Source organism: Phyllobates terribilis, unplaced genomic scaffold (genome assembly GCF_046119375.1).
Source record: "Phyllobates terribilis strain yellow unplaced genomic scaffold, ASM4611937v1 Scaffold_7__3_contigs__length_470593459, whole genome shotgun sequence".
NCBI classification, from domain to species: Eukaryota; Metazoa; Chordata; class Amphibia; order Anura; family Dendrobatidae; genus Phyllobates; species Phyllobates terribilis.
Genome location: NW_027362767.1, coordinates 73,447,305 through 73,591,483, shown reverse-complemented (window position 1 = coordinate 73,591,483; position 144,179 = coordinate 73,447,305). Strand labels below are relative to the sequence as shown.

Sequence of the window (144,179 nt, the reverse complement as noted above, 5' to 3'; positions counted from 1 at the left end):
GCATGACAGGCTGGATGACAGCTTTCTGCTGCGATCCAGCCTGTCATGTGAATGTAGGAGAACTGAAGCCGTCATGGGAACCATGGAAAGGTAAGGATGATGTTGCTTTATTATTTTACTTTTATTGCAGGAGATTGTTGGCTTCAGCTGGAATGGGCGTGATGGTAAGTATGGTTTAATTTAGAAAAAAAAAGAATTGTGTGTTTATTTCAATTAAAGGACTTTATTCTGGGTGTTTGTGTTTTTTTTTAACTTTGACTATGGGGTTAGTAATGGGGGTGTCTTATAGACGCCTCTCCATTACTAACCTGGGCTTGATGTCAGCTGGCATTATAAGCTGACATCAACTCCAGCCCTATTACCCCACTGCCACCGCTACAGGGCAGTGGGAAGAGCGAGGCTAAGTGCCAGAATTGGCGCATCCTATGGATGCGCCATTTCTGGGGCGGCTAACGGCTGGTTTTTCTAGCCTGTGAGGGGGCCAATATTCATGGCACCCTTCCTGGGCTATTAATATCAGCCCCCAGCTGTCTGCCTAGCCTTTGCTAGCTATTAAAATAGGGGGGACCCCACGTCATTTTTTTGGGGGTCCCCCATTTTAATAGCTAGTAAAGGCTAGGTATTCAGCTGGGGGCTGATATTAGTAGCCTGGGAAACTTCGTGGGTATTACCCCCTTCCCAGGCTTCAAACATCTGCCCCAGCCGTCTGCTTAACCTCCGCTAGAGACTAAAATTACGGGGAACCACACGCCAATTTTTTTTTTAATAAATTCTTTATTTTAACACTAAATGACAAGTACAGTAACCAACACTGTCGCTGTACTTCTTATATATGTGACTGACATGTTTCTATCTATCTAATCTATGTGTGATGCTCTATATTTCTGTTCTAAATTGTCGGGTACCGATGCTGAATTGCCGGCCGGCTTTTTTAAAGAGACAGTGCATAAAAACACAATTATTTTTTTAAATAAATCCTTTAACACTAAATGACAAGTACAGTAACCAATACTGTCACTGTACTTCTTATATATGTGACTGACATGTTTCTATCTATCTAATCTATGTGTGAAGCTCTATTCTTTCTGTTCTAAATTGTCGTGTACCGGTATATGCCGCTGATGAATTGCCGGCTTTTCATGTTTCACTGTGAGCACTGTTCCCATCGATTTGGGCAACCACTGTAATGCCACAACCACCATGGCTGTGACATTACCGTCTTAAAAAAATATTAATTCCTGCTATTCCATTTAATTGTAATGTAAGGGAGATAATGTAATGTCAGCACTTGAGCAGGAGAATTCTCCCACGCTGGGATGGCATTCTGATGACAGGCTGGATCGCAGCTGAGCGCTGCCATCCAGCTTGTCATCCTTCAGAGACACTGCAGAGCGCAGGCATTATGGGAACTTCCGATTCCGGTATTCGATATTGTAAAAGTATCGGAACTCAGTATCGGAACTCCGATACCGCGAATATCGGTCGATACCCGATATTTTAGTATCGGCATGCTCAACACTAGTGATAACTTGTTTTAACCAAAGAACCCATTTAATGCAAACTACCGTAACTGTACATCCCAGTTAGAGTCGCACAGTAGATGTGCAGGAGCCGCCAGTCAATGCTCCACTATAACAGAGATAGCGGATAACAGATATTTGCATATGGCAGTAGGTGGGCCCCTAGAGTCAGTTCTCCCTGTGGGTCCCAGACACCCCAGTCTGACCCTGTTTGGTGGAATAACCATGATTTTTAATCACAGCTTTCATGCATCTTGGCATGCTTTCCACCAGTCTTTCCATGCTTTCCAATAGAAAACTGTTCAGTGGTCTCTTAATTTTTGCCAGAGCTGTATATATATATATACAGTACAGACCAAAAGTTTGGACACACCTTCTCATTTAAAGATTTTTCTGTATTTTCATAATTTTGAAAATTGTACATTCACACTGAAGGCATCAAAACTATGAATTAACACATGTGGAATTATATACTTAACAAAAAAGTGTGAAACAACTGAAAATATGTCTTATATTCTAGGTTCTTCAAAGTAGCCACCTTTTGCTTTGATGACTGCTTTGCACACTCTTGGCATTCTCTTGATGAGCTTCAAGAGGTAGTCACTGGAAATGATTTTCACTTCACAGGTGTGCCCTATCAGGTTTAATAAGTGGGATTTCTTGCCTTATAAATGGGGTTGGGACCATCAGTTGTGTTGTGCAGAAGTCAGGTGGATACACAGCTGATAGTCCTACTGAATAGACTGTTAGAATTTGTATTATGGCAAGAAAAAAGCAGCTAAGAAAAACGAGTGGCCATCATTACTTTAAGAAATGAAGGTCAGTCAGTCCGAAAAATTGGGCAAACTTTGAATGTGTCCCCAAGTGCAGTTGCAAAAACCATCAAGTGCTACAAAGAAACTGGCTCACATGAGGACCGCCTCAGGAAAGGAAGACCAAGAGTCACCTCTGCTTCTGAGGATAAGTTTATCCGAGTCACCAGCCTCAGAAATCGCAGGTTAACAGCAGCTCAGATTAGAGACCAGGTCAATGCCACACAAAGTTCTAGCAGCAGACACATCTCTACAATAACTGTTAAGAGGAAACTTTGTGCAGCAGGCCTTCATGGTAAAATAGCTGCTAGGAAACCACTGCTAAGGACAGGCAACAAGCAGAAGAGACTTGTTTGGGCTAAAGAACACAAGGAATGGACATTAGACCAGTGGAAATCTGTGCTTTGGTCTGATGAGTCCAAATTTGAGATATTTGGTTCCAACCACCGTGTCTTTGTGTGACGCAGAAAAGGTGAACGGATGGACTCTACATGCCTGATTCCCACCGTGAAGCATGGAGGAGGAGGTGTGATGGTGTGGGGGTGCTTTGCTGGTGACACTGTTCGGGATTTATTCAAAATTGAAGGCATACTGAACCAGCATGGTTACCACAGCATCTTGCAGCAGCATGCTATTCCATTCGGTTTGCGTTTAGTTGGACCGTCATTTATTTTTCAACAGGACAATGACCCCAAACACACCTCCAGGCTGTGTAAGGGCTATTTGACCAAGAAGGAGAGTGATGGGGTTCTACGCCAGATGACCTGGCCTCCACAGTCACCAGACCTGATCCCAATCGAGATGGTTTGGGGTGAGCTGGACCGCAGAGTGAAAGCAAAAGGGCCAACAAGTGCTAAGCATCTCTGGGAACTCCTTCAAGATTGTTGGAAGACCATTTCCGGTGACTACCTCTTGAAGCTCATCAAGAGAATGCCAAGAGTGTGCAAAGCAGTCATCAAAGCAAAAGGTGGCTACATATTTTCAGTTGTTTCACACTTTTTTGTTAAGCATATAATTCCACATGTGTTAATTCAAAGTTTTGATGCCTTCAGTGTGAATGTACAATTTTCAAAGTCATGAAAATACAGAAAAATCTTTAAATGAGAAGGTGTGTCCAAACTTTTGGTCTGTATTGTATATATACTAGCTATTGAGCCCGTTCTACGCCCGGTGGCGAGCATTTTTATTGGTATATGGTCTCCCATCCTGATATTTGTGTTGCCCCCATCCTGGAATTTGTGCTGCCCCCATCCTGGTATTTGTGCTCCCCAATCCTGTTCCCCCATCCTGTTATGTGCTGCCCTCATCCCTATCCTGGTATGCATGACACTCCTCATCCCCCAATCCTGGTATGTATGGTACCCCTCGTCCCCCAATTCCGGTATGCGTGGTACCCCTCATACCCCATTCCTGGTATGCGTTGTACCCTCACCCCCAATCCTGGTATGCATGGTACCCTCACCCCCAATCCTGGTATGCATGGCCCCCCTCATCCCCCAATCCTGGTATGTTTGGTACCCCTCATCCCCCAATCCTGGTATACGTGGCCCCCTCATCCCTCAATCCTGGTATGCATGGTCCCCTCACCCCCAATCCTGGTATGCATGATCCCCTCATCCCCCAATCCTGGTATGCATGGTCCCCTCACCCCCCAATCCTGGTATGTATGGTACTCCTCATCCCCTCACCCCTGGTATGCATGGTCCCCTCATCCCCCAATCCTGGTATGCATGGCACCCCTCTTCCCCCAATCCTGGATTGCGTGGCACCCCACCATCCCCAATCCTGAAATGCATGGCACCCCACCATCCCCAATCCTGATATGCATAGCACCCCCCATCCCCAATCCTGGTATGCATGGCACCCCCCATCCCCCAATCCTGGTATGCATGGTACCCCTCATCCCCCAATCCTGGTATGTATGGTACTCCTCATCCCCTCACCCCTGGTATGCATGGTCCCCTCATCCCCCAATCCTGGTATGCTTGGCACCCCTCTTCCCCCAATACTGGAATGCGTGGCACCCCACCATCCCCAATCCTGGTATGCATGGCACCCCACTGTCCCCAATCCAGATATGCATAGCACCCCCATCCCCAATCCTGGTATGCATGGCACCCCCCATCCCCCAATCCTGGTATGCATGGTACCCCTCATCTCCCAATCCTGGTATGTATGGTACCCCTCATCCCCCAATCCTGGTATGCATGGTCCCCTCATCCCCCAATCCTGGTATGCATAGTCCCCTCACTCCCAATCCTGGTATGCATGGTCCCCTCATCCCCCCAATCATGGTATGTGTGGCACCCCTCATCCCCCAATCCTGATATGTGTGTCCCCCTCATCCCCCAATCCTGGTATGTGTGGCACCCCTCATCCCCCAGTCCTGGTATGTGTGGCCCCCTCATCCCCCAATCCTGGTATGTGTGGCCCCCTCATCCCCCAATCCTGGTATGTTTGGCCCCCTCATCCCCCAATCCTGGTATGTATGGCACCCCTCATCCCTTTCATGCTGCACACATACAAAAAAAATAAATACTTATACTCACCTTTCTTCCCTGTGCTCCAGCGCTGCTGTTTCCTGTTCTGCCGGAAGCCGGGGGAGGAGTGCGGTGCCGGAGCACCGTGCTGTCCGGTGCCATTTTGCTGAAGACAAACTGTAAATGTGTCTTCAGTAAAGTGGTGCCGGATAGCGCTATGCGCATGCGCCGATTCCAACGCCTTCACTCCGCCCCTGGTCTCCGGCCAGAAGAGAGCTGCCGCGGCAACGCTCCTCTCAGTCAGGTAATTATGTAAGGATGGCGCCGGAGATCGCGGTATGCGTTCAGTGTCTATACATACCGTGATCTCCGGCGCCATACACTACTCTTACCTGTAACGACTCCAAGCGTTCTTCTGCCTGGAGCCAGACTGCGAGTCGTGCATGCGCAGTCTATAGAGGCTTCAGACAGAGGGATGCTTGGCCAATTATATTATAGATATATATAGTATATATGTATGTATATATACAGTACAGACCAAAAGTTTGGACACACCTTCTCATTTAAAGATTTTCTGTATTTTCATGACTATGAAAATTGTACATTCACACTGAAGGCATCAAAACTATGAATTACCACATGTGGAATTATATGCTTAACAAAAAAAGTGTGAAACAACTGAAAATATGTTTTATATTCTAGGTTCTTCAAAGTAGCCACCTTTTGCTTTGATGACTGTTTTGCACACTCTTGGCATTCTCTTGTTGAGCTTCAAGAGGTAGTCACCGGAAATGGTTTTCACTTCACAGCTGTGCCCTGTCAGGTTTAATAAGTGGGATTTCTTGCCTTATAAATGGGGATGGGACCATCAGTTGTGTTGTGCAGAAGTCAGGTGGATACACAGCTGATAGTCCTACCGAATAGACTGCTAGAATTTGTATTATGGCAAGTAAAAAGCAGCTAAGTAAAGAAAAATGAGTGGCCATCATTACTTAAAGAAATGAAGGTCAGTCAGTGCGAAAAATTGGGAAAACTTTGAAAGTGTCCCCAAGTGCAGTTGAAAAAACCATCAAGCGCTACAAAGAAAATGGCTCACATGAGGACCACCCCAGGAAAGGAAGACCAAGAGTCACCTCTGCTTCTGAGGATAAGTTTATCCAAGTCACCAGCCTCAGAAATCGCAGGTTAACAGCAGCTCAGATTAGAGACCAGGTCAATGCCACACAGAGTTCTAGCAACAGGCCTTCATGGTAAAATAGCTGCTAGGAAACCATTACTAAGGACAGGCAACAAGCAGAAGAGACTTGTTTGGGCTAAAGAACACAAGGAATGGACATTAGACCAGTGGAAATCTGTGCTTTGGTCTGATGAGTCCAAATTTGAGCTCTTTGGTTCCAACCACCGTGTCTTTGTGCAACGCAGAAAAGGTGAACGGATGGACTCTACATGCCTGGTTCCCACCGTGAAGCAAGGAGGAGGAGGTGTGATGGTATGGGGGTGCTTTGCTGGTGACACTGTTGGGGATTTATTCAAAATTGAAGGCATACTGAACCAGCATGGCTACCACACCATCTTGCAGCAGCATGCTATTCCATCCAGTTTGCGTTTAGTTGGACCATCATTTATTTTTCAACAGGACAATGACCCCAAACACACCTCCAGGCTGTGTAAGGGCTATTTGACCAAGAGGGAGAGTGATGGGGTGCTATGCCAGATAACCTGGCCTCCACAGTCACCAGACCTGAACCCAATCAAGATGGTTTGGGGTGAGCTGGACCGCAGAGTGAAGGCAAAAGGGCCAACAAGTGCTAAGCATCTCTGGGAACTCCTTCAAGATTGTTGGAAGACCGTTTCTGGTGACTACCTCTTGAAGCTCATCAAGAGAATGCCAAGAGTGTGCAAAGCAGTCATCAAAGCAAAAGGTGACTACTTTGAAGAACCTAGAATATAAGACATATTTTCAGTTGTTTCACACTTTTTTGTTAAGTATATAATTCCACATGTGTTAATTCATAGTTTTGATGCCTTCAGTGTGAATGTACAATTTTCATAGTCATAAAAATACAGAAAAATCTTTAAATGAGAAGGTGTGTCCAAACTTTTATATATATATATATATGGCATCCATTATTACAGTGTCCTCCCTTATTACATGTATGTATAATTCTGTCCCTTATTAAATAGTGACCTCCCTTATTACATATAGCATAATCCTTTATTTCATAATGTCTCCCTTTATTATGTATATACAGTGGGGAAAAAAAGTATTTAGTCAGCCACCAATTGTGCAAGTTCTCCCACTTAAAAATGAGAGAGGCCTGTAATTGACATCATAGGTAGACCTCAACTATGAGAGACAAAATGAGAAAACAAATCCTGAAAATCACATTGTCTGATTTGGAAAGAATTTTTTTTTTCAAATTTTGATGGAAAATAAGTATTTGGTCAATTACAAAAGTTCATCTCAATACTTTGTTATATATCCTTTGTTGGTAATGCCAGAGGTCAAACATTTTCTGTAATTCTTCACAATGTTGCTCCATGCAGATCTCCTCTAGAGCAGTGATGTTTTGGGGCTGTCGCCGGGCAACACGGACTTTCAACTCCCTCCAAAGGTTTTCTATAGGGTTTAGATCTGGAGACTGGCTGGGCCATTCCAGGACCTTGAAATGCTTCTTACGAAGCCACTCCTTCATTGCCCTGGCGGTGTGCTTGGGATAATTATCATGCTGAAAGACCCAGCCACGTTTCATTTTCAATGCCCTTGCTGATTGAAGGAGGTTTGCACTCAAAATCTCATCATACATGGCCCCATTCATTCTTTCATGTACACGGATCAGTCATCCTGGTCCCCTGGCAAAGAAACAGCCCCAAAGCATGATGTTGCCACCCCTATGCTTCACCGTAGGTATGGTGTTCTTTGGATACAACTCAGGATTCTTTCTCCTGCAAACACGACGAGTTGTGTTTCTAACAAACAGTTCTACTTTGGTTTCATCTGACCATATGACATTCTCCCAATATTCTTCTGGATCATCCAAATGCTCTCTAGCAAACTTCAGACGGGTCCGGACATGTAATGGCTTAAGCAGGGGGAGACGTCTGGCACTGCAGGATCTGAATGCCTGGCGGCGTAGTGTGTTACTGATGGTAGCCTGTGTAACGTTGGTGCCAGCTCTCTGCAGGTCATTCACTAGGTCCCCCCGTGTGGTTCTGGGATTTTTGATCACCGTTCTTGAGATTATTTTGACCCCACGGGGTGAGATCTTGTGTGGACCCCAGATCAAGGGAGATTATCAGTGGTCTTGTATGTCTTCCATTTTCTAATTATTGCTCCTACAATTGATTTCTTCACACCAAGCTGCTTGCCTATTGAAGATTCAATCTTCCCAGCCTGGTGCAGGGCTACAATTTTGTTTCTGGTGTCCTTCGACAGCTCTTTGGTCTTCACCATAGTGAAGTTTGGAGTGTGACTGTTTGAGGTTGCGGACAGGTGTCTTTTATACTGATAACAAGTTCAAACCGGTGCCAGTACCACAAGTAATGAGTGGAGGACAGAGGAGCCTCTTAAAGAAAAAGTTACAGGTCTGTGAGAGCCACAAATCTTGCTTGTTTGTATTTGACCAAATACTTATTTTCCATCAAAATTTGAAAAAAAAAATCTTTCCAAATCAGACAATGTGATTTTCAGGATTTGTTTTCTCATTTTGTCTCTCATAGTTGAGGTCTACCTATGATGTCAATCACAGGCCTCGCTCATCTTTTTAAGTGGGAGAACTTGCACAATTGGTGGCTGACTAAATACTTTTTTTCCCCACTGTATATATATGGGTCTTATTAGATACAGCATTAATAAGTATAGTATCATCCATTATTACATGGTGTCCTACCTAATTATGTATACTCATTTCATAGCATCCTTCTCATGTATTGTGACATCCATTATTACATGCACCTCCCCTTATTACACAGTATCTTACCTTATTTTATATAGCCCTATACATTATGCTATAAGTGCCTCCCTTATGTCCATGATTACATTGTATTCTTCATTTCATATAGTGCCATTCCTTATTACATATTGTCCTCCCTGATTATGTATAGCATTGTCGCTTATTACATAGTGTCTTTCCTTATTAAGTAGAGCACTATACCTTATTACATAATGTCTCCCTTATATATAGCACCATCTATTATAACACACAACTCCTTCCTTATGCTTAGCACTTACATTTATTACAAACACTGTCATCCCTTATTACGTAAAACGCCGTACTTTAATACAGTGTCTTTCCTTTTTATGTGTAGTGTTGTCCTTTATTACTTACAGTGTACTCCATAATTATGTATAGTGCCATCCTTATTATATATAGTGTCTTCTCTGATTATATATAAAGTCCTTCCCTATTATATATAGCACTGTTTCTTATTACATGTCTTCCCTTATAATAAAAGGGATGTCAAACTTAAATACACAGAGGGACAAAATTAAAAACTTGGACAAAGTAACTGGCTAACCTTGATATGTATTAAAAAAGTCTACAATTGAGGACATTTTCCCTTATTATATATAATGATGAATCTTTTCATATGGAAACAAATTGAAATATCACACCTCAAAAAAATAAATAAGGAAAAATAAATAAATAAAAACGATAAAACAACAATTGTTTACATTTAGATTGTTAATAATTGTGATCGTCGTGCACCTTCCATATGTTCAACATCACAAGTGCACAGAGGTGATGATCACATCTTCTGTATGACCGGACCCTGAATGGGCATAGACTATGGAAGAGAAGAAAAAGATTCACATTACTTATACCAGTATGGGAAGGTACAACAAACGAGATACAATCTAGCTTCATTCTTCACTCAGGATTATTGTCACTAAAAGATGATGAGAACTAGACGAACATCAGACCAGAAATAGGAGAACCCAAAGTGTCAGGGTACAGGATAATAACAGTGACACTTGGGGTGCAGGATAATGACACTGGCAGTTGGGGTGCAGGATAATGACACTGGCAGTTGGGGTGCAGGATAATGACACTGACAATTGTGGTGCAGTATAATGACACTGACACTCAGGATACAGGATAATGACACTGACACTCGGGGTGCAGGATAATGACACTGACACTTGGGGTGCAGTATAATGACACTGACACTTGGGATACAGGATAATGGCACTGACACTGGGGGTATAGGATAATGACACTGACACTCGGGGTGCAGGATAATGACACTGACACTAGGGGTACAGGATAATGACAGTGACACTTAGTGCCATTATCCTGTACCCCAAGTGTCAGTGCCACTATCCTGCACCCAGAGTGACACTGTCATTATCTTATACCCAGAGTGTCAGTGTCATTATCCTGCACCCCAACTGTCACTGTCATTATCCTGCACCCCAACTGTCACTGTCATTATCTTATACCCAAAGTGTCAGTGTCATTATCCTGTAGCCCGAGTGTCACTGTGATTAAGTCATTTTCATGACTTGGCCATTAGTTATCCCTCATGCAGCACAGTGCCTTGGTTGTTAGCTCCACTGCTGTGCAATGCTGGGGTCCTCAGTTCAACTCTGACTGATGTTCATGAGACTCCACCTGTAGGAGGGTGGCCGGCTAAGAAGACGACGAATCAACAAGGGGGTTGCGAAGTTGTTTTATATCTGTTATGTGTTTAGTGTTTTTTATAAGATAAAGAAATGTTTGCTGTGTGTAATGCCTATGGCCGTTATTGTATGTTCCATAACAGACAGAGAAAGAGTGGAGTGTGGAGGAAGACTAACAGACAGGAAAACAGACTCCAATAGCAGTTACAGCAGTGAAGAAAGTGTTTCAATGGTGCAAGTTGTCAGAGCAGAATGAGGGCATGTTTGACACTGAATCTGGATGCTGGCACAGTCCTACGCTCACAGCCTGTTAGAGGTGCTCAAGGCGAGGCCTCCATATCCCTGAAGGGGAGATTTTCAGCTGGGTCGCAGAAGAAGTGGATGATGTTGGGTCTCAGGACAGGACGAGAATGAACACTGAAAAGGCACATAACCAAGGGTACTTAACTAACTAAAGTACTTGTCTATATTTCCTTGTGGGCTGTAGTATTGGCAACCAGCCACAAGATGCCACTGTCTAGAATGCAGATGACAGGTGAAGTTGGCCAGTAGCATTGTAGGCATTTAGGACAGCCCATAGAGGGTGGGCACTGTAGGAAATCTCTGGTTAGTTTCCAGGAGCAGGAAGTGAAGAGTTAGAGAGAGATAGTACTTGGAACAGTACAGGCAGTCTCAGTATATTGGCTGCTAGGGCAGACATGAGCCCCATACCCCAGACAGTGGATCTCCAAGGAGAAGAATCCCTCCAGAAGAGTCCCCTTAGCTGGCCTGGGAAACTCAAGAGAGTCATTGAGGACCTGGGGGCACATTCTGTCTGCAGGCTGCAGAAGAAGTCAGGACTCAAACCTAAGATGTGGGGAGAACTAGGATCCGGATACACTGTCATGGGTGAGGAAGATTATCTAGTGCTAGAGAATAAGGCAACAGAGATGCTTCACCTAAATTGGGAACCAGGGCTGAAGTTGTGTCAGGTACCAGTGGGAAAGATGACACCCGTTGGGCCTTCTCCATTATATCTGCCTGCAAATATTGTACATATTCCTCTTCCCCAAGTAAAGTCCTAGTTATTGTTATGAACCTTGTGTCCTCTGAATTTATTGCTGCCCTGGTTCCAGAAGCGAAATCCCTGAAGACAGAAGCGACCGGCTGGTAAGAAGTAAGTGGAAAGCACCACATACACTGCAGCATATCAGAGGGAGGACACACTTTGTCTGTAGGGTGCAAGAGCGAGCAGGGGCCACAGCTCGCCCACGACTACCTCGCTGGGGCTCCTTGCATATGGAACAATTGGACAGTAAAAGTGAGTCTGTTAACCCAAATCTATGATCTCCTGTTTTGTTTGAAGTTAGTTCTGGTCCCATGAATGGTGCAACAGTGAGTACAAAGAATCCTCCAGTGCAGCACACACTCCTGTCTCAGTCCTTAATGGATGAGGAGGCATTGGGCGAAGAGAATAGAGTTTCGGCACACAGCATGATAGTAACGGACCCGTGAGATCCCCTCTTCACTCCTCTGTGACACATCTTTGAAATCAGTGACTGCAAAGGAAGCCTGTTCTACCTTTTCATGACCTTCCCTTAAGTGCTGGGAGTCATATTGATGACTTATTCAGAGAAGGGATCTTTGGCAGCAAGATTGGTCAGGGTTAGTACTGATGCTGTGCAATGCTAGGGTCTTGGGTTCAATTCTACACTAAGGTCGATGAGATTCTGCCTCTCAGGTACACATTAAAAATTGCAATCAGTGAATTTGAATGGAACTTTATCTTCCCATAGGTGCTGAGAGTCATATTAACAACTTACTAAGGGAACAGCTCTTGGTAGCATGATGACTCAGTGGTAAGGAGTGTTACTGTGCAATGCTGGAGCCCTGGGTTCAACTCTGATCAAGGACAATGTGATTCCACCTTGCAGGCCCACTTTAGAAATTACAATCAGTGACTGCAAATGGAGTCTGATCTTCCTTTTCTTGATCTTTCCATAGGTGCTGCGAGTCATATTGATGACTTACTCAGGGAACAGCTTTACGGTAGCATAATGACTCGGCGGTAAGAACTGTTACTATGCAATGCTATAGATCTGGGTTCAACTCTGACCAAGGACAATGGGATTCCACCTCTCAGGCCCACTTTAGAAATTGTAAATGGAACCTACCATTCCTTTTTATGACCTGCCAATAGGTGCTGAAAGTCTTATTCATGGCCTTGCCATTAGGACTCTCTCATGCAGTACAGTACCTTGGTGGTTGGCATAGCTGCTTTGCAGCACTGTTGTTCTTAGTTCAACTCTGACTGAGATTCATGAGACTGAACTTCTTTGAAATTAGTGATTCTAAAGGAAACCTGTTCTTCTTTTTCATGACCTTCCCAAAGGTGCTGGGAGTCATATTGATGACTTAGCCAGCAAAGATCTGTCAGGCAGCACAGTGGCTTGGAGGGTAATGCTGTTGCTGTGCAACACAGAGATCCTGGGTTCAGCTCTGGGCTGAGCACAAGGAGATTCAACCTTTCAGAGTCACTTTAGAAATTGAAGTCAGTGACACTTAAAGGGATCCAGTACATCTTTTTCATGATCTTACCATAGGTGCTGGGAGTCATATTGATGACTTAGCCAGTGCTCAGCTCTTGAGCAGCATGGTAGCTCAGTGGAAAGCACTAGTGCATTGGAGTCCTGGGTTCAAATCCCTCATGGATGACATCTCTAAGCAGTTTGCATGCTCTCCCTGGGCTTGAGTGGTCTCTACCACTGCTACAAAGACATACAGGTAGCAGGCCAGTGATGAAAGTGCTGTGGCAAATGGTGGCAATACCTGTATCAAGGCCTTGTGCAGCATCCAGGTGGGACACTGCTGCTAGGTGGCTGCTTGCCTGTCCACTTCATTGGGCAAGTATCCTGAGTAGTGTCTGTCCTCATTGGATGAATCTCCTGATACAAGCAGAAGCCAGTTATTAGTACCTAACAACTGATTTGCTATATATTCAGCCCAGTTGCCATTGCTGGCAACTGAACTGTGAAAATTCCTTTTTAGACTTAACAAAAATTTTCCCACACTTAGCATTTCCTCAGAAACTAAAGTACATTAATTACTTTCACCATACATTCCTCAAATGAGGACAAATACTACTCAGGATACTTGCCCAATGAGCTGGCACCTAATAGGTGTGTTCCTCATGGATGCTGCACAGGGGTCTTAATACAGATAATGCCATCATTTGCCACAGAACTTTCATCACTGGCCCCTACCTGTATGTCTTTGCAGCAGTGTTGGAGACCACTCAAGCACAGAGAGACCATACAAACTCCTTGTAGATGTCATCCATGGTGGGATCAGAACACAAGACTCCAATGGCTGTAAAGTACCAGTGCTTTCACTGAGCCACTGTGCTTCTCAAGAGGTTACCTCTGGCTAAGTCATCAATATGACTCTCAACAGCAATGGGAAGGTCATGAAAAGGAAGAGCAGGTTCCATTATCAGTTATTGCAATTTTTAAAGTGTACCCAAGAGGTGGAATTTCATTGCCCTTAGTAGAGAGTTGAACCCAAGACCCAAGCATTACACAGCAACAGTACTTACCACTGTGCCATCATCCTGCTCAAAAGCTAATCTCTGGCTAAGTCATCAATATGACTTCCAGCACCTATACAAAGGTCATGAAAAGGAAGGGTAGGGTCCTTTTGCAATATCTAAAGTGGAATCCCATTGTCCTTAGCCAGAGTTGAACCCAGGACTCTCAGTATTGCACAGTAACAGTCCTAACCACGGAGTCTTAAAGCTAGCCAAGAGCTATTCCCTGAGTATGTAATTAAAATGACTCTCAACACCTATAGGAAGATCATGAAAATGAAGGGCAGGTTTGATTTTCCAGTCACTGATTGCAATTTTTAAAGTGTACATGTAGAATCTCAATGACCCTGGTCTAGAATTGAACCCAAGACCCCAGCATTATACAGCAATGGTACTAACCACAGACCCATCTTGCTACCCAAGAGTACTTCTCTGAGTAAGTCATCAATATGACTCCCAGTACTTAACCCCTTTACCTTTGAGCCTGTTTTCACCTTCATAACCAGGCCAAATTTTACAATTCTGACCAGTGTCAATTTATGAGGTAAGAACTCTGGAACGCTTCAATGGATCCCACTGATTCTGAGATTGTTTTTTTTGTGACATATTGTACTTCATGATAGTGGTAAAATGTATTTGATATGACTGGCATTTACTTGTGAAAAAATCTAATTTGGTGAAAATTTAGCAATTTTCAAACTTTGAATTTTTATGCCCTTAAATCAGAGAGATATGTCACACAAAATAGTTAATAATTAACATTTCCCACATGTCTACTTTACATGAGCACAATTTTGGAACCAATTTTTTTTTTTGTTAGGAAGTTATAAGGATTAAAAGTTGACCAGCGATTTCTAATTTTTCCAACAAAATTTCCAAAACCATTTTTTAGGGGCCACATCAAAAACAATGAACATTTAACTTTTTTCACAAAAATTTTACTTTAGACCCAAATTTTTTTTATTTTTGCCAAGGTAATCGGAAAACATGGACCCCAAAATTTGTTGTGCAATTTCTCCTGAGCATGCTGACACCCCACATGTGGTAGAAAACCACTGTTTGGGTGCATAGCGGAGCTCAGAAGGGAAAGAGCGCCATTTGACTTTTTGAATGTAAAATTTGCTGAAATAATTAGCGGACGCCATGTCGCCCCTGATGTGCCTAAACAGTGGAATCAAGTGATACCATTTTGGAAACTAGACCCCCCAGGAAACTTATCTAGATGTGTGGTAAGCCCCTTGAACCTCCAGATGCTTCACCGAAGTTTATAATGTAGAGCAATAAAAATGTAAAAAATCAAATTTTTCCCACAAAAATGCATTTTATCCCTAAATTTTGCATTTTCACAAGGTTAACAGAAGAAATAGCACCATAAAATTTGTTGTGCAATTTCTCCTGAGTACGCCGATACCCAATATGTGAAGGAAAACTACTGTTTGGGCGCACGGCAGGGCTTGTAAAGGAAGGAGCGCCATTTGACTTTTTGAATGGAAAATTTGCTGGAATAATTAGCGGACGCCTTGTAACATTTGGAGAGCCCCTGATATGCCTAAGCAGTGGAAACCCCTCAAAAGTGACACCATTTTGGAAACTAGACCCCTCGGGGAACATATCTAGATGTGTGGTGAGCACCTTGAACCCCCAAGTGCTGTTTATAATGTAGAGCTATGAAAATAAAAAAAAAATAACATTTTTCCCACAAAAAACAGGGTAACAGGAGAGATTGCACCATACAATTTTTTGTGCAAATTCTCCTGAGTAAGCCAATATCTCATATGTGGGGGAAAACCACTGTTTGGCTGCACGGCAGGCCTCAAAAGGGAAGAAGCGCCATTTGACTTTTTGAATGTAAAGTTTGCTGGAATAATTAGCGGACGCCATGTCACGTTTTGAGTTCCCCTGATGTGCCTAAACAGTGTAAACTCCCCATAAGTGACATCATTTAGGAAACTAGACCCCTCAGGGAACTTATCTAGAAGTGTAGTGAGCACCTTGAAGCCCCAAGTGCTTCACAGAAGTTTATAAAGTGGAGCCGTGAAAATAAAAAAATCCAACTTTTCACACAAAAATGTTTTTCATCCCCAAATTTTTTATTTTCAAAAGGGTAGCAGGATCCCAAAATTTGTTGTGCAATTTCTTCTGAGCACACAGATACCCCATATATGGAGGAAAACTATTGTTTGGGTGCACGTCATTGCTCAGAAAGGAAGGAGTGACGTTTTCTAACTCAGACTTTGATGGAATGTCTGCAGGTATCATATTGTGTTTGGAGAGCCCCTGATGTGCCTAAACAGTGGAAAACCCCCTCTAGTGACCCCATTTTGGAAACTAGACCCCACAAGGAATTTATTTAGATGTGTGGTGAGCACCTCTAACCCACACATGCTTCACAGAATTTTACAACGTGGATCTGTAAAATGAAAAAAATATATTTTTTTTCCCACGAAAATAATTTTAGCCCCAAATTTTTTCTTTTTCACAATGATAGGAGAAAATGGGCCTGAAAATGTGTTGTGCAATTTTACCTATGTACGCCGATATATGTGGTCAAAAACTACTTTTGATGCACAGTGCAAAGCTCAGAAGGGAGGGAGCACCATATTGCAGTTCCGATTTTGCTGAACTGGTTTGAGGGTGCCATGTCACATTGGCAGAGCCCCTGAGGTGCCAGAACAGCAGACTGTCCATAAGAGACCCCATTTTACAAACTACACCTCTCAATGAATTCATCTAGGGGTGCAGTGATCATATTGACATCACAGGTGGGTCACATAATTTTATACCATTGGGCAGTGAAGAAAAAAATTACATTTTTACCACTAAAATTTTGTTTTAGCCCCAGATTTTACATTTTTACACTGGGAAATGAGTAAAATGCAAGCAAAACAATTTCTGCTGAATGTAGAAATACTCCATGTGTGGCTGTACAGTACTGCTTAGCAACTCGGCGAGACTCGGGAGGGACAGAGAGCTATTTGCCTCCCGGAGCACAGATTTTTCTAGAATAGTATGCAAACTCCATATACAGAGCTCTAAGTGCTAGAATAGCAGAACTCCCCCTCAAGTCACCCCTTTTTGGAAATTATACCCCTTTGGGAATTTATATACAGGTGTAGTGATGATTTTGAGTTCATCTGTGTTTTCCAAAAACAAGCAGCAGAGGATGTTGCTGAGTGAAAATTGTAAAGTGCCGTTGTAGTGACCAGTATGTTGTAGTGACCAGTATGTTGTGCCCAGCTCATGCTTTTAGAGACATGTACTCATAAATTAGGCGGGCTCTCATCTCTACAGAAATGGCAAACATACAGTTAATATCATCTGATAAGACAACATGATAGACATATAGGTTTACAAAATGACAACAAATGGCTAAAGTAGACTAACCACTAGGACACTCCCAAGCAAATACATCCTATAAGAGGCATGGAGTCATAAGTCAGTAATAGTAAAAAATATCAAAATTTATTGAAATACAAAATAAGCAGGTTACATGATAATAATCAGAAAAAAAGTCAAAGAGAGTGAAAAAACACAGGTGTTTAGAGCTGCTGGGCCACTATAGTCTGACGGGCATTGAGGATATATACCCAAGAAGTATAAAAAATAATATACATAAGTTTGTGACAATCAACATGTGCGGTGACACAGACCACTAATATCAACGAGGACCTGATAAGTATATAAATATAGATGAAATGCACAACATATGTAGTTTAAGTAGTTTAGACTTTATACTATATTATGTCAAAGTACAGTACCATCATAAATCTTATTATGACCAGGCCACCCGGCAAAATAAGAGAATAAAGTGCGTGTGCATGGAGTCTGTATCTAGAAGTGATCCAGATTGGACAGGTTAAATAAGATAAACAACACATGAATATCAGATGTAAACCTAAAAAAGGAGGTATGTATCAGCACACACGTAGAAAGTTGCATAATATAATGCAAGATTACTTCAGCTGACACCCGGCGGCGATTGCCCACGCACAGTCCCCTGTGCATGTGCGATCGCCATGACATACATATACTGCATCGGTCAGGAAGTCCTTCCAGACGATGACATATATGTACTACAAATGTCGGTAAGGGGTTAAAGGGGTTTCCCACGAACAAAGTACATTTTAATTAATAGATCTTAGAATAAAATGAACACATAATCATAAATGGGGCATACTGGAATAATATAATATGTTAAGTAAAATCAGTAAAAAGCATATGGCCCAAGGCCTTATTTAATTATATAATAGCAAAGGATAAAAAAACCTTGAATCAATAAATAATACAGATAATAAAATATTGTAACATTCCTGGTGGGGTGCTTGCATGGTGCACCACCTCCCACCATGCAAGACTGCAATCTTACCTGTCAGTCCAGGCTGCACATTTTGTTTCAGTATCTGCTGTGTCCATGTCTCTTGTCTGACTGCTTAGGGCGTCGGCGCGGCTTCTGGATGTTTCTTATAGTTACTGTGTGCACAGTCCTAATGCATCCCCAGCCTATTGCTGTGAGTCACTGGATACTTAAACCCCCTCCACCCATTAGGAGGTGCCTGAGCAACACTTTCACTCAGTTTGTCTTTTGCAACTTAGTTGCCAGGTCCTGTCCTGACTCTAGTCTGTTTCTGCCACCCTGGGGGCTGAGTTCCCAGGCTCGTTCCTGTATCTTGTTCCTGGTTCAGATTCTGTCTGAACAGTGTCCTAGTCCGTTACTTGTTTGTCTCTATGTCTGTATCTTCCTTCTTTCCTGCAGTATCTGAACCTGCACCTAACTCCAACTCGTTGTCTCTGTGCTTCTGTTTGTGAGTCTTGTGTCCACTCGCTACTTCATTGTAAGTACCTTGTGTGTATCTGGTTCTGGTCGTTCTGTTTCCCTCCCTCTGTATCTATCTCCTGTGTTCCAGCTATCTTCTTGTGTTTTCCAGTCTGTTCCATGTGAACAGAGCCCTGTACTGGCTACCGCATCTGCGGGTTTTGCTTTGCTCTGCTTGCTCACCGCACCTGCGGTTTTGCTCTGCTTTACTTGTTCACCGCATCTGCGGTTTTGCTCTGCTTTGCTTGTTCACCGCATCTGCGGGTTTTGCTCTGCTTTGCTTGTTTAGCGCATCTGCGGTTTTGCTCTGCTTTGCTTGTTCACCACATCTGCGGGTTTTGCTCTGCTTTGCTTGTTCACAGCATCTGCGGTTTTGCTCTGCTTTGCTTGTTCACCGCATCTGCGGGTTTTGCTCTGCTTTGCTAGTTCACCGCATCTGCGGTTTTGCTCTGCTTTGCTTGTTCACCGCATCTGTGGGTTTTGCTCTGCTTTGCTTGTTCAACACATCTGTGGTTTTGCTCTGCTTTGCTTGTTCACCGCATCTGCGGGTTTTGCTCTGCTTTGCTTGTTCACCACATCTGCGGTTTTGCTCTGCTTTGCTTGTTCACCGCATCTGCGGGTTTTGCTCTGCTTTGCTTGTTCACCGCATCTGCGGTTTTGCTCTGCTTTGCTTGTTCACCGCATCTGCGGGTTTTGCTCTGCTTTGCTTGTTCACCGCATCTGCGGTTTTGCTCTGCTTTGCTTGTTCATCGCATCTGTGGGTTTTGCTCTGCTTTGCTTGTTCAACACATCTGCGGTTTTGCTCTGCTTTGCTTGTTCACCGCATCTGCGGGTTTTGCTCTGCTTTGCTTGTTCACTGCATCTGCAGGTTTTGCTCCGCTCTGCTTGTCTACCGCACCTGCGGCTCTGTTCCTGTATCTCAGTCTGTACTGGTCCCTATTCTGCCTATGATTCTACTTGCCAGTACCCGCCTGTCTGCATGTCAGCCGTGCCTCCCTGTGCCCACCTGTCTGCATGCCAGCCATGCCTGCCTGTGCCCACCTGTCTGCATACCAGCTTTGCCTGTCAATATCCACCTATCTGCATACCAGCCGTGCCTGCCAGTACCCACCAGTCAATATGCCAGTTTAACCTGCCTGTTCCTGCATTCCCCGGTGTGGGTCAACAGCTGTGACCGGGGTCTGACCTGGAGTAGCACCTGGTCCCTCTGCTCGGTTCCTCCCTGGTTCACGGAGTCGACTGAGCCGCCGTGTGACCTTGGTCAAATTGGGTTGATACTTAGTTACGCCCCTCCAGGCACTCCTCGGTTCATGGTACAGTGGGATCACTAATCACGCTCACGCCAGTCTGCCCGGGCGTGTGCATAACAGTTTACTCAGGCCATGGTTCCCGTTGAGCCCCACGGTCCTTCGCTCTCAGAGACATTTTGAATCCTTGTCTGGCGAATACGTGCACCAAGAAAAAATTTTTTTTTCTCAAGCTGTGGCCTAGGCGATTTACGCACCAGCCCAAATGGATCTATCAGCACTCGTTCCTGCGGATCCACCACGGTACTATGGGATCCAAAACGAAGCCGTGCATTTGTGGAGCAATGCATGCTGCATTTCAAATTCTATGCTCACTATTTTCCTACCGATAGGGTTAAAGTAGCATTCATGATGTCCTACCTAGAGGGTGATGCCTTGAAATGGATCACCCCCCTATGGGAAGCATGGGATCCTATCGTCTCTGACCTGCAGGCCTTCCTGGTGGCCTTTCTAATGGTCTTCGATGACCCTAATCCTGAAGCTTCTGCTAAAGCTTCCCTTCCCAATATCCTGGAGCAGCCCCGATGGGTAATGTGTGTAGGTAGCCTACCAGTTCTCCAGCCTGAAGAGATTGCTGCCCACACAGAATCCACACAGGATGACAATGCTCCACAGAATACTTCCCTTCCCAACCTCAAGAGGCAGTCCAGACGTGCAAGGCGTAGAGGTAAACCGTCACGCCGGGTTCTGTCATCCCAAAGACCTCCTGTTCCCCAGCCGGTGGAGGCAGCTACCCGCACAGTATCCATGAAGGATGACTATGTTCGTCAGGCAAAGCAGAGGCCAGAACTCAGTCACAAAGTCGGATTGTGGTCCCGCTGCGGTTGTTTGGAACCCCTGGATGGTCTATGTCCAGCGAAGGTTGGGGAATCCCAAGACATTAGACCTGTGGGAGAGGCTGCCCTTGGCGTTAGTGTTTCCTCTTCACAGATGACAATGACTGTCTCCGTGGCAAGTGAAGGCCTCTGATTAACCGGAAGTTTCGGGCTTAGAGCCTTGAAGAGTCGGTGTCTGATTCCTGTCCGACAACTCCAGAAGCCGGTTTGGGCATTGTCAGCAGAAGGACGAGCCTACTCAGGAACAGTCAAAATATGTCTGTACAAATTAAGCTCCAGATTGGAGCATTACACATGAAGAAGTTCACATTCCAGGTGCTGTCTGGTTTGCCTACAGGTCGTCCAGAGTCGAGAGATCTAGTGCCCGCTCAGGTCTGGAGATCCTGCATGGTGTTTCCTGGGGGACTGCTGAGGTGCAAGGGGTGTCCAGTCCCCATATCTTCAGGACAGTCAGCAGTTTCTTCTTCTTCACTAGATCTGCTAGTCGCTGACTTGCTGTGCGCTGAAGTCTCCGAAGGAAGGGAAGTGGAGGCATTGTCCCCACACAGTCTCGACGATTGTATCAATGATCTGGCTTTAGGCACTGCCCCGCCTCGCAGACGTGTCATCTCAGAAACAAGACTGAAGTTGGTCCCTAAGCAAGGATCCTCCATCTCTAACAAATCTGGCAATAAGTCCATCAAAGCGGTGGCTGCCTCCAAGTTTCTGCACCTCTCCAACCAGGCGGAGGACTTCCAGTTGTCTCCTGAATCCCCCGGGGTGTTATCTGATAACAAATGGAGAGAGACTTTTCTGCACCCTGTACCTGGTACTCCGTCCACTTCATCCAGTAAGCTTGGCAAAGTGTACGTCAAGGCGGTGGTTACCCCCGAGTCTCTGCACCCCTCCAACCAGGCGGAGGACCTCCAGTTGCATCCTGAATCCTCCGGGGTGCTATCTGATAACAAATGGAGAGAGACTTTTCTGCACCCTGTACCTGGTACTCCGCCCACTTCATCCAGTAAGCTTGGCAAAGTGTATGTCAAGGCGGTGGTTACCCCCGAGTCTCTGCACCCCTCCAACCAGGTGGAGGACCTCCAGTTGCCTCCTGAATCCTCCAGGGTGCTACCTGATATTAACAAATGGAGTGAGACTTTTCTACACCCTGTACCTGGTACTTCGCCCACTTCTTCCAGTAATCTTGGCAAAGTGTACGTTAAAGCAGTGGTTAACCCCGAGTCTCTGCACCCCTCCAACCCGGTGGAGGACCTCCAGTTGTCCCGTGAATCCTTTGGGGTACTACCCGATATTAACAAATGGAGAGAGACTTTCCTGTGTCCTGTTCCTGGTACCTCACCCACTTCCTCTGTTGCTAAGGATGGCCCGATGGGAGGAAGCATCCTAGTTACCAAGATGATGAGACCAGCTTCGTTCCCTCTAGTGGGTTTTGCTCTGCTTTGCTAGTTCACCGCATCTGCGGTTTTGCTCTGCTTTGCTTGTTCACCGCATCTGCGGGTTTTGCTCTGCTTTGCTTGTTCAACGCATCTGCGGTTTTGCTCTGCTTTGCTTGTTCTCCGCATCTGCGGGTTTTGCTCTGCTTCGCTTGTTCACCGCATCTGCGGGTTTTGCTCTGCTTTGCTAGTTCACCGCATCTGCGGGTTTTGCTCTGCTTTGCTTGTTCACCGCATCTGCGGGTTTTGCTCCGCTCTGCTTGTCTACCGCACCTGCGGCTCTGTTCCTGTATCCCAGTCTGTACTGGTCCCTATTCTGCCTTCGTTTCTACTTGCCAGTACCCGCCTGTCTGCATGTCAGCTGTGCCTCCCTGTGCCCACCTGTCTGCATGTCAGCCGTGCCTGCCAGTGCCCACCTGTCTGCATACCAGCTGTGCCTGTCAATATCCACCTGTCTGCATACCAGCCGTGCCTGCCAGTACCCACCAGTCAATATGACAGTTTAACCTGCCTGTTCCTGCATTCCCCGGTGTGGGTCAACAGCTGTGACCGGGGTCTGACCTGGAGTAGTACCTGGTCCCTCTGCTCGGTTCCTCACTAATTCACGGAGTCGACTTAGCCGCCGTGTGACCTTGGTCAGATTGGGTTGATACTTAGTTACGCCCCTCCAGGCACTCCTCGGTTCATGGTACAGTGGGATCACTAATCACGCTCACGCCAGTCTGCCCAGGCGTGTGCGTAACAAGTATGATGCTAACAAAAGTGCCTCCTAAACATAGTATGATGCCCCCACAGTGAATTCCTCCACATGCACAGTATGATGACCCTACTTTACCCTCCCAGGAAAGTATAATGACCCCAACACAGTATGATTCCTCAACTCTGATCCCCACACAGTATAATGGGTGCAACATAGTCCTCCATACAGTGTAATGGGCCCCATATAGTCCTCCTTACAGTATAATGGGCCCCACATAGTCCTCCACACAGTATAATGGGACCCACATAGTTCTCCATACAGAATAATGGCCCCACATAGTCCTCCATACAGAATAATGGGCCCCACATAGTCCTCCATACAGTGTAATGGGCCCCACATAGTTATCCATACAGTATAATGGGCCCAACATAGTCCTCCATACAGTATAATGCGCCCACATAGTCCTACATACAGTCATGGCCAAAAGTTTTGAGAATGACACCAAAATTATATTTTCACATGATCTGCTGGCCTCTGGTTTTTATTAGTGTTTGTCTGATGTTTATATCACATACAGAAATATAATTGCAATCATATTATGATTACCAATAGGTTATATTGACAGTTAGAATGAGTTAATGCAGCAAGTCAATATTTGCAGTGTTGCCCCTTCTTCAAGATCTCTGTAATTCTCCCTGGCATGCTCTCAATCAACTTTTGGACCAAATCCTGACTGATAGCAGTCCATTCTTGCATAATCAATGCTTGCATTTTGCCAGAATTTGTTGGTTTTTGTTTGTCCACCCGTCTCTTGATGATTGACCACAAGTTCTCAATGGGATTAAGATCTGGGGAGTTTCCAGGCCATGGACCCAAAATCTCTATGTTTTGTTCCATGAGCCATTTAGTTATCACCTTTGCTTTATGGCAAGGTGCTCCATCATGCTGGAAAAGGCATTGTTGGGCGCCAAACTGCTCTTGGACGGTTGGGAGAAGTTGCTCTTGGAGGACATTCTGGTACCATTCTTTATTCATGGCTGTGTTTTTAGGCAAGACTGTGAGTGAGCCGATTCCCTTGGCTGAGAAGCAACCCCACACATGAATGGTTTCAGGATGCTTTACAGTTGGCATGAGACAAGACTGGTGGTAGCGCTCACCTCTTCTTCTCCGAATAAGCTGTTTTCCAGATGTCCCAAACAATCGAAAAGGGGATTCATCAGAGAAAATGACTTTGCCCCAGTCCTCAGCAGTCCACTCCCTGTACCTTTTGCAGAATATCAGTCGGTCCCTGATGTTTTTTCTGGAGAGAAGTGGCTTCTTTGCTGCCCTCCTTGAAACCAGCCCTTGCTCAAAGAGTCTCCGCCTCACAGTGCGTGCAGAAGCACTCACACCAGCCTGCTGCCATTCCTGAGCAAGCTCGGCACTGCTGGTAGTCCGATCCCGCAGCTGAAACAGTTTTAAGATACGGTCCTGGCGCTTGCTGGTCTTTCTTGGGCGCCCTGGAGCCTTTTTGACCACAATGGAAGCTCTCTCCTTGAAGTTCTTGATGATGTGATAGATTGTTGACTGAGGTGCAATCTTTGAAGCTGCGATACTCTTCCCTGTTAGGCAATTTTTATGCAGTGCAATGATGGCTGCACGTGTTTCTTTAGAGATAACCATGGTTAACTGAAGAGAAACAATGATACCAAGAACCAGCCTCCTTTTAAAGTGTCCAGTGATGTCATTCTTACTTAATCATGACTGATTGATCGCCAGCCCTGTCCTCATCAACACCCACACCTGTGTTAATGGATCAATCACTAAAACGATGTTAGCTGCTCCTTTTAAGGCAGGACTGCAATGATGTTGAAATGTGTTTTGGGGGTTAAAGTTCATTTTCTGGGCAAATATTGACTTTGCAAGTACAGTAATTGCTGTTAAGCTGATCACTCTTTGACATTCAGGAGCATATGCAAATTGCCATTACAAAAATAAAGCAGTAAACTTTGGAAAAATTACTATTTGTCTCATTCTCAATACTTTTGGCCATGACTGTACAGTTAATGGGCCCCTTATGGTCCTCCATGCAGAATAATGGGCCCCTCATAGTCCTCTATACAGTATAATGGGCCTCACATTAAAAAACAAAATACTCACCTCTCCCCTGCTCCTGTCTACTCAGCATGTCTTCTGCAGCTCTGCAGTGCTCGGCACACCGAACGCGAAATAGTGACGTCATCATGCCCACTGCGCTGAGACTTCAGACACAGAGGGAAAATGATGGAGGAGGGAGTGTCAGCAGATGGCTCAGTCTTCCATCACTGCTTTCAACTGTATCCGCATCCAGTATGCCGATACAGTTGAAAGTGTAATGCCGGGTGTGGGGACGGGGCAGGTGTCGGTGTCGCGGGCCAAATATAATTACCTTGCAGGCTAGATATGGCCTGCAGGCCAGAGTTTTACATGTGTGCCTCATATATAGGGCCACACCATAATACATTCAGTATCCTCCCTTATTATGTATTGTACTGTACCTTTGCGCAGTGCCCTTCCATATTACAAATAGTGCTGTTCCTTATTACAGTGTCCCCCCTTCTGTTTGGCAACATCCATTATTGCATATAGTTACCGCCTTTATTTTGCATAAAACTATCCCTACTTACATAGTGTCCTTGTTTGTTATCTATAGCGCAATCCATTAATACATATAGTATGTTCACTTATATATAGCACTGTCCCTGATTACAAGCAAGGCCATACCTTATTATGTATAGCTCCTTTATTACCTACAGTGTCCTTCTTTATTATTAATACAATTCATGGAGAAATGGTAGTATATGTACTAGTGTTGAGCCACCCCCGTAGTGTTCGAGTTCGGTTCGGTTCGTCGAACACCCGTGTGTTCGCCGAACTGTTCGTCGAACTGTTCGTCGAACACCTTCGAACACCGTTAAAACCAATGGCAGGCAAACAAAAACACATAGAAACACATAGAAAACACCTTCAAAGGTGTCCAAAAGCTGACAAACTGCTCAGAAGACATAACTAACACATGGAAAAGTGACAAGTACATATAGTCATGCGAAAATAAAAGAGGTGGAGGAGTAAAAGGAGGGGGAGACACAGATATAGGCATGTCATGCCCTTCTAAAATCCAAAAAGTGAGAAGCCGACACGGCCAGTCCGCTCCTGCCCGTGCCACCTCCGTGTCGCCGGGTTTGTGCCAGAGCCGCGGTGAACCCTGACGGCCAGCCCCCCTCTCCCAATACTGGTGCCTGTCCGCTGGTGGGTCGAGCGAGCCCCCCTGTGGTGGAGGCAGCTCTAAGCTTTTTAATTTAAATTGTCTCTCTAATTTGAATGAATACACTTTAAATCCATTTACAAGGATCTATTGGAGGGCAAGTCTCATGCCAGCAGCGGTAATTCCAGCTCCAGTAGCGTCCACTAAAGCTGCTGCAGTTAAAAAGCTTTTATAAGGATCGAGCTCGGCTGTCCACCGCAAGGCATCCTACTGCCAGTCCCAGCCCCTATGCCTTGGGGTGCCTCCTGATGCTCTTCACTAAGTATCCCATGGTCCCGAAGCATTTCCTTTGAAAAAATTAAATGTCTAAACTACAGGTGGTGCAGCTTGCTTAACAGCCGGGATAATCCGCTGACTAGCAGACACTGCTACTAGGCACAAAGTATTTCCTGGGCTAGATGCAGTTAAAAATTTGTAATTAGATACTCTCGTTGGATGCTGAGAAAGCATTCCATAGAGTCTCCTGGCACGCCATATATGATTCTCTTAAAAAGCTTGGGGTAGGGGTCTAGGGGACCCTTTTATAGCCAAAATCACGGCCCTGTATCGCAATACGTCACCTAGGCTGAAGATAAATGGAACTGTAGCACCCTGAGGGCTCGGTTGCTACAGACGTATTGCACCTCACCCAGAGGTGTGATATCTCACTCTCAGGTAAGGATGGAGTGTGGATCAGGACCCGACACCTGCATGCATTACACCACATTGCCGTGGGGCAGGGCGACCAATATGCCCCTGAGATGGGCACGACAGTCCCTGTCCCTGGCTGGAGTGGGGGGAGGGAACACTGAGGAAGGGGAACCCTGTAGTGCAGGAGCAGGGAGGAAGCAGTTCCTGGGTGCATTGAGAAGGGAGTATAAAAGGTGGGCACCATCTTAGTTCAGTGCAGAGAAGTCTGAGCAGAAGTGGCAGGGAGCAGGGGCTCTGCATGAGCTCTGCTCCGGAGGCGGGCCTAGTAACAGAGGCCCAGGCCTGGAAGAGGGAGAAGGAAGGAAGAGGAGCGGAGAAGGCTCCAGGAACGAGGAATGAAGGGATCCCAGGGGTGCGGACGGGCGAGTCGCCACCGCACGCCCGAATCCACCTGCGTGGAGGGGTCAGGCCAAAGAGGGAGACCGGTCCCCGAACTAGTGGAGGCAGGAAACGACCCTCAGCTAGAAACCGGAGGCTCTGACATTTTATGTGGCGCAGCCCCTCGCTACACCCGCTAGGAAGGCACCACATAGGGTCAGGGAAACTGGCGCCAAGTTTACCAAGAGGAGGCCCGAGGCAGCCAGACAGAAGTGTTGGTAAGAAAGGCCAGACAAAGGACACACAAAGGGGGTCCTGTGAAGTGCTCCAAAGTTATCTGGGAGTTGTCTGAGCCCCTCACCTGGTGAGCACAGTACGACGTGGGCAGCCGTTACCTGCAGACGTGGTCTGGATAATAAGAACTGTGAGTAAAGGCCCTGAACTGCATCACTGACTCCGTGTCGTTACTGCTGCTGCCCTGCACCATCACCCCCATCCTCCGCATACACTGCCCTGAGGCTATACTCCTCCCGTGGGGAGTTATGCTACGCTCTGCTGCACCCACAACACCAGCCTCAGCGGTCTGCCCTGTAGCGGCGGTTCACTCTGACCGCAATCCACGGGTGGCGTAGTCGGACATTTAAACATCAAAACCACATAAATAGTTCCGCCACTGGTTTGACCGCCCTGAGCCACGGAACCGGGTCGCCGCCACGAAGACTACAACCACCAGCATCCACCAAAAAGGGTCCGGCTCCGGGTGTCCCAAGGCCCAGGGGGTGCGTCAGAACATTTTCATCACCTTTCACAATCACCAATGGGACAAGGCAGTGATGTCCTCTGTCCCCTCTCTTATACATCCTAGTGACGGAGCACCTGCTCTCATCAATTCGCCATAACCCCAATATTAGGTGGATTGAGGTGGGAGGCACCGAGTACAAGTGCTCTCTATTTGCTGATGATGTCCTAGTATATATCACTCAATCACATATATCCATCCATGCTGTTATGGCTGAAATAGATCACTTTGTTACATGGTAAAATTTTAAAATCAATGCAGCGAAGTCTGAGGCCCTCGATGTCTCCCTCCCCAAATCCATATAGGATTCCATCCAGTCCAACTTTCCCTTTGCCTGGCCCTCACAGGGTATCAAATACTTAGGAATTCCTATTCATAGAGACCTCTCCCATCTATGTTATCTTAATTTTGGGCCCTTTATTGAACAACTCCATACAGACCACGGTTGGCAAGTTAGAACTGTAAGATTCACTACGTGAACCACTGGTGTTTTGTGGAAAAGCACATGTACACTGCGTTCCAAATTATTATGCAAAAAGTGTTTAGGAGTGATAAGGGAAGAATTTGTTTGTTTGTCAGTTAAACTCATTGATGGTGATGTGTGTCAGGGCTCTTTATATCACTGTAAGCAATTGCAGACACCTGTGCTAATTAGTTTGGCAGGTGTGTCCAATGAAAGGCAAGACTACTTAAGAAGGCTGTCTCACATTATTAAGCAGCCTACATTTTCTGCCAAAATGGGAAAGAAAAAGGATGTGTCGGCTGCTGAGAAGCAACAAATTGTGGAGTGTTTAGGTCAAGGCATGACTACAATCAACATTGTGCGATGATCAGGATGAAGTGTCTTGGCAATCAAGAAGTATGTAGCTGATTCACAGTACACACGTGTGCGTGCTGATAAGGGCAAATTGAGGACTCTTTCCTACAGGCAATTACGTCAGGTTGAAAGAGCAGCGGCAAAAAAGCCTTGTCATAGCAGCAGACAAGTTTTTGAAGCTGCTTGTGCCTCCAACGTCCCCCGAACAACAAGATGCAGGGTCCTTCAGAGGTTTGCAGCTGTGCATGCGCCATCCTGTCGACCTCCTCTATCCACTTCACACAAGCAGAAACGGCTCCAGTGGGCCAAACATTACATGAAGACTGATTTCAAAACTGTTTTGTTCACGGATGAGTGCCGTGCAGCGCTCGATGGTCCAGATGGATGGAGTGGAGGATGGCTGGTTGATGGACACCCCACGCAAACACGGCTACAGCGCCAACAAGGAGGAGGTGGAGTAATGTTTTGGGCTGGAATCATGGGGAGAGAGATTGTCGGCCCCTTTAGGATCCCTGAAGGCGCTAAAGATGAACTCCATAATGTATGTGGATTTTCTCAAACAGCACTTCCTGCCATGGTTCAAGAAGAAGAACCGTGTATTTCACAGCAAGATCATTTTTCTGCATGATAATGCACCATCTCATGCTGCACATAAAACATCTGCATCTCTGGCTGATATGGGCATAAAAGGGGACAAACTTATGGTGTGACCCCCATGCTCCCCTGACCTCTACCCCATTCAGAACCTTTGGAGCATCATTAAAAGGAGTGTCTATGATGGCGGGAGGCAGTTCACATCTAAGCAACAGCTCTGGGAGGGTATTCTGTCCTCATGCAAAACAATTGAAGCAGAAACCATCCAAAACCTGACAAATTCAATGGACGAGAGAGTTCAGAAGCTCCTTTCGAACAAGGGGTCCTATGTGAAAATGTAACATCACCTAGAATAAAGTTTTGAGTTGAAAACTGTTTGATTTCAGTTTCTAACAACCTGCTAATGCTTATAATTTCAAAAATGACCATTTTTTTGGTCTTTATTAAAATGAAAAGGTTGATCGAAAAGTTTGGGGGATCTAAGAGTGTGGCAACCCAGTAGTCATGATTACTTCGAATTCTGACAATATGAGGGTCATGCTGCAGGTAGTGCAGCAAGAAGGCACTTATGTGCCTTGCGCATCTCGGAGCCCCAAAATTATTTTCCGGGCTAGATGCAGCTAAAAATTATTTTTAATTTTAAATCTGGTGAAGCTTTAGTATAGATGGCCTAATAGGATCAGTGCTGCACACTGCTACAAAGCCCAAATTATTTTCCAGTCAAGATACAGATAAACATGATTAGTAATTTGAAAGCTTAAAACGGTTGGTAGGGTGATTTTAACCAATCATCAAGCTTTTACTCTCCCCAGGATGACACAGGGGTAGAAAAGTCGTTTCGGATCCATGATTTGTTCATCTTTATGAACGTGAGTCTGTCTACATTATCAGTGGAGAGCCGCGTGCGCTTATCTGTCAGCACACCACCAGCAGCGCTGAACACACGTTCAGACAGAACGCTGGCTGCGGGGCATGACAAGATCTCCAAGGCGTAAGTGGCTAGCTCCGGCCATTTATCCAGATTGGAAGCCCAAAAAGAGAAAGGGTCCAGTGACACAGTCGTGGCTTCAATGTTTACTTGGAGATACTCCTGTACCATCGTCTCTAGGCGTTGACTATGTGTCAGACTTCTTGTCTCCTGTGGCCTTGCAAAGGATGGGCTAAAAAAGTGGTGAAATGATTCCGCAAAATTGATGTTACCAGCAGATACTGTGGTTCTGTTACGGTTTGAGTGCTGAACACTTGACGGTCCCACGGTTGGCAAGTTGGAACTGTGAGATTCACTACGTGCACCACTGGTATTTTGTGGAAAAGCACATGTAAGATTCTGCAACAGTCTCTGCTGATACTCCTGCATGCGTGCATCCCTTTCTATGGCAGGAATAATTTCTGCAAATTTACTTTTGTACCGGGGATCTAACAGTGTGGCAACCCAGTAGTCAGGATTATTTCTAATTCTCACAATTCGAGGGTCATGTTGCAGGTAGTGCAGCAAGAAGGCACTCATGTGTGTTGCGCATCCAGGAGCACCAAGTCCCTGTTGTGTTGGTGGCGAGGTAACAATCATGCTTCCTTCCTCTGTCCTCTCCCCCCAACCTCGTACAACAGAAATGTGATCAAGGTCTCCCTCATCTGATGAGTCTTCCATCAGTTCGTCCTCCACTTCTTCCTGGGCTCCTGCACCTTCCTCACTAGTTTGGCTGCTACCATGCGCCCTGGTAAAACCATCTCCCCCACCCTCACATGCCTGCCGTCTTGGTGCTGCCGACCGTCTGGACCTTGCAGATGTTAGCCCTTCCGCATACAACTCCTCCTCCTCTACTTCCTCCACCTCCTCTTGTGCCACCACCTGACTCCGAATTCTGTTTAACATGTGCTCCAGCATGTAAATCACCGGAATAGTCATGCTGATAATGGCATCGTCAGCACTAAACATCTTCGTCGCCATTTCAAAACTGTGCAGAAGGGTGCATAGGTCCCTGATCTGAGACCACTCCTCCAGCGTGATTTGCCCCACCTCTGAATCTCGTTGGCCCAGGCTATACGTCAGAACGTATTGCACCAGGGCTTGTCGGTGCTGCCACAGTCGCTGCAACATGTGCAGAGTTGAATTCCACTGGGTAGGCACATCGCATTTTAGCCGGTGAAGTGGCAGGCCCAACGACTTCTGTAGAGATGTAAGTCGCTGAGCTGCGGGATGCGAACGGCGGAAGTGAGCACACAGCGACCGTGCCCTCTGCAGAAGGCCATCTAGTCTGGGATAGTGGGCTAAAAATTGCTGGACAACCAGGTTCAACACGTGAGCCATACAAGGCACGTGTGTGACATTGCCCCGGCGAAGGGCCGCACCCAGGTTTGCAGCATTGTCGCACACGGCCTTCCCTGGTTTCAGGTCCAGTGGAGACAACCATTCATGAAATTGGTTCTCCAGAGCTGACCACAACTCCTCAGCTGTGTGACTCACATTTCCCAGACATTTCAATGTAAAAACCGCCTGATGACGTTGAGCCCTACTGCCAGCATAGTAAGGAGGTGTGCAGGATCCCTTCTGCGCAGTTAGAAAGCTTGTGGCATGACCAGACAGGCTTTGGGTGCAGGTGGAAGACCGAGAGGAGGTTGAGGAGGCAGAAGCAGTGGAGGAACTTTGACATAAAGAGGATTGACGCACAACTCGTGGGGACGGCAAGACTTGGACAGCAGCCCCTTGTCCTGCTGTCACCATAGTTACCCAGTGCCCAGTCAGCGACATGTAACGCCCCTGTCCATGCCTACACGTCCAAGTGTCTGTGGTGAAATGCACCCTGTCACACACAGAGTTTCTCAAAGAAGCGGTGATGTTATGTGCGACATGCTGGTGGAGCGCAGGCACACCTTTCTTTGAGAAGTAGTGCCGACTGGGCATCTGGTACTGGGGCACTGCGACGGACATAAGGTCTCGAAAATCCTCTGTGTCCACCAGGCGGAAAGGCAGCATTTCTGTAGCCAAGAGCTTGCAGATGGTGAAATTCAACCTCTTAGCTTTCTCATGGCTAGGAGGAAATGGTCTTTTACTTGTCCACATCTGAGGGACCGAGGGCTGGCTATTGTGCTTAGACGGGGTTGATAAGGGTGTCCCCGGCAAACTGCCGGTCTGTGAGGAAGATGCAGGCGGACATGTTAGGTTGCCTTCATCCAAAGGTGGTGCTATCGATGTCGGACAGCGCTCAACACCAGCTGGTGTTACCACCTCCAAAGAAAATGATGACCTGCCAATCACGCTGGCTGTTGCGGGTAAAGAGGTGGCAGTTCTGCGCCCCAAAACAGGTGTGACTGCTGTCCCCCCAGTCACAGAGGATGAAGAGGCCGCGGATGCACAAGATATGGCAGACGGTGGTTGGCCCGGCCGGCTAGGCCGCATTGTAGCACACTGAGCTTCCCACTGCAACTTATGCTTCATGTCCATGTGCCGATTCATGCATGAAGTACTCAAACTATGTATTTTTTGGCCTCTACTTAGCTTTTGCTGACAAATGTTACAGATAACACGAGTTGAGTCATCTTTTCGATCTGAAAAAATGCCCAGGCTATGCAAGGCTTAGCACCCATGCGACCTGAAGAGCCACCACGACTTGTGGTGAGAGGCAGAGTTGTGTTTGAGGATGCAGTTGTTGACGTGCTTCCAGTACTACGTCTCTGTCCAGGAAGGCGCAACCTGACCTCGTCGTCACTAGCATCTTCCTCCACCTCCTCTGCTGACCTCATCTCTTGGCTGACTGTGGGTTGACAGTAAGTGGGATCTCCGACCTCATCATCATCACCCTGTGCGTTATCACACCCGTCGTCCTCAGAGCCAACCTGTTCCTGCCCTGACAAAAAACTAAAGTTGTCGCTCCAATCAGGTATTTGAGTCTTATCATCGTCTTCCTCATTGTCTCCACCAACAGGAGTTACAGTTTGGGAATGAGGGTCTACATTATGGTCAGAACCTTCTGCGTCTGGTCCTGGATCCGACTCATAAAGATTCTGGGCATCAGTGCAGATCATTTCCTCGTCTGGATTCACAGAAGCGCTGGAGTCGACCTCTGATTCCCAGGCTATAGTATGAGTAAACAGCTCTGCAGACTCAACCATCTGTTCTACCTCATACTCAGACGGGCAGCTGGAGATTTGGGAGCTGTGAGGAAGCAAGTGCGATTTGGGTGACACCTTTGAGGACTGGAGTATTTGTGATGTTGAAGTTGATGTGGAGGAGAGCCCACTTAAAGGAGCACTTGATATCCGTTGAAGCACCTGCTGTTTTTGTGCCTCATCTGGAATTTGTAGCGATTGGCGTGGCCGTAAGAAAGGGATCTTATCACATTGTCCGCTAAAAGAAGTAGACATTTTAGTTTGGCTGGAAGATGGTCTTTCTTCTGCAGATGTTACTGTTGCTTTAACACTTACCCCACGGACACAACCTTTTTTCCCCTTCCCAACACGCCTATTCCCCTTTCCACCAGCAGCAGGCCTTTTTCCACTCATTTTGGTGGTTAACTAATTCACAACTCTGGAGTTGTTTGCACAAAAAAACAATGGATGGTAACCGAGCAGAGCTGAGTGGCCAAACTGTGGTATTAGGCCAAAACTATTGGCTGGGTTAGATGCAGAAAAAAATTATTTTGAATTTGCAACCTGATGGAGGTCAGTATAGATGGATTAATAGAACAAGACCCACACACAGCTAGAAGCCCAATATTTTTTCAGAGGTAGATGCAGAAAAAAATATATTCAGTTTGCAACCTGATGGAGGTCAGTATAGATGGACTAATACAACAAGTCCCACACACAGCTAGAAGCCCAATATTTTTTCAGAGGTAGATGCAGAAAAAAATATATTCAGTTTGCAACCTGATGGAGGTCTGTATAGATGGATTAATACAACAAGTCCCACACACAGCTAGAAGCCCAATATTTTTTCAGAGGTAGATGCAGGAAAAAAATATATTCAGTTTGCAACCTGATGGAGGTCAGTATAGATGGACTAATACAACAAGTCCCACACACAGCTAGAAGCCCAAATATTTTTTCAGAGGTACTGTAGATGCAGATAAAAATTAGTTTTAATTTGCAACCTGATGGAGGTCAGTATAGATGGACTAATAGAGAAAGTCCGACACACTACTAGAAGGCCAAATATTTTTTCAGAGGTAGATGCAGAAAAAAATATATTCAGTTTGCAACCTGATGGAGGTCAGTATAGATGGACTAATAGAGAAAGTCCGACACACTACTAGAAGGCCAAATATTTTTTCAGAGCTAGATGCAGAAAAAAATTATATTCAGTTTGCAACCTGATGGAGGTCAGTATAGATGGATTAATAGAACAAGACCCACACACAGCTAGAAGCCCAATATTTTTTCAGAGGTAGATGCAGAAAAAAATATATTCAGTTTGCAACCTGATGGAGGTCAGTATAGATGGACTAATACAACAAGTCCCACACACAGCTAGAAGCCCAATATTTTTTCAGAGGTAGATGCAGAAAAAAATATATTCAGTTTGCAACCTGATGGAGGTCAGTATAGATGGACTAATACAACAAGTCCCACACACAGCTAGAAGCCCAAATATTTTTTCAGAGGTACTGTAGATGCAGATAAAAATTAGTTTTAATTTGCAACCTGATGGAGGTCAGTATAGATGGACTAATAGAGAAAGTCCGACACACTACTAGAAGGCCAAATATTTTTTCAGAGCTAGATGCAGAAAAAAATTATATTCAGTTTGCAACCTGATGGAGGTCAGTATAGATGGACTAATAGAGAAAGTCCGACACACTACTAGAAGGCCAAATATTTTTTCAGAGCTAGATGCAGAAAAAAATTATATTCAGTTTGCAACCTGATGGAGGTCAGTATAGATGGATTAATAGAACAAGACCCACACACAGCTAGAAGCCCAATATTTTTTCAGAGGTAGATGCAGGAAAAAAATATATTCAGTTTGCAACCTGATGGAGGTCAGTATAGATGGACTAATACAACAAGTCCCACACACAGGTAGAAGCCCAAATATTTTTTCAGAGGTACTGTAGATGCAGATAAAAATTAGTTTTAATTTGCAACCTGATGGAGGTCAGTATAGATGGACTAATAGAATGATGCTATGCCCAAAAGATTTTACTTCACTAGGTGCAGTAAAAAAATTGGTATTCTATACACAGGTGGTATATCTTGCAACACAGATAGGCTACTCCACTGACTAACACACTCTGCAATAGGCCAAAAAGGATTAGCTTTGCTAGATTCAGCCAAATGCTGTGAAAAAAACTTGCACAGCACTGGCACAGACCTGCCTGGCAAAAACTGATAGGAACTGATGTAACCTAGTCCTGAAAAGGACTCCAATTACAATTAGTCTTTACTCCCACAACCTATCTATTTAAGAGCACAGACCTCCCTGATAAAAGTCGTAGGAAATGCTGTAACCTAGTCCTTAAAAGGACTGCAATCACAACTATTCCCTACTCCCAAGCTATCTGTATATTTGTGCGAAAATTGGCTTGAAATTAACAAGGTATAGCGCACACAGCAACAGCGGTGCCGTCTAACACGCAGGTGCAGCAGTGAGAAAATGGTGGCGACGGGGAAAATGGCTTGGTCTTATAGGGCAAGGACATGTGACATACACTGCCAATGACACATGCCCTTGCTTGTGTGAAAAAAAGCACTTCGCTCCGTGTGTGCGCTGCTGATAGGCTGACAGATTGCACCTCCCCACTGCAAATGCGGGAAAGAGAAAAAAAAATGGAGATCTTCATTGTTCCTGCAGAGATCCATCCCCTGCCCCTCCCCCCACCCCGCTGTACACTCAAACTGCGTATTAACATTAATTTTCATCATTACTGAGAAAAAATCCAGTTATGATTTTGGTGCACGAACAGTTATCGAACATAACCTCGAACAGCCGAATTTTTCTCAAATTGTTCGTGTTCGCCGAACGGCTCGAACACCGCCCAAAACAGCTCGAATTTGAGATTGGCGAACAGTTCGAGTAGAACAACGCTCATCTCTAATATGTACCCAAGGGGGAACATATATTAAATTATATTATAACCTGTCTATGTACTGTATATACAAAAAAATTCTCAACTACCATAGTACGGACCAAGTCAGGGCCAAATCGTCAGTAACACAGAAGAGCAAACAAAAATAACGAAAAATAGGCCACTAAATTTATGCAAAAAAGTCAAAGTTTATTAAGGGGTAATGACAAGCACAAAAGAAGGGGTAAAGTGCAAAGTGCCTTACAGATAGCTCCACGCAGCAGCCGCCATAAATAATATATATGTAGTGTAATTATACCCAATCTGCAAATATGCTTGATGGGTTGTACAAAAAGCAGATATACAATCAGGGGAGTGTGTATCAATCAATACAAACTGTCCAACTCGATGTACCAAGTAATATGACCTATAAAGCCCTGTACAGGTGCCAAAATTGGTTATAAACATAATATATTGCCCTACATACTTGATTTTGTATAGTACCAACCACACTCATATATCAGATAGTAAAGGAGTCACCAAGGCCCTGTATATACATACCGGGGAGTAAAGCGTGGGAAATGTGGAAAGGCAAGTCAGGTACAGGATCATATAGTGTAAGCTGCACACGTGGAGCGATCGCCCTGACGCGCGTTTCGGTTTCCCTTTGTCAGGAGGCATGGGGAAGTGATCGGTGCAGGATTATATAAAGGCGCCAGAGAACGCCGCGGACCAGAAGTAACGCATAGCGTAGCCATAGAGACCAGGACGCCAACCGGCGTCCGCGTCACATGACAGCCGACGGCAGGACACATGTGACCTGACGTCGGATGCCACCATAGATACAGAGAGCCGGCGGGGGCCCCGGAGCACATGGCACGCATGCGTAAAAGGTCACAATCACAGTATATAGCACTGTACATGCTAGAACCCTGCGTTTATAAAGAACAGCAAAGATAAATTAAACTGCATTTATATGGGCCAGAATACAAAAATAGAACAAAGATAAATAGAGGGGGAAGCACATAATCCCTCCACCATAAATAGACATTATTATACATTGTTTCAAAAGCAACACATATAGACCCTATCTTAATTACTATCAAGATATGAAAAACATGATAAATCACAATCATAATATATGTTTGCATAAAAATAACAGCAAGTAATGAGAGCCATATACAGAAAAGTACCATGGGGTAAGTATTAGAGCTGTAATACATTGCATGATTATTCAATATAAACTAAAGGACAATGTATAATGTATAATGCGTAGCATTTACACAGGCACATACAGTAATAACAATGTATATACATCATGATAAATTTTAATATATTTTAATATTTTTTAATATGCAGTTGTTTCAGATTGTTCATAGAGATGTTGAAACGGTTCATTGCATCCAGAGCAAAAGAAGTGACCGGGAAAAAAGGTCCTAAACAGCATAGAAAGAATGAAATAGTAAATAAATGATAAAAACAAATAAAACCACGGTTAAACCATCAAACCTTGCACCGACGGAAAGGATAGAATTGGAGAGGAAAATGGTGGATGATCAAAGGAAGGGTACATAGCTAATGTTTTTGTTTAATCCATTCGGATAGAGTGTATTCAAAGTCCATATACACCGGGATTCCAGTTGGGTCAATTTTTGTCCAACCTTACCTCCACGTATGTTAAGCCCCCGTCTCACATAGCGAGATCGCTAGCGAGATCGCTGCTGTGTCACGGTTTTGGTGACGCAACAGCGACCTCACCAGCGATGTCGCTATGTGTGACACTTTGCAGCGATCAGGCCCCTGCTGTGAGGTCGCTGATCGCTGCAAAGTGTCCTGGACCATTTTTTGGTCGTTGCCCTCCCGCTGGGCAGCACACATCGCTGTGTGTGACCAGCGGGAGCAGCGATCAGGCTGGTAACCATGATAAACATCGGGTTACTAGGGGCACACGCGCACTTAGTAACCCGCTGTTTATCATGGTTATGAGCCTGCTAAAGTGAGCGGTAACCTCCCGCTCACCGTAGCAGAGTGGTAACCATGATAAACAACGGGTTACTAGGTGCGCGTGTGCCCCTAGTAACCCGATGTTTATCATGGTTACCAGCCTGCTCCTGCTTCAGCAGGCTGGTAACCAGGAGCAGGACATCGTGGAAAGATGATCGTTGGTGAGCCTGCCTGTTTGACAGCTCACCAGCGACCACATAGCGACGCAGCAACGATCCCTGACAGGTCGTATCGTTGTCGGGATCGTTGCAGCATCGCTAAGTGTGACGGGGCCTTTAGGTATGATAGAATCAATACCCCTAATCTTGAAAAGAGAGGCATCACAATTGTGGTTGGTTTTAAAGTGACGTGGTATTGTCAAGGTAAAATATATATTATAGAAAATCAATTTGTTTCTTTTAATAGATTACCTAATCAATGTGAATCAATATAGAGATGATGGAATAATCTATGTGTATGTAAGTATGCAAATGTGTGTATGCACATGGATTATGCTAATAGTTAATAAATATATAACTAACAGCTTCTATACTTATTGTAGACACGAGCAACTAAATGATTTCCTGGGAATGACGTATGCATGTGCACAGCTGATAACAGAGAGATTCATGTCGAGTTGGCAAAGATGGCGCTGAGAGACGAACTCACCCCCTCCCATCGGAATTCCTAAGGCGTTACTCAGACCAAGAGATATATAGATGAACAAATTACAGCGTGCTGAGTTATCAGAAAAGAGCAATAAATTTTACTAATCCCACCTAGAAGAAGAATACTATATAACCCCATGTCTACGTAATAAAGTATGCCATTTGCATGGTTCAGTCTCTGAGTGAAGTTTTTCAACCAGATTAGTTAATTAGCTTCTCTGCATGCACTCAGACATCTTTAATTTATTTATTGTATCTTAAATTGGTGAAACCTCCACAGTATTGTCTTCAATGTGGATGCATTCGTGTGGTCGGCTGCAGCAATAATGCCAAGAACATGTTCGCGGATCCATATCTTAAATTGACGAGTCGTCATACCTACATAGATAAGTCCACAGGGACATGTAGCAAAATATATCACTTTTTTGGTGGTACAGGTGATGAATCTATTGCTTTTATAAGTTTTGAATCTATCCGACTTAGAGAACGCATCGCTACTCCCCACATTGGGACATGCTACACACCGACTACACGGAATGCATCCACGTCTCCTGGTCTGCCCGTCAAGGAAGGTAGTACCCACAGACCCTTCGTAGTGAGACCGCACCAAGTAATCACGTAGATTCTTGGAACACTTGATGGTGATAGATGGTCTATTATGGATATGTCTGGAGATAACAGGATCGGCCTTCAGAATATGCCATGATCGAGCCAATATACCTCTCAACCGGGGAAATTGTGAGTGAAAGTTCGTGATAAATCTCACCTGTTCATTGTCACTCCATATATCTCTACTACCATATAAGAGGCTATGCCGAGAAGTAAATTTGGCCCTATTATATGCCCATTTGACCATGCGGCGGCTGTAACCCCGAGCATAGAACCTCTCCTTGAGTTCTTGGGCCTGCCTCTCAAAATCAACATCAGTGGAGCAGATCCTCCGTAAACGGAGGAACTGCCCCACCGGTATCGATTGAATCATATGCTTCGGGTGTGCCGACGATGCATGCAACAGCATATTGGTAGAGGTTGGCTTTCGGAAAATAACCGTCTGTATGCAGTTAGTATCATCCCTCCTCAAGGACACATCCAAGAACTCAACATGATGTTCATCAAATTGATAGATAAGATGGATATTACGGTCATTGGTGTTCAAATAAAGCATGAATTCTTGCAATGATATGGTAGATACCTGCAAGATCAAGAGGATATCGTCGATGTACCGCATCCAAAAGAGGACGCGGCACATCGACTCCTCGTGATCCGAAAGGTAGAGGTCCCTTTCCCACAACCCCAGGAACAGGTCGGCATAGGCTGGGGTGTATGCCACGCCTATGGCTGTTCCCTGGAGCTGCAGGAAGAAGGACCCCATAAAAACAAAAAAATTGTGACTGAGAGTAAATTCAAGTAATTCTAGAATAAGGTCCCTTAGTGGCCCAGGTAGATCTGATGTCCCCAAAAAGAATTTCACAGCGGCAAGACTGTCCGTATGCCTAATGTTGGTGTACAGTGACTCCACATCTGCAGTCACCAAGATGGTATCACTCTCAATATATAGATCACCAACTTTTCTCAATAATTCGCCAGTGTCTTTTAAGAAAGAGGGTAAACATTCAACTAGCGGCTGCAGATGAGAGTGAATCCATCTATTAATATGCTCCAAGAAATTCCCCCCTCCCAAGATGATAGGACGACCAGGAGGGATAGCGGCATTTTTGTGGATTTTGGGTAATAGATAGAGTGTAGGGATTGTGGGTTCGGCTACACAAAGGGCAGAGGCTATTATGTATAGTGTTGTTCTTTTTATTACATACAATTTCCTCTCCTATTATATAGCACTGTCCCTCACTACGGTGTCCTTTTTATATATAGCAGTTTCTTATTACAGTGTTTTCTCTTATTTTATATAACACTGTTCCATATTACAGTGTCCTCCCTTATTATGTATAGCACCTTCCCTTATTAGTGCCTTTCCTTATTATATAAAGTGCAATCTATTTTGGTTCCTAGCTTATGTCCTATTTTGCATTTTATCCTGTATTACACATAATTTTCTCCTTTTTATCTATATTGTTGTCTTTTATTGCATATACTGTCCTTCCCTATTTATAGCGTCATCCATTATTAGTTTTCTTGCTTATTATCTTTAGCATCATCCATTATTACTTTGTGTCCTCCTTTTTATTGATAGTGTTATCCCTTGCTACATGTAATTTCCTCCATTATTTATGTATAGTGTCATCAATTATTACATTATGTGTTCCCTTATAATGTACAGGGTCCTTCTTTATTACATAATGTCCTCCCTTATTATGTATTACATAATGTTCCTCCTTATTACATAGTGCCATCTATTATTACATGCTGTTCCATTCTTATGTATAGCACAATCCCTTATTACATAGACTGTCCTCCCTTCTGTATAGCACCATACTTTGTGCCCTTCCTTATTATGTATCGCGCCATCCATTATTACATTGTGTTTTACCTTATTGTATATCTCTGCTTCCCATTAAAATATATTACAATAAAGAGATGGAGTTTAGTACCACAATGTATAAATGTAGATAATATACACTGTGTGCAGAATTATTGGGCAAATGAGTATTTTGATCACATGATACTTTTTATACATGTTGTCCTACTCCAAGCTGCATAGGCTTGAGAGCCAACTACCAATTAAGTAAATCTGGTGATGTGCATCTCTGTAATGAGGAGGGGTGTTGACTAATGACATCAACACCCTATATAAGGTGTGCTTAATTATTAGGCAACTTCCTTTCCTTTGGCAAAATGGGTCAGAAGAGAGATTTGACGGGCTCTGAAAAGTCCAAAATTGTGAGATGTCTTGCAGAGGGATGCAGCAGTCTTGAAATTTCCAAACTTTTGAAGTGTGTTCAACGAACAATCAAGCGTTTCATGGCAAATAGCCAACAGGGTCGCAAGAAGCGTGTTGGCCAAAAAAGGCACAAAATAACAGCCCATGAATTGAGGAAAATCAAGCGTGAAGCTGCCAAGATGCCATTCGCCACCAGTTTTGCCATATTTTAGAGCTGCAACGTTACTGGAGTATCAAAAAGCACAAGGTGTGCGATACTCAGGGACATGGCCAAGGTAAGGAAGGCTGAAAAACGACCCCATTTGAACAAGAAACATAAGATAAAACGTCAAGAATGGGCCAAGAAATATCTTAAGACTGATTTTTCAAAGGTTTTATGGACTGATGAAATGAGGGTGACTCTTGATGGGCCAGATGTTGGATCAGTAAAGGGCAGAGAGCTCCACTCCGACTCAGACGCCAGCAAAGTGGAGGTGGGGTACTGGTATGGGCTGGTATCATCAAAGATGAACTTGTAGGACCTTTTCGGGTTGAGGATGGAGTGAAGCTCAACTCCCAGACCTACTGCCAGTTTCTGGAAGACAACTTCTTCAAGCAGTGGTACAGGAAGAAGTCAGTATTGTTCAAGAAAAACATGATTTTCATGCAGGACAATGCTCCATCACATGCATCCAACTACTCCACAGCGTGGCTGGCCAGTAAAGGTCTAAAAGAAGAAAAAATAATGACATGGCCCCCTTGTTCACCTGATCTGAACCCCTTAGAGAACCTGTGGTCCATCATAAAATGTGAGATCTACAGGGAGGGAAAACAGTACACCTCTCGGGACAGTGTCTGGGAGGCTGTGGTGGCTGCTGCACGCAATGTTGATCGAAAACAGGTCAAGCAACTGACAGAATCTATGGATGGAAGGCTGTTGAGTGTCATCATAAAGAAAGGTGGCTATACTGATTACTAATTTTTTTGTTTTTTGTTTTTGCATGTCAGAAATGTTTATTTCTAAATTTTGTGCACTGATATTGGTATACCCGGTGAAAATAAACAAGTGAGATGGGATTATATTTGGTTTTTATTAAGTTGCCTAATAATTCTGCACAGTAATAGTTACCTGCACAAACAGATATCCTCCTAAGATAGCCAAATCTAAAAATAAAAACACTCCAACTTCCAAAAATATTAAGCTTGGATATTTATGAGTCTTTTGGGTTGATTGAGAACATAGTTGTTGATCAATAATAAAAATAATCCTCTAAAATACAACTTGCCTAATAATTCTGCACACAGTGTATATACACCCACATCAAGTTACATTGTCTGTTGTTTTCCATTTTTCATTGTGTCAGTAACAAACTGAATAATCAAAGCATTTTACAATTTGCATCACATTCATAACGCATTGTATTGTCAAGGAAAGATGTTGATTATAGTTTTGTCTTTGTGCCAGCAGCTCAAGGACTGAAATGGTCATCTGAAATTAGAGCTACTGGATAATTTTGCCAAGAATTTTTGGGGTTTACAAATGGATTACAATGGAACCCAAGCTACCCAATTATCTTGCATCGTAGAATCGAGGAAGATTTCAAACTTCACTCACCCTTACCTTATACTTTACTACACGCTTGCTTAACTTTTAGTGGACATATCAATTTTAAGGTGGTTCACTGGTCCACATGTAGGGGACCAAGCCATCTCAGGCACTACCTAATAGGGAAGGTGAGCACCAACTAGAAATTTCAAGAGGTCAGCAATCTGCAGTTATATTTTTAGCCAGAGCCTGTTTCTAATGATTGCTTCTGGAGGGCTACAAGTCTGAGATTCTCATTACCAGTTCCCAGCATATATTTGACCATAGAAAAAGTTGGCACAAAATTATTTCACTTTTATTGACATTGCTGTCTTGCTCTTCTTTCAAGTACTTGTCTTTGTTTCAATAGGGCTTGTCATAGATGTCATAGTAAAATCTATAAAGTCATCTCTTGAAAGGAGACGTGTCATTCGCATATTGAGGATTAAAGCATGGCCTAATTATATCCTGGGAAGAGAAAAAAAAACTTGCACTTCATTCCAATCCCTATTCAACTGTGACCTACCTGTTGTGAACAGGTAATTGAAGTGGACTGTCCGATGTGGAGCAGACAAGAAGTCTATGCCAGAGGCTGGGAGGCAAAAAATTTACCACCTGCGGAGGTAACTCTTCCTGTCTTCAAAAGAATTACAAGCAAACTTTTTACAAATATTGGCTTTTTTTGTGACAGGTGTATGTCCAATAGTTATGGGAGACATATTTTCGGCGTCGTGACAAAGTGGTGAACATAACAAAATTAGTTACTGGGGAGCCTGTGCACCAGTCCCAAATTAATACCGGACAGATGGATGACAATATATATGCCATGTTTCCTATCTATTGAAAGTTAAAATCATGATATTAAATATGGCATTAATATCTCCCTCTTGGGATATCCAGGTGGCCAGATATCCTGAAAGTTAGGGGATTTCTTAATTTTTGGGGACTGGAGCCACATCCCATTGACAAGCCCACTCTGAGATCACCAAGGGGAGGTATGTGGGCATGACTTATCTAATAAAAGCAGATTTTGAATTATTGTCATTGTTCATTTCTGGAAGATAACAGTTAGCTGTAAGAATGTTCCATTTTCAGAATCGGAGTGCTTCCCTCCATAAAAATCAGAGCCATTCCTGCAACCACAGGTTTAGTACTTTTCTTTCATCATCCCTTTTTATTGTAAGTGATTGCATATACTGTATTGCTTTGTTCCATTTTGTAATAACTTTTGTATATATTGTTATAAGCAATGCTTACTTCTCAGATTAAATATATAAAATGTAATAGCTTTTTTCTTCTTGCTCTATAAACCGCATCCCTGAAACCATACGCTACCTGTAAAGGGTGTCCAATCGGCCTGTATAAACAATTGGTGGTGGCAGCTATTTTTCTTGGGTTATGCCGGAGCTTGGCAGTGACCATACTGGCGTATATATATATTCCATTTCTTGGAATCGGAGGTGTATATACTATATGTTAACTGTGAGTTGCCCAATATCTGGCCTAATAGCGAAAGCAGCCATGGCCTCGTCCATCAATCACCAGTCAATTGCATAATTGTACAGACGATTGGAAGTAATGGAGTGCTGGTGTGTGACAACTCGGTAATAGCGGGGGGATATCTGTGGGATCCCCTGACTGTTGTCTTGACAACTGGTGGTAGCGGTAGAATATCTGCTTGAACCCCTGGCTATTGACATGAAAAATGGTGCCAGCGGTGTGATATCTGCCTGATTACCCTGGTTGTTCCCTGACAGGGTTCTAGTCTCTTGGCTGGTAACTTCTAGTAAATTCAATTTAGATCTGTGATACTCGAATCCTTAGGGACTACCTGTTAGGACTCTTTTTGGTTTCTACAAAATTCCCCGGTGTAGACACCGGTCACACCAATGGAGACTGCATCAAATATTGGAGATATGGAGTCGCTAACTCTTTTAACCCTACCAATATTCAAGCAAAAATTTGGCATCAAATACCTGCGGCCATTATGTGAGTGGATTTATACCAGAAGCCTGCGCAGCACTATCTGGATATCACCTCGACGCGCGTTTTACCCATTGGGCTTCGTCCTGGACATGATCTTCCTTTATGGCATGTACTGACTTGAAAAGCCCTATAATCTTCTTTTGACAATAGAATAATTGCTCTATAGCATTTTTGGCAAATAATCAATAGGGGTGGCCAAATGGCTGCTTACTGGGTACTGCTAAGTCTAAATAAAAGGAAAATCAGTGGTACCTCCATCAATCAGCAGAAACAGCAGCTACAAAGAGCATCTCATTCATGGGAAAGTTTCATTATGCCCATGCTTTAAATGTATATCCCACTGACTTCAATGGGTCCAGTGTAATGCTTTATCCCCCCCCCCCCATGTTGCTGCGTGAAAATTCAACACATACTGTCAGGTTTGTCTACATATTAGGACTGCTTGGTGTGATCAGCCTTTTTTCAGAGGATTTGATTAACACTAAGTATTATGCTAAATGAACAAACCCTTGAAAGGGAATCTATCAGCAAGTTTTTACTATGTAATCTGAGAGCAGCATGATGTTTGATCAGAGACCCTGATTACAGTGATGTGTGACTTACTGGGCTGTTTTTGCTGTTTCAATACAATTATTGTTTTCTCAGCAGGTAATTATCACTACAGGACAACTGGCCTCATGCCTCCTAGTCCAACCACAGCCCCAGCACTGATTGGAAGCTCTCTTTATACAGGAAGCTGTGGTGTGGGCAGAGTTATACACAGCTCAGCATTCTGAGCTCTGCTAGATCTGCAGCAGAGAAAACTGTGATTCTATCACAACTGCTGCACCCAGTAAACTAAGTGATACATCGCTGAAATCAGCGTCTCTTACCCTACCTCATGGTGCTGTCAGATTACAAAGAAAAAACCTGCTGACAAACTCCTGTTAAGGTTTATAGGAGTTGGGTAGGAAAGCAGGACAAGGTGTAATATTAAATAGGTCATGTTTTGTTGTAAGGTCCCAATGAATTGGTTCACCACGCTTTTACTAATTATGAAAAGAATTCTTGAAAATGTATTAAAAGACAAAATATCAGAAAGCTGTTTTTTCCTTTTCTTCTCAAAAGTATAATTTTTAGGGACAAATCTGGTAAATGTAGGGTTCGTCTTAATGGAAGAGGCTGATGTGAACCTCATTTTTCAGACACATTTTAGGAGAGAAATAAAAAAATAAAAAAATACTCAGAACTGTTCGGTCATCTTTGTTAAAGCATACACCACTCTAACAGCTTCAAGAACACTCAACCCATCCTCACCAAGTCACATATCATATAGGAACATTTGAAGTAAATGACACTCAAGAAACTGATTTGGAGACTGAGAAATGTATCATCATATTCAATTGTTGCTTTGTAGCTTATGTAGGCTGTACTCCCCATTTTTACAAGGATATTATAAAGAAAGTCATATGCCAAATGCACAAGATATTGAAATCAAAAAATATAATTTGACACCCAATCCAAATGCACAAGATATTGGAAAGATAATTTGACACCCAAAACAGTGTATGCAGGTGAGCACCAAGAATCGAAACCCTATCAATGTCTTGTTCATTTTAATCTTGCACAAAAAATGAACAAATGTGGGACCTTTTAGTTACACTGGAGACAGTAATTCTTATTTTACAATTTTCCAGTATTACCTTCCTTTGCCCCAATTTTGCAAGTACTAGAGGGATGTGGTTGATATGTCAGACATTAGATTATACATAAGATTTAGATACAGGAAAAATATATCTTTGTATCTTGTTAGTCAGTAGAAACATATTAAAATTTGAGAGTCCTCAGTGGTTGATATCTTTTAATGGCTAACTGAAAAGATGGTAACAAATTGCAAGCTTTCGAGATTATGCAGGTCTCTTCATCAGGCATAGTATACCACAAAATCTGAAGAGATACATATTTATACACAACGGGGCACAAGAATAATGCAGTAAATAAGACAAATGACGTGAAGCAGAACCATCAATGCAGGATGGAGAGAAAACACTTGCGGCAGTAAAAATTGGAAGAGTTCATAGATAAGGAGTGCAAAAGTTTTATTGTTCCCTGATTGAGGTCTGGTCCAGGGTTGTGATGCCCCCAAATAGTCTGTGGAGCACTCCTCACATTCCACATTCCTTAAAATGTTAGGGAAGACTCATCAAGACAATCCCTTTCCATGTGTACTGTTGGGCCACACAGATCTACTTTACTGGCCAAAGCAGAAAGATGCGTTAAAAAAAAAAAAAAAAAAAAACTCTACGCTGGTTCCAAAATGAGGGGGATCCCATTTGAGATGAGACAACAGCTTTAAAAAATATATATGCAATTATTGAAGAAAAAAACATGGAATGCACATGCTAATATTGTACATTGATCTACTGCAGCTAAGCAAAATTTTGAAAAACTGCGCATGAGGTTCTTGCTTAACATTTTGATCAAAGAGTATAAGCCCACTGACACATCAGAGCAAATATCATAGTGAGTCCATGCTGTATTATAGGTGCAGCGACCATGACACGGAGCTAACAAGGGGAGTCCTTGGAGTGGTTATGCCCCTTTGCTGCAGCAGTGGTGATGTTAGACGTCTGGGTAGCTTTCACTGTGGCTGCTGCGTTGCAGCAGCGGTGGGGCCATGCAGCGCTACACTTAATAGCATAAGGGCTAAATTGAAGGGAACTTGTCACCAGGTTTGTTCCATATGAGGTAAGTCTAGTACCTTTCAGCCCTCATATACAGGGACAGCATCACAAGAAGAGAGGAGGCACCTGGACCAAGACCAGTGATGCTCATTGAAACCGACCACCCCGTAGGTGAGTATAATAAAAGCTATTTTTCTTCTCTTGCAGGTTGGATCGGGGGCATATACACAGCCTATTAGAATGCTGTATATGAGGGCTGAAAGGTACTGGCCTTACCTCATATGGGACAAAGCTGGTGACAAGTTCCCTTTAAAAAAGAAAAAAAAAAAGTCACCATGACATGGCAGTGGGTTTATACAAGTTGATCAAAATATTATCTAAGAACCTTGTGTTCAATTTTTGAAAACAACAATTGTTTTGCCACAGTAGATCAATGTATAATATTTGGATGTGCGGTCTTTATCTTTGTTTCTTCAATTATGGTAAAAAAAATGATATCAAAACATATAAATCATATAAAAGAAACACAGCATTAAATAAACATGAAAATATGATTAAAAATTATGAATATTTGCAATTACTGACAAGAAGATACGATTATAATTATAAACAGCGGCTTGTTTACTCCTTCAACTGTAAAATGAATGGTGCTGTATAATAATACATTGCGGAGGCAATGTGAGCATCGATTCCACATTCAGCCAGCAGTGTAGCGAGTATGCACAGTACTATCTGGGATAAAATGAATTATAGACAATATTTAGACATGTTGCATGGCACACATTCATTTAGGGAAATGCATGCTATCAGAGGCTTGATGTTTACCGTGCACTAATCCATTCCACCTGCTCAAATATTAGTGCAAATAATTAAATAATATTTGTAATGCATCATTGCTGTCTACTATGTAACGCGAGGACGGTGGAGTGAGCGAGCGCACTCTCCATCTGTTTGCGTTATGAGTAAAATGTTATGTGTTCCTGCTTAGATTGATTGGGGGGGGGTTTAGAAAGTGAAGCAAGAAACCTTCACAAGCCACTTGCCTAAGACTTTGCAATTTATTTTAATTAATTTTGTGCAGTCATCGAGAGAGACCTATGAAATTAATGAAAGGGCTTTGTTTTTTTGGCAAATGATCAGCGCAAATTTCAGTTTTGGGTATATTTTCTCATTATCAAGACTTTGGAAGACATGATAGTGTAAGCAAACATCTTGGAGCTCATGCAAAACTATACACTGCAACATTTTAAAGAGGACACTCCAACAGAGGAATACAACCAGTACTACTGCGCCATAAATAAGTATTGTAGATGGCTTCTCTTATATACACACATATACAAACACTTTTATAGGAATTAAAGACACAAAATCATTAGATATTGAAACAATGTTGCTTTATTTATTGCATAAATATTGAAAACTTCAACAACCAGAATACAAATGAATATAAGAAACTTTAATATATATCACCAAAGAAATCTACTTTCTACACTTATGAGCTTCTTCTACTCTCCTCTGCCTCCAATGAAAAAGATTTGGAGTACTCACTGTAAAATCTCTTCCTCCAGCCATTTTAAGGTGCTCAAAATCTTCTTTATTGCTTCATTGGGGGACAAAGGAAGACCAGGGGATGTCAAAAAGCAGCCCCAAGGGTGGGAAAAAACTAACAGAACCAGAAAATGCAAGAAAGCGGAGGCAATTTCCTTAGGTAGAAACCCAAGCGACCGCTACATCTTCCTACCCAGATGGCATCAGCCGAGGTATGAACTCTGTAAAACTTATAGAAAGTAAAAAAGAAGCAAGACAAAAATATATCTCATACCCTACCATAATTATATATAAATGTAAAGCAAAATTGCATAATAAATATAGGGTACTTAGTGAACTATTTTTGATCAAAAAAAGTATACAAGCCGTCCCACCAGCGGCAAGGTGACCCTAAATCGGGACGGTACCTATACTGCCTATATTAAAAACCTTACTGTATATCAAAGTTGAAGTAATGCATATAAAAGGGTAGACAAATAGGACCGGGTCCCAACTCCAGACCACCTAGGCCCGTGGTAAGCTACATATATACCAATCAGCTCAACAAAGGGCATGCCACACCCTTAAATTGCACAGAATGCAAACAAGTCAAAAAACCAGACAATGTGAACTGAGGTCTAAGATGGCAGACATACAAGAAACAGAGGCATGTTCACACTAGCAAAAAAGAAGCAAGACAAAAATATATCTCATACCCTACCATAATTATATATAAATGTAAAGCAAAATTGCATAATAAATATAGGGTACTTAGTGAACTATTTTTGATCAAAAAAAGTATACAAGCCGTCCCACCAGCGGCAAGGTGACCCTAAATCGGGACGGTACCTATACTGCCTATATTAAAAACCTTACTGTATATCAAAGTTGAAGTAATGCATATAAAAGGGTAGACAAATAGGACCGGGTCCCAACTCCAGACCACCTAGGCCCGTGGTAAGCTACATATATACCAATCAGCTCAACAAAGGGCATGCCACACCCTTAAATTGCACAGAATGCAAACAAGTCAAAAAACCAGACAATGTGAACTGAGGTCTAAGATGGCAGACATACAAGAAACAGAGGCATGTTCACACTAGCAAAAAAGAAGCAAGACAAAAATATATCTCATACCCTACCATAATTATATATAAATGTAAAGCAAAATTGCATAATAAATATAGGGTACTTAGTGAACTATTTTTGATCAAAAAAAGTATACAAGCCGTCCCACCAGCGGCAAGGTGACCCTAAATCGGGACGGTACCTATACTGCCTATATTAAAAACCTTACTGTATATCAAAGTTGAAGTAATGCATATAAAAGGGTAGACAAATAGGACCGGGTCCCAACTCCAGACCACCTAGGCCCGTGGTAAGCTACATATATACCAATCAGCTCAACAAAGGGCATGCCACACCCTTAAATTGCACAGAATGCAAACAAGTCAAAAAACCAGACAATGTGAACTGAGGTCTAAGATGGCAGACATACAAGAAACAGAGGCATGTTCACACTAGCAAAAAAGAAGCAAGACAAAAATATATCTCATACCCTACCATAATTATATATAAATGTAAAGCAAAATTGCATAATAAATATAGGGTACTTAGTGAACTATTTTTGATCAAAAAAAGTATACAAGCCGTCCCACCAGCGGCAAGGTGACCCTAAATCGGGACGGTACCTATACTGCCTATATTAAAAACCTTACTGTATATCAAAGTTGAAGTAATGCATATAAAAGGGTAGACAAATAGGACCGGGTCCCAACTCCAGACCACCTAGGCCCGTGGTAAGCTACATATATACCAATCAGCTCAACAAAGGGCATGCCACACCCTTAAATTGCACAGAATGCAAACAAGTCAAAAAACCAGACAATGTGAACTGAGGTCTAAGATGGCAGACATACAAGAAACAGAGGCATGTTCACACTAGCAAAAAAGAAGCAAGACAAAAATATATCTCATACCCTACCATAATTATATATAAATGTAAAGCAAAATTGCATAATAAATATAGGGTACTTAGTGAACTATTTTTGATCAAAAAAAGTATACAAGCCGTCCCACCAGCGGCAAGGTGACCCTAAATCGGGACGGTACCTATACTGCCTATATTAAAAACCTTACTGTATATCAAAGTTGAAGTAATGCATATAAAAGGGTAGACAAATAGGACCGGGTCCCAACTCCAGACCACCTAGGCCCGTGGTAAGCTACATATATACCAATCAGCTCAACAAAGGGCATGCCACACCCTTAAATTGCACAGAATGCAAACAAGTCAAAAAACCAGACAATGTGAACTGAGGTCTAAGATGGCAGACATACAAGAAACAGAGGCATGTTCACACTAGCAAAAAAGAAGCAAGACAAAAATATATCTCATACCCTACCATAATTATATATAAATGTAAAGCAAAATTGCATAATAAATATAGGGTACTTAGTGAACTATTTTTGATCAAAAAAAGTATACAAGCCGTCCCACCAGCGGCAAGGTGACCCTAAATCGGGACGGTACCTATACTGCCTATATTAAAAACCTTACTGTATATCAAAGTTGAAGTAATGCATATAAAAGGGTAGACAAATAGGACCGGGTCCCAACTCCAGACCACCTAGGCCCGTGGTAAGCTACATATATACCAATCAGCTCAACAAAGGGCATGCCACACCCTTAAATTGCACAGAATGCAAACAAGTCAAAAAACCAGACAATGTGAACTGAGGTCTAAGATGGCAGACATACAAGAAACAGAGGCATGTTCACACTAGCAAAAAAGAAGCAAGACAAAAATATATCTCATACCCTACCATAATTATATATAAATGTAAAGCAAAATTGCATAATAAATATAGGGTACTTAGTGAACTATTTTTGATCAAAAAAAGTATACAAGCCGTCCCACCAGCGGCAAGGTGACCCTAAATCGGGACGGTACCTATACTGCCTATATTAAAAACCTTACTGTATATCAAAGTTGAAGTAATGCATATAAAAGGGTAGACAAATAGGACCGGGTCCCAACTCCAGACCACCTAGGCCCGTGGTAAGCTACATATATACCAATCAGCTCAACAAAGGGCATGCCACACCCTTAAATTGCACAGAATGCAAACAAGTCAAAAAACCAGACAATGTGAACTGAGGTCTAAGATGGCAGACATACAAGAAACAGAGGCATGTTCACACTAGCAAAAAAGAAGCAAGACAAAAATATATCTCATACCCTACCATAATTATATATAAATGTAAAGCAAAATTGCATAATAAATATAGGGTACTTAGTGAACTATTTTTGATCAAAAAAAGTATACAAGCCGTCCCACCAGCGGCAAGGTGACCCTAAATCGGGACGGTACCTATACTGCCTATATTAAAAACCTTACTGTATATCAAAGTTGAAGTAATGCATATAAAAGGGTAGACAAATAGGACCGGGTCCCAACTCCAGACCACCTAGGCCCGTGGTAAGCTACATATATACCAATCAGCTCAACAAAGGGCATGCCACACCCTTAAATTGCACAGAATGCAAACAAGTCAAAAAACCAGACAATGTGAACTGAGGTCTAAGATGGCAGACATACAAGAAACAGAGGCATGTTCACACTAGCAAAAAAGAAGCAAGACAAAAATATATCTCATACCCTACCATAATTATATATAAATGTAAAGCAAAATTGCATAATAAATATAGGGTACTTAGTGAACTATTTTTGATCAAAAAAAGTATACAAGCCGTCCCACCAGCGGCAAGGTGACCCTAAATCGGGACGGTACCTATACTGCCTATATTAAAAACCTTACTGTATATCAAAGTTGAAGTAATGCATATAAAAGGGTAGACAAATAGGACCGGGTCCCAACTCCAGACCACCTAGGCCCGTGGTAAGCTACATATATACCAATCAGCTCAACAAAGGGCATGCCACACCCTTAAATTGCACAGAATGCAAACAAGTCAAAAAACCAGACAATGTGAACTGAGGTCTAAGATGGCAGACATACAAGAAACAGAGGCATGTTCACACTAGCAAAAAAGAAGCAAGACAAAAATATATCTCATACCCTACCATAATTATATATAAATGTAAAGCAAAATTGCATAATAAATATAGGGTACTTAGTGAACTATTTTTGATCAAAAAAAGTATACAAGCCGTCCCACCAGCGGCAAGGTGACCCGGGCCTAGGTGGTCTGGAGTTGGGACCCGGTCCTATTTGTCTACCCTTTTATATGCATTACTTCAACTTTGATATACAGTAAGGTTTTTAATATAGGCAGTATAGGTACCGTCCCGATTTAGGGTCACCTTGCCGCTGGTGGGACGGCTTGTATACTTTTTTTGATCAAAAATAGTTCACTAAGTACCCTATATTTATTATGCAATTTTGCTTTACATTTATATATAATTATGGTAGGGTATGAGATATATTTTTGTCTTGCTTCTTTTTTGCTAGTGTGAACATGCCTCTGTTTCTTGTATGTCTGCCATCTTAGACCTCAGTTCACATTGTCTGGTTTTTTGACTTGTTTGCATTCTGTGCAATTTAAGGGTGTGGCATGCCCTTTGTTGAGCTGATTGGTATATATGTAGCTTACCACGGGCCTAGGTGGTCTGGAGTTGGGACCCGGTCCTATTTGTCTACCCTTTTATATGCATTACTTCAACTTTGATATACAGTAAGGTTTTTAATATAGGCAGTATAGGTACCGTCCCGATTTAGGGTCACCTTGCCGCTGGTGGGACGGCTTGTATACTTTTTTTGATCAAAAATAGTTCACTAAGTACCCTATATTTATTATGCAATTTTGCTTTACATTTATATATAATTATGGTAGGGTATGAGATATATTTTTGTCTTGCTTCTTTTTTGCTAGTGTGAACATGCCTCTGTTTCTTGTATGTCTGCCATCTTAGACCTCAGTTCACATTGTCTGGTTTTTTAACTTATAGAAAGTGTATACAGAAGGACCAGGTAGCAGTCTTACAGAGCTAGTGATGGACGGAACCGTGGATGTTTGGGTCCAATGGGTTCGGCCGAACTTCATAAAAAAAAAAGTTCAGTTCGGGTACAGAACGGTACCGTAACTCAATCCTGAACCCCATTCAAATGAATGGGGGGGCCCGAAGATCAGGCCCCCCCCCCATTATGACACCGCAGGAAACACCTACTCTGATTTGCGGTAACGTTACCGCCAGTCACAGCGCTGCAATTCCCACGCTGTCACAAAAATTACAGCGTGTGAGCAAGCAGCTGTGACCAGCAGTGAAAAAGTAACCGCCGGTCAGGCATCGGCTGATGAGTACTACTACTCTCATCATCGTACGCCTGGTCTCACTGATAGCAGTGAGAGCAGGCGTACGCTGATGAGAGTATACGTCATCCAGCGCCTGTGCATAGTAAAAAAAAAAGATATCAGTGAGATATATAATTAGTGTAGCTTACTGTACATGTATTTATCCAATAAATAAAATGGCGTGAGGTCCCCCATAATTTTTACTAACCGGCTTAGAGTAAGCAGACAGCTGGGGGCTGGAGTTATTCTGGGAAAGGGCCAATATCCATGAAGTTTTCCAGGCTATTAATATGAGTCTGTAGCTGTCTGTGTAGCCTTTACTGGTGATTAAAATTTTGGGGACCCCAAAAAGATTACGTGGGGTCCCGCCTATATTTATAAGCCAGTATGGGCTAAACAGACAGCGGCGGGCAGATATTAATAGGCTGGGAAGGGGCCATAGATATTGGCCCCCTCCCAGACTAAAAACACCAGACCTCAGCCACATCAGAAATGGCGCATCCATTAAATGCACCAATTCTGGCGATTAGTCTTGGCTCTTTCCGCTTGCGCTGGTGCGTTGGCAAGTGGGGTAATGGTTTTGAGGTTGTTGTCAGCTGTTTTATATCCGCTGACACCAAGCCCAGGGGTTAGTAATGGATAGGTGTCTATAAGCACACCCCCATTACTAACCCCGTAGTCAAAAATAATAATGACACAGACAGAGAAAAGTCCTTTGATTGAACAAAATACTCCCTGACAATTACCCTAATTTACCCATTTATTAAGATCAAAATAAAAATAAAAAATAAAAGTATTCTTCACCGATAATCCATATGTTCCATGATGAGCCCCAACTCTGCGACATCTGGATAAATTGCTGAGCAGTGACATAAGTAATGCGACCATTCAGCCCGGCATCCAGGACACAATGAGCCGAGTGTGAGAACGCTGATGTGTGTGACTGGTGGTGACTTCATTAAAGTTACCGCCAGTCACACGGAGCCTTGTTCGCATGGTCAGCGTGCCCTGAATGCCAGGCCGAGCGGTCGCATTACTTATGTCACCGCTCAGCAATTCACCCAGATGTAGCAAAGTTGGAGCTCATTATGGGACATCATCATATCGATTATCGGCAGACAGGTGAGGATTACTTTGATTTTTGATTTTTATTTTGATCTTAATAAATGGGTAAAAGAGGGAATTTGTCAGGGAGTGTTTTGTACAATTAAAATACTTTTTCTGCGTGTGTCTTTACTACTTTTGACTATGTGGTTAGAAATGGGGGCGTCTGATAGACGCCTCTCCATTACCAACCTCTGGTCTTGCTGTCAGAGAACATAAAACAGCTGACATCAATCAAACTATTATCCTGCTTGCCGCCACACCAAGGCAAGCAGGAAGAGCCGAGCTGAGCGTCAGAATTGACGCATCTAATGTGTACCTTTTTTGGGATGGCTGTGGGCTGCTATTTTTAGGCTAGGGAGAGCCAAATATGAATGGGCCTTGCCAGCCAAAGAATACTAGCCCACAGCTTTCTGTTTTAGCTTAGCTGGTTGTCAAAAATGAAGGGGGACTTCACGCTGTTTTTTTTAAATTATTTAAATAGTTTTTAAAAAAGACATGGAGACCCCTCTATTTTTGATAACCAGCCAAGATAAAGATGACAGCTGCATCCCGCAACATTCAGCTTTACCGGCGCTTGTTATCAAAAATAGGAAACCCCAAGTCTTTTTTTTTTAATTTTAAACAAGCTTTGTTTGGGCTGCAAAATTCGAACAGTAACATTGACTATCTGGGAGAAGTCTGTGCATGGACATTTGATGTCCGATACAGACCCCGAATTTTACCGTTTGGGTTCGTCCAACTGATGACGAACGACCCAGGAAGCCCCCACTGCCCGGGTGGAGTAAGTTATAACCCTGGGAGGTGGCGCTCTGTCCTTTGCCAGATACGCTTTCACAATGGAAGAACGGATCCAGCGAACAATAGTAGCCTCTATGAGGACCCCTTGGGATCATGAATAATGAATCTGAGTGTCTAAAAAAAGGTAGAGGTCACTAACTTGCCCAAGCCGCTCATGCAAAAATGTAGGAAGCATGGAGAACATCTGAGAGCGTGCATGCTGTGGTGAAGGGCAGGAATCTTATCTACGGGGAGTAAGACTCTTGCTCAGATTGTATCGAACAGCATCCCCAGGAAGACTAGATGCTGTGTTGGATGCAATCCTTCTGAGACTGGAGAGAGTATCGTGGGTGATCTGTAGTCTCTCTCAGCTTGTTGAGTAGGATGGAGTTTTGATGAGGATATTGCCCAGATAGGATCTCTCTGGCCCCCAGGATGGCCATTACCGCAGCAATGATATTTGTAATGAACCTGGGCGCACTGGCCAGCACGAAGGGAAGAAACACAAATTGAAAGTGAGACCGTTGGACTGCTAATAGGAGAAAAGTCTGATGACCTGGAAAAATGACTATGTGGAGGTAGGCATCTTGAATATCCACTGAACAGAGGAATTCCTCAGGTTCCATGGAGGCAATTACTGAATTGAGAAACTCCATCCTGAAATGGCGAAGACAAACTCACTTGTTCAGTAACTGTAGATCCAGTATGGGCCGGAAGAAGCAGTCCTTCTTAGGTACCACAAAAAGATTTGAATGGAAACGTGTGAATCACTCCTGTGGAGCAACAGAAACGATGATGCCTAATTGGCAGAGGGATGAGATGGCCATGAAAAGAACGGAAGCAAGGCAGGGACTTTTTTGGGAACGAGATTTGAAGAAACAGCCGTGAAGTAGGGAGGAAAATTCTATCTTGTACCTGGAGGAGACGACCCAAGTGTCATCAACTATGGAGAGCCACACATCTGCCTTGGCCAGGTATGCCACCTGCCTGTCTGTAGGATCCCATGATGGAGGTTCTAACGGAGAGAGTACTTTTGATGGATAACCGGGATACCGGGGGATCTACAGCAGGAGATTTGATCCAATTCTTGAGAAGATCAGGAGGAAAAGGATACTGTATCTCTATGTGTCTCCGCCTTTGGAACCGCTTGTACAGATGCGCCCCTTCTTTTGACAGGACCCCTTATGATTGGTTAAAACATTGAGAGCTTGCTTCACACTCTTAAAGGACATTATCTGATCTGAGGGAAAGCGGACCACATCCTTGACGTTCAAAGACTGTTAACAGCAGGGACCAGACTATCGACAATGTCCCTTAATTTGGAAGCTTGATCAGAATCAGACGCAGAGCGATGGTCTGATTCCTGAGCTGCATGAGGTTCATGAAAACGAGAAGGGAAGTAGAGCCCAACCTGGAGGAACCAGCAGGGGAGGGAGACCTGGAAGAGGAACTTGTACGAAGCCGCTTTTTGGTGCAAAGTAACTGGTGGGTCTGACTCCCCCTGGAAAGTGGTCAGAGTACTAGGGGCAGGAGGAAGTTTAGGCAGACGTTCTACGAAACAAAGCGGGGTCTGGGGTACCTTGGTTAAGTCAGTGACAGACTGGGAAAAAGCAGTGGCTCATGCTGGGGGAAACCACACACTCGCCAAGGGAAGCTCCTGTGAAGAGTGGGGCGGTGGTGAGTGGAGAAGAGAGGAGGACAGTGAGAAAGAAGAAGTGGCGGAATTTTTAGAGATGATGTATTAGAAAGTTGACTATATTCGCCTGTACTATACATTTATGAAATGTATTTTACTACTGTTCACCACAATAATAATAACAAAAAAAAGTACATTTTAGAGGAAACGTATTTATTGAAGGGAAACTTTACACGTTAAAACTACAACAGATACTGAATGTTTTTGCTGATGTCCTTTCCGGGGAACATAAGGAAATATTGCACAAGAACAAAAAGATCATGCACCAAAAACAGTATAAACTAAATATATTAAGAAACCATACAGCATAGATACAATTTATACAACTTTAAAATAGAAGTTCGAACGAGGAAAGTGTAGAAAGTATAAAAATCTTCAAGCACTTCTGTGAGATACATACAGTCTTCAACGACGACGCATGATGAAATTTACACTGCAGTCCAAACCTTGGCAAGACTACGACTCCCAGCATACCCTGACAGCTGTATTTATTTAGCTAGGTTAGAGATCACAGACCCCACCAGTCTGTGCTTCATGTTTAATCAGTTTTAGTAGTCAGAAAAGGGAACTTCTATCAAAAGTTCTGTAAGAATCCAATAAATGCATGTAAAAAAAATAAAAATAATAATCATTAAAAAAAAAAATTTTAGTTTTCCTTTGTGAATGAATATACTATTTGGTTTGGACCATTTTATGACTTTTTTTTTTTTTTTGCAGGGGGAAGATGACAACTCACTAACAGATCCAAAACACTGAGTGGGATCCTGTTGACCTACAACATTGAGGGGGGCACTGAGCATGAAGAGGAGTTCCAGGCACAGGCACAAGTGGATTTGCCCGGGAAGCATTATAGGGGTTGTTGAGCAAACAAGGCGTTGTCCGGGACTAAGATATTGATGACTTACCATTTGATATAAGGTCAGTGGGGGTCCGACCCCTGGCACTCCCACCGCCCTGCAAAAACCTGAAGCTGCGGCAGCCAGAACTTCACCATGATTAGCTACAATGCCACAGCGCCTTACATTGTGTAGTGGACGTTCTCTGGTATTGCAGCTCAGCTCACATTTAAGTGAATGTGATTAAAGCTGCAGTACCCGATAACAGCCTCTATACAGTGTATAGAGCAGTGATGTCCTGGTGGATTGGGCAACAAGTAATGATTAAGCAATGGGACTTACGGGTGTCTCATTTTTGTGGAGTTTCCTAAAGATAGGTCATCAAGATCTTAGTCCAGGAAAATACCTCTAAAAATGGGCTGTAGTCCCACACTTCTACATTTGGGGATACTGTGATACAGCATAAGTATAGGGGTTATCCAAGACGGAACTTTCCCCCAAAAAATCTTAGCCTATGGTTGCTAACTGATGGCAAGGAAGACCCAAAAAAGATATTGGGCCAATGCTCTGTCCAGGAATAGTAATATTATACTAGGAATTTTTGGTAACTACCATTCGGTATCCACAGGCCATAGACAAGATAGGCTGGGATCGCGGCCCATAGACAAGAAAGGCTGGGATCGCGGCCCATAGACAAGATAGGCTGGGATCACACATACGTGGTGCTCTACACTCAGCTATGGATATCCAACAATACACCTAAAAAACAGGATTCAGATGGAAACGACCTTATAGTCATTTACTATTATAAGCCTGATGGGAGTCACCTTGGGGATGGTTCCTGACCTGCGTCCTGGAAGTGATCGTCTTTCTTAGTCATGTACAAAAGAGGAGTCTACCAAGCTTTGGAGCATGTCTAAAAGAGACAGACACTGCCAGGACAGAGTGACTCCTTTATCCTCATAAAAGGGAATGGCTCCACTGTGGTTTTCATTGGGACCCTTATGGAAGCCCCAACGCGCTGCTCCGTGTACAGCGTATGTGTGTGATCCTATCCGATCATGGCCAGCCCCAGAACTTAGGAGACAGAATTGGTGGCACGGTGTAAGACAAGATCCTCAATTTACAGATTTTTCTCAATTTAAATTACGTACCAGAAAAGTGATCTTGTATTGTCACAGGGGGGAAACATGGCATCTTTTTTTTTAGGAAGTGAAGGAAAAAACAAATGTAGTGTAAGGTGAAGACTCTACATGTACCAAGTGTAGATATGGAGACAGATTTGAAGCAAAGGTAATGAAACTGAATACTTTGGTGAATTCTTAAAGTATAGGACTAGGAAAACATGGCAGTTGTCTTTAAAAAAAAATAGTGCCATAAATGCCCACTGGTTGTGTATGGTATTGCAGCTCAGCCCCATTCAGTTTGCAAGAGCTAAGCTTCAACACCCATGGACAAGTATGATGCATGAATGTGCACACTGTCACGATTCCACTCTACACCCTCAGAAAGTGGGCAGTCACGATTTGGTAGTTTGCAGCTGCATAGAGTAACTGCAGAAAGCCCTTTAAGAACAGGGATGTCTGCTTTGGACTATTTGTTGGAACGGTTCCCTAAAAACAAAAATCTATTGCTTGGGCCACTTGTGATCAGCTGTAATCTGGTGGTGGAACCAGGCACCAGGTGCCCATGAAAATCAATGGGCTATCAGTCAAATGCATAGACAAGCTTATCTTGCTGAGTGGTGCTCCTAGTAGTCACCCCCACAAGATTAAGGAGTATAACACGTCATCTTTTCCTTGCAGAATCTATATGGTTAAGTAGCCAATATTCCTCCAGGGTCGAAACCTGCAATGGATGTGACACTGGGGCTTTAGCTAAAATAGGAAATTCCAAATGAGCAGGTGCCCCCTCTTCATATGGAGAATGGTTTTCATAACAGAAAACCTTTTATGAGGACAGTGCACCGGTGGTCAAGACAGTGCACCGGTGGTCAAGACAGTGCACCGGTGGTCAAGACAGTGCACCGGTGGTCAAGACAGTGCACCGATGGGATGCCATCTGATACCCAGCTATATATAAACATCACTTGCTATAGTTGCCAGTCTGAATTGAACTTGACACTACTTTCTTTAAAAAGTCTGTCCCTTAAAAAAAAAAAAAAATAGGATTTGCTGTTCCACCATGTTTTGCTGTAATGGCGATTCTCTCTGAAGGTATAAACCGAGGTGGAGTGTTGAGATTAGACACATCTGCATCTTTCTGGGGAAACTTATTTGCTTGAGGCAGAAAGAAAGCAAATCAAACATGGCAGCACTACTTGTCCTAAAGCCAGTGATTGCGCTGAAAGAGGTAAAGAAAGGGAGTGGATCCTGTGCTATTCTCTAGCCGCGGTGTCGCAGGCAGCTGCTCAGTTAAAGTGTCGGGCAAGGCGGGACGATCTGTAGTCGGCTCTCAGCTGCACAAAGGAGTGGAGGATGTTCTTGTCCAGGCTGGCGAGCTGCTCTCCAGAACATACCTGCTTCAGGTTATCTGGGGCCACCACCAGGAGGTTGCAGAGGGAGTGCAGGGTATCAAAAAGCTGCAGCACAAGAGGAATCTGCAAGAAACAAGGGTGACTGATGAATAACACTACAAATGTGCCAAAGTGACACTCCGCACACTGCCAAATGGAACATATACTGTGCGCCTGGCAATGTAATACTGCCTTTTATAACAAAACTGCAGTCAAGGACAACATTATTCTTTTTTACATCATGATCTGTTTTACAAAACAATAAAATTTAATATTCTTGCAATTTTCATACTGGCCACTGGATCCTTTTTAGACTCATGCTTCCTGTCCTTTCAGGAAGAGTTTTCAGCAGGCTCTTGATCATCAAAGACAGGATTACAATGACAGGTAACACCGCTATACACAGATGATAATCCACCAATCACTATAGGCGATGTCACAGCTCCCCTTCTCCTCCCTCCCTTCAAAATGACCTTTGCACACGCTCATTAGAAAAGATGGGGTGAGAGTAAGTCTACTGCTGTTAATATACGTGTGTCGTTTCCAAAAGGAACGGGAAGTTAGAGACTAGAATAGTGGCTGGTGTGAAAACTGAGAGATTTCTAAATATTTTTTTTTTGCAGTTAGGATATGAAAAATGTAATAAAAAAAGCATTACCAGAACTTAGATGTCTTTTTTTTTTGTTTTAACATACAAAACCTGATAAAGAAACCTTATATCGCAGCGCCATGCTGGAAACAAGTCTGGGATAATTAAAATTTCTGGATTAGAGAATTCCATTGTACTTTTGAATAGTAAATTGCAAAAAAGGAGATTTTTGTGTACTCACCGTAAAATCTCTTTCTCTTAGCCTCTAATTGGGGGACACAGGACCTTGGGTGTTATGCTGCTGTCCACTAGGAGGCGACACTATGCTTAATCTGAAAAAGATTAACCGTGGCTCCCCCTCTGCAGTATACACCCCCGGACGGCATCAGCCTGCTCCAGTTTTGTGCAAAAGCAATAGGAGGAACGTAACATAGATAACATAACCATGCCTATAAGAAGGCAACTATGTAAGAACTCAAAGGAAAACCAATATGAGAACTCAACTTAACGGCCCGGAACGGGCAAAGGGTGGGTGCTGTTTCCCCCAATTAGAGGCTAAGAGAAAGAGATTTTACGGTGAGTACACAAAAATCTCCTTTACTCTGTCGCCTCATTGGGGGACACAGGACCATGGGACGTCCCAAAGCAGTCCCTGGGTGGGAAGCAATGGACGAATATTGTGTAGACGGTCCCTACAATTGGGACACCGCTGCCTGCAGAATACGTCTGCCCAGGCTCGCATCTGCTGAGGACTGGGTATGAACCCTGTAGTGTTTTGTAAACGTGTGTATTCTAGTCCAGGTGGCTGCCTTACACACTTGTTGTGCCGAAGCCTGGTGCCGAATGGCCCAGGAGGCCCCTACCGCACGAGTAGAGTGTGCCGTAATACCTGCTGGAAGAGGAGAATTTTTGAGGCGGTAGGCCTCTTGTATGGTGGATTTGATCCACCTGGCAAGGGTAGCTTTGGAAGCTGGTAGACCCTTGCGGCCGCCTTCCAGAAGAAGGAAAAGAGAATCAGACTTCCGGAAGGGCGCAGTCCTAGACACATAGATACGCAGTGCCCTGACAAGGTCAAGCGTATGCAGAGCCTTCTCCACTCTATGAACCGGAACCGGACAGAGGGATGGCAGTGAAATTTCTTCATTGAGATGAAAGCTGGATACAACCTTCGGAAGGAAGGATGGAACCGTACGAAGGACTACCTTGTCCTGGAAAAAAATCAGGAAAGGCTGTCTGCAGGAGAGTGCTGTGAGTTCAGACACCCTGCGTAGAAAAGTGATTGCCACGAGGAAAACCACTTTCTGGGATAGAAGACGGAGTGGGACTTCCCTAAGGGGTTCAAAGGGTGTTTCCTGTAATGGTGTCAGCACCAGGTTGAGGTCCCACGCTTCTAGTGGTCGTCTGTAGGGGGGAACCAATCGGGAAACCCCTGGAGAAATGTTCTTACTTGCGGTTTATGAGCAATGCATTTTTGAAAAAGCACTGAAAGAGCTGACACCTGGCTCTTAAGGGAGGCCAGGGATAGTCTGGCTTCCAGACCCAATTGGAGAAAACCGAGTACCCTGGGTAGGGAATAAGGGAGTGGGGTCTGGTTACGAGATTCGCACCAGGTAAAGAAAGTTTTCCAGGTACTGTAGTAAATCTTGGCAGAGGTTGGTTTTCGTGCTCTGATCATGGTTTTAATGACGTCTGGCGAAAAACCAGCCTGGGTTAGAACCCAGGTCTCAATGGCCACGCCGTCAAACTGAGGGCCTCTAAGTTCTGGTGGTAGAACGGGCCTTGTGACAGAAGATCCGGGCGGTCGGGAAGACGCCAGGGAACGTCTGCTTTGAGTCGTACGATGTCGGCGTACCATGTACGCCTGGGTCGGTCCGGTGCGATTAGGATGGTTGGAACTCCTTCCTGTTTGATCTTTCTCACCACTCTGGAAATCAGGGGGAGAGGTGGAAAAATGTACAGGAGCTGGAACTGGGTCCAGTCCTGAACCAGAGCGTCCGCCGCTAGAGCTCTCGGGTCGCGTGTTCTGGCGATGAAGTTGGAGACTTTGGCATTGAGGTGAGACGCCATTAGGTCCACATCCGGAGTGCCCCAACGATGGCAGATCTGTTGGAAGATTTCGGGATGGAGAGCCCACTCTCCCGAGTCTATTCCTTGTCGGCTGAGAAAGTCTGCTTCCCAGTTGTCTACACCCGGAATGTGGACCGCAGAGATAATAGAGCTCGTTTTCTCCGCCCAGTGAAGGATGCGTGTCACCTCTCGCATCGCTCTGGCACTGTGGCGTTGGTTATCATCGTGTCCAAGTTTTCACCGAAAAGTCGACCGCTGAGGTATGGAAGGTGCGTGAGGGACTTCTTTGAGGCTGCGTCCGCTTTCCATTCACGCAGCCAAAGGATACGCCGAATTGTGATGGCGTGTGATATTGCGCCCGCTGCACCTCTTGCAGAATCCAGAGCTGCATGAAGCATGTAATCTGCCACAACTGCTATCTGAACTGCTTGGTCCGACAGTTCAGGGGAAGAAGCTTGGAGGCCAGTTTGTACATTTTTTGCCCAAGCCAGTATGGCCTTGGCTGCCCAGACTGAAGCGAACGCGGGGGCTAGGGAGGCCCGTGGTTTCGCAAATTGAGCGAGCCATACTTTCTACCTGCCTGTCTGCTGCATCCCTAAGGGTTGAACTATCTGGCAGTGAAAGAAGTGTCTGTGCTGCCAGCCTGGAGACTGGGGGGTCCACTGCCGGTGGGTCTGTCCATTCTTTGGTGCTTTCCTTTGGAAAGGGGTAACGGGCCTCCAGAAACTTGCGATTGTTAAGCTTCTTGTGAGGCTGTGAGAATTGTTTTGTGAGGATCGATTTAAATTCTGGATGATCCAAGAAAACCTTAGGTGGTTTCAGAGCTCCTTCAAATGAAATCTTATTTTGTGGTGCGTCCAGGATCGGATCAGAGATATCCAGCACCCGATGTATGGACGAGATTATGTCCTCAACTAGCGCTGCATTGCTAGGTGGGATTGGAGTTAGGGATCCATCAGTTTCCTTGTCTGAGTCAGAATCGCAGACGCCTTCTGACTCCTGTGTATCACTAAGGTGTGTCCTAGGTGACCCGGAATGAGGGATTTCTCTGGACGGAGATTGGTGCGGAGAAATATCATGTCTGTCCCTGGTAGGGGACTGTGTAGATGACCTGTGACTACGGTATCTCTCCCTAGACAGGGATGACCGTGTGCTATGGGATGACGCAGATGAGCGTGACCTATGGGTGCGCTTGCGTCCTGACCTTGACATGGATGTGCTTGGGTCAGTATGTGACTGAGTCCGGCTTTCCCTTTGTTGGGTAGCATTCATAGTCGACGTATGGCTTTGCAGAGCCTGAAGCAATTTGGAGGTCATGTTATCTATGGACTGTGTCATAGATTGTGACATTTGAGTGACCCATTCCGGCGTAGGATTAGACACTGAAGGGTAGTAGGGGCTACTTGGGACTCTGGCACAGTAGTCTGAGAACAATCCTTGCAATGCGGATATGTGCTGCCGCTGGGAAGAGCATGACTGCAGGCTGTACAGAAAGCGTAAAAGCAGTCCTGCCTGGTTTTCTTAGACTTTGAGCCCGGCATAGTGCACCTGGAGTGGCTGTGCAAAGGGGCTAACTGTGCAGAGGAGGATACAGAGTAATAAAGTTCACAGCTGAGGTAACTCAGACTGTGAACTTACCCCACCAATGTGCCCCTGTGAACAGCGCTGAAAGAGTCTGGTCCTGAGCCTCCCCGGAGACCTGGCTGGCCTGTATGCGTCCTGCAGCTTATGATGGCCGCCGTAGCTCTTCTCCTGCTTACAGAGATGAAGAAGGGGGGCGGAGCGCTGCAAGGGCGGCAGTTGCTATGGAGATGCGCGCCCTGCAGCCTAGATCCGCCCCCTGTGTGACACCGCAGTGAGTAAAAATCGTCATCCGGGGGGCGGGCCGGAGAATGGGTGGTAGCTTCGGCTAAGCCGAAGCCGCGGTGTAAATTTATTTTCTATGCCCGAAAGGGCTCCAGGCCAGCGCGGTAGTCCGGGGTGGGGTCGGATTAAAACCGGACCCCCCCGGATTGAAAGGCAGAATGGCGGTGGGGACATAAATGGAAGGGGGTCTCTGAAAAGAGTCCCCCTTAGGCACTTAAGATGAAAAGCTGCCGCAGGTGCAGAGCCTGTGAAGGCCTGTGCCTGTGTGTGCCATGGCTGCCTGCACGCCCCCCGGCTCCTACAGGATCCCACAGACAGACTGGGGCTCCTGTATTGCTGCTGGTCCTCGGCTGCGGTGTGCTGGCTGGTGAGAGCTGCAGATGCTGCCGTCCAGGCCCTACCTGATGGTGTCTCAACCTAATACCCCCAGGGGGCATTAGGGAGGGTGCCGCTGTCACCGTCAGGGGGCTTTGTCCTCGCCTCAACTTCGGACCAAGACCGAGGGAATTGGGGAAGGAGGGGGGTTCTCAACTTCGAGCCTGACCCGAGGGGCCGGAGAAGGAGCAGCATGGTGGCTACGCCATCTCAACTTCAACTGTGCACCCTGTAGTAGGGGGCAGAGGAAGGAGCCATGCCGGGGGTCTCTTAAGAGACCCTCTTTTCTTCATCTGTAATCCCGCGCTGAAGCGAGGGACGAGTGAAGGTCTGAGGTGTGCCTCCTTGCGACACTAAGCAAAAACTGGAGTAGGCTGATGCCGTCCGGGGGTGTATACTGCGGAGGAGGAGCCACGCTTAATCTTTTTCAGATAAGCATAGTGTCGCCTCCTAGTGGACAGCAGCATAACACCCAAGGTCCTGTGTCCCCAATGAGGCGACAGAGTAAATAAAAGTAAACTTAAAGAGATATTCCCATCTCCAAAATCCTATCCCAATATGTAGTAGGAATAATAATAATAATAACAATAACAATAACAACAACAGCAACCTTCAATCAGAAATGTAGTATAGTTTTTCTGATTCGCTATGTCTCTTTCCTCATGTTCAGGCATTACAGGACCTTAGGTATCCATGGTTATGACCACTCATATAGTGAAAGTTAGTTAATTGCTAGTGGTTGTAATCATGGATACCTGAGGTCCTGCAATGCCCTGCACATGAGGAGAGAGACATAGTGAATCAGAAGAACTATACCACATTTCTAATTGGCGGTATTTGCTAATACTATTACACCTACTACATATTGGGATAGGATCTTAGAGATAGAACTAACCCTTTAAAGAAAGGAGAAAAAGGACATAGACCATGAATTGAATAGAACACTAAAAACACAATGCAAATATCACACGGCAAAAGAAGAGGACACTCGAGTTACAGACAAGCTTTCCGGGTATTTGGGGGTATTTTGCAGCCATCGGGCTCACATGTCACAATGCTGCTAAGTACGCCCCAGCTAACAAGACACACATGTGAATAGCAGCCAAAACTCACAAATTCCAAAGTACTGTCCTGTAATATTAGGTGTACGGGGCCTACTGACTCCACTGATGGTCATTAGAAAAAAGGGATCTGATGTGTTGGATTTCAACATCCCAAACATATAGTTTTTTCCAGCAGGAGTTAAGATGCCGCGCCTAAATGGGTCTGCAACCGGCTTACTCCCCTCTATATACAGAAATGTACATGGACGCTCAGGAGTGTGCTTTTTCTATGGAGCAGTCAGGATAAATCACCGCTGACCCCAATATTTAGCGGTTCTGCAAATCGCTTCTTCAAAGAGGAAGAGGACTTGAACTCCAGCGCCACCTATTGGATGTAGCAATCCTGAAAGTCAGTATCGACCCTTTAACAAAACTTGTCAAATGACGTAGGGTAAGAAGTTGCTCTGGACATTCAGCATCATAAAAGTGGTCAAGGAGAAAGTTAGAACATATATACATATGTCACTACGTACTTTGAACTCCTTGGCGCATTTCCTATATTCCGCCACGTCGCAGATCGCCAGCATGCCTCCCATTGAGCTGTAGGAAAACTGCTGCAGATGCTCATATATGAGGCGGTGGAAGCGCACCCCAAGCTCCATCAGTACCGTGTCCACGTTCTTTCCATCCATGGAGTTACGGATCTTCTCCACTTGCTTTCGAATGTAAAGGCAGACTTTAACGCAAGCCTATCATGGGGTAACAAAATGGAAATTAGGCCTTGTTCACATTTCCGTTTTTTAGTCCTACGTGCACAACATTATATTCTATAGGATTATTTTGGTCAGTTGCTTTTCCACTACTCGGACAATCCCTTCTGAATCCCTATGTGTCCCCCAAGTAAAGTAATAGCAGCTACGCTCACCTCTTGAGTCAGCACTGGCTCTCCTGGAGCTCACATGACATTTTTATGGCATGGGATCCCCGCTGCCAATGAAAAAACATCTGGAGGATGCGAGAGGAGCGACAGCTTTAACTTCTTCCGGATGTCCGTTACGTCCGCAATAGCGGACAGTGAAGTGGCCGCTGATAGGCTGCAGGGCTCGAGTGACACAATGTCAGGAGAGCCAGTGGTGAGTAGAGGTGTTTTTATTTTACTTAGGGGAAACAGTCTTTGACAAGGCGTTGTCCGAGTAGTGGACAACCCATTAAACTGATGACATATCTTAACAAAATGCCATCACTTAATCCAGTACAACCCCTTTAGTACTGGAACTTTCTAATTCAAAGTCAGCAAGCATCCAGAAAAATAGAGTATCCTTATACTTACACTTGTGTACTGAATTAACACATTATTCTCATCCTCTGGTTTGAAATCAGTTTTCTTTTGCTCAGCCGCCAATATCTGTTTCATCTGACCGATCATACAATTTAGTGTTCTGTAAATGGATCAGACAAAATATTAAGAAATGTCCCAATATACTCAGCAGTCAAGATACTGCACCTCAGGAATTTGGCACTTTGTAGCAGTCATTGCGAGCATGCACTGCTTGCCAGAGCTTACAATGCTAGGGATGACTGCCTGCTTGTGATCTGCTCACCAGAGCTTACAATGCGTGAGATGACTGCTCTGCTTGTGATCTGCTCACCGGAGCTTACAATACATGAGATGACTGTCCTGCTTGTGATCTGCTCACCAGAGCTTACAATGCATGAGATGACTGCTCTGCTTGTGATCTGCTCACCGGAGCTTACAATACATGAGATGACTGCCTGCTTGTGATCTGCTCACCAGAGCTTACAATACATGAGATGACTGCTCTGCTTGTGATTGCTCGCCACAGCTTACAATTCATGAGATGACTGCCCTGCTTGTGATCTGCTCACCGAAGCTTACAATACATGAGATAACAGCCTGCTTGTGATCTGCTCACCAGAGCTTACAATACATGAGATGACTGCCCTGCTTGTGATCTGCTCACAGGAGCTTACAATTCATGAGATGACTGCCAGCTTGTGATCTGCTCACCAGAGCTTACAATACATGAGATGACTGCCCTGCTTGTGATCTGCTCACAGGAGCTTACAATTCATGAGATGACAGCCTGCTTGTGATCTGCTCACCAGAGCTTACAATACATGAGATGACAGCCTGCTTGTGATCTGCTCACCAGAGCTTACAATACATGAGATGACTGCCCTACTTGAGATCTGCTCACAGGAGCTTACAATTCATGAGATGACTGCCAGCTTGTGATCTGCTCACCAGAGCTTACAATGCAGCAGATGACTGCTCTGCTTGTGATCTGCTCACCAGAGCTTACAATACATGAGATGACTGCCCTACTTGAGATCTGCTCACAGGAGCTTACAATTCATGAGATGACTGCCAGCTTGTGATCTGCTCACCAGAGCTTACAATGCATGAGATGACTGCCTGCTTGTGATCTGCTCACAGGAGCTTACAATACATGAGATGACTGCCTGCTTGTGATCTGCTCACCAGAGCTTACAATGCGTGAGATGACTGCCTGCTTGTGATCTGCTCACCAGAGCTTACAATACATGAGATGACTGCCTGCTTGTGATCTGCTCACCAGAGCTTACAATACATGAGATGACTGCCCTACTTGAAATCTGCTCACAGGAGCTTACAATTCATGAGATGACTGCCAGCTTGTGATCTGCTCACCAGAGCTTACAATGCATGAGATGACTGCCTGCTTGTGATCTGCTCACAGGAGCTTACAATACAAGAGATGACTGCTCTGCTTGTGATCTGCTCACCAGAGCTTACAATACACGAGATGACAGCCTGCTTGTGATCTGCTCACCAGAGCTTACAATGCATGAGATGACTGCTCTGCTTGTGATCTGCTCGCCGGAGCTTACAATGCATGAGATGATTGCCCTGCTTGTGATCTGCTCACCAGAGCTTACAATGCGTGAGATGACTGCCTGCTTGTGATCTGCTCACCGGAGCTTACAATACAAGAGATGACTGCTCTGCTTGTGATCTGCTCACCAGAGCTTACAATACATGAGATGACTGCTCTGCTTGTGATCTGCTCACCAGAGCTTACAATTCAGGAGATGACTGCATTGCTTGTGATCTGCTCACAGGAGCTTACAATGCATGAGATGACTGCTCTGCTTGTGATCTGCTCATCGGAGCTTACAATGCGTGAGATAACTGCTCTGCTTGTGATCTGCTCACCAGAGCTTACAATGCATGAGATGACTGCCCTGCTTATGATTGCTCGCCACAGCTTACAATTCATGAGATGACTGCCCTGCTTGTGATCTGCTCGCCAGAGCTTACAATTCATGAGATGACTGACTGCTTTTGATCTGCTTGCCAGAGCTTACAATTCATGAGATGACTGCCCTGCTTGTGATCTGCTCACCGGAGCTTACAATGCGTGAGATGACTGCCTGCTTGTGATCTGCTCACCGGAGCTTACAATGCGTGAGATGACTGCCTGCTTGTGATCTGCTCACCAGAGCTTACAATTCGTGAGATGACTGCCTGCTAGTGATCTGCACACCAAAGCTTACAATGCGTGAGATGACTGCCTGCTTGTGATCTGCTCACCAGAGCTTACAATGCGTGAGATGATTGCCTGCTTGTGACCTGCTCACCAGAGCTTACAATACATGAGATGACTGCCTGCTTGTGATCTGCTCACCAGAGCTTACAATACATGAGATGACTGCCCTACTTGAGATCTGCTCACAGGAGCTTACAATTCATGAGATGACTGCCAGCTTGTGATCTGCTCACCAGAGCTTACAATGCAGGAGATGACTGCTCTGCTTGTGATCTGCTCACCAGAGCTTACAATGCATGAGATGACTGCCCTGCTTGTGATCTGCTCACCGGAGCTTACAATGCATGAGATGATTGCCCTGCTTGTGATCTGCTCACCGGAGCTTACAATACATGAGATGACTGCCTGCTTGTGATCTGCTCACCAGAGCTTACAATACAAGAGATGACTGCTCTGCTTGTGATCTGCTCACCAGAGCTTACAATACACGAGATGACAGCCTGCTTGTGATCTGCTCACCAGAGCTTACAATGCATGAGATGACTGCTCTGCTTGTGATCTGCTCGCCAGAGCTTACAATGCATGAGATGATTGCCCTGCTTGTGATCTGCTCACCAGAGCTTACAATGCGTGAGATGACTGCCTGCTTGTGATCTGCTCACCGGAGCTTACAATACATGAGATGACTGCTCTGCTTGTGATCTGCTCACCAGAGCTTACAATACATGAGATGACTGCTCTGCTTGTGATCTGCTCACCAGAGCTTACAATACATGAGATGACTGCTCTGCTTGTGATCTGGTCACCAGAGCTTACAATGCGTGAGATGACTGCCTGCTTGTGATCTGCTCACCGGAGCTTACAATACAAGAGATGACTGCTCTGCTTGTGATCTGCTCACCGGAGCTTACAATACATGAGATGACTGCTCTGCTTGTGATCTGCTCACCAGAGCTTACAATGCGTGAGATGACTGCTCTTCTTGTGATCTGCTCACCGGAGCTTACAATACATGAGATGACTGCCCTGATTGTGATCTGCTCACCGGAGCTTACAATGCATGAGATGACTGCTCTGCTTGTGATCTACTCAACAGAGCTTACAATGCGTGAGATGACTGCCCTGCTTGTGATCTGCTCACCAGAGCTTACAATACATGAGATGACTGCCCTACTTGAGACCTGTTCACCGGAGCTTACAATGCATGAGATGACTGCCCTACTTGAGATCTGCTCACCGGAGCTTACAATTCAGGAGAGGACTGCCTGCTTGTGATCTGCTCACCGGAGCTTACAATACATGAGATGACTGCTCTGCTTGTGATCTGCTCACCAGAGCTTACAATACATGAGATGACTGCTCTGCTTGTGATCTGCTCACCAGAGCTTACAATACATGAGATGACTGCTCTGCTTGTGATCTGGTCACCAGAGCTTACAATGCGTGAGATGACTGCCTGCTTGTGATCTGCTCACCGGAGCTTACAATACAAGAGTTGACTGCTCTGCTTGTGATCTGCTCACCGGAGCTTACAATACATGAGATGACTGCTCTGCTTGTGATCTGCTCACCAGAGCTTACAATGCGTGAGATGACTGCTCTTCTTGTGATCTGCTCACCGGAGCTTACAATACATGAGATGACTGCCCTGATTGTGATCTGCTCACCGGAGCTTACAATGCATGAGATGACTGCTCTGCTTGTGATCTACTCAACAGAGCTTACAATGCGTGAGATGACTGCCCTACTTGAGATCTGTTCACCGGAGCTTACAATGCATGAGATGACTGCCCTACTTGAGATCTGCTCACCGGAGCTTACAATTCAGGAGAGGACTGCATTGCTTGTGATCTGCTCACAGGAGCTTACAATTCATGAAATGACTGCCCTGCTTGTGATCTGCTCACAGGAGCTTACAATGCATGAGATGACTGCCCTGCTTGTGATCTGCTCACAGGAGCTTACAATGCATGAGATGACTGCTCTGCTTGTGATCTGCTCACCGGAGCTTACAATGCGTGAGATGACTGCCTGCTTGTGATCTGCTCACCAGAGCTTACAATACATGAGATGACTGCCCTACTTGAGATCTGCTCACCGGAGCTTACAATTCAGGAGATGACTGCATTGCTTGTGATCTGCTCACAGGAGCTTACAATTCATGAGATGACTGTCCTGCTTGTGATCTGCTCACCGGAGCTTACAATGCGTGAGAAGACTGCCTGCTTGTGATCTGCTCACCAGAGCTTACAATGCGTGAGATGACTGCCTGCTTGTGATCTGCTCACCAGAGCTTACAATGCGTGAAATGACTGCTCTGCTTGTGATCTGCTCACCGGAGCGTACAATACAAGAGATGACTGCTCTGCTTGTGATCTGCTCACCGGAGCTTACAATGCATGAGATGACTGCTCTGCTTGTGATCTGCTCACAGGAGCTTACAATACATGAGATGACTGCTCTGCTTGTGATCTGCTCACCGGAGCTTACAATACATGAGATGACTGCTCTGCTTGTGATCTGCTCACCGGAGCTTACAATACATGAGATGACTGCCCTGCTTGTGATCTGCTCACCAGAGCTTACAATGCATGAGATGACTGCTCTGCTTGTGATCTGCTCACCGGAGCTTACAATACATGACATGACTGCTCTGCTTGTGATTGCTCGCCACAGCTTACAATTCATGAGATGACTGCCTGTTTTTGATCTGCTCGCCAGAGCTTAAAATTCATGAGATGACTGCCCTGCTTGTGATCTGCTCACCGGAGCTTACAATACATGAGATGACTGCTCTGTTTGTGATCAGCTCACCGGAGCTTACAATACATGAGATGACTGCTCTGCTTGTGATCTGCTCACCAGAGCTTACAATACATGAGATGACTGCTCTGCTTGTGATCTGCTCACCAGAGCTTACAATACATGAGATGACTGCTCTGCTTGTGATCTGCTCACCAGAGCTTACAATGCGTGAGATGACTGCCTGCTTGTGATCTGCTCACCAGAGCTTACAATGCGTGAGATGACTGCTCTGCTTGTGATCTGCTCACCGGAGCTTACAATACAAGAGATGACTGCTCTGCTTGTGATCTGCTCACCGGAGCTTACAATGCATGAGATGACAGCCCTGCTTGTGATCTGCTCACAGGAGCTTACAATGCATGAGATGACTGCTCTGCTTGTGATGTGCTCATCGGAGCTTACAATGCGTGAGATGACTGCTCTGCTTGTGATCTGCTCACCAGAGCTTACAATGCATGAGATGACTGCCCTGCTTATGATTGCTCGCCACAGCTTACAATTCATGAGATGACTGCCTGCTTTTGATCTGCTCGCCAGAGCTTACAATTCATAAGATGACTGCCCTGCTTGTGATCTGCTCACTGGAGCTCACAATACATGAGATGACTGCTCTGTTTGTGATCAGCTCACCGGAGCTTACAATGCGTGAGATGACTGCCTGCTTGTGATCTGCTCACCAGAGCTTACAATGCGTGAGATGACTGCCTGCTTGTGATCTGCACACCAAAGCTTACAATGCGTGAGATGACTGCCTGCTTGTGATCTGCTCACCAGAGCTTACAATGCGTGAGATGACTGCCTGCTTGTGACCTGCTCACCAGAGCTTACAATACATGAGATGACTGCCCTACTTGAGATCTGCTCACAGGAGCTTACAATTCATGAGATGACTGCCAGCTTGTGATCTGCTCACCAGAGCTTACAATGCAGGAGATGACTGCTCTGCTTATGATCTGCTCACCGGAGCTTACAATACATGAGATGACTGCTCTGCTTGTGATCTGCTCACCAGAGCTTACAATACAAGAGATGACTGCTCTGCTTGTGATCTGCTCACCAGAGCTTACAATGCAGGAGATGACTGCTCTGCTTATGATCTGCTCGCCACAGCTTACAATACATGAGATGACTGCTTGCTTGTGATCTGCTCACCAGAGCTTACAATACATGAGATGACTGCCTGCTTGTGATCTGCTCGCCAGAGCTTACAATGCATGAGATGACTGCCCTGCTTGTGATCTGCTCACCGGAGCTTACAATGCATGAGATGGTTGCCCTGCTTGTGATCTGCTCACCGGAGCTTACAATACATGAGATGACTGCCTGCTTGTGATCTGCTCACCAGAGCTTACTATGCGTGAGATGACTGCCTGCTTGTGATCTGCTCACCGGAGCTTACAATACATGAGATGACTGCTCTGCTTGTGATCTGCTCACCAGAGCTTACAATACAAGAGATGACTGCTCTGCTTGTGATCTGCTCACCAGAGCTTACAATACACGAGATGACAGCCTGCTTGTGATCTGCTCACCAGAGCTTACAATGCATGAGATGACTGCTCTGCTTGTGATCTGCTCGCCGGAGCTTACAATGCATGAGATGATTGCCCTGCTTGTGATCTGCTCACCAGAGCTTACAATGCGTGAGATGACTGCCTGCTTGTGATCTGCTCACCAGAGCTTACAATACATGAGATGACTGCTCTGCTTGTGATCTGCTCACCAGAGCTTACAATACATGAGATGACTGCTCTGCTTGTGATCTGCTCACCAGAGCTTACAATGCGTGAGATGACTGCCTGCTTGTGATCTGCTCACCGGAGCTTACAATACAAGAGATGACTGCTCTGCTTGTGATCTGCTCACCGGAGCTTACAATACATGACATGACTGCTCAGCTTGTGATCTGCTCACCAGAGCTTACAATGCGTGAGATGACTGCTCTGCTTGTGATCTGCTCACCGGAGCTTACAATACATGAGATAACTGCCCTGATTGTGATCTGCTCACCGGAGCTTACAATGCATGAGATGACTGCTCTGCTTGTCATCTGCTCACCAGAGCTTACAATGCGTGAGATGACTGCCTGCATGTGATCTGCTCACCAGAGCTTACAATACATGAGATGACTGCCCTGATTGTGATCTGCTCACCGGAGCTTACAATGCATGAGATGACTGCTCTGCTTGTGATCTACTCAACAGAGCTTACAATGCGTGAGATGACTGCCCTGCTTGTGATCTGCTCACCAGAGCTTACAATACATGAGATGACTGCTCTGCTTGTGATCTTCTCACCAGAGCTTACAATACATGAGATGACTGCCCTGATTGTGATCTGCTCACCGGAGCTTACAATGCATGAGATGACTGCTCTGCTTGTCATCTGCTCACCAGAGCTTACAATACATGAGATGACTGCTCTGCTTGTGATCTACTCAACAGAGCTTACAATGCGTGAGATGACTGCCCTGCTTGTGATCTGCTCACCAGAGCTTACAATACATGAGATGACTGCCCTACTTGAGATCTGTTCACCGGAGCTTACAATGCATGAGATGACTGCCCTACTTGAGATCTGCTCACCGGAGCTTACAATTCATAAGATGACTGCCCTGCTTGTGATCTGCTCACAGGAGCTTACAATGCATGAGATGACTGCTCTGCTTGTGATCTGCTCACCAGAGCTTACAATACATGAGATGACTGCCCTACTTGAGATCTGCTCACCGGAGCTTACAATTCAGGAGATGACTGCCCTGCTTGTGATCTGCTCACAGGAGCTTACAATGCATGAGATGACTGCTCTGCTTGTGATCTGCTCACCGGAGCTTACAATGCGTGAGATAACTGCCTGCTTGTGATCTGCTCACCAGAGCTTACAATACATGAGATGACTGCCCTACTTGAGATCTGCTCACCGGAGCTTATAATTCAGGAGATGACTGCATTGCTTGTGATCTGCTCACAGGAGCTTACAATTCATGAGATGACTGCCCTGCTTGTGATCTGCTCACCGGAGCTTACAATGCGTGAGAAGACTGCCTGCTTGTGATCTGCTCACCGGAGCTTACAATGCGTGAGAAGACTGCCTGCTTGTGATCTGCTCACCAGAGCTTACAATGCGTGAGATGACTGCCTGCTTGTGATCTGCTCACCAGAGCTTGCAATGCGTGAGATGACTGCCCTGCTTGTGATCTGCTCACCGGAGCTTACAATACATGAGATGACTGCCCTGCTTGTGATCTGCTCACCAGAGCTTACAATACAAGAGATGACTGCTCTGCTTGTGATCTGCTCACCAGAGCTTACAATACAAGAGATGACTGCTCTGCTTGTGATCTGCTCACCAGAGCTTATAATACAAGAGATGACTGCTCTGCTTGTGATCTGCTCACCAGAGCTTACAATACATGAGATGACAGCCTGCTTGTGATCTGCTCACCAGAGCTTACAATGCATGAGATGACTGCTCTGCTTGTGATCTGCTCACCAGAGCTTACAATACAAGAGATGACTGCTCTGCTTGTGATCTGCTCACCAGAGCTTACAATACAAGAGATGACTGCTCTGCTTGTGATCTGCTCACCAGAGCTTATAATACAAGAGATGACTGCTCTGCTTGTGATCTGCTCACCAGAGCTTACAATACATGAGATGACAGCCTGCTTGTGATCTGCTCACCAGAGCTTACAATGCGTGAGATGACTGCCTGCTTGTGATCTGCTCGCCGGAGCTTACAATACATGAGATGACTGCCCTGCTTGTGATCTGCTCACCAGAGCTTACAATACATGAGATGACTGCCTGCTTGTGATCTGCTCGAAGGAGCTTACAATGCATGAGATGATTGCCCTGCTTGTGATCTGCTCACCAGAGCTTACAATGCGTGAGATGACTGCCTGCTTGTGATCTGCTCACCGGAGCTTACAATGCATGAGATGACTGCTCTGCTTGTGATCTGCTCACCAGAGCTTACAATACATGAGATGACAGCCTGCTTGTGATCTGCTCACCAGAGCTTACAATGCGTGAGATGACTGCTCTGCTTGTGATCTGCTCACCGGAGCTTACAATGCATGAGATGACAGCCTGCTTGTGATCTGCTCACCAGAGCTTACAATGCGTGAGATGACTGCTCTGCTTGTGATCTGCACACCGGAGCTTACAATACAAGAGATGACTGCTCTGCTTGTGATCTGCTCACCAGAGCTTACAATACATGAGATGACTGCTCAGCTTGTGATCTGCTCACCAGAGCTTACAATACAAGAGATGACTGCTCTGCTTGTGATCTGCTCACAGGAGCTTACAATACATGAGATGACTGCCTGCTTGTGATCTGCTCACCAGAGCTTACAATACATGAGATGACTGCCCTGCTTGTGATCTGCTCACCGGAGCTTACAATACATGAGATGACTGCCCTGCTTGTGATCTGCTCACCAGAGATTACAATTCATGAGATGACTGTTTGCTTGTGATCTGCTCACCAGAGCTTACAATACATGAGATGACTGCCTGCTTATGATCTGCTCGCCAGAGCTTACTATTCATGAGATGACTGCCCTGCTTGTGATCTGCTCACCAGAGCTTACAATACATGAGATGACTGCTCTGTTTGTGATTACAATGCAGGAGATGACTGCCCTACTTATGATCTGCTCGCCAGAGCTTACAATACATGAGATGACTGCCCTGCTTGTGATCTGCTCACCGGAGCTTACAATGCGTGAGAGGACTGCCTGCTTGTGATCGGCTCACCAGAGCTTACAATGCATGAGATGACTGCCTGCTTGTGATCTGCTCACCGGAGCTTACAATACATGAAATGACTGCCCTGCTTGTGATCTGCTCGCCTGAGCTTACAATACGTGAGGAGACTGCCTGCTTGTGATCTGGTCACCGGAGCTTACAATGCGTGAGATGACTGCTCTGCTTGTGATCGGCTCACCAGAGCTTACAATGCATGAGATGACTGCTCTGCTTGTGATCTGCTCACCAGAGCTTACAATACAAGAGATGACTGCTCTGCTTGTGATCTGCTCACCAGAGCTTACAATACAAGAGATGACTGCTCTGCTTGTGATCTGCTCACCAGAGCTTACAATACATGAGATGACAGCCTGCTTGTGATCTGCTCACCAGAGCTTACAATGCATGAGATGACTGCTCTGCTTGTGATCTGCTCACCGGAGCTTACAATACATGAGATGACTGCTCTGTTTGTGATCTGCTCGCCAGAGCTTACAATACATGAGATGACTGCCCTGCTTGTGATCTGCTCACCGGAGCTTACAATGCGTGAGATGACTGCCTGCTTGTGATCGGCTCACCAGAGCTTACAATGCATGAGATGACTGCCTGCTTGTGATCTGCTCACCGGAGCTTACAATGCGTGAGATGACTGCCTGCTTGTGATCTGCTCACCAGAGCTTACAATGCGTGAGATGACTGCTCTGCTTGTGATCTGCACACCGGAGCTTACAATGCATGAGATGACTGCCCTGCTTGTGATCTGCTCACCAGAGCTTACAATACATGAGATGACTGCCCTGCTTGTGATCTGCTCACCGGAGCTTACAATACATGAGATGACTGCCCTGCTTGTGATCTGCTCACCAGAGATTACAATTCATGAGATGACTGTTTGCTTGTGATCTGCTCACCAGAGCTTACAATACATGAGAGGACTGCCTGCTTATGATCTGCTCGCCAGAGCTTACAATTCATGAGATGACTGCCCTGCTTGTGATCTGCTCACCAGAGCTTACAATACATGAGATGACTGCCTGCTTGTGATCTGCTCGCCAGAGCTTACAATTCATGAGATGACTGCCCTGCTTGTGATCTGCTCACCGGAGCTTACAATACATGAGATGACTGCTCTGTTTGTGATCTGCTCACCGGAGCTTACAATGCAGGAGATGACTGCCCTACTTATGATCTGCTCGCCAGAGCTTACAATACATGAGATGACTGCCCTGCTTGTGATCTGCTCACCGGAGCTTACAATGCGTGAGATGACTGCCTGCTTGTGATCGGCTCACCAGAGCTTACAATGCATGAGATGACTGCCTGCTTGTGATCTGCTCACCGGAGCTTACAATACATGAAATGACTGCCCTGCTTGTGATCTGCTCGCCTGAGCTTACAATACGTGAGGAGACTGCCTGCTTGTGATCTGCTCACCGGAGCTTACAATGCGTGAGATGACTGCTCTGCTTGTGATCGGCTCACCAGAGCTTACAATGCATGAGATGACTGCCTGCTTGTGATCGGCTCACCAGAGCTTACAATGCATGAGATGACTGCCTGCTTGTGATCGGCTCACCGGAGCTTACAATACATGAGATGACTGCTCTGCTTGTGATCTGCTCACCAGAGCTTACAATGCATGAGATGACTGCCTGCTTGTGATCGGCTCACCAGAGCTTACAATACATGAGATGACTGCTCTGCTTGTGATCTGATCACAGGAGCTTACAATACATGAGATGACTGCCCTGCTTGTGATCTGCTCACCAGAGCTTACAATACATGACTGCCCTGCTTGTGATCTGCTCACCGGAGCTTACAATACAGGAGATGACTCCTCTGCTTGTGATCTGCTCACCAGAGCTTACAATACATGAGATGACTCCTCTGCTTGTGATCTGCTCACCAGAGCTTACAATACATGAGATGACTGCCCTGCTTGTGATCTGCTCACCAGAGCTTACAATGCGTAAGATGACTGCCTGCTTGTGATCTGCTCACCGGAGCTTACAATACATGAAATGACTGCCCTGCTTGTGATCTGCTCGCCAGAGCTTACAATATGTGAGGTGACTGCCTGCTTGTGATCTGGTCACCGGAGCTTACAATACATGAAATGACTGCCCTGCTTGTGATCTGCTCACCAGAGCTTACAATACATGAGATGACAGCCTGCTTGTGATCTGCTCACCGGAGCTTACAATACATGAGATGACTGCTCTGCTTGTGATCTGCTCACCAGAGCTTACAATACATGAGATGACAGCCTGCTTGTGATCTGCTCACCGGAGCTTACAATGCATGAGATGACAGCCTGCTTGTGATCTGCTCACCGGAGCTTACAATACATGAGATGACTGCCTGCTTGTGATCTGCTCGCCAGAGCTTACAATATGTGAGGTGACTGCCTGCTTGTGATCTGGTCACCGGAGCTTACAATACATGAAATGACTGCCCTGCTTGTGATCTGCTCACCAGAGCTTACAATACATGAGATGACAGCCTGCTTGTGATCTGCTCACCGGAGCTTACAATACATGAGATGACTGCTCTGCTTGTGATCTGCTCACCAGAGCTTACAATACATGAGATGACAGCCTGCTTGTGATCTGCTCACCGGAGCTTACAATACATGAGATGACAGCCTGCTTGTGATCTGCTCACCGGAGCTTACAATACAAGAGATGACAGCCTGCTTGTGATCTGCTCACCGGAGCTTACAATACATGAGATGACTGCCTGCTTCAGATCTGCTCACCTGTCGATACCAGTGTCCAGCTTCACCTCCATTTGTTCGATGATCTCTTTCTTTTTCTGCAGACATTCTGTCAGTTTTGGAGAAGAACTGCTCAAGAAAAAGAATAAAGATGGCAGCTATTCTACTAAATATATACACTGTCAGTATTTCTGGTACCTTACCTTACTAAAGGCATGAGATGATCATTAAATTGCTTATCGAATAAATGGAAAATAGTGTTGGCTTGATGTACGACATCCAGGAAATACAGGTTTGCATTCCGAGAGTCAGGAGAAGGGATCGCTGGAAAGGAGGAAAACAATCATATTGATAGAGGGGAGATGACCTGGATCATAAAAACATGGCTGCCGTTCTTCAAAACCCACACCTGTCTGCAGGTCATGTGTGGTATTGTAGTACAGTCTCATTCACATCAACAGGGTTGAGCAGCAATGCCAGACAACTCAAGAACAAGAGTGGTGATATTTTTGGGAGAAAGCAGCCATGTTGTTCTGATCCTTGACAACACTAACAGAAAAAGCAATAATGTGAACTAGGCCAACAGATATGTTCAAGTATTAAATAGAACAAAGTCTTACCTGCTAATCCTATTTCCAAGGCATAGTCAATGTGTTCAATGCATAAGTAATCGACAAGTCTGGAAAATATTTTAAACGCATTCTTTGGAAGGTCGGATGGGTCAGAAAGCTGAAAGCGCAAAAAAGAAAGTAGTAATTTCCATAATATATTATAAGCTGTATGGATTAAAAGTATGTGAACCCCCCCACACACATTATACTACATGAGCTTTTATCAACCTCCCATTCTACATCCATAGACATTAAAGATTGAGTCACTCCATATCCCTTCCGCACTTCTATGAAGGTTTTCTACAAGATGTTGGAGATGTCTGTGGGAATTTTTACCCCTTCATCCAAAAGAGTATTCATGAGGTCAGACACTGATGTTAGAGGGGAGGCCGGGCTCACAAACCCCGTTATAGTTCATCCCTAAAAGTGCTGGATGGGGTTGAGGTCCGAGCTCTGTGCCACCTACTTCTCCTTCTCTGTGCGACTGGTCTTCTTCTACACCAAACTCCCCCAACCATGTCTTTATGGACATTGCTTTGGGCACAGTCATGGGGAACAGAAAAAGGGATATCCCAAAATTGTTCTCACAAAACTGGAAGCTACAATTGTCCAAAATGTCTTGTGCTGAAGCATTAAGATTTCCCTTCACTGGAAATAAGAGGCAGAGGTTGACCCCTGAAACACCAGGCCATAGCATTATCATTACTCCACCAAACTTTACAGCAGGCACAATGCAGTCAGGTGGGTAACATTCTCCTGTCATCACCAAACCCAGACTCGTCGATCAGATGCCAGATAGAGGAGTGTGATCAATCACTCCACAGAACACGTCTCCTCTGCTCCAGAGTCCAGTGGTGGTGTCTTTACACCACTCCATCCGACGCTCGGCACTGTGCTTGGTGATGTACGGCTACATTCAGCTATTCGGCCATGAAGATCTCGGTGGGGCGCAGAGCTTGTGCAGAGGTTAATACCAGAGGAGGATTGGAGTCAGCAGAGAGTTGATGACTTTTATACATGATATATATATTTTAAAGTAAGGTATACAAAGTGCTTGATAGAAGAGGGGAGTGACTACACAGAATTTGTTTAGTCTGAAGCATTGGAGACATACACTATATGGAGAAAAGTATTGTCACATCAATCATTGATTCAGGTTTTTAATTCAGTCATATTGCCCCCAGTGTATAACGCCCTGCCCTTCGCAATGCCACCTGCCTTTACTATTATTTGTGAAGGAATTGCTTATTCTAAAGAGCTGACTGATATCTCGCGGTCCTCTGATTAACAGCCACCGGTGTTACAAGTCAGGTCATGAGATTTCTTCCCTCCTAAGATATTCCACCATCACCTGTGAGTGATATTACTTTTGTCTATCTAGGACAGGTGGATATAGGCACATTAGATTCCACATATCAGCAACTGCAGGAGACGTATAGATTAGTATTACATGGCAGTTAATACATGGGCAGGCATATGGAGAGGGGTTGCCCCGATCATTCATCCCCTTCCTGTTCTATCCCAACCCGGTTGTATTAAAAGACGTAGTCACCCACCACCACCTCTCCCCCAGATTATAAGTAAACTTGCCAATGAAATCACATACGATAGGGATTTACAACTAAACCTCCAATTTTGTGTAAAGGTGTTATCCGCTGAAAATAAGTTATCACTGATCCACGGGATAGGCGATAACTTATTGCTAGGCGGAGATCGGACCGTGAAGACCACCACTGATCAGCAGATCAGGGCACTTTTATCCCCATTGGAAGTGAGCAAGCTCAACCACAATGCCATTCATTCTCCATCGGGGATGTTAGTTTCTTCTAGCAACTCAACAAAGAATGAACAGAGCGGTGGTCGGGTGTCCGGTAATGGGAATTAAAATTCCAAGTCAGGTGTAAAATTTCCCCGTTTGGTCGATAGGTGTAAAATTTCCCAATGGTTGGACTCCCACCCATCAGTAAGTCATCACCTATCCCATTTCCTATTGTCACTGGACGACCCCTTTAAAAAGAGATTTACCTTATGGCATCTTTCAAAGGCATGTTTGGTTTCTTGTAAGAGGTTCACCACCACTTCTTGTGCCAAAAACGTCTCCCCATGAGTTTCTATACTGGGGCCCAGTGGCAGATTCGTGCGCTGTCTAATCCTTTCCTTGAGGTCCTGAATTCTGTCATTGAACACAACAGCGTCATCCATGAGATGGTCTTATACATCGGGGCTTCCATTTATCAGAAGACGTACATTACATAGTGAATTACAAAGGTAACGTGAGATTCGGTCACTCACCCTCCGCCTCCGATCGGTCTCTTCTGATGGTTCTTGGAATCATAATATCGCTGTAAGATCGCTGAACTCCGACTTCTTAGATAACCAATTTCTACGTCAATATAGTTTTCCAGGTAGCAAATGAAGACGGATTTGATCAGTTTGGACAAGAACGTCTGCTTGTCCGTCCCCAGATTAAACTCCATGAGTTTACTGGAAAGGCTGGTGGTTCTGGGTAAAAAGAAAGCAAAAATTAAAAGATGTCAATGGGAAAAAAAGATGAATATCAACTCATGAAAATAATCCCCCATTCATATACCCTATCCTCACCGTTATCCAGACCACAGAGCCCCCCACAACCACGGCTGCCCATGTAACACTACACATTCTTGCTATGGCTGCAGTAAATACAAACCCATACAGTTTTCGGTTTCCAGCTCCTATGAAGACCTATATATCTGCATGGCTGTAGACTGCAAGCAATCCCTGTCTACACTCTAGTCCGGCAGCAGGCGTTACTACCTCTCACATATCCCCAATCCTGCCGGTGGCAATACATAAAGAACAACAACATGACTGCAGGATCAGACTACACAGTTTCTATTTGTAGTCTGTAACCATGGAGACACATAGGTCTGAATAGGAGCTGCTGCCACAAAACGGTAGGAAGTTTAATAAAACCTTTTTCTGAAGCCGATTCAGGTTTCGGATATTTTAGATACAGTTGAAAAATAAAACATTAGCTTGCAATGATGGATGACCTCTTTAGGACACATAGGCATAGAGGGTCTTTCTTGTTCAGGATCTTCTCTATGACCTAGATCAGAGAGGCTTCTGCACCTTCCCCACCTGGACCAGACATATGAATGGTCATAATTTTTGCATGGGAAAAGTATGAGCAGACAATGCTTTGAGGTTGAATAAGTAAGGGGCCTTTTTTTTTTATGAAACAGCCATTTAAAGAGGTTATACTATAAACAACATTTATCACCTATGCGCAGGTTACATGGTAAACTTATGATTGCTGAGGGTCCGCCGATCTTGAGACTGGGGGGGCCCAAATGTTCCTGTGTGAATGTAGAGGTAATGAGCATGTGCGAGCACCCCTCCTACAGGCAGTGATTGGAGCAGTGGTCGCACATGCTCACTACCATTCACAGGAATATTTGGGTCACCCATGTTCGTTGGGAGATCAGTGGTCAGGCCCCCCGCGATCATTCACTTGTCACCTACTCTGTGGACAGCCGATACATGTTGTTTATGGGGCAACCCCCTTTAAGTTTCTGCCTCAGTTTTCACATTCAGATTGCTGATGTAAAGGGGTTAATATGTGAGCCGAAGGATGATTTTCCATGCAAATGCAAGATCCCCCCCCATCACAGCCCTCAAAGAAAACAAAAATGACAACTCCAACCCCCCTCCCCAGAAACAAACAGCTCCCAACAAGAAGTTCAAAGTAATTATATCTCCAGTGTTTTCTGCCTGCAGCTTTTACTTGGATAAACAGTTTCCCCCCCCCTTCAAAAAAATAATCTGTGCATTGCTCAAAATAAATTTGCCAAATAAATCAATTTCACCTTGTGTACAGATCATAGAGATTCTTCAGATACTGCTCGGCATCCGATTTTCTGCATTCTTCCAGATGCTCTTTCACAAAATTCTGGAGTTACAATTTGGGGGATAAAAAAAAAAATTAAATAAAAGCAAAATCTGAGCCGACCGCGAGAAAGAGTAGATTATGTGTGTCCTGTACAATTAGTCGCAGCGCATGTAAACAAAATTATGAATGCGGAGCTTTTCTTTTCATCTCCATGTAAATAAGCCAGACCTGATCTGATGTGGTATCGGGCTGCTGGGGAGACAATGCGGCTGCTAGAAAGAGGTCAGCAAGGAAAAAACAGGTAAGAGGTGGTATACCGGGAGAAGGCAAGACCACCACCTCCATACCATGCAATAGGACAGGTGTACAACTATAGAAACCCTCAAAGGCAAGGGCTTTATTCTAGCTTTATTACTTTCATTTACAAAAAACCGTCCATGTTGGATATAGTAGAAGGGTGTGTGCACTTTAAGGCAGCTGCAATAAATAGTAAAGGGGTTATCCAGGATTATTTAATTTTTTTTAAAATGGGCAGGTAGTTGCTACTTACCTGCATGTTCTGCCCGGCACCGATCTCTGCAGGTACAGAGCGGTCACAGACCGTTCTTGCCGGTGATTCTGCAGCTTCCTTTCCGCTCTGTTGACGAGGCGTGACTGCTGACTGGCTCCCCACTGCCTAACTGCGGGGAGCCGGCTGACAATCACAAAGACGTCGGCAGTCAACAGAGCATAGCGGAAGAGGAAGCTGCTGTGTTGATGTTGAGAAGCCAAATCACTAGCAGAAGCGGTTGGTATCCGCTCTGAGCCATCACCGGGAAGAACAGGCAGGTACTTGCCTCTGTTAGCAACTTCCTGTCTGATTTTTTTTTTTTTTTTAAACTATGGGCCTAAAAACTAAGAAATAGACCTGGACGACCCCCTTAAAGTGGTCATCAATAGCAGATCTGTGGGAATCTAACATCCGCCATTCCAGCCAATTGCTCCATCCACTGTGCTCAGCTCCATAGGAGGTAAATGGGAGAGGTGCCCTATAGGCTTTGCAGTGGGAATATCTGGCAGCCATGGAACCTGGTATCAGCTAACTAGTGGGTTGGCCAGGAGTTGGACACTCACCAATCTGATAAGTTATGACCCATCTTAGGTCATCAAAATCCAAGAAACCCCTTTAAATATCAGATAAAAGCATACGGAGCACTCATGTGACCGAAAGTATGCGATTTGCATACTCCCGGCCACATTCCAACTAGACTTGTCCGGCGTCACTCAATTCACGTGTATTGAGCGAGGCCTCACACGTCTAGTCGGCAGGAGACTACATGTATGCAAATCAAATACTGGCAGTCATGCACCTGCCTGCTACCGACACCATAGAATCCTGACAGCGTGCACGGTGCGTGCTGTGAGGATTTACAAGTCTTCAGTCACACAGAGTGACTGCAGACTTGTACATCAAGCCTGGACAACCCATTTAACTTAATTTTCATGGGCTCCTTAAAAAGGACCATACACCTTATCCAAATCCCAATAATCTCCCTGCTGGTGGACACTTCAACGCACATTGGAAGTGGTTTCGGCCCCTGGTGTGAGCTATGGTCTACAGCGCTGATCTGACGTCCACATCATTGCAGCCAATAATGGAGCTCAGCGGCTTTGCCCAAGAAAATGGCAAGATCCGCTCTGCTCACTGATTGGCTACAGTGATGTCAGCATTGCAGACAATAACCGACACTGGGAGCAGCGGTGGAGACTCTGCGCTGGACCCGGGGAGGGTGAGTATAGAAAAGTTTATTTTTTCAACAAACTGTAGCCAGAGGAACAGGGGGTTTCCGAAACCAGACAACCCCTCTAAGGCTCCATTCACACCTTCTGCTGAGATAAGTGTACGTTTTCATTGCTAGATGTGTAAATGGAAAGTTATAGATTCTCATTCACACTGAGTACAAGTCATTTTGGCTACCATAATGCTTTCTATGGCCGGTGAAGAACGTGGTTGTTTTCAAGCAACTCCTGTAAATCAATCATTCTGTAAATGGCATAAATGTACCTGGATTTTAATTTCAAATATATTTTGTATAAGTTTGGCCAAAATTATTTCCGGATTACTGAAAATATCCCCAACTTCCTTGTTGACACGTAGGCACAACAGAGCCGAGTCCTCAAATATGTCATTCCTCATGTAGGCCCCCTAAAATATAAGACCCTCATTATAAATACAGCTGTGAACATGAGTGAATCCACACATTGTATGACGGCAGACGGCTCACATTACCTCCTGGCACTGATTTATGTACACATCCACACAATGGGAATACCCCTGTGGAGACAAGAAGCAGAAATACGTCACTCTGGGTAATGGATAGAAAGCAGCGTTAACAGTCCTGCTCCTGAGTTACAGTGTGCTGTAAGCCAGAGCTGCATTCACAATTCTGCTGGTTGTCCTTGGAGTGAATTAACAAGCTTGTCGGTAGCTCCTTAACTGCTCAGCTGGACTCCTGTAGTGCGGAGGGAACTTTGCTCTCCATACACTGTACTCCTTACACCTTCACAGTCTAGATTAGTAAGGTCTGGTATGTTTAACCCCTTAAGGAAGCAGCAATTTTTGTCTTTTTGCGCTTTTATTTCTACCTCCCATCTTCCAGAAGTCACAATTTTTTTTTTTCTTTTGACATAATACCTGTAAGGGGCTTATTTTTTTTTTTTATATTTGTGGAACGAGTTGTAGTTTTGAATGACAATGTTCACTTTATCATATAATGTGCTGAAAAAATCCAAGTGCTTTAAATTGGTAAAAAAATAAAATAAACACAATCCATATGGTTTTTTGAGTTTCATTTTTATGGTGTTCGTTAAAATTACAGTAAAAATGATCTGGAATATAATTCTACAGGTCAGCACGGTTAAAGTGATATCAAATTTCTATAGGTTTTTTGTTTGCTTTTTTTTAATCTTAAAAGGGGTTGTCCAATAAAAACAATAAATCTTGGAATAAGAAATAGTTCCACAATTGGATGTGTTAAAAAAATGTTCCTGTGCTGAGATAATCTTATAAATGTGCCCCTGCTGTGTACTGTGTAATGGCTGTGGCCGTTCATGTAGAGCTGCTGCGGTTCACAGTCGGAGCATACCACATCTCCTGGCTGTGTGGTGGGAGTGGGGAGGATTCAAAAACAAATCACTTATGATATTATTGAGTATACAGACAAAACAGCAGGAGCTTAGAGCTGTTAGTTTCTGAAGTAACATTTCCCTGCCTGAGGTATGATGAGCTCACTGGACTGGAGACACAGCACAAACACTGGCTCCTGTGATAAACCAGGCAGGAAACGATGTTTCCTCTGAAAGCAGCAGCTGTGAGCCCCTTCTGCAACATCTGTATACTCACTTATAATAAGTTACTTATGCTTTCTCCCCTGCCCAGGAGCTGTTGTATGTGCAGACCATGAACTGGAGCAGCTCTGCACGGTCAGACACAGCCATTACACAGTGCACAGCAGGGACACACTTATAAGATTATCTCAGCACAGGAACATTTTTTTTATCACATTCAATTGTGGAACTTATTATTACACCAAGATTTATTGATTAAAATTGTTCAAGGGACAAACCCTCCAAGCAGTGAAAAAAAATGTATTTGTGCCATCATTTTCTGAGACCTATAACTTTCTTTTACTTTTCTGTCGAAGGAGCTGTGTGAGAGGAAGCTAGCCCCTGACCCTTCTCCATACACCTGCACTCTTCTCCACAGTGTAATAGCACGTCATGAGGCGGGAGTGGGTTAAAAGGGGGTGTGGGAAGCATGTCTTATAAGGCAATGCATTTCGCTACGACATTCTATTACTTAATAGTGGGGTCCGATCTCCGAGACCCCATACAACCTTTAGAATGAAGGGGCCGCAATGTCGATTTAGCGCTGCATATCCTTCATGGTGCAGCACAACTCCTTCCAGGTGAATGGAGCCGGCTCCAGTTCCCAGCAGTGACGAAGCCGGGAGAGTTGCACCCAGATGACTATTGCACAGCCCCCAAATACCTTGAAATGAAGCAGTACGGCAGCCACCTCCCTCATGCGAGATATCTCTCCTCTTCGCTGCGCACTGGTAAACTCCTGAATCAACTGATGTTCTAGATCGTGATATTTACCTGAAAAAAGCCACATGCAAAGGTTAATTCACGCACGCCACAATCTAGAGAAAAGAGAATGTGGAAGCACAGACAGAACTCGTACTCACTGGCAATTTTAGATTTCACTTCAGCAAATCTGAAAAAGAAAAAAAAAAAAAAAAAAAGTCAAACAGTTAAAGGGAATCTGTCAGCAGGTTTTTGCTCTGTAATCTGAGAGCAGTATGATGTAGGGGCAGAGACCCTGATTCCAGCGAAGTATCACTTACTGGGCTGGTTCGTGCAGTTTGGATAAAATCCCTGTTTTCTCTGCTGTAGATTTAGCAGTGCTCAAAATGCGGAGCAGTCAATAACCCCGCCCACACTCCTGATTGGATACAGTGTACACAGGAAGCTGCCAATCAGTGGAGGGGGCGGGATTACAGATTAGATGGACTGCCTGGCAGGAGACACCTAGTCCTGTAGTGATAATCTGCTGATAAAACACTGATTGTATTGCAACTACATCAATAAGCGTAACAAGTGACACATCCCTGGAATCGGGCTCTCTTCCCCTACATCATACTGCTCTGAGATTAAATGGCAAAAATCTACTGACAAATTCCCTTTAAAAGGGCTATTCCCAAAAATCATACGTTATCCCCCATCCATACTAATCATTGACTGTTGGGACCCCCAGCTATCTAGAGTACAGGACTCTGGATTCCCAGGACCAAACTGTGGGGCCCAGTCTTGAATGCAGCAAAGGTGTGTGACCTCTGCACCATCAGATCCTTTTGCTCTTCAGGCACACAAACTGCTGTCTGGCCAAGCAGAGACTTTATGTGAACAGGGGTCAGGTAGATTACAGTCAGCCAAGCTAGGGTTCGGCAGACAATTATCGGAAGATATATGGGCACCTTATATGGTCCAACCTTATGCTACAAATCTGCAGTCACCCTATGTGACTGCAGACTTGTGAATCCTAACATAGCATACATTGTGAGGATTTTTTGGTGCTGGGAGCAGTCATATGGCTGCAAGTATGTGATATGCATACACCCGGCCACATACAGACTAGAATGTGTCCGGCCTCACTCAATACACTTGCATTGAGTGAGGCCGCGCACGTCTAGTCAGCACGTGACTGTATGTATGCAAATCACATACTTGCGATCATGCACCTGCTGCTCCCGGAGAATCCTTACAGAGAGCAGGGTGTGCCATATGAGGATTCACAAATCTGCAGTCACATACAGTGACTGCAGACTTGGAGCTTAAAGCCAGACAGCCCTTTTAAGTAAACGGAGTACATGGGCCCAGAAGCAGAACTGTGGAGGAAAGGTGGCTTTATTTTTTTTTGAACACCATGTTTTAATTAGGGATCAAGACTGATACTTTAGTAGCATCGATCTCTATGGACTGTCCAGCAGAATGAGGAATCTGGGTAAGTACGGCATAATGAACATAGGTACAATACACCTGTCTGAATAAGACCTTATACGGCAGTTTGTTCCTCGGTGCTTCTTTAAGAAAATGGTCATATGCCTGTGAATGTGAATAGGGCCTAGCACTCCCTCTACGCACCCAGAAACTGGCACAAGGGGTTCACGCTTTTGAATATATTGACAATAATGAATCTTATAATTTATATATTTTTTTCATCTTCCTCCAAAACCACGTTAAATCCAGCAGAGAATCTTATCTACTGGGAAAGGTTAAAAGGCTAAGCCGTCATTAATTTGTCCCGACGGCCCGAAACGCGTAGACAGTTCAATAAAGGAGGTCATCCTATCCACGTACTATTGATTGGAAACAGCGCGGCTACCATCACCCTTACTATTCACTGTTCTTTGGGAGTTGAAGTTGTCACCAATGTCTCTATCTGACATGTTCAATCCGCTAAAGAAAATGGAGATTGCTGCTCTTGAGGAACAAAATACAAGGTCTCTCTCAATGGGAGTTAGATTAAACCAGAACATATAAGTCATTACCCCTTTCATTAACGCAGATATCTGTTAGCAGAGCTGTTAGGAGAAAGGGCGAGCCATAGATTGGCATCATTACATTTGGGGCCAGCACACTGAAATGGGTCACACAAGACACTCACCTATCAAACGGGAGTTCTTGAGCAATTAGGTGCAGCTTCTGAATGATATCAGCAGCCTCCTTTATCTGTAAAAATACAAGGAGTTATAGGATATCCCTACAATCCAAGTGAAAAATGCACATAAATAGATGTAGAACTGCTGTAGTAGTAATTAAAGGGGTATTCTGACCCTTTCTTTAACTTTACATATGGCCCCCAGTGTGGGGGAGGGGAAAAAAAAAAAAGTAGAAATAATATATATCCACCCATCCATACCTCGCTGCTCCTTCATCCTGATGACCATGCTCCCCCACAGAGGAAAAAAAAACAAGGGTAATTTCCGGCACAAGTGACTGGATAAAAACTAAAGTTTACTGAATCAAGTTAAAAGTCCATAAAAGTTAAAATCCTCAACACAGGTGTTGGGTTTTTTTTTTTTGGTATTTTTTCGTAACTTTTATAGACTTTCAAATTGATTCAATAAACTTCCAGTTTTCATCCATTTGGTTGTGCCAGAAATTACTCTTGTTTTTTCCTCTGTCAGCTGCAATCACAAGCAGGTACGGCACCCACTGGTTTCTAATTACAGCAATGGATCCATCCATACTACCAGCGTGATCAGCTCCAACCTTGCCCCTCTCCCCTACCTCCTTCTCAAGACCCCCACACTTGCCTCTACTTCTCTTGCAGCATGGTTGAAGCTTGACCTCTGCAGCCAATCTCTGCGATCACCAACTGGCTGCAGCGATCTCATGCTGACCATGCTGGAACAGAAGAGGAAGAAACCAGCCGGTTATTTATAAATTTACAGGGCCGTAAAGCCCCTAAAATAATGCTTACACCTGTCCTATCCATTGTGCCGGATGTCTTGGTGCCCTCCCTTGATGTAGCACCATGGAGTCACATCAGGAGTGGAAAGATGGAAAAGCCAGAGGACAAAAATAGCCACCTTCTCAGGAATACACCAGCACTGCCATACGTGGGTGGGGGGAGGACTCACATAATTTTATATAGTTTAAAGGGGTGTCCGGAGCAGACCATTCCCAATGAAGAAGTGAACTGCAATGGATAACCCCTTTAAATGCCATTATGGCAGACCCTTCCTTTTTAAAGGGGTAGCTCCATAAGGACGATCTTTATCCTTATGCCTTATCAGGGCATGTGATAGAGAGCAGTTTCTTTTACGAACCAGAATGGACAGCCGCTTTGTAAGAGCCGGGGCCACCCTGGAGGGCCAGATCTGCCATGCATTAAATGGTCAGCCATTCATATACATGGTGGTCACATCATGGTACATTTTACCTATGGGGAATAATATGGGTCGGCTTATCTTGCGCCCATTTATAAGTGGATTTTGTATATTAGACCGCCCCTTTAAGTATCAATGTGACCTTTGTATTACTTTTATAATTGGTTTGTAGATGCAGACAGATAATTGCCGCGTTCTCCGGCTGTTTTTAGCGCACTTCTGTGAACCGGCTAGAAAGGCAGAAAAAAAAAAAAAAGCCGATGTGTTTGTTGAATTAAACATACAAGCAGCTGGGCAGAAAATGGAGCAGAAAAAACACCAGTTAGCTGCGTTTTCCCAGTATAAATAAATGTGGAAGCGCTCGGCGGGATAATGCAGTAAACGCGCACTTGTGAACAATTAAACTTTAACGAGTCCGTCTCTCGGCGGCTGGAAGTGTGACCAGCACAAGACCAAGCAATTAGGGCGAAGCTGCCCGTCGCTTGCAATCACTTCACGCCTGGCTGGCGGCCCTTACCTTTTCAGAGTTGTTAAACACATCAGACTGCAGATTTCCATCCAGAAACTCATTAAAATAGGTCATCAGTTTTTGGGCCTCCACGGCTCGCTGACGTGGCGTGTTCACCCCCTCCAGCTGGTCTCCAAGATGGCACACCTTTGTTGCCACGTAGCTGATGTGCTCGTCGAGCTCTTGGAAATGCTGGAAAGCAATCTGAACAGGAAGAAGAAGAGGTCTGAAAAATCCACATCTCTTCATTTTTTATTTTTTTTTTTTTAGCACGTGTGCAGGGGAGCTCCTGGTGTCTGGCAGAGCTTTAATGAGCATTTACACGGTCAGATTGGCGGCATGTTTACACAGGGTGACTATCAGGAACGCCCCGTCCTCTAGGCGCCTCTATTCATTAAGAAAGACTGCACTTACATTTTTAGCCCTTTCCCGACATGGACATCGGGTGCAAACTTACAAGCTTAGCCCTTATCCAGATAGGGCAAGTGCCAGCTGTGTAATGCAGCCAGAACCTGCCTCTAACAGCAGCGACAGGCGCTAGCTCCGATCACTACATTTTAAAAGGGGTTGTCCAGGCTTGGGGCTCAAGTCTGCAGTCCCTCTCTATGCAACTCCTCACAGTGCGCAATGTGCACGCTGTAAGGATTCTCCTGTGCCGGCACCAGGAGCGGCAGGTGCGTGACCTCAAGTACCTGCTTTAAATACACGCGGTCACAAGCCAACTAGACATGCGTGGCCTGACTCAAAAAAAAAAAGGGAATAGAGTGAGGCCGGACACATCTGGTCGTAATGTGGTAGGAAGTATGCAAATCGCTTAATTGCAGCCACATGACTGCCCTCTCCCGGCACATCTTGACAGTCCACACTGTGCGGATTAACAAGACTGCAGTTGCATAGAGACACTATAGATTTAATCCCCAAGCCTGGACAACCCCTTTGATGATTTAGATGTTGCCGTCACTCTCGGATATCGGCATTTAAAAGTTGCAATTGTACAGTGAAGTCACTTCAATAGAACAGCACTGCAAATCTTGCACATTCACTAAATAAAAACAAAAAAAACAGCGGAGGCAAGTACGAAGGAGCCTATGAGCTGCTGTAACATTGAAAAGGCTGCGGCACTGGCACGAGCAGGGCAGCTTCTCCAAACTTATCGGAGGGGGTGCCAATAGTCAGACCCCCATTGATCTAATATTAAAGACCTATTCATCCATTTCAAAAGGCTGGATAACCCCTTTAAGAAAGGGCAGGGAATAATACATAGAGAAGGATCAGATGTCCCATGAACAGTCAGTATTTGTCAGCCATCCGGCCATGTATGGCTCCTATTAGACAACTGTGACTTATTTATGATGCCAGTGGTAGAAGATATCTCCGGCGCCAGTTATAGATTTTTGTGGAAAACAATCTGCTTTGGCGGCTGATAATTTCCCAGCAAAACTATTTTTTTGGCCTTTCTTCAATCTAAAGATCTACAGATACAATACAGAAGTCCAGAGCACTCAGCAATCTGCCGGCCGCATGAAGCACAGGGCAAAAGAACCAAACTAAGGAAAGGAAATTTCCTTTTGGAAATATCTACAGGAGCTCAATAACAGGTAACCCAGCAAATTGATTATTTGCAAGTGACCAAAAAAACAACACCCCGATAAGTTTTTGCTATGATAATAAAGTGACCCGTGAGTGGCAGTCTTGCCACAATGTAACCGGCACTCAAGGGTGAATTAATGTCTTGATTGGGCTGGTCACTCACCTGGTTGCTTTTCTGAAGTTCTTGGACTTTTCTGGCAAACTCTTTTGCTTCTTTCTGGCACTGATGTTCTAATTTCTCCACTTTTCTCTGGATCCTTTCATCCATCATCTTCAGCTCTTCGATATGGTTGACGAATTGCTCCAATAACCTGAAACACAGTCCGTTGCTTTCCTCTAAGCCATTAAATATAGGATCAGATCAGTTACCAACAGCAGCTGAAAGCTAAAAGCACGTAAAGCTGTATAGAGGCCACGGCCGGGTACTGCCCACCCACCCCTCACTCAAATCAATAAGGGGCATCAGATGTGCAATACCAGCATCGGCCACTACTCTGTCGATGGCGCTGCACTGTGCAAATCCGCAACTGAGCAGTTTCGGCCGCCGCCAAGACCGGGAACAGCTGATCGGCGGAGTTGCACCCCCACTGATCAGACACTGATGTCCTATCCTAGGAATAGGCCATTGATGTTAAAGTCCTGAACAACCCCTTTAAAGGCGTAATCCATCCTTTTCAGATTGACAATCTATAGGCCAAGGTTATTAGATTGGCAGAGGTCCACCTCTTGGGACTTACAATACCTCTCACTGCTATGAAAAGTATGATCCAGTCTACAGGCCCATGTGAAAAGGCTGCAACAATCGTGTGAGTGCCATCATGGTCCTTTCGTCAGACCCCCCATATTTAATATTGATGGCCTATTCTACACACAGGCTTTCAATTTTAAGAGTCCAGATGACCCTTTATTCAGGGAGACCGACATAACCCTTTTAGACAGGGGTACACTGGTCGCAGTTGTGGCCAAGCCTCACAGACCAGGGGCGATTCAGGGCCTGGCACACTACCTGGGCACTACCAGGGATGCGTGCAGGGCCCTGAAAACCAGAGAAGCAAGGAACAGGTAAGTGACTGCCTGTCTGATTCATTGTGGGGTCTGATTTAGGACTCCTGAAAGGAAACCTGCAAGGCTCTTCACACATAAGAAAGAAAAAAAAAGAAACCGGTGGCAGAGAACTGACATCAGTAGCAGCTCTCGCTTCTTACGGGTGTCAGTGAGATGGTAGCAGCCACTGATTGGCTGCAGGGTGACCAAGTCCCGTCAATGCTAGAGTGGCGCATGCCTGGGGGGTGAGTATAGGTGCTATTATTTTATTTTGTTGGTTGAGAAGGGGTTGTCCAAGTAGTGGCCAAACACTTTAAAGCTATTCGAAAACTTGGCATGAGGCGCACCTCCCAGCTACGACCATGAGAAGTAAAACATTTACGGTGCCAAGTAAAACTTAGCCGAATAAATGCTCCGTACCTTTTAGGGTCAAAGGTTTCTGCTCCTCCTCTGGAGCCTCCTCCGGGGGTCCTCCATGCCAGTCGCTCAATGTATTCATCAGCAACGAACGGCTCCTACGAAAAAAAAAGATCCAGAGGATTACAGTGGAGTGATCCACTACAAAACAGAAAACCCCATCTCAACACCCCCCCCATCTTCCCTCCTTCCCGGATTCTCATGTCTCCTTGCAGCTGCATCTCCATCCTGGCACCCTCACTACCCTAACATATAGGTGCAATATATGGGACAGCAAAAGGCCTCACCTGTGCGTCCTACATGTATATACCAGAACTAGCGTTACTGCTTGAGCCTGTGGAATATAAGAGGGGAAGGTGGGAGATTGGGGGTCATTCATCAAACTTGATCTCTTGCCTGCTGGAGTGAGGGGCGCACAGCTCTTGATAGGGTTCGTAAATCTTTTGGGATGTCTGCGCTGCAGCTCTTATTCACTTTAATGAGAGCTGGGGTGCAGTACCGGAGAACGGCCACCATATGGAGATGCGCTGTTTTGGCCCTGTACAATGTTTACTTCCGGCCCCCAGCTGATCAGTGGGATTCCCTAAGGATACGTCATGCATATGCAAGACCTGGACAAACCCTCTAAATACCAATGCCTTAATATCCCATTAACAGATGCTACTTTCAGCAGGAAGGAGAGGAGATGATACAGGGATGACGGTGGTGCTGCTTCTGTCCCTGTTACTAGATTAGGAGGCAGGGAGCTGTTACTTAAAAGGGGTATTCCCATCTCCAAGATCCTGTCTCAATATGTAGTAAGTGTAATATTAATAGGATTAGCAAATACCTCCATTTAGAAATATAGCATAGTTCTTCTGATTCGCTATGTCGCTTACGGTACAGAAGGGTTATTACCACTAATATAGTGACAGATAATGGATAGTGGTTGTACTAGGGATACTTAAGCTACTGCAATGCTAATCAGAAGAACTATACATTTCTAATTGGAGGTATTTGCCAATATTATTATTATACCTACTACATATTGGGATGGGATCTTGGAGATGGGAATACCCCTTTAAGCATTTTATTTGAAGTGCCCTACAATGGCAGATGATAAGTTTTTAAGCATGTGAGAGGAGTTTCCAACTGCAAAACAGGTCCTGACAATGTATTTCCTCCTATTGTCTGAGAACGGAGGGACATTTCCTGCTCTAACTGCACGCACGAGGCAGAGGAAGCCAGGAAAGTGCTCCGTCTCAGCTCTGCAGGCGGGAATCCAGCTCTTTCAATGTGAAAACGGACCACGTAGGAAAAAAAACTAACCGCCATGTCACCTTGTCAACAACATTTTGTTTTAGCACTCAAACAAATCTGCAATGGTGCCCAATTAACCCCTTTCCCACCTGAGCATTTTTTCATTTCTTCCTCCCCCTTTTCCAAAGAAATATAACTTTGTAATATTTTCCAAGGACATAGCTATATGAGGGCTCTTTTTTTTTCTGGGGATGGAAGTGGGTGGAGGGGTGCAGTTGCAGTTTTACTTTTTACCATATAGTGTCCTGAAAAATGGGAAGGAGGGGGGATGTCAAGCGGTGAAAAAAAAAACTTGATTCTGTTATTGTTCTAGGTTTCTTTTTACGGTGTTCAATGTGCGCTAAAAATGAGCCGGTGGCGATAAAAAAAAGAAATAATCACTTTTGGCAAGTGATGAAAAAAAATCTGAACTTTATAAAAAAAAATAAAATAAGAAAAATTGAGTTTCTGTTGCATTCATTCAGATATCTTCCGATACCTATGCAGGGGGTAAGGCGATCTTCCGATACCTATGCAGGGGGTAAGGCGATCTTCCGATACCTATGCAGGGGGTAAGGCGATCTTCCGATACCTATGCAGGGGGTAAGGCGATCTTCCGATACCTATGCAGGGGGTAAGGCGATCTTCCGATACCTATGCAGGGGGTAAGGCGATCTTCCGATACCTATGCAGGGGGTAAGGCGATCTTCCGATACCTATGCAGGGGGTAAGGCGATCTTCCGATACCTATGCAGGGGGTAAGGCGATCTTCCGATACCTATCCAGGGGGTAAGGCGATCTTCCGATACCTATCCAGGGGGCGCTGCGATCTTCCGATACCTATCCAGGGGGCGCTGCGATCTGTGCAATGGGTCAAACCCATCAATGGTAAAAGGAAGAATAAAACTTTATTCTGCGCACAATCAGCAATGCGTTTCAACCCCGAACCGAGGTCTTCGTCAGGCTCTGTGAGTTTATCTGTAGGAATCTCCGCTTTACAACGCTCATCACCCCTCACATTCAGTACGTCTCTGTATTATTAATAGGGTTAAGATCTTTACCCAGCACTGAAGAGGTTAATGGTGCCTGTGCCCTGTAATGGGGAACCTCCATATACCCCCATTACTACATAACAAAAGTAGTGCACCAGGAATTACATTTTTTTGCAGGAGGTGTGGAGACAAAAAAACAGCAGTTTGGGTCTTTTCTGGGGGGCGGGTTACAGACACAGCAATGAAAATATTCTTTTAATTCCTTTATTTTAAAATGGGGAAAAGAAGGCGATTCAAAATGTCCTCTTTTTTTGCAATTTTTTTTTATCACTTTAGGGGATTTAAAAGGTGTATTCCCATCTCCAAGATCCTATTCAAATATTTAGTAAAATAATAATAATATTAGTAAATACTTGCAATTAGAAATGTAGTTTAATTCTTTTGATTAGCTATATCGCTTACCCCATGTGCAGGGCATTGCAGTAGCTTAGGTATCCATGGTTACGACCACTAACAACTAACTAACTGTCACTATATGAGTGGTCATAACCATGGATACCTAAGCTACAGCAATGCTCTTCGCTCCCAGAAGAGTCATGACGCACATTAAGGGGTTATACATATATACATCCTCTAACATACATGTAGATCACAGTGATATTGAAGGGTCACGTGTGCAATATATTACAATATACAATATATTACAGAGCACAATGCAGCTACGGGAAAGAGACGATCACAATCACATTTCTTCCCTACACAATGGAGAGCAGATCTGTCACCAGATTTTATACAATATGAACTACAGACGTTATTTAAGAGCCCTTATCCGCATTATCCATATCAGATCGGTGGGGGTCCGACACACGACGCTCCCACCAATTATTCGCTCCCCTGGCGGTCACATGTAAATAGTGTATAGAGCTACAACAGCGCTCACTTAGTGGCCATTTTTGGGAACTGCAGCTCAGATCCCATTAACTTCATTAGGAGCAGAGCTCCAGTAGAGAACACCACTACACTGAGTGCAGCAGATCCATCCAGCTCTGTACACGCTTTACATCTGGCCTCCACGAAAGCTAAGAACAGATCTCTGGAAGCGCCGGGTGTCAGATCCCCAAGGATCTGATTTTGATAACGTATACTAATGATAGGCGACCTTTAATAGTGACAGCTGTCAATAATCAATCACATAAGCTTAAAAGGGATTGTACCAATTTAGCAAATCACTACCAATATTCAGTATAAGATCTAACTTAGTGATCAGTGCTGAGCCCCGTCTACACGGAGTGGAGGTGGAGCACGTGCGCCTCCTTATATTCATTATGTATGGGGTTGGCAGAAGCGGCAGAGCGCTGCATCCAGCAGCCCCATACACAACGCATGTAAGGGGCGGCTGTGGATAGGTCACAAATGTTGGAGATGGGCGGAGGATCCCCTCTCGACAGCGGGGGGGGCGCGGAGGATCCCCTCTCGACAGCGGGGGGGGGCGCGGAGGATCCCCTCTCGACAGCGGGGGGGGCGCGGAGGATCCCCTCTCGACAGCGGGGGGGGGGGGCGCGGAGGATCCCCTCTCGACAGCGGGGGGGGGGGGGCGCGGAGGATCCCCTCTCGACAGCGGGGGGGGGGCGCGGAGGATCCCCTCTCGACAGCGGGGGGGGGGGGCGCGGAGGATCCCCTCTCGACAGCGGGGGGGGGGGGCGCGGAGGATCCCCTCTCGACAGCGGGGGGGGGGCGCGGAGGATCCCCTCTCGACAGCGGGGGGGGGGGCGCGGAGGATCCCCTCTCGACAGCGGGGGGGGGGCGCGGAGGATCCCCTCTCGACAGCGGGGGGGGGGCGCGGAGGATCCCCTCTCGACAGCGGGGGGGGGCGCGGAGGATCCCCTCTCGACAGCGGGGGGGGGGCGCGGAGGATCCCCTCTCGACAGCGGGGGGGGGCGCGCGGAGGATCCCCTCTCGACAGCGGGGGGGGGGCGCGGAGGATCCCCTCTCGACAGCGGGGGGGGGGGGGCGCGGAGGATCCCCTCTCGACAGCGGGGGGGGGGGCGCGGAGGATCCCCTCTCGACAGCGGGGGGGGGGGCGCGGAGGATCCCCTCTCGACAGCGGGGGGGGGGCGTGGAGGATCCCCTCTCGACAGCGGGGGGGGGGATCCCCTCTCGACAGCGGGGGGGGGGGGGCGGAGGATCCCCTCTCCACAACGGGGGGGGGGCGGAGGATCCCCTCTCCACAACGGGGGGGGGGGGCGGAGGATCCCCTCTCGACAGCGGGGGGGGCGCGGAGGATCCCCTCTCGACAGCGGGGGGGGCGCGGAGGATCCCCTCTCGACAGCGGGGGGGGCGCGGAGGATCCCCTCTCGACAGCGGGGGGGGGGGCGGAGGATCCCCTCTCGACAGCGGGGGGGGGGCGGAGGATCCCCTCTCGACAGCGGGGGGGGGGGGGGGGGCGGATCCCCTCTCGACAGCGGGGGGGGGGGGCGGATCCCCTCTCGACAGCGGGGGGGGGGGCGGAGGATCCCCTCTCGACAGCGGGGGGGGGGGGGGCGGAGGATCCCCTCTCGACAGCGGGGGGGGGGGGGCGGAGGATCCCCTCTCGACAGCGGGGGGGGGCGCGGAGGATCCCCTCTCGACAGCGGGGGGGGGGCGCGGAGGATCCCCTCTCGACAGCGGGGGGGGGGGGGCGGAGGATCCCCTCTCGACAGCGGGGGGGGGGGCGCGGAGGATCCCCTCTCGACAGCGGGGGGGGGCGCGGAGGATCCCCTCTCGACAGCGGGGGGGGCGCGGAGGATCCCCTCTCGACAGCGGGGGGGGCGCGGAGGATCCCCTCTCGACAGCGGGGGGGGCGCGGAGGATCCCCTCTCGACAGCGGGGGGGGCGCGGAGGATCCCCTCTCGACAGCGGGGGGGGGCGGAGGATCCCCTCTCGACAGCGGGGGGGGCGGAGGATCCCCTCTCGACAGCGGGGGGGGCGGAGGATCCCCTCTCGACAGCGGGGGGGGGGCGGAGGATCCCCTCTTGACAGCGGGGGGGGGGCGGAGGATCCCCTCTTGACAGCGGGGGGGGGCGGAGGATCCCCTCTTGACAGCGGGGGGGGGCGGAGGATCCCCTCTTGACAGCGGGGGGGGGCGGAGGATCCCCTCTTGACAGCGGGGGGGGCGGGAGGATCCCCTCTTGACAGCGGGGGGGGGCGGAGGATCCCCTCTTGACAGCGGGGGGGGGCGGAGGATCCCCTCTTGACAGCGGGGGGGGCGGAGGATCCCCTCTTGACAGCGGGGGGGGCGGAGGATCCCCTCTTGACAGCGGGGGGGGCGGAGGATCCCCTCTTGACAGCGGGGGGGGGCGGAGGATCCCCTCTTGACAGCGGGGGGGGGGGGGGGAGGATCCCCTCTTGACAGCGGGGGGGGGCGGAGGATCCCCTCTTGACAGCGGGGGGGGGCGGAGGATCCCCTCTTGACAGCGGGGGGGGGCGGAGGATCCCCTCTTGACAGCGGGGGGGGGCGGAGGATCCCCTCTTGACAGCGGGGGGGGGGCGGAGGATCCCCTCTTGACAGCGGGGGGGGGCGGAGGATCCCCTCTTGACAGCGGGGGGGGGCGGAGGATCCCCTCTTGACAGCGGGGGGGGGCGGAGGATCCCCTCTTGACAGCGGGGGGGCGGAGGATCCCCTCTTGACAGCGGGGGGGCGGAGGATCCCCTCTTGACAGCGGGGGGGGCGGAGGATCCCCTCTTGACAGCGGGGGGGGCGGAGGATCCCCTCTTGACAGCGGGGGGGGCGGAGGATCCCCTCTTGACAGCGGGGGGGGCGGAGGATCCCCTCTTGACAGCGGGGGGGGGCGGAGGATCCCCTCTTGACAGCGGGGGGGGGGGGCGGAGGATCCCCTCTTGACAGCGGGGGGGGGGGGCGGAGGATCCCCTCTTGACAGCGGGGGGGGGGGGGGCGGAGGATCCCCTCTCGACAGCGGGGGGGGGCGGAGGATCCCCTCTCGACAGCGGGGGGGCGGAGGATCCCCTCTCGACAGCGGGGGGGGGGGCGGAGGATCCCCTCTCGACTGCGGGGGGGGGCGGAGGATCCCCTCTTGACAGCGGGGGGGGGGCGGAGGATCCCCTCTTGACAGCGGGGGGGGGGCGGAGGATCCCCTCTTGACAGCGGGGGGGCGGAGGATCCCCTCTTGACAGCGGGGGGGGCGGAGGATCCCCTCTTGACAGCGGGGGGGGGCGGAGGATCCCCTCTTGACAGCGGGGGGGGGGCGGAGGATCCCCTCTTGACAGCGGGGGGGGGGCGGAGGATCCCCTCTTGACAGCGGGGGGGGGCGGAGGATCCCCTCTTGACAGCGGGGGGGCGGAGGATCCCCTCTTGACAGCGGGGGGGGGCGGAGGATCCCCTCTTGACAGCGGGGGGGGGCGGAGGATCCCCTCTTGACAGCGGGGGGGGGCGGAGGATCCCCTCTTGACAGCGGGGGGGGGGCGGAGGATCCCCTCTTGACAGCGGGGGGGGGGGGCGGAGGATCCCCTCTTGACAGCGGGGGGGGCGGAGGATCCCCTCTTGACAGCGGGGGGGGCGGAGGATCCCCTCTTGACAGCGGGGGGGGCGGAGGATCCCCTCTTGACAGCGGGGGGGGCGGAGGATCCCCTCTTGACAGCGGGGGGGGCGGAGGATCCCCTCTTGACAGCGGGGGGGGCGCGGAGGATCCCCTCTTGACAGCGGGGGGGGGCGGAGGATCCCCTCTCGACAGCGAGGGGGGGCGCGGAGGATCCCCTCTCGACAGCGGGGGGGGCGCGGAGGATCCCCTCTCGACAGCGGGGGGGGCGCGGAGGATCCCCTCTCGACAGCGGGGGGGACGCGGAGGATCCCCTCTCGACAGCGGGGGGGGGGGGCGGAGGATCCCCTCTCGACAGCGGGGGGGGGGGCGGAGGATCCCCTCTTGACAGCGGGGGGGGCGGAGGATCCCCTCTTGACAGGGGGGCGGAGGATCCCCTCTTGACAGCTGGGGGGGGGGCGGAGGATCCCCTCTCGACAGCGGGGGTCTTCACGGGCCTCAGCATAGGGGACTTGCCCTTAGTCAGGTAATATTCCGGGGGGCTCTGTGTAATCACCAGGAAGGGCCTCAATGGCTCCTCTTGTTGCTATAACAACCAATAGGCTTATACTGTGTCCCCCATAGCCCTGCCAGCACCGGGCGATACGTCTGGTCTGCTTGCACCAATCAGTCGGCCGATCACTCACCTCGAACAGCTCAGCTGTGGCGGCCATGCTCCGCTGTAAATGCAGACCCCAATAATAAGTCCCGGGCAGGCTCCGTTCTCCGGGCGGGGATCAGAGAGCTGCCATTATTACCGGAAGTGACGCGGTGTCAGGCACCGGAACTGCCGCTTACAGCTGATGACCTCTGACCTCCGGGCACGAAAGGGAACGGCGCTGATGAGAAGGAGACGGACGGAGACCCTGGGGAGGCGGCAGCGGTAACATCTCCGCCACTGTGCTCACGAGGCTGCTGTAGAACTACAGGATCCAGCATGCACTCCTGAGCGAGCCTATTATGGGCGCACGCTAGGACTTGTAGTCCTGCAGCCTGCTGTGCTAGATTCGGGTCATAGGGAGACGCTCGTGTATGAAGGGGTCGGCTGAAGACATTCATACCGTTTATCGAACCAAGAAAGGTGCGTGCAGATTCGTATTTAAGGTGAAGCTTTGGTCGCCATTTTCATTACTGGCAGGAGGAACGGTTTTGTTTCCCACAATGCTTTGCGCCTTCGTCTAGTGCTGTTCCTCCCCAACCAATCAAGAGGTGCCGTGTCACGTGACATCACCTTCTATAAAAGCCGAATTTGGAGGCGGAAAGCTGCAGTTTTCTTCTGGGTGTTTGTGGATTGAAAAAAGAAAAATGCAGTGACGAGCGAATTAAAATAAGGCGCAATTGGGAAACACCAAAAGCTAGCCACATAAACGCACAGGGGCGAAATTGTATCGGACTCAGTCATTGGTTGCGATTTTTTTTGAAGTTATTACGTTGTTTTGTATTTTACTTTTTTTGCTCCAAATTCTTCAAAATTAATTAGGTGCATTATCAAAAATGTTCTTTATTCCAGTTTTTAACCATTTTGTACAACTTTTAGGCGCCAGAAGTGGTAAAAATGCATGAAATTGAGAACTCCAGAAGCCCTGAGGGGGAAGGGGACTAAAGCCACAAAAAAAAAAAAAAAAAAAAAAGCTAATTACTCCAGAAAAGTGGAGAAACAGCGATTGATGAATGGGCGCCATGCTTCCCGTCTAGTGTTCTCTGATGTGCGTCCGGCTGATCTGAGGATCTGGATCACGAGGATCCATTCACCAAGAAGAGCCGGCTCTTATGGATCCCTATTAAATGGGTTCACCACAAATGAGCGCACACTTAAAGGGAACCGGTCATCACCCTTTAGTATAGTAACAATAACGGTATGGTCATAAAGGCGCTTTTACAGTGATTTAATAGATCCCTACAGGTATGTATAAAAGAGCCATTATGACCATACCGTTATTTTAACCGGTGACGACAGGTTCCTTTTTAAGATGATATTAATGCAACTGAAACCCTGCCCATCTGTGGTCAAAACCCTTCCTACTTGCAACCAGCCAATGAAATAGGTGGCGGGTTACTGTCTCTTTGTTTCAGATCTGTCACGAACGACCCATCGCTAAATACCGTAGTGTCTCGTGGTAATACATACACAGCTGTAATAACTGTGGTTCTGGCAGCATCAATCTCCTGTCTGGTTTCATTTAAATGCACTTAGTATACTTGGATAAAAAGTATATTTGCAACAGTGTTTGATTAAAAATCCTGAACCGTTTGGCCTCTATGTATCAGTTAGAGATGAGCAAACCCGAAGTTAAAAGTTTGGTGTTCGTATCAGATAGTTAGTGTCTGTGGCTGAGCACCGAACACTGACTTCTCCCTGAAGTCTGTTGCAGAGAGAGAGACAGAATTTTCCAGCCAAAAGTTCAGGTCCCCATTGTTTTAAATGAGGCACCCCTTCATTTTTTTTTCATAGACTGTACAATATCTTCAGAAATAAATGGAAATGTACCAAAGTTATATCCTCAGGATTTTTTAATTACTGGTCCAAAGTAATACCACAATAGAACATTGTTTTTCAACTTCCATGTTGCAATTTCAAAGAAGAAACAGAATAAACAGCATGTGCAGCAATAAAGACACCCCTAATTAATACTTGGTTGCCGCCCTAATTAATACTTGGTTACACACCCTTTGGCACTGACGTGCCCCCAGGGCGGTGGGGTACTCTGAGTCCGGGCCTATGGATGCTGGGGGGGAATATGTCACAGTGGCTGGCCCGGTCCGTGGCCCAGGGCGGTCAACAAAAAGGGGATAGTTTATATGGGATTTGTAGCTTGATTGTGACGCCACCTGTGGTTTCTGGTAATTTGTACCAGCGCTGCTGCAGACCTCTGAGGCAGTTGATAGGGCAGCTAGGATGGAACAGCTCCCCACAGGTGGAGCGGGCCTCAGGGCAGTGTAGAGTTTGATGGTGGGTGGTGGTGCTGGGGCTTGTAGTGCAGTCGGGATGGTGCAGCTGAAATTACTGACGGAGGCAGTGGAGTGCAGTCATCCAAGTTCTACTCACAGTTCTTGTTCAAGGTTCTCAGGTACACTGTACGGGTGTCCTCCTCCGCATCGCAGTGCGTCTACCAGACCAGGGGTTCAGCACTTTCTCAGATATATCAGGAGTGCTTGACGGAACCCCGCGTTCTTTATGTTCTTTACTAGGCCGACTTCTCACGCTGGGTCTTCTCCCTCCTGCCCTACGCTTCCCACACTCAGTCCCGCTCGGGTGCTCCGAAGTCCCTCTGGGCAATCTGGAGTTCCCGGACCTGCTTGGCCCTCACGGTGACTAGGATGAGACTGTGGCGACTGCACCATGGAAGTGCCGAAGCCTCTGGTTTTTCCAGCCGAGACCTGGAGTAACACGGCTGGTCCAGGGGCCGGTCCCCTTCTTGCGGCCTGATCCCTCTGACACCTGGCAGATTCGGGGCGTACGGGTGCCGTCCTGCACTCACCATACCCCCTGGGATCCCTTCTGTAGAACGGAGCCTTTCTCCTCTGCTCCCAACCTGGGCCTCTATTACTAGGCCCCTTTCTGGAGCAGAGCTCCTAAAGAGACTCTGCTCCCCTCCTCTCCTTACTACTACTGACCGATTAACTGAACTGCCACCCTAAGATGGCTTCCCTTTATATACCTCCTATAAAGGTGCTCCCCTACTCTACATCCTCCACCCACACCCACTACTGGTTCCCCCTACCTTTGGTTCCCCCCACTCCAGCCTGGGACAGGGCTCAGCAGGAGACACAGTGCATCTTGCCCTTCCAGCCGGCCTGGAGTAGTGTAGTGTTGAATGTGGGTGTTGGGATTACGGGCTGCACTCCCTCCTTACCTGAGAGAAGGAGGCACCATACCTCTCGGCGAGGTGCAGTACCTCTATGGCGACTGAACCCTCAGGGGCGCCACAGCACCGCTGACAGCCTCCAAACATTTCTTGTAGCCATCTATAAGCTTCTTGCACTTCTCAGCTCGCATTTCCTCCCTGTCTTCCTTTGCAGTTTGTTTAAGCTCTTGAATGTTTCCAGGTTTCTTTTTCCCAATGGCAGATTTCACCTCGCCCCAAAGATTTTCAATGGGATTGAGGTCAGCACTCATTGCTGGCCATTTTAAAACAGTCCATTTTTTCTTATTCAACCATTCCTGTGTACTTTTGGATGTGTGCTTTGGGTAATTCTCTTGCTGGAGGATCCATGATCTTCGACTCAAACCAAGTTCTCTTACACTGGGTAGGACATTTTGCTCTAAAATCTCTTGATGATTCTCTGATTTCATGATTCCTGTGATACGGTCAAGGCCTCCAGTACCACACGCAGCAATACAACCCCGCAGCATTATGGATCCTCCACCATGCCCCCCCCCCCACTACGCCCCAAAAAAATGTAGAGGGGTTGAACTAAAGTCTCCTTTCTGCGATCGAGAAAACATATTCTCACTATCTAGGTTGATAGATTTGTTAAGACTTAATTTAATTGAATCATTGTTTAATTATTATTTGTGCAGGTCCAAGTTTGAAGTCAACATTACAGAATAACAATGCCAGTCCGCGGACTATGGATCTTGCATTACCGGCCAGGGGGGCACGGAGAGGTAAAGTTCGCAAGGTAATAAGAATCTTTAATGACAACTACTATATTTGTTGGATTATACACCCCCCCCCCCTTCAAGGTTAGACAACAGAAAATAAGGGGAAAAAAAAGTTTTCAGTCTTTGCTGGTGATTTATGGCAGTGAAGGCGTTGCTGTTCGCTATTCTAAATGTTATAAGGCAGTGAAAGGCATAATGGCCAGCTTCCATGATGGACAAGGGAAGAGGTATTGGCGTTGTCTCTGGGTTACCCTCTGCTTAGGACCCCCATGTATATGGAAGAGTGTCTGCACTCTGGTAGACCTGAGCCTTCTAGTTATTACATGGACCACCATACAAATGTAATACGGTTCCCTATGGCGGGTGTAGAGAGCATAGTTGAGCAAGAAGATTTGCAGGATCTTGGTCCAGTGGCCACGTCGGTGGTTTGTGGTCGTCAGACCTCCTCCTGATTAAGAGACTCAGCTTGACCTCACACATGCATCATGCAGCCGGACCTACTAATCAGAAGAGGCGCAGGTGATACCATAGGTAGTAGGAGATTCGAAGAGCTGTGGTCCGGCGGCAACGAACAGCTGACGTGTGCTGGAGCAGAGTCCTGCAGATCTTTTTGCTCAGCCCTAGCAGAGAGGTCATAGTTTGCTTTCCTGCTTGTCTAGGGTAATATAAGGGTCATTGTCCACTTCCTTGATGTTCTTGCGATCAGGAGGTGAATGCTTTCTTCTAAAGAGGTCAAGACCTTGGGTAATGAGACGATCAGTGCCTCCTTCCTTCCCTGGTGTGATGGAAAGGATGATGATTTATACCTTGGTGGTTTAGAGTGATGGAGGAGTCAAGGTCCTCATCCTTTGTGGTCTAGGTAGTAGGGTATGCAGTAAGCCCTCCTTCCAGTCATTAAAAAAATGGTCTGGTGGTGCTTTGACTCGTAAACTCCAGAATAATAGAAGCACAAATGTTTTGGCAAAAAAAGTTTTTTTCTGTGTCCTACTGTCAGAAAAAGGGATGCAGGGCTTGCAGTTGACCCCTGGGCTCTGGACCTTAGGAGGCTGAAAAGCATCGGTACAAGAAGATCAATACTACTTAAAGGGGTTTTCTGAATTTGTATCTTCAGGAGCGCACCACTCCTGGGCCATGGCTTCTTGCTTCACTGCGCTCCAGAAGATTGACAGTTTGAACCAGCGGCATCGTCTCATCCCTGGTCTGAGCTGTTCTCTCGACGAGTTCAATCTACCCCTTATTAAAAATCTGTTTTCAAGAATCACTGGTCACAAAATGTTATTTGTTTTGGCTAAACATAACTCCTTGAAATCCAATATTTTACCTAAAGACCACATCTCTGTGTCCTGCAGACGATACCCTACGGTGGAGAAACGAGCCAGGGCCTTCAACAGGTCAAGCTACGTGAACGTCCCAGAAGACGCAGACCTCTTAAAAGCATTACTCCACGAACTGGGACTGACGGATGAGAATAAAAACTTTGTGGAGTACAGAGATAATTGTGCGAAGATCTGTAAGACCACTGTACACTCTCTGGTGCTCTCTGAGGGGAACCTCTGGCCCGTCCTGGCCAATCAGAATAGTGACTTCATCTACGTATGTCTTCCTCTGGTGGAGCAGCTCCTGGCGCCTGCACCACCACTTATTAATGTCAGCAGCATCTCCGAGGCGTTTGCTCTTTTATCAGGAATTATGCAGTTTGTGAATTCTGGACACAATACAGAGGCGGACGTTTCCTCTAGACTCGTCCAGCTCCCCCTCCTCGTAACGCAGGCCTGTCCTCTGGGCTCTCCTGTCGACACCAACTTGCACGCACTGCCCGATAGCGGAAGTAACCCATCTGCCAACCAGTCTTATAAATCTCCAGCGTGGAGGACCAGCAGACAGAAGGGCAAAGCGCAAATCGAGGTTCATATAACGGAGAAAGTGAATTCCACACAGTATGACAAGAAGGACGACAGTGACACGTGGCAGGTGTACGGGACCGTCTCCTGCAAGGTAACAGCATTTACTGTATACGGCGCACACACACATATACATACAAGTGCTTCTCACTAAATTAGAATATCATCAAAAAGTAAATTTATTTCAATTCTTCAGTACAAAAAGTGAAACTCCTATATTATATAGAGTCATTACACACAGTGATCTATTTCAAGTGTTTATTTCTGTTAATGTTGATGATTATGGCTTACAGCCAATGAAATCACAAATCATTATCTCAGTAAATTAAAATAATTAACAAAAAACACCTGCAAAGGCTTCTGAAGCGTTTAAAAAGGTCCCTTAGTCTGTTTCAGTGGGCTCCACAAGCATGGGGAAGACTGCTGACTTGACAGATGTCCAGAAGGCAGTCATTGACACTAAGTAAATGCCAAGTAAATTTTGCATTTCATTGGGAAATCAAGGTCCCAGAGTCTGGAGGAAGAGTGGAGAGGCCACAATCCAAGCTGCTTGAGGTCTAGTGTGCAGTTTCCACAATTAGTGATGGTTTGGGGAGCCATGTCATCTGCTGGTGTAGGTCCACTGTGTTTTATCAAGACCAAAGTCAGCGCAGCCGTCTACCAGGACATTTTAAAGCACTTCATGCTTTCCTCTGCCGACAAGCTTGTGGAGATGGAAATGTCATTCTCCAGCAGGACTTGGCCCCTGTCCACACTGCCAAAAGTACCAATACCTGGTTTAAAAACAACAGTATCACTGTGCTTGATTGGCAGCAACCTCGCCTGACCTTAACCCCATAGAGAATCTGTTATAGAGAATCTATGGGGTATTGTCAAGAGGAAGATGAGAGACACCAGACCCAACAATGCAGACGAGCTGAAGGCTCAAAAGCAACCTGGGCTTCCATAACACCTCAGCAGTGCCACAGGCTGATCGCCTCTATTGAGTTTATATGAGTTTCACTATTTGTTTTGAAGAACTGAAATTAACTTTTTGATGATATTTTTAGTTAGAGAGAAGCACCTATCTATCTATCTATCTATCTTTTAATATTATGCGTATGTGTGTGTATATGTTTAAGCAGCACAAGCAAACCGTAGCTCAGGAAAGTTGGTGCCCGTCCTCCAGGTATATACGGTGCCTTGTGAAAGTATTTGGCCCCCTTGAACTTTTCTACCTTTTGCCACATTTCTGGCTTCAAACCTAAAGATATAAAATTCTAATTTTTTGGGGGAAGAATCAACAACAAGTGGGACACAATCGTGAAGTGGAACGAAATTTATTGGATATTTTAAACTTTTTTTAACAAATTAAAAACTGAAAAGTGGGGTGTGCAATATTATTCGGCCCCTTTACTTTCACTCCAGAAGTTCAGTGAGGATCTTTGAATGATCCAATGTTGTCCTAAATGACTGGTAATGATAAATAGAATCCACCTGTGTGTAATCAAGTCTCCGTATAAATGCACCTGCTCTGTGATAGTCTCAGGGTTCTGTTTCAAGTGCAGAGAGCATCATGAAGACCAAGGAACACACCAGGCAGGTCCGAGGTACTGTTGTGGCGAATAAAGCCGGATTTGGATACAAAAAGATTTCCCAAGTTTTAAACATCTCAAAGAGCACTGTGCAAGCGATCATTTTGAAATGGAAGGAGTGTCAGACCACTGCAAATCTACCAAGACCCGGCCGTCCCTCTAAACTTTCATCTCGAACAAGGAGAAGACTGATCAGAGATGCAGCCAAAAGGCCCATGATCACTCTGGATGGACTGCAGAGATCTACAGCTGAGGTTGGAGAGTCTGTCCATAGGACAACAATCAGTCGTACGCTGCACAAATCTGGCCTTTATGGAAGAGTGGCAAGAAGAAAGCCATTTCTCAAAGATATCCATAAAAAGTCTTGTTTGAAGTTTGCCACGAGCCACCTGGGGGAGACACCGAACATGTGGAATAAGGTGCTCTGATCAGATAAAACCAAAATCGAACTTTTTGGCCACAATGCAAAACGATATGTTTGGCGTAAAAGCAACACAGCTCATCACCCTCAAAACACCATCCCCACTGTCAAACATGGTGGTGGCAGCATCATGGTTTGGGCCTGCTTTTCTTCAGCAGGGACAAGGAAGATGGTTAAAATTGATGGGAAGATGGACGGAGCCAAACACAGGACCATTCTGGAAGAAAACCTGTTGGAGTCTGCAAAAGTCCTGAGACTGGGACTGAGATTTATCTTCCAACAAGACAATGATCCCAAACATAAAGCAAAATCTACAATGGAATGGTTCAAAAATAAACGTATCCAGGTGTTAGAATGGCCAAGTCAAAGTCCAGACCTGAATCCAATCGAGAATCTGTGGAAAGAGCTGAAAACTGCTGTTCACAAATGCCCTTCATCCAACCTCAATGAGCTCGAGCTGTTTTGCAAGGAAGAATGGGCAGGAATGTCAGCCTCTCGATGTGCAAAACTGATAGAGACATACCCCAAGCGACTTGCAGCTGTAATCGCAGCAAAAGGTGGCGCTACAAAGTATTAACTCAAGTGGGCCGATTAATATTGCACGCCCCACTTTTCAGTTTTGAATTTGTTAAAGTTTCAAATATCCAATAAATTTCGTTCCACTTCACGATTGTGTCCCACTTGTTGTTGATTCTTCCCAGAAAAATTTGAATTTTATATCTTTGTTTGAAGCCAGAAATGTGGCAAAAGGTAGAAAAGTTCAAGGGGGGCAAATACTTTCACAAGGCACCTTACCAGACCTCCTCATGTATAATAAAAATAGAATAGACAGCACTCAAAAAAACAGGTGGTTTATTAGCTCAAAAAGAGCTATGGCGACGTTTCGGCTCCCGCATGAGCCTTTCTCAAGCAATGTATACAGGTAAGGTATTTAACAATACATTCATTTACAGATCAATTATAATATAGAGTGCGAAGATGTGCTGTGCAAAGTGCATATGAACATACAACACATGTAGATAAATAGATCATAATACAAGTAATACTCTGTAATTCATGATTATATACATACATTATTCATTGTCATAATATAATACATTTCATAGTTAATTGCATATGAATAGAAATGATTAAGCTCAACCCACCGCATCATTATGTGAACACCGCCGAGCCACGGCGTCCTATTGCTTACACTGCGCATGTCAGGGTTACTGTTGTGCGGCGGAAGTGATCACCGCTCCATTTTTGATAAGGTCTATGTCCAAAATAGCCACTGCACACTCACCGATGATGTCCCAGCAGGAAATGACATTGCGCTGCAGGGCGGAAGTATGGACAGCGCCATGTTTAATATGGTACATGCTAGTGATGATCATTGCGCAAGCGCCGACAACATTGTAGTCTCAGGCGCCATCCTTATTAAGGCATGCCCCTCCAAAAATATCGGGCTAATACTATATAGCACATAGTACTCTCATGCCTACCATCTATGTGGGATTCTTAGTATATTAAATGCTCATAGATAAGGCGCCAGTCACACTGGTGCAAGCAGAAAACGCAGTGGATAATCACTTCGACCAGCTAAAATCATCCTTGTTGGCAGCATATCTCTTCATCTAAAGGGGATGTGCTGCTGACAGTGAGCAATCAGTACAGGGAAGGAACAGTTGTTCAGTCCCCTGGCCCATATTAAAGGTCCTTGTTTTCCTGTGTTCCTGAAAATTGGCAGTTTGGGCCAGAAGCATGGTTGCCCCGTTGGCCCAAACTGTGCCCTCTTCGATGCTGTAAACAGAGAGCAGATTTGTGTCTGCAGCATCAGAGGAGAGCAGGGGGTCTGAAGCCGACCAGATCCTGCAATCAGCTGTACATCAGCACTTACAAGCTCTGTTACATTGAGCTTGTATGAGCTGCCTTCTCACTTGCCTATTAAGGCCTTTCCCCCACTTCTGATTGACAGTGTTTGCTTCCCAGAGCGAGCAGTGTCTGAATTCTGCCGGCATGTTTTCGGCCTTTCCCTGTCTCCTTTCTTCTGACGCTGCTTGCTGCACTTCCGGCGTGGTGTACAACACTACACTGCCCATTTTACATGGATTTTGGGGGTGACGGGCTCCTTTTTAAGCAATAAAATTAAAAATCCTTCCTTTCTTGAGACCCAAGAAAAAACAAGTAAATTGCAATGCTGCCTGTTTTTTCGAGCACTTTTGCAATTTTAAAAGGGAATCTGTCAGCAGGTTTTTGCTACCTGATCTGAAAGCAGTGTGACGTAGGAAAAGAGACCAAGAATCCAACGATGTATCACTTAGATTACTGGGCGCAGCTGTTCTGACACAGTTTTTAGATTTAGAATGAAGCAGAGCTGAGAAAGCTAACCCCGCCCACACCAGGCATTACATTACAGTACATGTGTACATTAATTGACAGTGAGCTGCTTATCACAGGAGGGGGCGAAGTCGGACTAGCAAGCACAAGATGTTGTCGTCCGGGCAATGATAATCACCAGGTGATACAATGAAGGTTTTAAGTAAACAACATCCAGCTGGACATGTGACACATCATTGAAATCTGTGTTTTAACCCCTATCTCAGGCTGTCCTCAGATTACATAGGAAAAAAACTGCTGACAGATTCCCTTTCACCATTAGCAATGCTGAGATTAACCCTTGTTATGGCACCAATCGGCTCTACCAAACTCTGCCAATTCCCAACGCTATGGTAGTGTATCTGCAGGCACCGCCCTAAGATTTGTACGGTTCTCCATCATGGTACGACGGCATCCAGGAGGATAAGCCCCATGTTATACGCTGTACAAAGCTGCACACAGCATGGGCGGCTTTGTTGGGTGATTTGTTGACCTCTCGAATTTTTTAAAAAGGACCAAAATTAAAAAGCACAGGTCGTGTCCTGTTATATTTATCTACCATATGTATTTTATTTCTAAGGAATGTCCAAGAATACATTTTTTTTTTCAGCTTCTGGTAACGTTGTAGCCAGACACTTAGAAATTACAGATTAACCTACAAAACCCCCCAAAATGAAGTGATTGTTCGGCGTGTTCCCGAGTGCCGCCCGCAGCCTTCTGCAGTCGCCTGTTTACACAGTTTGCTGATAAGCTGCAATGTATTAAGCGCATTCAGCAATCGGGGCAGTGGGCAGTCTGTGCAGCCGGTGAAGGGCAGGCAGATGTTTATGCAGGTGGTGGTCAATGATCGTGGTAGGAGCCCGAGTCATTTCAGCTCTTCTCCTGCCGTTTTCTCTTTTGTTTATCTTTGTACAAGCAACATTTAGCTCCGAGGGACCGACGTATTCAGCGCCACCTAAAATAATGACTCTTTGATTGCAGTCAACCTAAAGTGGCTCAAGGACTTATTAGCATGTACGGACCTATGTAAATCATTATTATTATTTTTTTATTATGCAAAAGGTACATTTGATTGATTTAATGCACAATTCCCACAGGGGGCCATTGGAAGCTTGTGCTGAGTAAGTGGACGTGTGGATTAAAAGCCTCGGTTTGAGCATTTAAACAGATCTAATTAACGTCATCATTTTTTTTTTTTTTTTTTTCTTCTTCTTCCCAAAGTGTAATTTGGAAACAATCAGCCCAAATGTAATAGTCAGCTTGAATCTTCCTGCCAATGGCTCCCCCCTTCAGGATATCCTGGTCCATCCCTGTGTGACTTCCATTGACTCTTCCATGCTGATCTCAAGCAGCGTGGCTGTGACCGACGATTCTGCTTTCAACGGGCCGTACAAATTTCCATTCATTCCTCCTTTTGATTTGTTCCAATTGTGTTACTACACATCACAGGTAAATAGGAAATTACTCCTCAATTTACATTAGTCCTTGTATATATTGGTGCAGTAGCTACAAGACATGTCTTCATATGGTTCCTCGGATAGTGACTTTGGATGGTTTACATAAATTCTTTGTGCTTTACACTTTTTAAGTTTAATTTTGTATTTTTTTTTTAGTATTTATTTTTATGTATTTAACGTTGGATTATTTTTTATTTAATTCAGTATTTTTAATTTTATTTATGAATTATTTTTTATATATTTATCTTTATTGTATTTTATTTTTTGTATTTTTTTACCTATTTAACTTCTTATTTTTGTATTTTTATGTATTTAACTTTTAATTATTTTGTATTTTTTTATTTGTTATATATTTAACTTATTGTATTTAATTTTATGTATTTGTGTGTGTGTGTGTATATGTGTGTGTATGTATATATATATATATATATATATATATATATATATATATATATATATATATATATATATATATATATATATATATATATATATATTATATATTAATATTTTTATTTTTTTCATTTAATTCTTTTTTATTTGTTTTTAGTTGTTTATTTATTATTACTATTATTATTTTTTTATTATTAATTATAGTACATTTCTTTTATTTTTTTTTTCCTTATAGGTACCCGTGCCACCAATTTTAGGCTTTTACCAGCTGACAGAAGATGGACCTCAATCACAGATATCCATTAAACTAAAGCTTCATGAGAGCGTCAAGAATGGATTTGATTACTGTGAAGCAGAAATCCCCTTTTTCAACAAGTAAGCTAATAATATTTCCACGTACTAACATTATAAGGTATCAAATCTGAAAAAATTATATATACATTTTTAAGATATTAATTATTTTTTTCATTCACATTATTTGTAAATATTTCCAGAAATTGTTTTAAAAAAAATAATTCATCAATCCACATTTAACTTTGAATTAATTATGTTTTTTAATTCCCCCCCCCCCACACCCCCAATTTTAATACCGTAATGCAATAATTTTAATCAAGATATTAATCTCCCATTGTGGAGAATTTTAGGAGTGTTTTTGTTTTTTTTTTGTTTTTTAATATTATTGAAAAAAATAGCTTAAAACCGAATTTAGGGATAAAATGTAGAATATTTTGGTGATCTCGTCCGTGGTTTTAGAAAGTTTGGAATATGAAGGCTTGGTTGCTGCATTTGGATGTGACTTACAAGCGCAATTTTTAATTCAATTTTGAATTAATAATAATTTTTATTGCTCCAGATTGTACTTAAAGTATATTTATAGGGTCGTTTATAATATTATTATAATGTGAGGAACGATTTCATGTAGGCATATGAGAAGCTATACATCTCTATATTATCCCTGATTCAAGGCTGAATCAGTTGAACTATAAAACAATAGATCATTAAAATTTACAACTTATTTTTTTTACTATTACTTTATTCATGCCATAAATGGGGCAGTTGGGGAAAAATAGAATAATAAAGAAACGAATGTGTTACTATATTCTAGTCCTTTAGCCTCCTGTCACTGATATTGTGTATTACAGAGGTCAGATAAAGCATTTTGACTACAAAATAAGCCACGGGCAGCTCGAGCCATCAAAAGAGAAGAGTCTTCTAGTTTGGGTGATAGGTAAGTTGTTTGTTTGTTTTTTTAATAATAATAATACTATAACTACATAGTCCACCTCATTTATATTGCAACATACAGTATATAATATAAAGGAAAAAAAATCTACAAAGCTAACAAAAAAAAACCAGGATTTTTTTTGTTTTCTGGAAAATTCCTCTCTTCCGGCTGCAGTTTGTTTAAAAATAAAAAGATATAACCTGCGCCTTACTCATCCTCCCCGGGTCCGACACTAAGTCTCCAATGCTGTTCCCGATGTCTGTTATTGTCTGCAGTGCTGACGTCATATCAACAGCGCTGCAGCCAATCAGTGATCTCAGCATAGCTCACTGATTGGCTGCAGCATTATTGATATGACATCAGCGCTGCAGACACTGGGACCAGCGGTGGAGACTCAGAACTGTATTTTTATTTTATATTTTCTTTTCACCAATTTTTTTTGTAATTTGTAAGGGAACCTGTAAGTAAGTGTTTAAATACCACACAGCGCCTCCACAGGTGTAAAAAAAACGTTACACGTTCCCCATTAATACAAATGTGTTATCTGTGTAATGCCTGAATGTGCCGGGTCCTCCAGAGAGGATGAGGCTTGTTGGTCACTTTTCACTCTGTCCTCTATGGGGAATTCTAATAAATTATAATGTCTGATAATATTTTGGATGCTCATTGGACATATTGGTTTGCTAGTTCCTATATGAATTGCTAATTATTATTATTATTTTTTTTTTTGCAATAATCTTCAGGCCAGAAGTTTCCAAAATCTTTAGAGATTACGCTAACCGGAACTGTGACTTTTAGTTCGGAGAAACATCCCAATGACCCAGTGGATCCTATTTGTGTTGGAAACACGGCTTATGTCAAAGTGAGTTAAGAAAATAAAGAAGTGGTCACTTTTTGGGGGAGGGAGGTAGTGGGGTAAAAATAATTTTTTGCAATTGGGTTTCATTAAAAATTTTGCACCGTTTGGTTTTTACAGGCGCTTTGTTTCCTGGTGCATTCTACTTTAATGTGGTATGTGGTCATAAATCAGCTTAGAGGAGCTCAGAAAAACATTGATGAGAGAGCGTTTCTAACTCTCTTGTCAGACTGTTATAACGAGCTCACTGATCGATTCGCAGTTAACTCATTCTGCAGCCAGCCAGTGCAACACAGAAGCTGTGGAAGGCAAACGGTGCAAAATTTTTAATGAAACCCAATTGCAAAAAATGATTTTTAGCCACAAATGCATGCATTTAAGTAAAAAATAAATAAAACCGGAAAATCTGTTGCGATAGCCTCTTTAGAGCACTGTTGATTGGCAGGGGTCCGAATCTTGAGATCGCAACAGGTCTCAAAGCAAGGGGCACAACACTCATCTGTGAGTGTAGAGAGCTGCACGGGATCAATAAAGTCTGTGGGACGGTACACCTGTGTGCACAGCTTCTGTGTCCGTAGTTTCTGTGACAATGCATTTTTAAATAGAATTTGGTTAAATTTTATTTTTGGGGAAAAAAAATTTAGTTTTCAATACACAGAAAACAGTGCTCCTAATCCAGAATTCTAGCATTAAACAGTTTCTACCGCAGTTCCTTCATTTTTGCAGGGCAATTGTTCTAAAACTTAGCAAAGGAAAAGTGACTTCATAATCAAAATGTGGCTCAGTGGTTAGCAATATTGCTTTATAGCGCTGGGGTCCTGAGTTCAAATCCCACCAAGGACAACATCTGCAAGAAGTTTGTATGTTCTCCCCGTGTTTGCCTGGGTTTCCTCCCACCCTCCAAAGACAAAGTGATTGGGGCTCACAATCAAAATTCCCTATGGGGACTGTGATGTCTGTAAAGTGCTGAGGAATATGATGGCGCTATATACCATATTTTGTGGATTTAATAAACAGTTGAGTGTTATAATCAGCTTCCCTGGACGGGCGGCAGCTTTGGTGGAGCGGGGTTGCTGCTGGCGAAGGCAGGAGATGCTGCGGAGGCAGGACGGGGTGTTCGGGGGAAGGAGTCGGGAGATGGCTGCGGACCCCACGCTGGTAGGATGAGCACCGCACCTTCCATGCTTTCTAATGCGGTGGACTCTGGGAAAATGGCCACCGAACACCTAATCCTACCAGTGTGGGGTCCGCAGCCATCTCCCGACTCCTGCCTTCGCCAGAAGCTTCCAGCAGCAAAGAACCTGGGACCCCGCTCCCCCGCAGCCGGTAAGCTCCATCGCTCAATTCGGATTATAAGACACATCCCCATTTTCCCCCCAAATTTGGGGGGGGGTGCGTCTTCTAATACGATAATTACTTAAAATAATAAGGTTCAAAAACAGTTAATTTTGGCTATATTTCTGAAATGTCGGAAGTAGGATTTCTTCTTATGTCTCTGAATGTTTGTGGCTGCTGACTCATTTCGCATCTTTAGCTTTTATACAGAATTCCTGACTACAGTCTGACGGGATGTTACACCGACCAGCACTCAATCCAAGTTTTCTCAACGGCAAAGCCAAAAATTGTGACCTGTAAGAGACACTTTATATTAACTCTTGGTTGTTGGCCATTTTTACTGAGTATTATTTATGTGCTAATAAGCAAGTCAGCAAAGAGTACGATTTTCCTTTATATCATTTTGCTACCACTGGTGTACAGAATGTATTTTGTGTTTGCCTTTTTAGGTTTATTAATTGATTTAGATTTATTTTTTTTAGAATTATTTTTTTTTCACTTTCTTGGAGGCGGCCATATTAAAGACATTCAGTTCCTGTATCGTCTGTGCAGACCGGTTAGCATGATATGTGTTGCTTTATGACAGCTGAACTGAATGGAAGTAAATTAACGAATACATTTCTGGGAGTCAAAAAGTAGATCAGCAAGTTACCCCATATACTTTGGAAAGTAGAGAACTTGTTTTTTCTTGACGTTGAGATGACCCTGCTCATTATATCCCAGTCTGTACAGCAAAGCTGTCCAGCAAACTATAGAAAACAGCCTATTATGACTGGTCTAGTGGTCAGTGCAGACCTGTAATTTTTCAAGATTTATTTTTTTATCTGTATAGTAAAAAGTATCACTGAAAAATTTTAAAACAAGTGTATAATAAAAACCTAATTAAAATTGTCATTTTCTAATGACACTTTCCTGTAATAGTTGGAGGGTCTCCATGCCAATACACTACAGTTTTAGCTGTTTGAGCCATCTTCAGTAGTTGAGGTCAGGGTAATGGGGGGTTACTTCACATCCCCCTTTAAGAATGACCTGTTTAATCTCACACTGTCTTTTTGCTTTCCAGCTCGTGAACTGATCTCGGCTGATTACTATATCTGGAACTCCAAGGCTCTGGCACCTGTCATGTCCAGATCGTTCTTTGATTAATGTCCCCACAATGATTGTATCTGTAAATAATAAAATGGAATTATAATAAAAGAACAACATTAAATCTCATTATTTCATGTCTGTTAAAGTTAACAGGCTGCACAATTGAATATTTGCATTGCCAGATGGTGACCAGTGTCTGACCACCAGGGAATGCGTGTTCTCCCTTTTGGGAATGCGTGTTCTCCCTTTTGGGAATGCGTGTTCTCCCTTTTGGGAATGCGTGTTCTCCCTTTTGGGAATGCGTGTTCTCCCTTTTGGGAATGCGTGTTCTCCCTTTTGGGAATGCGTGTTCTCCCTTTTGGGAATGCGTGTTCTCCCTTTTGGGAATGCGTGTTCTCCCTTTTGGGAATGCGTGTTCTCCCTTTTGGGAATGCGTGTTTTCACATTGGAGACACGATTTCTGAGTATGAGTGCTTCTTCTCATCATTATGTGTGCTCTTCGTAGGCTTCACTTCAGGACAACTTTTTGGCTCTGAGTTTAAACTCCCGGGATCCCCAACTTCTGATTGGCCAGGCCTGCCACAACCTTTTCTTTTGCATTACGTCATACAGATGACGTTGCGCCAGATCGGCTAATCAAAAGCTGCTCCAGGGATCCTAGAAGGTAAGAGTCTTTCGGTCTGAGAGCCAAAGACTACTGACCTGGCCAATAAATCAGAGTTTCGCAAATTGATCCTCCTTTCACTAATACGTACGTCCCAAACTGGCACTGCTCTTCCAATCTCAGCCTTGTTACCCTTCAGTCTCTTGAAATCAACAATTAAACATCACCAAAGATGAATTAAAATTATTAGTTGGAGATTTTGGCACCAAATTCATCAAAATGGCACACGCCATTCATGCATGTGGCACAAAAAGTTAAAAAAAAAATAATAATAATTTTTTTACCCCATCTTGGACTGCTTTTGCAACTTTTGGCAGCAAAAGTCGCAAAAAAATGCACCAAATTTGGCCTTTCTCAGAAATACCCCAGGTGGGTAGTGGAGTTTTACGTTTATTTTTAAAAAGTTGAAATTGATGAATCCGGGGAAAACATAGCTAAACTCTGTTCACAAAGAGGCAAAAAAACAGACTAGCACATATAAAATAGACTCCAGAAAAGGGGCAAATAGAATAGTGAATTGGGTGCAAACAAGACACCAAGGCACAAAACTATACAAAAAACAGGCGCAAGGGCAGTGATGAATCGGGGCCTTCAATTCAACCCATCAGATTTAAAGACAAAAATGGTAGCAAAGCTATGTAGTAAGCATTGGGCCATATGGCCTTTATCATGCAAGACAAGAATAAAAAACAATATTCCTTTTTATTCTTGCCTTGCTTGATAAAGGCCGTATGGACAAAACGTCGCTACATAGTTTTTCTACTAGTTTTACCTTGGACATTCTTTATTAAGCTGGGGGAAAGGTTCATCCACATTGCATGGACTTCTCCTTGAGGTGCATGGGATTTTTCTCAAATATCAACAATTTCAGTTGACCTATAAATGTAAAAGACATTGAATTCAGTGACCCGTAGAAGCGCAAAATGGCCGTCGTCCAATAGGTGTGCCTCTAACTCCCTTGCTTGCTGTTCTTTTAAAATGAAGCAATAAAGAAGAGTTTTTTTTTACATACCGGTGAGTGCTGTCTGTCTTTTACATTTTATATTTTTGTGGAACTTTTTTTTGAGACAAGCACCCAGTGTATGTGGGAGAGGTGTGTGCTCTGCAGACTGGGGAGCGCTGAAGAGCTTTAGTGCAATGGTGCCAGTTTTCTCTGACACAAATTTCAATTGACCGCTGCAATTACTGATCAGCTGCAACCTTTATAATTAGGTCCTAGTAGAAAAACAAAGTTTCTTCCGGTTGGATGGACTTATGAAGGTAGCAGCAGATCAGTGGCCCCGTGACGTGGTTCATGTCATGAGACCAGCGGGTGACACAGGGATCCGATTGAGGAGCAGCTCTAGTCTTAGAAGTAAGTGTGTGTGTGTGTGTGTGTGTGTGTGTGTGTGTGTGTGTGTGTGTGTGTGTGTGTGTGTGTGTGTGTGTGTGTGTGTGTGTGTGTGTGTTGTGGTAAGTCGACTCACTCGGCTGCTTTCCGAAGTAGACTCGGGAACCAGGTTTTCTCTGCAGGCTTTATTATATGGCATAAAGCCCTGCAGCTCCAGCAAAATAAACACTGCCTTACTGGCAAAGCAACAAAACAAGACCTTGGCTCTCCAAAACTCCACAACAGAAAAAGAAATAGGGACTGAGCATTTAAACCTTGCTTAGCCACACCCTGAGGGGAGGTAGTGTGAATGGCTTTCCACCCTTTGCCATACACAAAAAAAAGCACACCCTTTAGTGAGTTAACCCCCAGCATATAACATGCTGGCAGAAATTTTGCAGGTTTCAGTTAACACAGGCTAGCAACCTGTGCGACACATACTTCCCCCTCGTATATCACACCAGTGACTCTATCACAGTGTATATGTGTGTGTGTGTGTGTGTGTGTGTGTGTGTGTGTATATATAATGTTTTTTATCTTTAAATGTAACACCCTTGGGAGATTAATAAGTAGTGGTCAACCCCTTTTAAATTTCCATTTTCCTATTTCTAGGTATTACACTCCCAAGGTGAGGGGGATCCTCCAAGGTGCAGGTGGGCACATGGGCGTTAGTGCAGCAGCTTGGTAGAGCACAAGGATCACAGACAGCTGAAGGACTGGAAACTGTAGGTAGATAGGTGGAATGCTGGAAACTACAGGCAGAAAACATCCAGGAGACTGCAGGCATGCAGGATGCTGGAAACCGCTGGCAGACGGGAAATGTCCAGGAGACCGCTTGCAGGCAGGTTGCTGGAAACCGCTTGCAGGCAGGTTGCTGGAAACCGCTTGCAGGCAGGTTGCTGGAAACCGCTTGCAGGCAGGTTGCTGGAAACCGCTTGCAGGCAGGTTGCTGGAAACCGCTTGCAGGCAGGTTGCTGGAAACCGCTTGCCGGCAGGTTGCTGGAAACCGCTTGCCGGCTGGTTGCGGGAGACGCCCCGGGGACCAAAACTGAGCAGGTCAAGGTGTATGAAACAAGTCAGAGTCTTAATACCAAGACACAGGTGTGTCTTGTATAGGCCTGGGAAGATGCTCACATGAGATCATGCTGGACCATCTTCAAAACCTGACGTGGAGCACAACAGAATGTAGCGAACCGAGTAGAGGGAAGCAAGGCACGGATGCGGGACAGGTGCATAACACTAGGTAAACTCAGGTGCTCTGGAAAAAAAAAAAAGGAAAAATCCAAACCACAGACTTTAAATTAAAGCAATTATTTTTTTTTACCTTACTCCAGTCACCTGGGCCTTAGAAAAACAATAGCACTGCGGGAACGTTTCAGTTCTAAGACCCTTCTTCAGGCTTTGGGCCAATGTAGTAAAGCTTGTGAAGAGACCCATGTGTAGATTACATTTGGGTGATGGTGAACAACAGGATTGGCCTTGAATATCCCTTACTATGCTAAAAAAAAACAAGGATCGGAGTTATATCTCTAACAAACCGCTAGCAATTTCAAAAATTTGGGTGACCATTCTTTTGAGAGCCGTAATGGTGGACTTGTTGGCCAATAAATATATCTAAGCAAAGCTTCTTTTTTCTATTATCTCCTCGATTCAGCGGGCAGTGAGCATCAATCTTCAACTGCTAGAGTAAAGACTGATTCAGTATGGCACCTCTTGAGGGATTTAACAATTACCTATGAAGACTATTTTTTTTTTCTCATGTTTTTAATTTAAAACGCAACGAGCTGGACTTCTCTACTAGCAAAGCCAATGGGTCCCAGGCTTTTTTTTTTTTTTATCAAAAATGTGGTGAGGATTTCAAATGGAAGCAATTCTTAACTCGTGGGGTCCGTTATTTTTCTGCCTATGGCAAGTAGAATATTCTTTTGCCATCTTCAGGAGCCTCTCCTCTTCTTTTACTGTCCGCTGTGCTAGAATACATTCTTTTTCCCCATTGTTGTTCCCACCCTGCAAAAAAAGGCTTTTGATTTTGTCTTGAAATCTGTCACTTGAAGATACATTTTTGAAGACAAGGTCTGTTTCCCCAGTTTGGTAGATGACCTGTTTAATGTTCTCCCTGTGTCTGGGAACGCCTTAGTGTAATTAGCGACCTTTGCACTCCATTGCTAATCCACAGCTAGTTTGTATTCCTTGCTCATCTTTAAATCCAGACCTTTCTTTTCTTTGGAGTCCACTGCCACAATTAAAGAAGAAACAGCTGCATTTCAAAGGGATTCCGATTCCAGACGCTTAATCGTGATTGACAAGTTCTTATGCTAAGCTATATGAAAATAAGAAAGTCCTTTCTTGGGTTAAAACTTCAATCATTTTCTATAAAATTATCTCAATATGGATTTTATTAATTTTCTTTGATAATGTTTCTTTGCATACATTTAACTTGAAAGATGCTTTGAGTCTTCAGTGTGCCTAAGAGTTCCCTTTGAAGGCCTGAATGGTGTCAGCCTTTCATTTGTATCGGGATGTATTGATAGCGCATTGAGACCTGTGTGTTGGTGTTTAATGCGAGGAGAGTGGACTTTGAAGAGCCCACGTTAAGCAGGTGCACTCGTACAAGGGTGAAACAAGGTACTGTTGTTCCACAGCTGGCCCATTGAGTAGTTTGGTAATGGTTGATAGATGTCAATATCTTGTTTTCTGTTCATTTTGTACAATATTCTAAAGGTCAAGGTATTTGTTTTAACTTTTTATGTATACAGATGTCTTAAAATATGAATAATTTTAGATAGTACTATTAAACGAAACCTGTGAAGGTGGATTTACTCTGCTTGTGCGACTTCTCCTCGTGTCAGGCCGTCCTGCTGAGTTTGCTTCTTGTAGCACTCCTCAGCACTGCTACATCAGCATGTAGTTTCCATTTGACAAGCCAAATTTCTTAAAATGTTCTTATCTCTTAAATGTTGTGCTCTTATCTTATTAATTTGTGAATCTGCCTGAGGGAGGAGCCTCTGTGCTATGAAAGCTTGCAAATATATATATATATTTGTTCTGGTTATCCTATAAAGGTATCACTCCAAGAATAGTTTTGTCATCTTTGGGCATCAAAGTATTTACACCAATTTCTGGCTAACACTGTACCACAATATAATTTTTTATTGTACATTACAAGCCAAATTGGAAAGCCAAATGGAAACTACATGCTGATGCAGCAGTGCTGAGGAGTGCTGCAAGAAGCAAACTCGGCAGGATGGCCTGACACTAGGAGAAGCCGCAAGCGCAGTGTAAATCCAACTTCCCTGGTATTCCTTAAAAAACACTTGTGGATGTTGCAGCAGCTGTTATCCTCGCTTTACTAGTGATAGTGTCACACACAACCTCATCAGGTGAGCACAGTACAATTGTACTCTCACTATTTTCCTTGGATAAGACCCTTTTGCATTTTGCGTTTTTTTTTTTTATATTTAGCATTAAAGGAAACATGTCATCTGATTCATGCTGACAGAGTCTGAGTCTAGCTGGGTTATTGCAGCTGTGTATGTGCCAGCATTTTAGAGAATAAAATACTTTGAAAATCCAACCAGGGAGTATGTGTCTCCGATGACTAGTTCAACAAGTAGTTCTCCGGCTGCTTCTGCCCACCCAGATCCCTATGACTGACAGGTCTCTCCCTATACATACACATAAGGAGAGACCTGTCAGTCTAGGGAAACAAGGTGGAGAGAATCCACGGGGGACCTGCCTCTTGGACTAGTCACCTGAGACACAACCTGACTTTTCACAGCCGCAACATGTCAGAGTAAAACATACCTGGCTGCCATAACCGAGCCAAACTGAATCATGTTGCCCATGGATCACTCAGTATGAATCAGATGACAGATCCCCTTTAAATTTAGGTAGGTATAATGGAACTAAATTGGTCCAGTGCAGTATTAATTTTGGCCCCAGCAATCTGAAGATGGAAGGAGCTATGGGTCTCTGCTCGGCACTTTTGCCCTAAGGCCACGGCCCCACTGTCAGTATTCGGTCAGTATTTTTTCTCAGGAGAGGGAGCCAAAACCAGGTGAGGAACAATCAGAGAAAAGGTATAATAGAACCAAGTCACCAATTCTGCATTTATCACCCACTCCTGGTTTTGGCTCCCACTCCAGAGAAAAACTACTGACCGAATACGGATAGTGGGGCCGTGGCCTTAGGGTGTTACTGGCATTGTTCAGATTCACTCAGAAGAGACAAAAAGAAGAACTGCACTTACAATTAAATTTTAATACATTTTTGAAACTCAGCATTTGATATTTTATTCGTAGATAGGCGTGTTTCACAGACTGTCGCCAATGCCATTTTTCTGCTCTTGTGATCTTGACCAGTAACCAAGTGCTGAGCCTCATGTCTACAGCCAGTTATATGGTTCTGATCCTATCCCTAGTTTAAAGGAGTTTTCTGCAGCACCTCTGACACTGCAGATTGCCGAATCCTAACAGCTTTTTGCCTTGTTGCGGTCACGTGCCCACAAGCAACTTTTCATGCTTTTCTCAGTATTCTATTAAGAGAAATGGATGAGAAGCTAGTCAACTAGTCAACACGTAAGTGCAACTCGCATATGAACAGTCATGTGATGACTACTCGAGAAGGCAACAGAGTGGAATCCTGACAGTGTGCATAGAATCCTAGAATCTTAGAATTGGAAGGGACATCTGGGGTCACCGTGTCCAGCCTCCTGCTCAATGCAGGATTCACTAAACCATCTCAGACAGATGTCTATCCAGCCTCTGAAGACTTCCATTGAAGGAGATCTCACCACCTCTCGTGGCCGCCTGTTCCACTTATTGATCGCCCTCACTGTCTAAAAGTTTTTGCTAATATCTAATCTGTATCTTCTCCCTTTTAGTTTCATTCCATTGCTTCTCCTGTTTTTACGTGCAAATGAGAATAAAGATGATCCCTCTACACTGTGCCAGCCCTTCAGCTATTAAGCCTCCTCTCAGTCTTCTTTTTTGCAAGCTAAACATTCCCAGATCCTTTAATCATTCCTCATAAGACATAGTTTGCAGTCTGCTCACCATCCTGGTCGCTCTTCTCTGAACTTGCACCAGTTTTTCTATGTCTTTTTTAAAATGTGGTGCCCAGAACTAGACACAGTATTCAAGATGACGTCTGACCAAGGAGGAGCAGAGGGGGATAATTACTACACGTGATTTTATTTCCAGTTTTCAAGCTCAATATAAATATGAGTACATATAAGGACTACTCATCAAGGAGAAGAAAATAAAACCCCTTTATAATGTCCAGCTGTTAAATCTTACCAGAAACTCTACGGTTACGCTGGGAATACAAGTCAATGTGTACGACAGAGTTGCAAATGTTTCCAAATCTGCTGGATTTTCTGGCACTGGTTGCAGGTTGGACACAACTCTCTTTCCATACACTTCAGTACAAGTCACATGAGATCGCGACTTTTCTGTTATTTGATAATTTATTACAGCAAAATCCCAACATTTAAATAGTTGCAAGTCTCTGACAAGTTGCACAGATGTTCTTTGGTCGCGTGACCCATTGCTAGTTGGCCACAGTCTTATGGTTTACGACTAACCAGTAACATCCATGATATGGGCAATATGTGAAGCGGTGACGGTGTCATGAGTGCTCAAAGCTAATTAGAATAACTGTAATGCTGGCTACGATGGAAATGTCAGAACACAAAGGGCACAGACTAATCAGAAAGACGGTATAATGCGTATGGGGGTGCTAGACCACTGGTGGTCAGGAGAGTTGTCGGTCGGACATGTCCGATTGTGGACTGACTATCGACTTGATCACCATAAGATAAGCCGCCGGCTGATGTGTCAGTCAGCTGCTTTCATATAGCGAACACAGGAGTGCTTGGCCAAAAGGGTGCTCCTGTGTTCGGGGGTGTCGGCTGAGATGGCTGTCAGCCGAACAGTCTTTTGGCCGACAGCCATCCACTGGCCATCTAATGTGTATGGCCAGCTTAAAGAGGTTTGTGGAGTCCATGCTCTGGAGGATCAGAGCTGCTTTAGTGGCACAGAGAAGTCTTGCACAACATCAATCAGATGGTTTTAAGGATTTTACCTATGGTAACTAGGTGATTAGTTCTGGTCAGTGATCAGTTTTAGGCACTGCTGGCTTGCAGCATTAGTGTCAAAGGCATCATCTGTGTGGAATTAAAAAGTTCTCACTTTATTAACATCTAAATGGGTCAACTCCTTCTAAACTTGTGGGTTCATTACTACATCAGGACCCTGGCCTACAAGACCATCCAAACGTACTCAGTCTGGCCAGTACCAACTTAGATCCTACTATAAAAAAACTAACAAGTGATGTGTTATTGTATTATATTTGGGACCAAATTTTAAGTTTTCAAGAGTTTATAAAATGTGATAATTTCTTTTACTGTCGTTGTTTTCGTGAAGATAATTTATTTTCAGTGTTAAACCCTGATTCATCGATGCTTTTACATCACAATTCTGATGTAAAAAGTTTTGTAAAGTTGCAAAACTTTTGTGCAACGCAAAACTGTGCAAAAATGTAGCAACTTTTGGAGTTTTTAAGCCAAAGTCTCCCAGCTCCGACAAAGTGGACGGAGGTCGGGTGGGACAGGTGCATGGTGACCTCTGCCCTTGTCAAGTTCATGAAGAGCAACAGCGTTACTTACTGGAGTAAGATTTGTGGCGAAGCGCATGGCGATTCATAAACAATCACGTACTCCACCACTCCCATGAAAAACACCGTTCTTGATGAATTGGGACCAAAGAGTTATTCAACCCCCAAAAAACAAGTTATCCCCTATCCAAAGAATGGTGGGTGGATAACTTGCTGATTGCAGAGGTTCTGATTTCTGGGACCCCCCAACAATCCCAAAATCGGGGCCCTGGTACCCTGGACCTCGGAGATGGGCAGCAAGGAGTTGAATGAAGCGGAGATGTGCATTCTCAACTTTCGTCACATTCATTGTCTATTGGACTGCCAAAAATATCCAAGTACAGCACTCGGCTTTCTCCAGAAGTCTTATAGGCATGCACACCTCCGCTCCATTCAAGACTGAGCTCGCAGAGCCCCGTACTCATGATTCAGGTGGTCGGACCCCCGGTAATCCTATGGATATGGGATTACTTGTTTTTTTATAACCACCCATGGAATTAAAAAAAAAAAAAACATGACTTCATCCTTACAGAGTGAGCTTCACTTTTGTCCATGAGCTTCATTTTCTTTTCAGCTGCAATACCAGACCCAACCAATGCACAAGAGTAGCACTGTTTCTGGAAAGAAGCTTCCATGTGTGTCCCCCCCCCCCCCCTACAATCCTATTAAACACTTAACACTAAACTGAAACTCCAGCACTAAACTTGACCTTGATGTAAAAAAAAAAAAAGCACAGAAGAAAAAGCGCATGTCAGCTAATCACTAATTTAAGACAAAAAGGTCACTACGGGTGTTAATAAACAATCCTCGAGGGTTTAGAGGACTTTTCCTGAGGATTACATCTTAAATTCGAACAAATCTGATTTAGGTCGATGGTAAAGTGAAATTGATCCATCCCTCATCCAAACTTTTTTGCAATACTTGCCTGTACTGACACCATTTAGATAGTTAGCGGTATTATCAGATTAAGAGCCATTGTGCGCCGCCACTGAAAAGAAAAGATGGCAAGAGCTAAACACGGGATGAATTCGGAACCTTTTAACCTGGCTGGAGTACGATGGTCCCTGTTATTCAAATTTCCTTCAATCCTTTTCTAAGTTCAGTGGAAATCATTTTCTTGAATGACAGGTTTATTCAGCGCGGATTCAGTTGGTGATTAATCCCCTCTTTGATCTAGGCTATTTCTCCTAACTACCAGTTACCTCGTTCTGACAAAGTGCATCTGAGATTAGGGAGATCACTAGAATACTAGTAGGGTGTGCGCCTATTCTCTACAACCTTTTTTTAAGCAAGGGGCCAGGAATGTAATCTATTTTCAGCATTCAAAGCAGTCCAAATCTTTTCGGCTAAGTTAGGAAGTCAATGGAATAGGTAATTAAGTTTGTTTCTGACTATGGAAACAAAAAAAAAGGGACATAGGATGTTTTGAGCCCTCAGATTGTGATACAATGATAATACAAGTTGTCATCAAGGGCGTATTTACCATGGAAGAAGACCGTGGGGCCAGTGGCATGACTAAAAGGGCCCCAGTGCAAAATTTGGAGTTGTGCACCCCTCTCCCTACCGAATGTATGGGCCCTTGTAGCGTTCTAATTCTTATAAGGACAAATGTGTTGCCTCCCCTCCTCCATTATGTAGTAATGTCCCCATCCTGGGCCTCTTCCAGATATATATGTCCCCAATCCTGGGCCCCTTCCTGGTCTATATGTCCTCCATCCTGGGCACATCCCGGTATATATGTTTCCCATCTAGGTATATATGTATCCCATCCTGGTATATATATTCCCTGTTCTGGTATATAGGTCTCCCATCCTGGTATATATGTTCCCCGTTCTGGTATATACAGTGATGAGCAAAAGGGTAACCATGTTTTGAACTTTTGACTTTCAGGCTCCATAACTCACCATCCACTTCGAACGTGAGACTACCGTCATTTTCTAGACGCTCATCTGGGTATCTCATACATAAATTTTACTTGGAAATATTTAGCATACGATTAGTTTTGCAGATTCTTGTCATGTCACTGCATTGTTACTGTTTTGCTCCTAAAAATCAAAATTTTTAATTTTTTTGTAAATCCACCTTTGCCTTCCAGCACTGCCTGAATCCTTCTGGGCATACTCTCTATCAGATTCAAGTATGTCTCTACCGAAATCCGATCCTAGCTCTCTTCTACACATTCCCAAAGTTGGTGCATACGGGTCGACTTATTGGGTATGTATACAGCTTTTTCTTCAACTCTACCCACAAGTGTTTGATTGGGTTGAGGTCTGGGGACTGTGAGGGCCAATCCAGCACCTCTACTTCATTGTCATTCAACCATTTCTTCGCCAATCTCGATGTATGCTTCTTGTCATAGTCCTGCTGGAACACTATGTCATCCTTTTATTACCCATAGTACTCAAATGTATGAAGTAACTCGTCTTGTAAGATTCTCACCTATAGCTCAAAATTGAGACCACCATCGATCCTGGTCAAGTATCCAATGCCTTTGGCTGTTAAACAACCCCATATCATCAGGCTTCCTCCACCGAACTTGACCGTTCCTTCAATTTCTTGATCCAGTAGACCCTTTTTCTCTTGTTTCTTCCAGACCCATTTGCACCCATCAGAGCCTAGTCTATTGATTTTCATCTCAACACTCCAAATCACAAGTTTCCAATCTTCTACTGTCCACTTTTCGTACTTTTTTGCAAACTTGAGCCGATGCTACTTATGACGATATTGAAGTCAAGGCTTCTTCATCGGGCCACCATTCCAGACTTGTGTAAAGTGCGTTGCACAGTGCTTGCATGGATGTCTGTAATCTCACTATTACGAAGCATACGAGTCACCTCCACTGCTTTGTTTGTCACACCAGAACTGATAGACCTTGTGATGAGCCAACTTGTTGACTCCGATATTTTGCCTGGATGTCCACCTCTTGACTTTTGAATGGATGTACAGACTTCATTTCGTATTCTTCCACCAATCATGGCGCTCACATGATGCAGTTTGGCAATTTTCTTGGCTGAGAGACCGGTATCGATGAGCTGGATGATGCTGCTTCTCTTTTCTTGGGAAATCTTCTTCATGGCTGCTCCTTGATTCGAACGAGTAAACTTTCCCTTGGGAATCAACCTAATAACACACTGAACTATCAGGGAATGTGAGAACAGGTTGTAATTTGTAGTATACAGGAAGAAAAAGATTTTTCCACCACCAGAAGCAAAGCAGTAACAATGCAGTGACATGACAAGAATCTGCATAACTAATCATATTCTTAATAGTTGCAAGTCAAATTTATGTATGAGATAGCCAAGATGAGTGTCTATAAAATGATGCTACTCTCACATTGGAAGTAGTAGTGGATGTTGAGATATGGAGCCTGAAAGTCAAACGTTCAAAACATTGTTACCCTTTTGCTCGTCACTGTATGACCCCCATCCTGGTATATATGATCCCTATCCTAATATACAGTTGAAACCAGAAGTTTCCATACACTATATAATAAGACACATATGAATGTTTTTTTCAATATCTGATATGAAATCAGAATAAACCTTTTCAGTTTTAGGTCAATTAGGATTACCATAATTTTTAATATTTGCCAAATGCCAGAATAATAAGAGAGAGAGAATGTTTTAAGGCATTTTTATTACTTACTGCAAAGTCAAAAGTTTACATACACTAAGATTTCTATGCCTTTAAACAATTCTGGACTGCCCATATGATGATGTCATGTGTTTGGAACTTCTGATAGGATTTTTTGCAACATCTGAGTTAATTAGAGACACACCTGTGGATGTATTTTAATGCACACCTGAAACACACTGCTTCTTTATGTAGCATCATGGGAAAGTCTAAAGAAATCAGCCAAGATATCAGGAAGAGAATTGTGGACTTGCACAAGTCTGGCTCATCCTTGGGTAGAATTTCAAGATACCTGAAGGTGCCTCGTTCATCTGTACAAACAATTATATGCAAGTACAAACAAAATGGGAATGTCCAGCCATCATACCGCTCAGAAAGGAGACGGTTCTGTGTCCCAGAGATAAACGTGCTTTGATCCGACATGTGCATATCAACCCAAGGACAAAAGCAAAAGACCTTGTGAAGATGATGGCGGAAGCTGGTAAGATTGTGTCAGTATCCACAGTGAAACGAGTACTGTATCAACATGGGCTGAAAGGCCACTCTGCCAGGAAGAAGCCATTACTCCAAAAGAAACATAAAAAAGCCAGATTAATGTTTGCAAATGCACACAGGAACAAAGATCTTAATTTTTGGAGACATGTCCTGTGGTCCGATGAAACTAAAATTGAACTTTTTGGGCATAATGACCATCATTACGTTTGGAAGAAAAAGGGAGAAGATTGGAAGCCTAAGAACACCATCCCAACTGTGAAACACGGGGGTGGCAGCATCATGTTGTGAGGTTGTTTTGTTGCAGGAGGGACTGGTGCACGTCCCAAAATGGCATCATGAGAAAAGAAGATTATGTGGCAATACTGAAGCAACATCTCAAGACATCAGCCAGGAAGTTAAAGCTTGGGCGGAAATGGGTCTTCCTAATGGACAATGACCCGAAGCTTACTGCCAAAATGGTAACAAAGTGGCTTAAAGGGGTTGTCCACTGCTATTAATAATTGGCCATTCTATTTTTATGTTGAAAATAAGTATGTTTGTAAATACCTTGCTTTGCAGTTACTGCCTGTGAGTGACCCCCTGCTGCAGCCGACTGACATCCGCTGATGTCACGTCAAGTTCTGGCTGCGGCCAGGGGTCTCTCTCTTCTGTGTTCCATGGTGGATGCCAGGCTGTGGGCGGGGTTGCCCCGCGCGTCACACCCAGTATTCACCACGCGCTCTCCCTCTCCTCATTCATTGGGAAAGCGTGCGGTGGATGCTGGGTGTGACGCGCAGGATAACCCCGCTCACAGCCCAGCATCCACCGCGGGGACCGCGTCACTGATGTCACGCCTCACTTGACGTGACATCAGTGGCAGGTCACGTGATGCCTGTGAGTGGTCAAGGATAGCGCCGCTCACAGGCAGTAACTGCACAGCAAGGTATTTACAAAGGTACTTATTTTTAACATAAAAATAGAATGGCCAAATATTAAAAGTAGTGGAGATCCCATTTAAGGATAACAAAGTCAATGTTTTGGAGTGGCCATCAAAAAGCCCTGATCTCAATCCTATTGAAAACTTATGGACAAAGCTGATGAAAAGGCTGCGAGCAAGGCAACCTACAAACCTGGATCAGTGACACCAGTTTTGTCAGGAGGAATGGGCCAAAATTCCGACCAACTCATATGCAACTATCTGCCTGACACCAAATTGGGTTTTATCTGAATTCTAGTGTGTACAAAAATACAGGTGTTAGCCTTAAAGGAGTTGCTCACCCCTGAAATTTTGTTTCAAGAACCATGTAGCTTTCTGTAAAATAAAAGAACATTAAAAAAAATGAAGTCTAGCCACCTTACCAATCACCCCGCTATTCCTCTGCTTGGGTCTCTCCCAGTCCCATGTTCTTTATAATGGCTAGAAAGGCACGTGACTGCTGCAGCCAATCACTGGCCACAGTGGTGACAGAGTAAGGTGAGCATATTTAAAGTCATGCGCTCGCCCTGCGCCGGAGAATCTTGACAGCGCACTTTGAGGATTCACAAGTTTGCGGTCATATAAAGTAACTGCCGACTTGAACCCCAAGCCTGGACAACCCCTTTAACATCATACCTGCCAATTTCTCAGAACTTCTGGAGGGTTCCAAAAGAATAGATTTCACCAACTCTTGAGGATCAGTGAGAGACTTAGCAGTCGAACCCTAACTGATCTGGAAGTTATCACCAATCCTTTTAATGTTAGGAATAACCCTTTAACCAATAAGTGAATAAAGTAACGAGTACAAACTCGGAATGCAAATATCACTTGTAAATAGAGTTCAGACGCATCAAAATTAAAGAAATTTCCTAAATCTTTATTAGACGATACATTTTCAAATCAGAATTAAAAAAGGAACGAGAGTGGATAATGAAATGGCGTCAAAAGGGTCCAATAGAGGAACATAAAAAGACTTCATAAAGAAAAAAAATGATAATAAAAAATATATGGACATGCAGTGGGTGAAATAAGTATTGAACACATCACCAATTTTCTAAGTAAATATATTTATAAAGGTGCTGTTGACATGAAATTCTCCCTAGATGTCGATAACAACCCATCCAATCCACACAGGCAAAGAAATAAAACCATAGATGTCCATAAATTAAGTTATGTGTAATAATAAGAAATAACACAGGAAGAAAGTATTGAATACATTTACTGACATTTATTTAATACTTCATACAAAAGCCTATGTTGGTGATGACAGCTTCAAGACGCCTCCTGTATGGAGAAACTAGTCCCAGGCATTGCTCAGGTGTGATTTTGGCTCATTCTTCCACACAAACACTCTTCACATCCTGAAGCTCCATGGGCTCCGTCTATGAACTCTGAGCTTTAGTTCTTTCCATACATTTTCTATAGGATTCAAGTAGTAGATACCCTGGCAAAGTATAATAAATATGGATAAATGTAAGTAACAATTCACACATGAATAATAATGTGTTATGTAACAAGTGACCAAATAAAGTGCACAGGCTGCCTAACCCTAATTATAATATGAAGACAAGTAAAAACTGCTTATAAATGTAATAAGTGACCAAATAAAGTTCACAGGCTGCATAATCCTAATTATAATATGAAGACAAGTAAAAAATGCTTATAAAGGCAGAAATATGTAAAGTGCACATACCAAATAATAAAAGATAGCAATGAGCATGATACTCAATGCTGATGAGGAGTCACAAATAACATAAGTTATAGATACTGTAATAATTGGTACCAAATAATTGCTCCATAGTCCCTGAGATGGTGTCAGCCCCAACACGCGTTTCGACATGCCCAGTTGGTAAAGTCCATAAAAATTAGCAAATTGGGTGAACTAAATAAAAAGAACCAGATCTATTAAACTGTATGGAGTCTTTTAAAAAAAAAGCAAAACAAAAATAACAGAATAATCGGGGAATTTAAAAAAAAATAAAGGGGGGAAAACTGGTCACTTTTGACTTTGTGAAAGGTCCTTTTAAGTATATAACATTCACCCATGCGATGCTTCAATGCAACATTGCATTGAGTATGGGTGGGTGAATAAACTATACTCTTATGCTACAAGTGATGCAGTGTGTATATATATATATATATATATATATATATATATATATATATATATATATATATATATATATATATACATTTAAAATTAATATATGTTCCTAGTAAGTTATGTTGGTGGTCTGATTATGTCCCCTAAATTATGGATATGCCCTTTGAAATACTCAGCTAAACTATTTGCTGCCCTCTAGTGGCCTCATGTGTGTATTACCGCTAACAATAATTGTGTTATAATAGTAGCCTGTGCCATAAAATGTTACATTCATTAATTTGGGTCTTCAGTTGGACAGTAGAGACCTCTATGTAATGCACGCTTACTTTTAGGGCATTAATATAAACTATGCATGCTTGGCATGGCATCAGCATATGCAACTTTAAATGACGTTATTGCTATTGGGGAATATGATCCTGTCTTACATAGTATGTAACTGCATCCTGGCAATTCAATATGATCACAGCAAAAACAGAATTATAAGAAGAAGATATCATTATAAGGGCTCAGCCAGACGGCCGTATTACTCGTGGGAGGATGACATCACAATGCTCGGACTGGCCGGCAGCTCTTCTGACCCGAGAGTGACTGCTGCATAGAAATATATGCTGTCACGCTGAGGTCAGCAGAGCTGCCGGCCAGTCCGAGCATTGTGATGCGATCGTCGTCCGTTTTATACAGCCGTCTTATAGTCTTGGAATCTGAGTTCTGCACTTGCTCCACATGACAGACCATTGGTACGGATAGACATCACATGGAGGGCTCCTGATAAAGACCTGGCAGACCAACATCAGAAATCCAACACACAATGCTGCTTACCTGAACACCTTAACTTCAGTACTACTGACCTGGACTTACAGCACCATAAATCTATATGGTACTGTTGCTCCTTGCTGGAAAGGTGCATGACAACATTTTGTTTCAAAATCTACATGAAAAACCTCTTCAAATACTCAGGGATATGAATTTTGAACTGGATCTGCTTCAAAATCGCTGTAAAAACCCTCCAAGTAAACATACCCTAAGGGGTAGATTCTGCTCCAAAATCTCCAAGAATAACTGCCTTAGGCTATGTTCATACGTTGCTTTTTTTGCAGATTTTTTTGCCGTGTTTTTTTTAATGCAAATTAAAAGCTGATTTTTACAGTACCAGAAATCTTATGCACATGATTATTCTTTGACTAAATTGGAAAACTGCTGCATTTTTTAAATCGGCAACATGTCAATTCTTTCAGTGTTTTTTCAGCGTTATTTCACCATGTAAAGCAATGAAAAAGTGCAAAAACGCATGTGTTTTTGCTGAATTTTTGTTGGATAAGACTAACTTTATTAAACATGGTCTGTAGATAAATGACATATATAATTTGCACCAAAAAAAAGCAGCAAAGAACGGCACCAAAAAAAGCAGCAAAAAGCAGTAAAATCTGTTTTTTGTAAGCAGTTTCTTTGCTGCCAAGAGAGCAGGTTTTGCCTGCAGAAAAAAAAACACTGCAAAAACGCAACGTGTGAACCTAGCCTTAAATATCCTTTTAATAAGCTTCCTATTCATTTCAGTGGGAAAACACTCCCAGCGTTTTTTTTTTTACATGGCTGAAAAATACAAATTAAAAAAAGCTTTGAAAACATTATTGCGGTGTGTTTTTTATGTTGTGTTTTACTCATTGGGCATTTTTTCTGCATCAACTGATTCAGATGACAAATTTGGGGCTTTTTTTCAAGTATTATTCATTTTTTCTTTTTCCACATTGAAAAAAAAACACATGGAAAAAACAGCACTATGGGTATGTTCTCCCAAAGATATGAATACCGCTTCAAAAAGTATTTGAAGCGTTTTTTCACGAGGATTTTGAAGCAGAATTCATGTAAAAAAAACTCCATGTGAACATATAAGAAGAAAACACACCCTATGCACGAACAAAAACTCTCCCAAAACCATTTTTATGTGTTTTTTGGGGCATGAATTTTTCAGCCAAGTCCAAAAAACTCTGTGTGAACATACCCTATATGGCACCTACTGCAAAATATGGTGACACCTGCAAATGTGTATTTATTAAAATCAATCAGTGAGTAAGTTTTGCCCGTTAATGACATAATTTGATGGCGGCGGCGGTGGGGGTCTCTGCGGCGCTCCCGTTTCGGGGTGTGTATATACTATAGCAGGTCATATGCTCAGGCTGCTTCTAGCGCTCGTGATTCACTTAATTGGCTCTGTGAACTACGAGGGAAACTGAAGATGACTACAACAGGGAGAATTACTCAGCCAAATTAAAAGAAATATCTCCTTTTATACGGCTCCGTAACAGTCAGATCACAAAGCCTCGGAGAGAAAATTGCTGTTGAAGAATTCTTTCAGCACCACGTTGTGACAGCTCCGCTGGTCCCTGCTGAGAGTCAGAGGCGAGGAAAGCTCTTGGGGATTTTTTTTTTCTTTCTGCTAACAAGAGGCTCATTATAAAGATCAAGAGTCGGTTTCATTTATTTAAGTGTTTAGGATGTATTATATTATTAGCAGCAATTTCATCTTTTTCTGCCCACCAGTTACATTTCACAGTTCAGTCTTTTTTTGTGTGTGTCTCGATTAAAGAGCTTCTGTTGTATGTTTATGCACAGAATTCTGCATAATATATAATATTATAAATACAGATGAACATTATTATGCTTAAAGGGGTTGTTGTAGCAACACACCTTTTTTTGGAACATTCATTAAAATGGGGACCATGAAATCTGCAGGTTTAACTGTTGGCCTGGCAGTGTTTTATTGCATTTTTTACTGGGGTTTTTTTTTTTCAAAATGTGTGAACCCAATACATTGCCATAAGCAAAGAGAAGACAACCCCTGAAGAAGCCTGGCGAAATATGTGTTTATATATTTAGTTATTTGGTGATCAGCCTCTCTTTAATGGCCGGCATCTCCACTGTAGTCTTCTTGTTTCAGCTTGTGTCTTTATCCTTCATCCTTATTTTTATTCTATTTTTATCCTTAATATGCAATAAAGAGATATATATATAAATATATATTGTGGTTGATCTACTCACTTGGTTGCACAGGAACAATGTCTCTTTAAATCTTCTGCTGAGTTTATTAAGTTTATTAATTATAATAAATTATTATTATTTATTTATTACGTTTCTGCTGAGTTTATTAAGAGCATTGCATAAACTACAGTAATCTTAGCAAAGACAAACACGGCCTTCCTGGCCTAACAGGAAAAACAAAACATAACCGTAATGTATGGCACAGTCCTTGTTGCTAGGGGTAACGACCCTCTTCAGGAACAAAGCAACCCAAGGTTTAGCTTTCCTTAACATGAACACCACAGCTCCAGAGCTTCCACCTCCAGGACCTCCCCACACCAAATGCTCTGAAAGGCTGTGATTTTATCCCCTGAGTTCCTCCCTTTCTATACGTGTTACACACCTTCTCTCCAGTACTTTGCCAGTGACCTTGTCACATATCCCCCCTCTACCCAAAGCCATAGGTTTTTTCACCTTCAATCACCAAACAGGGATGTCTAAACAGGGCATCTGCGTTGCCATGCAGCTTCCCAGGCCTGTGTTCCACATGAAAGTTGAAGTCCTGTAGCCCTGAGTTTCAACTCTTGGAATGCCATCTCTGCTTCAAGAGATCATTTGGCAATCACAGCCTTCATGCTCTTAAGAAGGTTGGTCAGGGTTGCGGCTATCATGGCGAAATTCAGGATTCATCGCTGACAGTATTCCACCATTCCCATAAATGGCTGAAGTTGTTCCTTGGAGACCGGTTTCGGTCAATTTTGGACTGCCTCCACCTTATTCACTTGCAGCTTTACTTTGTTTCTTCCAACGATGTAGCTCAGGTATTTTCCCTTCTTTTTCCCGATGGCACACTTCTTTGGGTTTATGGTAAACCCCACTTTCCTCAGCGCATCCAGCATGGCCTGGATTTTCTGCAGATGTCTTCCCCAATCCGGGCTCAATATCATAATATCATCGAGGTAAGCTGTGGCGTACTTTTTGTGAGGGGCTAAGGTCCGGTCTATGGCCCTCCAGAATGTAGCTGGGGCTCCTTGCAGCCCGAACGGAATTCTGGTATACTGGAAGCAACCATCAGGTGTAGAAGAGACCATCTTCTCCTTTACCCTTTAAGAGAGAAGGATTTGGGAGTAACCTTTCATTAGGTCCAGGGCGGTGATGTATCTGGCTGACCTTATCTTCTCTATGAGATCTTCAATGTAGGGCATTGGATACGCATCACATTTCAACATCACATTTAGTTTCTTGTGGTTGTTGCAGAAACGTGACTCTCATGCAGGCATCCGCACACATGTTTCTGTCAGGATTTCATGTTCCACCACCTACGTACATCCTGGCAACTCCGAGAACAGGTCCTGGTTCCCCTGAAGTAGTTTTCGACACTGTTGTTTCTGGACCAGTGACAGTGTCTATGCCACTGTGACATCCTCAGTGTCCCCTTCTGGCTTGTTATCCAGCCCACATGGAGGTTCAACGGGATCCCTCTGTTGTCCTTCTTTGATGGATATCGGCATGAGAGGATTTTGGAAGAGAGAGGTGGTATCACTTAACTGGCAGGTGGGACAGGACAAGCTTAGGGCCCCTTGCCGGGTGGACAGTCCACACAGCAAGCTGGACATGCGTAGAAGGAACACCGGCGTCCCATGCTACAGTCCATTTGCTTGGTGGTCAGGGGACAATGGGCTGCTATATGACCTGGACCGTGACATCTCTGGCAAATTACATTCCCCAATGAGGGCCTTGGCATGACATCTGCCACCCCCTTGGACTTTGGATGCCCCACTCCCTTTTTAACCTCTGCCTCTCAGTATGGAATGGGTTGCCTCCCCACGGAACCGTCGACCCCCTGATACCATTCGACCAGTCCGACCAAGTCTTCAGCGTTCCGGGAATCTCCTGGGCAACCCAAGTCTGCATCAGTCTCGGAAGGGAGTGCACGAACTGGTCCATTATCACTCGCTCCACCATCTGCGCTGGGGTAGAGGACTCTGGCTGTAACCACTTTTGGACAAGGTGCAGCTGTCATGGGTGTGCAGAGGTGACAGACAGTCGCCCTGCAGTGAGTTGCAGGAGATCTCCATGTTTGGCATTGCAGACAGCTGCTTGGATAGGAGGTTATCTTTAGGAACAACCGACTACCTCTCTCTTGCTAATGTGCTCTCTGGCCTGGGTGTATATATACCTGGTGTGTCTGTGTGGACGTCGCGGGTTATATTATTTTCTTCTTGTGAAGCTTAGCAGTAGCAGTACCTCGTCCTCTCTGGAGCTTGAGGTCGGGTGCACATTTGGAGTTCACCTAAAGCTAAGCCATTTTCCTCTGTTTTGTCTACCCTTGTTGTCTTTAGAGTTTTAATGGAGTTTGACTAGTGCTCAACTCCTTCCATCCATAGTCGTAGCCTTATGCCATGGAAAGTAGGGCAAGGCACACGATCAGCGATAGCTGAGTAGGCTATATAGGGACGTTAGTTGAGACAGGGTGACACTAGACCAGACTAGGAGGTCTCCACTTCCCCCTTTCCCTAGTGTCTGGGCTCCCTCTCCTTTTTCCCTCTGTCTTGCACTTACACCTGGCGTGACAGCAGCAGATCAAACGCTTGGGAGTGAGGGGGTTTGTCATGGTGATACACCCAGCGATGGACCCGTTGTGCCCTGACAGACATTGTCGCCCTCAAGCGCGACAAAATTTCTGTTTTCAATTTTTCATATTCTTTGGCGTCCTGTAAAGCCAAATCATAGTAGGCCTTTTGTGGCTCCCCCGTTAAGTATGGCATCAGGATTTCCACCCACTGCTCTTTTGGGAGTTTCTCTCTATCGGCGACCCTTTCAAAAACGGTTAAAAAGGCCTCTATGTCATCACCCGGGGTCATTTTCTGCAAGGCTCTCCTTACCGCCTTCCGGACAGAGAAATCATCAGCTGACATTGGAGTCGGAGCCTCTGTGAGTAAATCAATCTGCTGCTGCTGTTGTTGGCTTTGTTGCTGGTACTGTTGCTGCTGCAGCTATTGTTGCTGCTGTTGGAACTGCTGCTGGTGCTGTTGCTGCTGCAGCTGTTGCATAAGCAGCTTACTTGTCTCCTGTTTTGCCAGCTGTTGCTGCTGCAGCTGCTCCTGATGCTTCTGCTGCTGTTCCTGATGCTGCTACTGTTGCAGGTGCTGCTGGTGCTGGCATGCCTATGTCTGCCCACCCTCTCCAAATTCTTTTGCCCTCAGTCAGTATGGTGCATGTGGAGAAATGATAACTGGGAGACATGTCTCCTCCAATATCACCTGCTGCACCCCCTAGTAAAAGCGGCAAAGTTCCAAAGACCAAGAGAGCGTCACACTGGGCATGTACACTGATCACATGCTGACCCCAGCTAGACATGTATAAAAGAAAAAGTGGAGCGGAACATAATAATAAAATCCGGTAATGAGATATATCATGTGACCAATGTAAAATGAGCAGGGCATGGGATGCCTGACTGCCTCTCCATTCATTTTCCATGGGACTGCCTGAGAATGCTGAATACAATCGGTGTTTATTGGCAGTCCCACAGAGAATAAACAAAACAGAGGTTTTAGATTTTATCAAGTGGTTAATAGAGTTAAACCAAAAGAATCGCAGGATCCTGGTCCAATGGCCATGTCGGTAGTCCGTGGCTGTGACGCGCCCCCTGGGCCTTGTGTGAGAGGGGAATACCTGGAGCCAAGTCTCTGTGTAACGCTGGGGGTTGTAGTCTCCGTGGCGGCGACCCGGTCCCGTGGCTCAGGGCGGTCAAACCAGTGGCGGAACTATTTATGTGGTTTTTATGATTAAATGTCCGACTACGCCACCCGTGGATTGCGGTCACTGAGAACCGCCGCTGCGGGCAGACCGCTGAGGCTGATGTTGTGTCTGCAGCAGGGGGTAGTATAACTCCCCACGGGAGGAGTATAGCCTCAG

General features: G+C 44.8%; 2 protein-coding genes across 3 annotated transcripts; one reads left to right on the top strand and one right to left on the bottom strand.

Annotated features, from left to right (window-relative positions):
• Positions 1 to 58,855: 58,855 nt before the first annotated feature.
• On the bottom strand, positions 58,856 to 105,340 carry EXOC5 (exocyst complex component 5). 2 transcript variants are annotated; one of them, XM_073638776.1, is made up of 18 exons: positions 105,219 to 105,340; positions 97,320 to 97,414; positions 96,019 to 96,166; positions 94,275 to 94,469; positions 92,530 to 92,594; positions 90,551 to 90,579; positions 90,352 to 90,461; positions 88,591 to 88,635; positions 88,366 to 88,506; positions 86,299 to 86,381; positions 84,743 to 84,952; positions 84,476 to 84,623; positions 82,460 to 82,568; positions 82,043 to 82,163; positions 81,882 to 81,968; positions 69,341 to 69,449; positions 68,544 to 68,759; positions 58,856 to 62,154 (listed from the first exon to the last, which is right to left on the bottom strand). In XM_073638776.1, the coding sequence occupies exons 3-18, from the start codon at positions 96,124 to 96,126 to the stop codon at positions 61,966 to 61,968; spliced, it is 1,965 nt and encodes a 654-aa protein (XP_073494877.1). In that variant the 5' UTR covers positions 96,127 to 96,166; positions 97,320 to 97,414; positions 105,219 to 105,340; the 3' UTR covers positions 58,856 to 61,965. The 2 variants fall into 2 exon arrangements, with proteins under 2 accessions (XP_073494877.1, XP_073494876.1); XM_073638775.1 differs by lacking the exon at positions 105,219 to 105,340 and adding an exon at positions 104,805 to 104,976.
• AP5M1 (adaptor related protein complex 5 subunit mu 1) lies at positions 104,923 to 121,493 on the top strand. Its single transcript, XM_073638777.1, has 9 exons — positions 104,923 to 105,238; positions 108,680 to 108,780; positions 110,113 to 110,758; positions 116,239 to 116,466; positions 117,103 to 117,242; positions 118,010 to 118,095; positions 118,836 to 118,954; positions 120,483 to 120,579; positions 121,347 to 121,493. Exons 2-9 carry the CDS (start codon positions 108,713 to 108,715, stop codon positions 121,427 to 121,429), a joined length of 1,467 nt encoding a protein of 488 aa, XP_073494878.1. The 5' UTR covers positions 104,923 to 105,238; positions 108,680 to 108,712; the 3' UTR covers positions 121,430 to 121,493.
• The last annotated feature ends 22,686 nt before the right edge of the window (positions 121,494 to 144,179 follow it).

What these genes read in the sequence shown, in the direction of transcription:
- EXOC5 (XM_073638775.1), bottom strand. Translation starts at nt 104,831, where the DNA reads ATGGCCGCCACAGCTGAGCTGTTCGAG. An exon ending in CTTGGAAATAGGATTAGCAG is followed by an intron (nt 82,164 to 82,459) that starts GTAAGACTTTGT and finishes CCTCCTTTCCAG; the next exon opens with CGATCCCTTCTCCTGACTCT. An exon ending in AATGCGCCAAGGAGTTCAAA is followed by an intron (nt 62,155 to 68,543) that starts GTACGTAGTGAC and finishes TGTTTCTTGCAG; the next exon opens with ATTCCTCTTGTGCTGCAGCT.
- AP5M1 (XM_073638777.1), top strand. Translation starts at nt 108,713, where the DNA reads ATGCCAGTCCGCGGACTATGGATCTTGCATTACCGGCCAGGGGGGCAC. An exon ending in GGAGAGGTAAAGTTCGCAAG is followed by an intron (nt 108,781 to 110,112) that starts GTAATAAGAATC and finishes TGTGTCCTGCAG; the next exon opens with ACGATACCCTACGGTGGAGA. An exon ending in TGTGTTACTACACATCACAG is followed by an intron (nt 116,467 to 117,102) that starts GTAAATAGGAAA and finishes TTTTCCTTATAG; the next exon opens with GTACCCGTGCCACCAATTTT.